The following is a 124618-nucleotide window of genomic DNA, read 5'->3' on the forward strand; positions in this document are numbered from 1 at the left end:
TAAAAAAAAATTTATTGAAAAAATAACTAAATAATATTTTCTTAAAAAATTACTTTGAATTTCCTTTTTGAAAAAAAATTTAAATAATATTTATGAACATAGTTTCAAAAAAACAATGTTCGAAAATATTTTAAATAATATTTTGTTGAAACGTTTTACTTTGAAAATCTTTGTTTTTGAAAAAAAAAAATGTTAATCATATTTTGTTAAATAATTACTTTGAATTTCATTTTTGAAAAAAAAATTAAAATAATAAATTTATGAAATAAAATTATTTAAAATATTATAATTTATGAAATAAAATAATTTCGAAAAAACAAATTGTTAAAAAATATTTAGAAAAGGCTTAAAAATAATTCAAATAATATTTGTTGAAACGTTTTACTTTTAAAATTTTTATTTTTGAAAAAAAAAAATTAAAACCATATTGTGTTAAAAAAAAATATTTTGAATTTCATTTTAAAACAAAAATTTAAATAATATTAAAAAAACTACTTCGATTTTTAGAAAAAAAAATTATTACTTAAAAAGTAAAATTTAAGATACATTTTTTGGAAGCAAAATAAATTTGGAAAAAAATGGTGAACTTGTTGTACTGCAGCATTTAAACAACAAATATAAATATTTATATGCTAAGAGTATGCTATTTGCAAACATAATATATTTTATATTGGAGAGCATATATAGTTTAAAAAATATATAAAAACCAAAATACTGTTATATTGCTAATGATTATTGTTGTAAGTAAACATATAGCAGTTTTATAAGCGCGTAGTTACAAATATATGGAATAAATAGCAGTAGTTTAATATATTTTTTGCAATTTCCATACTAACTACAAATATATATACAATTACAAACATACATACATACATGCATACATGCCAATTTTGCAGCAATGGTAACAAAAGCTTTTTAAACCAAAAACTGCAAAAGTAGCTTGCATTAAAATAATAAAATTACTTCAGTTTATGATAAATAAAATATTTATACAAATACAATTACGTAAGGAAAAATAATAATAAAAACAGTTACAGTTTTTTTAAGTGCAATAATAAACAAATTAAATAACAAATAAATAAGTAAGTAAATAATCATTAATGTTATTAATATTTTATAGTTAAATTTTATAAAATTTCAAACTGTTAAGTTAAATTAAATATTTTTTACTTAATTGTTGTAAGTTAAGTGCGTGTTTTTTGGTATTTTATATATGTATAAACTGAAAATACTCTTAGCTGTTTTTTTATGAGAATTTCTAATAATTTTTTGTTACAAATGTTACAAATATAAAACGAAAGTGAAAATAACTGCAAAGCAGCCATTTTGCAGATATTTTCATTATTTTGTATGCAATAAAATTAAATGTTGTCTCTAAGTTTTTTTTAATAAATATAATTTTTATACAAGTTAAAATAAAGAAGTTTTTCTTAAATGTTATAATATGACATATAATTTTTAAAACCATCAAAAGTCAAACTAATATTCAAAAAGTACGAAAGCGCAATGTTCGGGTGCAACCGAACATTTTATATATTTAACAACTTGCAAGAATCAAAGCCATGGCAATACCATAAGGTGCAAAATGTCAACCAGAGGATCGGAATCCAAGCAATTATATATATATAATATATATATGTACATATGTATAGCTCATGCACTGACCACATGCTAATAAACTGTTCCATGACATTCATTAAGGTACCTCACATACCATCACCAATCATATGGACTAAAGTCATCCGGTTGTCTTCTTCTTCTTAATTGGCGTAGACACCACTTACGCGATTATAGCCAAGTTAACAACAGCGCGCCAGTCGTTTCTTCTTTTCGCTACGTGGCGCCAATTGGGTATTCCAAGCGAAGCCAGGTCCTTCTCACTTGGTCCTTCCAACGGAGTGGAGGTCTTCATCTTCCTCTGCTTCCCCCGGAGGGTATTGCGTCGAATACTTTCAGAGCTGGAGTGTTTTCGTCCATTCGGACAACATGACCTAGCCAGCGTAGCCGCTGTCTTTTAATTCGCTGAACTATGTCAATGTCGTCGTATATCTCGTACAGCTCATCGTTCCATCGAATGCGATATTCGCCGTGGCCAATGCGCAAAGGACCATAAATCTTTCGCAGAATTTTTCTCTCGAAAACTCGTAACGTCGACTCATCGGTTGCTGTCATCGCCCAAGCCTCTGCACCATATAGCAGGACGGGAATTATGAGCGACTTATAGAGTTTAGCTTTTGTTCGTCGAGAGAGGACTTTACTTTTCAATTGCCTACTCAGTCCGAAGTAGTATCAATATCATCGGCATACGCCAGCAACTGTACACTCTTATAGAAGATGGTACCTTCTCTATTTAGTTCAGCAGCTCGAACTATTTTCTCCAGAAGTAGGTTGAAGAAGTCGCACTATAGGGAGTCGCCTTGTCTGAAACCTCGTTTGGTATCGAACGGCTTGGAGAGGTCCTTCCCGATCCTGACGGAGCTTTTGGTGTTACTCACCGTCAGTTTACACAGCCGTATTAGTTTTGCGGGGATACCAAATTCAGACATCGCGGCATAAAGGCAGCTCCTTTTCGTGCTGTCGAAAGCAGCTTTGAAATCGACGAAGAGGTGGTGTGTGTCGATTCTTCTTTCACGGGTCTTTTCCAAGATTTGGCGCATGGTGAATATCTGGTCGGTTTTGGATTTTCCAGGACTGAAGCCACACTGATAAGGTCCAATCAGTTTCTTGACGGTGGGCTTTAATCTTTCACACAGTACGCTCGATAGAACCTTATATGCGATGTTGAGGAGGCTAATCACACGGTAGTTGGCGCAGATTGTGGGGTCTCCTTTTTTATGGATTGGGCATAGCACACTTAAATTCCAATCGTTGGGCATGCTTTCGTCCAACCATATTTTACAATGTACACCCGGTTGTCGTATGTTTGTTATATGGGGACTAGGTCAGGTTTTCGCCCAATTTTATCCATTTCAGGCACAAAGTTACACTTTTATCAGTAAAACACGATCTGGCATTTTTATTGGGATAACTCACACGTTGGCCGATATATGAGGTATAAATTCACCTGGACGTTCGAAAATCATTATTCCTGAATATTAATTATACTTGTATATCTCACACCTTGACGGATATTCGCGATAAAAAGTTTACTATAAGTACTAGGGTCCAAATATTGAACAGGGACTTGAACAGTTTTTGTTGAATTTGGTCAATTTCAGGTCATAAGTTGTATCCCGTTATATCAATTGATTCATGATTTGTATACTGGAAAGGGAAGAGTCAGAGGGAATTCAATATTGTGTTATATGGGAAGTAGGCGTGGTTGCAGTTCAATTTCGCAAATTTTCTTACTGTGACATAAGAATGTTAAAAAAATGTTACGTAGTTGTCTAGCAGTGGCACCCACGGTGCCACGCCCATCGTCCAATTTTTACACCGGCTCGTATAAAAACATATCATACCATATCGGGGGTAAAATTTAATGTCTCTGACGTATTGATTTATCACGCTTTTAGTAGTTTTTAACAGTACCCTTATATGGGAAGTGGTCAGAGTTATCAACCGGTTTCATCTATTTTCACACTGATGATAAGTTCTTACGAGTATGGGAATTATCCTTAGCGAAATTAGCTATTGTAGCTCTAGCAATCATCTATACCAAATTATAGTTTTATAGCTCATTTTAGTGCTTAGGTAATGGCACTTTATAAGTTTTCTGTTGATGGAGTTTTGTGAGCGTGGCAGTGGTCCGATTACGCCCATCTACGAACTCCGCCTTACTTTTTTGTTATGTGTACCAAGTTTCATCAAGATAACTTAATTTTTACTTAAGTCACAGTTCGCACGGTCGAACGGAGGGACAGGCATGAGCTTTTATATACATATATCCTTATATATATCTCGCTAAGTAAGAATATATGTACATATGTATATTTGCTTCTTCACTTCATTGACAAACTTTTACCTTTATTAAAAGTGCATGCATATATTTATATGTTTGTAAGTATTCGTTGATTTATTTTTAACCGTAATCTCGTACGGTCAGAATCATGGTGAACTTATTTTCAAATTGACCACAATGTTCTATTCCTGTGGTGGATAATGCTTGTATGTATCACTTTCACATTTGTGTTGAAATTTTGGCATTTGCTGAAGGAAATTAAATGGCGCCGTGGCTTAGTTGGTTAAAGCGCCTGTCTAGTAAACAGGAGATCGTGAGTTCGAATCTCGCCGGGGCCTTGGCTGTGTGTTTCACAGTTGATATTTTTTTTTCATTTATTTTGAAAATAAATATCATAATTTAAACAATGTTTAAGAACATAAATATTTATAACGATTCAGCTTCGGTTCAATTTGCCTTGTAAGCTTTTAAACTGTTGTCAAAAATATTTACTTTAACCCTTTGTGTACAGAGGTCAATCAAAGTGACAAAATAGATCTGTAATTAAAGTAAATGTATTTCAAATCGGATGGGTGATCACAAATTAATTGCCGTAGATATCATTTGGGGTTATAGGTACATATTTTGTTATCGAGTGCTAATTTGTCTTAGACTTAAAAAAATCCGCTTGAAATGAAAGCTTTGAAAATAATACCTAATTTTAAACTAAATATCCTGTAAAAGTTATCGAAAAGCGCAAAGAAATTTAAGAAAAATTAATAAAAAATCTTCTGTTCTCTTGAAGCTTTTAGTAAAGTCGTAAGCTTTTAAAAGACGTTTTGCTATTATTATGGTAGTCAGTCAAATGAAAACTGGTTCAAATGCATGCCATACTCATGCCACGCAATTCAAAGTGGCTACAGCGACATTGAAGAGAATATTGTAATTGTTGAAGGTCTCAATAGCTTTTACGCTCATTGCCACGATAGAGTTTAACAAGAGTTTTCTTAAAGCTAGTGGGGTTTTGAAGTGGATTATGCAATTAAAAAATTTAGAAAATAATTATTAAATATTTTGCTAAAAACTTAGAAAAGAAAATACTAAAGAATAACCTGTTAAAAAAACAATTTTAAAAATTTATTGAACAAATAAAATAACTCTAAATATCTTTTTGTTTCGAAAATTTATTTTGAATCTTAAAGTGGTTCATAATTAATTTTGTGAAAAATTACATAAAAAAATCTAATTAACTTTTTCTAAAAAACTGCATCGAATTTTATTAAAAAAAAATTAACTAACTAATTATTTTTTAATTAAATATTTCGTTATAAAACTTGGACTAAATAATATTTTGTTAAAATATTCATCTTCAAAATTTTTAATTAAGCCATTTTGTTAAAAAATGTATGTATTTTAAATTTCAATTTGTTTATAATTACTTTTGTTAAAATTTACTTTGAAAAAAATCTAATTAATCTTTTCTTAAAAAACTAGTTTGAATTTCATTAAAAAAAATTTATTAATTGTTAATTACTAATTAAATATTTCTTTAAAAACTTGGAACAGAAAATACTAAAAAATATTCTGATAAAACATTCAACTTTAATTTTTTGAATTAAAAAACAGCTTCTAAATAATTATTCTAATAAAAAATTTATGTTGAATATAAATTTTTTCATAATTAATTTTGTTAAAAATTACTTTGAAAATAATCTAGTTATTTTTTTCTTAAAAAATTATTTTGAATTTCATTAAAAAAATTAATCAACTAATTAATTATTAATTACTAATGAAATATTTCGTTAAGAACTTAGAAAAAAAAATACTAAAGAATATTTTGTTAAAATATTCATCTGCAAAAACTATAATTTTAAAAAGTTTGCTAAATACTATTTTGTTCAAAAAAATTTATGTTGAATTTCAATTTGTTCAAAACTAATTTTTTTTAAATTACTTTAAGAAAAAAAATCTAATTACTTTTTTCTTCAAAAATTACTTTGAATTTCATAAAAAAAAATTATTGACTAATTAATTAATTGTTAATTACTAATTAAATATTTTGTTAAATTTTACTTTGAAAAAAAATCTAATTACTTTTTTCTTCAAAAATTACTCTGAAATTCATAAAAAAAAATAATTAACTAATAAATTAATTAATTTGTTAATTACTAATTAAATATTTTGTTAAATTTTACTTTGAAAAAAATCTAATTAATCTTTTCTTAAAAAAATTACTTTGAATTTCTTAAAAAAAATAATTAACTAATAAATTAATTAATTAATTGTTAATTACTAATTAAATATTTCGTTAAAAACTTGGAATCGAAAATACTAAAAAATATTATATTAAAACATTCAACTTCAATTTTTTTAATTAAAAAAATCTTCTAAATACTAATTTGTTTATTTTGAATTTCAATTAGTTCAAATTAATTTTTTTTTTATTTTTGTTAAAAATTACGTTGGAAAAAAATTTAATTAATTTTTTCTTAAAAAATTATTTTGTATTTCTTAAAACAAAAATTGATTAACTAATTAATTACTAATTAAATATTTAATTAAATTTAATTTTAAAAAATGTTTATGCATGAAGAAAGAATACAAGAAAATGTGTTTTGATAAAAAAATTGGAGGTTTTGCGCATCTAATAACCTGATAATAAGGAAGATTAGAGGTTTTTTGTAATACTAAAGAAGTTAGTTCTACGCTTTAATACGGTTCTTCTATAAGCTTAGTTGTTCTATTGCTATACATATGTATGTATATAAAAATCTCTCATAATGTTTTATAGAACTAAGAAAATAACTTCAAAAATCTCTTCTGATAGCGTCGTTTATAACTAATTTTAGGAAACTGAACCGTTATAAGTACTGTAGCATTTACCCATCGACGTTTAAGGACACGTTTTAATTCAAAATTCACCAAAATATGCAGCATTGCAAAGCATTCCGCTTAGTTTCGTTTTTCTTAGTCCCAAACTACACTCAAGTAATGTAGATACATATTTACATACATATATTATATGAGAAAGTGAAAATTAGGCCTTTGAAAGGCCCAACACCGAATGTGAAACTAAGAAATTCCACAATAGGCCAAACAAGCACGTTTGCACACCAAATACACGGGTACATCCTGCGGCAAGGATACACGTAGAGCTGGCGTGCGCTACCACAAATTTACATATACATATATATATGTATGTATGTATGTGTATGTGTGCGTATCATACGAGAAGCGTCAAGTTATGGTACGTTACAATTTCAAATATAATGCATGCCATTGACATTGTTGTTACTTCCACCGATATTATCGCTCATTGTTAACGCATTCGAGATATTTACGTGTGTGTATGTGTGTATTTGCTTATAAGCATACGATTTAACTGCTGGTAGAGCTACCTCTGTTCGGATATTCATAACGGTCGTTGACAGAAAGAGCCACAATACACCTATGTATATATGTATGTGTAGTATATATATGTACATATATGTATACATATACGTTGAAAACTATAGCTTACCCTTCAGATGCAGGACACCTAGATACAAGTATCAATATATCTACATACATATATGTGTATGTTTGTGCAATTGACAGTGACAGCAAAACTGCCGATGCACGCTGCTACTTTCCAGAAGGATACACGGGTACGAAGCTGTTGCAAGGCGTGCCAAAAGGATAAACGGCAGTTGCAACTGTAAATGTACCTATGGAAGTGCAATAACTGGAACAATAACAACAACATTGAGGGCAAACCGAAATCGAAGCATCAACGATACATGTACATATGTATATACATACATACATATATTCATATTGGATGTATTGTGTGCATAAATGCATAAACGAAGTAAAGACCCTTTGCCGTTAAACTTGACACTGCATATTTTGGTGTTGCAATAATTGGGGTTGAAGGTTGAATGCTTTTGTTGCATAAATGGTCTCATCATATCACGTTTGCTATATTTTAAAACAAAAAATATAAAGGCAGACATAAATTCATCTAATTTTATGAGGTCAAAGGTTGACACTTTTAATCGTTATATTTAAATTTTAGAAATGACGTGGTAGATCAAAGAAAATTGCCTTATCCCATATTGTATATGCGAATGCTTTCCCATCAGCAAAAATTTCTAAAACCCTATTTTTTCTGGAGAATCCATTATCTAGCCCTCGGCATGTTTACTCACCTAAAAAAACTGAATTTACAGGGTTTGTCTGGAAAGTATAAGACTGAGTCGATTTAAAAAAATGTATTGAACCAATCGTTACAATTCTTTAAAAGCTTTCAAAATAGGCTCCTTATGCGTCGATGCAGTGTGCAGCGCGGTTTCCAAGCATTGAAGACGTTATAGAAGGCATTCTCCGGAATAGCCTTAAGAGCCGAGGTGCATACTGCTTGGATCCCCTCTGTCGTCTCGAAATGCTTGCCCTTTTTCAGGCAAGGAAACAAAAAAAGTTCGGTGGACCACATCTGGACTGTATTGCGACTGTGAAAACGTTGGTATGCCGGCCTTGGTTAGGTAGCTGTTCACAAGAAAGGCGGTTAGAGCCGAGGCGTTGTCGGTGCAACTTCCAATCGGCTGCGAAGTCTTGCCGGACTCGATTGACCCTTTGTTTGAGTTTCTTGAGAACTGCCACGTAAAACTTGGCGTTGACGGTTTGTCCAGGAAGAAAAATTTCATGGTGGACGATGTTTTTGATATCAAAAAAAGACAATGAGCATGTTTTCACTTTGGATTTGCTCATTCTTTCGGTCTTCATCAGCGACCTCTTCCCGGTCCTGCAAAAAGGCCTGGTGCCACCGAAACACACCACTTCTTGCTAAAGCAATATTTGGGTAAGTTTGCTTGATCAGATCAAACGTCTCTGTTGCAGATTTATCAAGTTTCAAACAGAATTTAATCGCGTACATCTGCTCGAACGAACGCTGCATTTTCGGCTTCCACCACTCACAGAAACACGTCGCGCGAAAATGTTTGTCCTGACTCTCCAGGTTTTTGGAGACAACTCACCAGCCGCTCTTTCGTTAGCTCGGAATGCCCACTACCGAATCAAGTCGGTGAGCGCATGTTTCGAAGTACAGTCGCGGCAGAAAAAAAACAGTCCATACAGAAAAAACCTCTGCCCTGCAAACTTATAAGTAAGAAAAACGCCTTGTGTTCAATAAATATTTGCTCAGGCGTGTAATTTATATGCCCACCACTAAGGGGACATCTGAGAGTGTGAGCACTTAAGAGTTTAAGCCTTGATCTCGTAAACGCGGACAATCAGGAAGGAAGTGCTGAGATGATTCCACCTCGTCTTCTTCCATACACCTTCTGCGACTGGCGTCGGGTACGATTCTTAACCTTACAGCATGGACGCCGATATTGTAATGGCAGTGGGTAGACTTACTTGGGGCAAAGAGCTCACTAGATCGCTTACCAACGATCTTGGGCCAAAAGAACATTTCCACCCCAATAGTAGAACACACGAGAAGAGGAGACAGGAGCAGGGTTAGGGTACCCTTCCTTACCAGCTCACCAGCTGTCTAGTAAAAATTCCTACAAAAGCGACAAAATGAACTTTGTTCAGGTGGTTCAATAGCTTTCCAGCATTCTACCATAGGCCAAAAGGATCTCGCAGTCGCAGAGGAGCTGATCGTCGACCACCGTGTGCTAAACGCGTTGGTTCAGTGGTAGGAGAGGTGTGCTTTGTGAAAAATCTTGTGATCTCCAAAGCAATCTTATCAATTCTAGTTAAAGCCTTGATTTTTTTTTTATGTTGTAACATAAAAACCATCGCCAAATAATTTTGAAAAGTGCTGCTAGTCAGTCCTTGGCTTAATAAAAATTCGGGCCCGTTCCAGTTACCGGGCTGTGGTGAGAACATCCTCGTGAAGAACGGTTCCCTGTCATTTTCGCGGTATATTCTTTGATAGCCGTGCATAAAAATATTTTTTCCAGGTGATTGCATTGAGTTCTAGGAAGCTTCTTGCGTTCAGCTTGATATGTTTCTCTAAAATCATAGAGGTTCTGACTGGTCATTGCCCACCAGCATATGATCGAACTAAAATCGTCAATGATCACTGTCGGTTCGTTTTGGCTGTTGGCGACCAAATATAACAGGCATAATCAAGAGAAAAAATCTAAGAGCTACTCATACCTAGCTCACATACATATGTGCCAAGAATTGGCCAATATTTCAACATCATCCAAGTAATCCATACAGCTGACTGCATCATAGGCGGCATTCCATACCCGGTCAACTGAAAATTAATTAACCGTCAGCACAACTACTCAATCACCGGACTATTAGCGATGCATGCCGCTCACTTTCACAAACGCCGCATGCACATACATACATACCTACACATTGTGAGGCGCTGAGCACATGCCATTCGCATTGACGTTAGGATATGCAGATTCTTAATTTGTTGTTACTTTCGACGAATGGCTGCAAATCTTGGCAATTGACTCTAAAACTTTAAGCGCCGCAAAGCTATCCTAACACAAAACATACATACATACATGCATATACAGACGAGTTTATGCACAGTTACACGCATACATACATACATACATATGTATGTACAACTGAAATTATATATACATAAATATATATATACCAGACAAGATTTGTAGACAAGAAATCACCTACAAAATCACATTTCCGCAGCCAGGGTATGGCAGTAAACCAACGTTGTAACATCACCAATAATAACAACAAATACAGTAGTAACAACTAACTGATTTGTTTTGAACGGTCAAATTTGCTTAGAACATCGAATTAACCCTTCGGGAAATGGAAGCAACAATCGCTGAGTTGAGTTCCACAACACGGTACATAAATAACACAATTCTACGCGGTGCGTATGTACATACATACATATGTATATGTATTTGTGCTGTTGATAACCTCCAACTTGATATTATATTCCCTACAGCTTTGGATGTTGACAACGGCATTTACAGGTCAGCACCAAGCCAGACACACGGCAGACAGAACAAGAAAAAACGTTATATTTGGCTACACCGAAGCTAATACACCTTCATAAGTGTATTTCTTATAGCATAAGAGTGTGTAAAAAGATCTTTATCTTGATTGTGAACGGTCAATTTGTAATGCAGCTATATACTATAGTGATCTGAAGTTATACGCTATGGTCGTCCAAACAGACCTATGTACATATGTATGTATAAAATACTTGTATAAGAAAGTAAGATGACTGGCCTGTGCTTCGGTGACATTCGCGCCGCGATGTGTTGTGATGTTAAAGTCACAAGGTGACATCACTGTTAAGGTCAGAAAGTAACATCACTGTAAGCTGGCTGTCATCCGGCTCTATAAAAGAAAGGCAGACACCGTGCCGCGATGTGTTGTGATGTTAAAGTCAGAAAGTGACATCACTGTAAACTGGCTGCCAGCTGGCTCTATAAAAGAAAGGGGAGCACCGTGCGTGGTCAGTGCTTAGGTGACACTCGCGACGTGATGTGTTGTGATGTTAAAGGCACAAGGTGACATCACTGTAAACTGGCTGCCGGCCGGTTGTTTAAAGAAAGGCAAACACCGCCTTAAGCCTGCCCAGTGCCGCGATGTGCCGCGATGTGTTGTGATGTTAAAGTCAGAAAGTGACATCACTGTTAAGGTCAGAACGTAACATCACTGTAAGCGGTGTCTATGAAAGAAAAGGCACCGTGCCATCACTGTTAAGCGTGCGATGTGTTGTGTTGTGACATCATTGTAAACTGTCTGCCAGCTGGCTCTATAACAGAAAGGCAGGCAACCGCGATGTGTTGTGATGTGAAAGTCACACCAGGCTGCCAACTGCCATTATACATATGTATACATATATAAATAAGAAGATTTGGCTTTCCACGCTTTATTCAGCTATCGTTCTCATAAGTCTGTTTTAATAATACAAATTTCTTTACGTAATAGGTGGGGTCATCCATAAATGGATTCATCCTAATGTACACTTATCATACATACGCTTACATTTTATGTGACAATAGTATATGTAAGTATATCGTAATATATAATATACATACATACATAAGTACGTGCATATTAAATGCAATTTGAGGCCGCTATTTATTTAACTATATAAACATATGTATGTATGTACATAAAAAATAATAATACTACTGTGGGCATATACATACATAAGTATGTATATACTATGCATTTAAAATGGGCATATGCACATATGCAAGGGCAAATACATACATATTTTTTTTTTTAATTTGGTAACTGTTTTAATTACCTATAGTATTCTACAGTTCCTATCTTTTACAATCATTTTAAAATAATATAACCAAAATAATATTTAATCGATATGACATATGACAACTAATTGTTATTATACAAGAAGAATATGCATTTACATACATACATACATATGTATATTATTTATATGCACACACAAGTATGTGCGTTCAGAAGTAGCCTGATGACTGTATTACTTCTTTGCAGGAAGTCGATTTCATCAACTGCAGGCTACCAACAAGTGAGACAAATCACACGCAGCCAAGGCAAACACTACTGTACTGAAGCAAACTGCTGTACAGAAGTACGTACATAAGTACATATATATTTATGTATGCATAAGCGAACATACATATGTATGTGGTAATTAATTACATGTATAAAGCTAAGCAAGTAAATATATACACACACATACATATGTATATACACAGCGAAGCCAAGAAATTGGCGTTAATATGCTGTATTAAATATGAAATAAAGTAACGAATGAAAATCGAATAAAGAAAGTGGGAGGATGATGTTTTGCGGGTGGATTTGGCGGCTAAAGCGACTAAGGCAGGTAGAAGAGAGGCAAATGCGTGAGCGGCAACTTTTACACCTTCTCCACGTTATCAATGCGAGTACGTCACTCGCCAACACAATTCACCTCAGTGAAGTTGTTTACACAGCAGAACGTATGGCATGCATGTATGTATGTATGTGAGTATGTATGTATGTACATGCAGAGGCAGCGGAGCAGTTGAGTGGCGAATGAATGTCCATTAAATTGGCAACTAATTTCAATGGCTGAGTGACGGACGGGTGGACTAAGTGTCACAAGTGTGCGTGAATGATGCGCTTCGTCAACAACGGCACAACGGCAACACTTACCTGATTGAGAGAGCAATCAAACAGTACATTTACAAATATTTTATAAATATGAATATATATACATATGTTTGTATGTACATATGTATGGATGTGGCTTTAGAGATGGTGAGACTGCCGGCATATTTCTGTTGAAATTCATGAGGTTTCTCATTAGCTATGAGGCGTCTATTTATGCATATTTTTAAATTTAAACCGAATTGCTACAGTTCACAAGCTACATACATATGTACATACATAGTATACATACTTATATTTACAGCGAGTATATGAAGAAACACTAAATACTTATAAAGACTACTGCTGTACTCAAATAGGAGTAGAATTGAAAATTATGTACGTCGTTGGTATTTGAAACTCATACTGAATACTCCACAGCAATATACATACATACGTACATATGTATAAATAAGTTGGTGGTGAATGTTTAATTTTTATAAAATTAAAAATCAGCCTTTTTTTCGTTGTATATTAATTCCTCACTAATAATGTTGGTGAGCACATACTTATAACGAATGCGCACCCTTATGCGTGTGTGTGGACGCTCTTGCGATTACCAAACTGCTTTGTTGATATTTTTAACTACTATCAACCGCATATTTATACCCTTCAATTCGCTACAAGTAACCTTCAAGCAAAATCATTATCACCGGCTTATTTCAAAAATCAAAGTAATCTACATAAAAAATAGCAAACACTAACTAAATACTTAGTATACAATTGCGAAACTCAACTAACTACTTTTCCAGCGTCGGCACACACCAAACGACCAATTTATAATGACAGTTATGTGTCCATGTGTTGTGCTTCGTTCATTTTACATTAATGGGTATTTTGCAGCAGCGGAGTGGAATGCATATAAACGAGTACAAGAGACAACAATGTCGACGCTTATGGTGAATAGTAAGCTTTTATCACTTTTATTCGTTAATAGGTTTACTCGTTAGACTTGTTATATTGTTGTGTTGAGTTAACCTTATGCCAACCAGAATACTTCTGAGTTAATTTCTTCACGAGAGTATCGACGTAAATGAGTCAACGAATATTCGTACTAGTTCGTTTCCACTCATACTCGCTGTCGACGCAGTAAACGAACGCATACTTGTGTAAAATGCGTCAACAAAACGGAAGAGAAAACTAACGAAATTTCACACAATAATGTAGCGAATAGATTTTATGGAAATATAATATGTTGCGCTAAATTATATCTTTTACTACCACATGGGCTTCCAAATGCTCAGAGTTGCCACCATCTTACGTTTTGTAATGTAAATGATAATAAAAATTCTTTTTGTTTGTATATGTAAAAAATTAAAAAAAAAAAAAAAATTTATTATGTTAAAAATTAATTATTAATCTAAACAAAAATTGCTCAAAAAATTTGCTGAATCAGCACATTTAGAGTTGCCATGTTGCAACAATCGCGTTATTACGCAGCCTCTCTTTGTAATGGCTTCCTTGTACACTGCTCACTACCAGTACTAAACTGTATTATGTGCTTATTACATTGTTGTTATTGTAGCATATGCTCAATACAAAATGTCGTTCATATATGTAAATATGTATTGAAGTAGAAATCACAAAAATATGTAAGTTGTTATATACAAATGTATAAGCACATACAAATTCAAGTATTAACCAGAAGATGCTCCTGAGTATAGGATACAGTGGACTATTTCGAAATTATCCGCTTGTGAATTTCAAAAAATCGATTGTACGTATCCATATTTTTAATATGGATATGGAATATTTTAACTTAGTCTAATCGGCTCCCATAATCTTAAACTCGAAATGCCTATTCTCAAACCGGGTGACTTGACCAGGAAACGATTGAAGATACTTTATAATATTTTTAATGACAACTATGAAAATTTTCACCACCCTAAAGTGTAAATTTTTTCACGAAAACCCCCTTTTTTGGTAAACGGATATCTAAAAGTATTCATCTAATTTAATAATAAATTTTCTTGTTTTTGGATTTGAGATAAGTATTTTAAACAGAAAAATTTTCAATTTATCGGAGGTCCTGCTGGAGATTCGCTACAGCATCAAGGCAATGCAATTTGCTCAAGCTCAAGCCTCTTCCACCTTAATACATAATTTTAACTTTGCATAACCGTTACAATGCCTAAAAACACTGTTGGCCTAAGCGGCTTTACACAGTATACAAACACTTTGCTTTGACATACTACTCAACACCGACCCTCAACCCCCGTTGTTTTTGCTCAGCGGGACCATCATTCGTACACTCGTTAAAAAGTTGTTTCTGTTGCTGTTTCCATTAGCTCGCTGCCTGACGGGCTTGTGCGGCTCTAATATAGCTGCTGCTTCTTCTTCAACACACGAAATACTGTACTTGCATACGGAGCGTTTTCATATGAACCCCCCACTACAGCCCACCAAACCCTCCGCCCAAATTTGGTTTTGCTGTGACGTTATATCGTCACTTCCCCTGTGAACCCGTTACTGCTACCTCAACGATTTTGTATATATATGCATATGCGAGTGCTCCCATACGTACGAACGTACATTGGCTGGCTGGGCTGGTGGTTGGCTGGTCATTTGACTGTGGTGTGATGAGTATTTCATTCGTTCGTATGCTCGTTCGTTTGCCTTCGTTGGTACTCTACTCAACTGGCTGGCCGTATGGCTGATACAATGACTTGCTATAGGCTGGCTGGTACTAGCAACGACTTTATACTAGCGAACTGGCGAACGAAACACTTGGTATCTGGTAAAGGCAAGCAAGCAAGCAAAACCAAAAACCGAAGGCAAACTCAACTAAACTGCATTGAATAAAATCTAAAGTGAACACGCAAGGCAAAACTACAAGGCAGCCATAGCCAGTGGAAGTATAGAAGAAATATTAAATTTTAGTGCGTGAATTCAAAACGAAATTACAGCATTTTTTCCCACAGGTAAGTGAAAAGTGCTTTTCCAACATCGATTGAAAATTGTTCAAGGTGTTTAATTTTTATAAAACCGCACAAATTTGCTGCATTTTATTACATAAAAATTGCGAAAGAAAACGACCCAATTTGGCGTGGGTTTTCTATGAAATTTTCATACTCGCCGCCGTATTATATTGGAAGATTTCAACATGGACGGCGCTACTTGGCTAGGTGGCTGACTGGCGCGGGTTTGTTCGTTATATGTCTCGTTCGAGTACCGTTGCTCGTTGATGGTGGCATTATATTCTCGTTTCTGATATATTCCGCTGTATTTTGTACTGTAAGAAAATTAAGCGCGCGCGTTTTTCATATTTTCCCATACAATGCTGAAAGAGACCGTTATTTTTTGAAAGCTACAAGCGAAATTTAAAATATATTTTGAAAAGAAATGCAGCAAATATGTGAAGATTTTCTATAAATGTACATTGAAATATGTGGTTAATTACGTCGTATAAAAAAGTTTAGCTGTAAGATGGTGTGAGAGTATAGGTACTTGGGCGGTGTGGTGCAGTGCAGAGGGGGCTGCGCTGTACAAGAGGCTATACATACATACATACTGTGTGTGTGTACATATTTCACACATATGTACATACATATGTACTAGTACTGAATAGGGAGCGGGGGTAAGTGCGGTTAGGGACTAAGCGGTTATTGCGGAGGGCGGCTTAATGCATGGGCGCGAGGGGCAATGCGACGACAACACGGACGAAAGCAATGTAAGAGCGTTGATTGTTCACACCGGCAGCGTTAACGTTAACGTCTACGTCTACGTCAACGTCAACGGCAATGTTTGCCTATCAACGAGGGCGCCACTTTGCAGCACAGCAAATGAAACGCAGGGGAAGAAGGCCAATAGCGGTGTTCTGGTTAGCACAGTTATACATACATACATATGTATGTATGCTTATGTGTAGAGTTGCGTGGCGAGTAACCAACATGATTATTTAATAAACGGAAAGTGCGCGCGCGCGGGCCATGTATGGAGATACCACAATTCTCATGCCCCTTTTAGCTACATAATATTTAAATTTATTAATTTATTAACTAAGAACTTGCGAAATGGTGAAATTTGCAAAAAACAACGTTTCGCAGCGTTGTACGCCAAGCCAAACACTAGGAAGTAGCGACATTTTTATGAGCTGCTGCCGCCTTCACGGCATTTATGCGCGCGCGGCGTACAAAAGTATGCTTTGAAGCCGCGCGTCGCTACACCAAAACACACACCAGTAAGTTCAAGAAGTGACGGGCGCGCGCATAAGCATAATATCTTAAACCTATACACACAAATCTGTTTATTGTGAATTTATTTCGAAAGGGTGAAAGCAAATCTGAAACAAAGCTCTGCGCTGATTTTCCTACGAATATCAATATGTATTACAATATGCTCACAGCTATGCTGCTATGCTGAGCCTCCCTCGATAACACCAGCGCGGCGCTCTTGCTCTAGTGGCGTTGCTACTTTTGTGGCTTTTATGCAAACGCACAAATACACTAATATTGGACTTAATCGCACAATTCAGACACACACAGCCATGCGAGCTGTTGAAAACAAAAGTACTCACACGCAGCGTGGTGACAGCGGCGCAAAGGCGACGCTGACTAGTAACGCTGCGAAGCCTCGCCATTGAACGCTACTACAGTCGTGTCTCACGACTACTACCCATGCGTATGTAATTTTATGCTGAGTTGCGACAAAATTTACACAAATTCATAGTGCAACAATATGGACGCCACTGTCAGAAAACATGCGTTGTACGGCTATATTTCAATTTTATACGAGATACTTTGGGCGCGCAAATTTTTAGACGTACACACGAACCAACTACTGTTCCGGGGTATGAAAGTATGGTGTGTAGGAGTAGGTACTTCATGACAATACGCACTTCATTGTTAACTCCGCCAAACAGTTAGTACTCCAGGCTAGCCAGCTCGAATGTGCATCTTACGATTGTAGTCCGGTCAAAGGGCAATAGAGTAGTGCAATACATACTATGTATGTATATAGATATTAGTGCATATGCAATTTCAATGGCATCGTTTTCATTGTAAATCTACGTACCGATGAATTTTAATATTTGAATTGGTGTTTGCGCCACATGTGCGTACGTAATACCTTGTCTGGCTACCACATATGGGCTTAGTGTTAATTGATGCTAATATATCACCTTGACCTACATTCAATAGAATAGTAAACAGCGTGTAGATTCTAGTTTATATTGACATTTTATTTGCTGTATTTATTTATTTTATATTCAATCATGTAATTAAATATTTCATAAGTAATTGCGTGAAAAATATTTATTGTGTCATATTTACAAATTTGTATACATATCTATAGTATGTACATATGTATATTTTTGATGTCCCGAAAAGTTGTTAGAGCTCTGTTGATATTCCGTAAAAAAATTGAATGTAACGATATGAGCTGTTATATTCGGTGGGATGCTATAAGGCCATCCCCTCTTGTTGGGAAATAAAGCCATATGGCTTTATAGCCGATGGCCTTGTAGCACCTCACTGTTATATTCATATACATACATACATATGTATGTACATGGTGAGGTTAAAAACTTAACTTACTACTTACCAAACCAAATCGGGTTGGATTGAGCGTATAAAATCTTGGTCGGGTTGGATCGGCGAAATAATAACCCTTTAGCGCATAAAATCTAGGCCAGTTCTAACAGGGTGACAACATTCGGTCTGAAGCATAAACCAAAATTGCAGATTATGTCTTTTTCCTAATAGGAACATAATCTAAAATTGAAGATAAAAGTGTTTTTCCCCAGCAAGATAGGCACTTCAGCGGTCGGTAATCTTGAAGTATATTTTAACAAGAAAAACTTGCAATAAACTCAACAGTCGCACTGAGAACATTTAAAATTTTTTTTAGTCATATCAATTTTCGAATAGAATAAGAAAGCTATTACCAATAGATCCATATCCATTTGCCGGATAGCATCAAAAAGCTGCCACCAATAGCAGGAATATCGTGTAAAATAAACCAAAAGATATGTGAATATTACAAAAGTAACATATAAGTAAGTAGATATTATAAACACATAAAGTATAATCAAATTTGATCAAAACAAAACCATATATTTAAGAAAAACTAGAATCTTACATTCCGCCGTAAAGGTTTACACTACCGAATATTAACTCACATAGTATGTACTTACATATGTACATATGTGCATATTATGGACTAATTTAATCGATTTCCGTTAGCACTAATGTTAAAAAATAACAAATCTTCATGCAATTACTTAAAGCTATTAATGCACTTAAAAAACACACGCCACTAAGCGTTTGTGACACAAATTTCCTGAATATAATACTCATAAACCTCACAAGCCAAAGACTTTAAATTCCACATGTCGGCCAGTCCATTCGATGGATATGCTGAGTAATGCGCGCTTAGCCGGTATAAAATCATTAGCATGTGCTGCGCTCGAACTACCGGTACCGATGCCGGCAACTAATAAACAATCTCATGTGCATGCGTACTTCTCCACATTCCCACATACCTAGTACTGTATGCTGTAGTACATACTATGAACATGAATGCATGCGCTGGTAGAGATTTTCCCGCGATGGCTGACTAACTGGCTACTTACCTATCTGGTAGTCGACTGTCTGGTTGTTTACTTGGTTGCCTAAAATATATCGGCGACTCAAAAAACGATTGTACACTAACGTGTCAGGATATTGGAACGGTGTCAAAAAAAAACTCACCAAGCATTTCATATGAACGACACACAGTGCAATGGCCGATTTTCATACGAAAATGTTAGCTTAATATGCACGCCACCAGTGTGATAAACGTCAACAGCTAACGACGAACGCGCAACGCACTGCAAGAGCAACGACGTATAGAAATATATGTATATTTTTCTCATGCAGAGCCAAAACGCCACCCATTCGTGAGCATAACTAAGTATATACGTACATGTATGTGGTGTTTATTCGTTCGTTTTGTCAATGAGTCGACAGCTGCTTGCTGAGTTTTCGGTACAGAGCATTATTTGCACGACGACGCTGTGGGACATTTGCCGCGTGAGGGTAGATAGGCGGTCGTCGAACGCTTCGTCTCATTCGATTCTATATAATACATGTAGATATGTATAGTGTATGCTATATATGTATATATGTACATATGTAGATAGGTATTTGTGAGCTTTGTGCAAAATGTGCCTGTGTTTTTTATTGTTGCTATCTTTGCTTCAGTCAGCTCATTGCTGTAGCACAGTACTGTACTGTGGCGGCTGATTATACGACAGCTGTATGCGTTGTTGTTTGTTGTTTTTTATGTTAAACTGTTGTTGTTTGCAATGGTTATTGTTGTTGTTATTAATATTAACCAGCCTGCTCGCTGGCGCACATATTTGTTCGTTAACTCATGCCGCCGCCTTGCCCCACCACTGCAATCCAGTACCCCGCCAAAATTCACATAGTGCCCCTCAAATGACTACCATTTCTCACACCACGAATCAACCGTTTTTGTATACGATCGAGCGAAATCTACTTACTTTACTGGCACTGCCTGCCTGCCTGCCTGCTTGCTTGTATCTACACCAGTCGTAGAGTACAGCCAACAAGCCAGTCAAAGCAGTCACAATGTCAATTTGTCGGGTTGTTCGGTGCATCAGACGCTCGGCGAGACCGCCAGTCAGTCAGTCAGTCAGCCAGCCGGTTCGCCATTTCGATTTAGCAGTGGTGCTTTGCTCTACAATCGCCTTTACCACGAGTTGAATTGAGTTGAAATATGTACTTATATCGAAATCAGTCAGCAGCGCTACAAATGTACGTTTACATACAGACGTACATCTATGTAAATTTGTTTGCCGTATTCGTATGGCCGTTCGTTAGTTCACCGGCTTGCTGGTTCGTTAGCTCGTTCGTATGGCAGCCATATTAAAAGCAGCCAAAGGCAGGCCAGCTATATCGCACAACCATGTCAGCTATACTTTTGCTTTGCCGGTGCTGTTGTTGCAGCTGCCACTACTAATATCGACGCTGCTGCTCTTGTCTTGATGGCCTCTCTACATGTAAATATGTATTAGTATAGTATGTCACTTCTCCTCTATAGTCGCTATAGACGCTGGTTGTCAGCACGTACATGTTCGTATGTTTGCATAACTAAATGTATGTGAAAGTGTGTTTGCGTTATATCTGCTGCCGGCCCGTACGCCTAGTGGCAACTGCTTACATACAGACATGCACGAAGTTTCTGCTGGCCTGTGTAGTGGTTGCTTTTTGACTCGACTCAACTGTGTATTGCTGTGTAGCTGCTTGTTCTTCTTGCTGCCGCAGTACACAAGGCACGCAGGCAGGCAGGCAGCCAGCCAGCCAGCCAGCCAGCCAGGCAAGGCAGCCCAAATGTATGTACCTATGCAGAATCGTTTAATGTCGTCGACAACGACAACGGCAAAGGCAGCAGGGCAATCAGCAGCAATCAGAGTAGTAGCAATAGCCGCAGTAGCAGCAGTGTATAAAATTTTCTTCGCTGTTCATATAAACCCAAGCACAGCGCAGCCAAAGCAAGGCAAACCAAAGTATTTTGTATTTCATACTGTATTCGTTAATGCTTCGTTCTGTGTGAGAATCGACTCAACGACTCAGCTAACAAGCAAGCCAGAGCCATACAGCGCCATAAAGTGATAATAGCGTCGAAGTAGCAACGTACGCCAGCCAGCTAGCGAAGCAACGACGAAGAAATCAACCACTGTGGTGGCCTGCATATACTCGCTGTGTTCAAGTGTATTTTCTACTACTGCTGTATTACTGGCGCTGCTGCTGCTGCTACGTATTCATATCGCCAGTACCAAAGGCAGTACGAAAGTCTCCTAAGCCACCGTGGGCACAGTACGTTTTGTCGTTTTGATCTCAACGCTAGGCGAACACACGCAGTGCTTCAAGTGAGTTTTTTTTTCAACACTGAAAATTTCACAAGTTTTATCATTTTATATATATAACTGTAGAGTATTTTGTGTCATTGTGGTTGGTTAAAAATTATTTGCAATTTATTTAAACAAATTAAGAAGTTAAGTAGAAAGTGTGGTGTACTAAATTTAAGTGCAATTAAAGTTATTTGTTACACTGTGCGCCAATAATACATACTATAGCTACTATATATTCATATGTTGGCAAGCAATGAGCAGCAACGCGTTCATCTGTACTGACTGTATAGCGTTTGTGCTAAAACTAGGCATGTGCACATACATATGTACATATGTACATACATCAAACTATGCAATTTAGTATATTGAAAAGCATTAACGGTTTTGTAATATTCTAATAAATTGAAAATGTCAGGAAGAGTGCATGGCAAGTTAGAAGGCTAATTTTGCACTTAATTTCGTATGTATCTATGTATGTGTGTATGCATGTATGTAAATATTTATCTATCTAAGTAAAATTTACATGCATACAGCCTGGCACATTTCTCGCCGAGTTTTATGCAAAAACAGCACATATTTGTTGCAACAGTGCGTTGGAAACGAAAGTATCGCTTACAATGGCAATTGCACAGATTCCAATCACCATATTGGCGCAATGGCGCTATCGTTAACAACAAAAGTATAAACAGATTTGAATTAATGCGCACAGTTGTTTGGTAAAAAAAACAAATACGTTTAAGCAAATCACAAAATTTGAAAAAATTTTGAAAATTAGGAAAACATGTACACACATACATACATATGTATGTACAAACAGTAGGTACATACTAAATACACACAAAAAATTAAATTTAAATTACATATTGGAAAATAATTGTGAATACAAATTATTGAAAAATAAATAATTTAAAAATCTGTTATAATATTGAAAAATATATAGGAATATTAAAAATAACAAACTATTGAAAAATAAATAAAAAAAATTAACTGAAATATTGAAAATTGGTTACTAAAAAAATTATTACAAAATAATAATTAAAAATTAGTCAAACTCATGACAAAGAAATACTAAAAAAATTTAAAAAATATGAAAAATAAATACTACAAAATTCTGTTATAATATTAATAAAGATACATATGTACATATGTATATGAAAAACTAATTATTAAAGTATTAAAAAATAAATAATATAATAAAAATTAACTAAAATATTGAAAAGTAATTACTAAAAAATGAACCAAAATAAATACATAAAACTTTGTAAAACAAATACAAAAAAAATCTGTTGTATTGAAAAATATATACAAAAAAATTTAGAAAATATAAAAAATAAGTACTACAAATATTAATAAAAAATTTAAAAATAAAAACTAAAAGAGAGCTAAAATAATCTAAAATAAACACTAAAATATAATTTATTTCAATATTGGAATTTAAAAATTAAAACTAAATTAGCTAGAATATTGAGTAATAAATACTAAAAATCAAATAAAAAAATGTGACTTGCAAAATCTCGGAGATAAGTTTTTTTTGTAATTTTCGAATTGTATTTAAAATTATAATTAATTGCAAATATGCCAAAGATTGTTGTGATTATACACGTAATACAAACTTACCGGGCTTGGTGCGACTTTTCGATTACTAGCTAGATACTTGTATAATATAATAAATATACATTTTGTATTGTTATTGTAAGATGAACTTAAATGTTCATAAATTTATAAAAATAAATTTAATAAAAAAATATTTAGTAAAAAAAACAATATTTAATAAAAAAAAAATAAAAAAATTAATGCGTTTAGTAAAAATAAAGGCTAAATGCTTTAAAATAAAAATAATAAAAATATTCTGTAAGTCCTTTTTACCCAAAATAATATTTAGTCTAAATAACAGAAAATATTTCAACATATATACAATATAATTAATTCAAATAAATTAAAAAACAATTTCACACAAAATACTAAAATTCTTCGGATTTTTATAACATTATTGTACACACAATTTGCGGTTGTTATGAAGACCACAGCTACCGTTGGCAGCGATCCACATTGATTTTATAACCACAAAATTTTTATTGACTAAATATTGATTACAAATTACACAAACAATCAATATGCAAACACAAAAAGTTATTTTTATCTACTAACAAAAATCTTATCGTAAAAGATTTCATCAAATAAATCACTGTTGTAGATAATAAACTAAACAAACAAATTTAAGAATATTGAAGGTCAAAAAAAAAACAAAAAGTTGAAAATTTCAACATAAATTTTATTAAATGCAACACTGCGCAGCACTTTTCCTTATTTGCTTGCATTAAATATATAAAAAAAAAAATAGTGGATCCGGCCACCCGTTGCTTGTGGTATACATTTTATACGATTATTCATATAATAAGCTATTCAATATAGTGAAAATATCTATCCTATCTTCTAAGTCGGCTCCAACTGGACACAGTGTGCTAAATTTTGCTAAAATCGGTTCAATAGTTTAGAAGTCCATCGCGACACGTAATTTTAATATATAAATATAATATAATTTTAATATATAAGGATTAATTTCTATTTTAAATTCGAATTAATTGCATAGCTAATGCTGATTAGCTTGTTGACCGCAAACAAAATTCCATAAAAAATATTTAGATATTGTTTAACAGCTGAACACCATCTAAAAACCGCCAATTATAAATATTTATTAAGATATGCTTATAAAGTGATGCACTATCAGCAAATAAAACACAATTCCTTAAATATATCATGAAGTCGTCAACATGTGCTACCACAAAGCACTCTTCAACATTTGTAGAAATGGCGCCAAAAATTGTTTACCATTGTATGTGTGTACCGAAAATTTCGTCTGTATAGAATACAATCGTGTACACGAAGATCTCGCATACCTTTTCCACTACCATGACTCAATCTCAATTGGTACCGACAAATACCTACTGTATATTTACAACCCATATGTGTTTGCTTCTTCTTGCGCTTTTATGTATGTATAAAACATAATGGTTAAAATACGTTTTGATACACTTTAGAATGCGTGTCACCGTCATTAAAGTTTTAATTTTAGAAGTGTTAAATATTTCATCAGTTAAAAGCTAAATATAACAAGTTTTTTGATAAAAATGGCTAACAATTCAGGGTTGATGAGTTTTAGCTGTAAAATAAGCGGAAAATTTAATTGTAAAAAGTGGCACAACTTGATAAAAACATTATTTTTTACCATTAAATTGTTTGCATTACCGTCTTATTTGTTCCTTATCGTTACACTTAATTGACACCGTAAATAGGTACATATTTTCAAACGTTCTTCAAGCAAAAACCTAAGTTAATAAATGCTTTGAATTAATGAATTTGCGCACGTGTAAAATCATACGTATGTTTTTCTAGCAATAACTATTTTTAGCATTATGCCTAACAGGCCTTTTGTTAATTAAGAACTGCATAAACAACTGCTTTGCTGCATTATGGTAGGAACACTTAGCGAGTGCTGTGATGTTTAAGCGATTTATTTTTGTAATGAAACTAATATTGTTGTTATTTTGTTGTTGTGGTAGCAGCATAAAACATTGCCCAAATAATTTTTGGAAAATAGTTTCAGTAGACATAATTTAGCAGACTGTTTGACATGTGAATGACAAGATAACAGCACAAGTAATGGACTTTCACGTAAACCGCTCATGTTAATATAAGATATACATACATACTGCTATACATATGTATTTTTACAACTATTTGTTATCTCTTTCGACATACATATCTGCCGATAATGCTTAAAATTTCACAATTCGAATTCAAAAACATAAAATAGTTTAAAAGTAAAGCCGCGTGTAATGACAAGTGCCACACAAGCGCTGACACAAAGTTACGCTCTTAAAAAAATTCGTTATATGAGCAGGAGTAGACTTTGTGCCGCTTAAACGCTCACTCACTTTTCATAACGTAAGCATATTTTTTTCCTTAAGCTAAACACTTTTCCCTCCGCAGCGTTTGCTTTTTGTTTGCGCAAATATCGCAGCGATTGCTCGGCGATCACGTTCGCCATATTGAAGTATAGACAAACACATGTAAATATGTACATATATACACACGTTGCAGGTTTACATACACTTAACTGTATCTATGTGTGTACATTGTTTTTGAAACTGTGAATGTTGTGTTAAAAGGGGGTGTGCACTGTGTGGTATTTTGCGCGCCATTACCACTTATTCACCACACTAACACCGACTACCCCGCAAAGTGCTTGCGGTGTATATTAAATATGCGCAAATTGTTTTTCAAATCGACGCTTTTTCTGTTCTATACGACGTATACTCAGCGAAGTGTATCTGTTTATTCAGCGATCGTGTATTTTGTGAACCATTATCGCTCGTTGACTGATTCTTATATAGCACTCGTTGCATGCGCGCATACACTTTATAGTGAAATTACATGTACTTTTCATATACATACATAGTATGTATGTACCTATGAATGTATATACACTTTTTCGCGTTATATTTATTTTGGAGAGTTTGAGTCAAGTCACTTTGTAGAGTGTTATCGCGGTTAGCTGTCAATCTTTATATACACTTATCGCTATTTTTTGTTTGTTGGCGTAAGTGAAGTCAGGTTAGTAATGGCAAGTTATGAGTGTAAGGTGATGACTATAAGGCCCTACAGCAAAAATATGAAATAAGAAAGCTGGGGAATATGAGGTAGCAGGGCTGCCATGTGACTTTTATGTACAGATACGCTTTAAATGAAAGCTATATAGCAAAAGTTAATTTATTATTAATTTTTCATATGCTATAGAATACTTACACATCTGTATGTATTTCTTAGAGTTGCTAAAAGCTATAAAAAAATCGATTTTTTTATTTGAAAATATTAAATGAAGCTTAAAATCTTACCTTTCCACAATATATCGTATGACACAATGTGATTGGTAGCACTGAAGATATACGACTGCAACGACATCTAAAATACGAAAAGACTTTTTCGACTACCCAATATAATAGTATTTTTCCATTTAAAACCACACCAAACTAACCTAGCATTTGTATGAAACACTAGTGAAAGTGATTTCACCACCAATAGCAGGTTTAAAGAAATATTAACTTGCAATATTTTCTACAAAACCAAAAATAAAAGTGAAATTTGACTGCACCGAAGCCATAATAGCCTTTACAGGTGCTGCTTTGGTCATTTTATAAGGCGGCTATATGCTGTAGTGATCCGATCTGAACAATTTGTGCGGAAATTGTAGCTTTACCGTGTACAATACTATATGCCGAATAACATAAAGATCATTTGTCAAATAAAAAAAACTTTCTGTACCATATTCATATGTACGTAGTATGTTTATTTATACAAAATAAAACAAATAATAAATAAATAATCTCACCTAACCTCACATACATATGTATGTACTCCAACGTTCAAAATACGCATTGTTTTAAAATGAAACATCAACGTTCGCTTTATACTCAACTGCGTTTATTTCAAATAAATTGTCTGACTGCTATTGCAACGATATCTTTTAGTATCTAAGCATATGCTAGTAGCCTGCCAGTTTCTTCAATGCATTTTACCAACAAAGAAACATTTTACACTTTCAACTTTGCCTTTCTGCATACAGAAATTCAAAGCAAGTCAAATAATAACTCACACCAAAACTGAATGCTACGTGTAACTCCTTTAAGTATTGCATTTGTGCTGTGCTTGAGAAAATTTTTCCTCAAGCAAACGCTTTCAGATATTTGAATAACTTTTCATGCATACATACTTGCATATATACATACATACATACATTTGTATGATTGCTTGTGGTTGTATGTGTTGATGAGTCGACTTTTAGGCGAGTAACCCTCAGCTGTCTGCTTGACTGCCTGCGAATGGTTTGGCTGTCGTGAAACATATCAATCGAAAAACGGACTCAGCCGCCATTAAACCGCAAATATTACAACTTTGTAGTTAAGCAACTTTTTTCATTGCAATTACATTTTTCTGCAAGTATTTATTTTGCAAGAGGAGTCTGCAGCTAGTTTGTATAATATACCATGCATACATACATAGCTGCTTGTATGTATCTATATTTAAATGCTGCTTAAACATGAGATGATATTGCAAATAATATAAATAATATTATAACATGCGATAAATTCATATATTAAATGCAACTACCAACTTATAGCAAGCCCTAATTGTGAGACATGGCGTATGAGTAATGTGCCTGCTAAGGTAGAGGAGTTCATTTGCATGGCAGTATGTAACGTTAGGGCGAGCATGCGCAGCTAAATAACATGTGAAGAAAATTTAGTACAAAATTTAGCACCAAACTTAACTTAACACCCAAGTGCGTATGTCCGTAAGTTGGTATATGGCTGCAAGCAAGCTTTTGCGTGCTCTATTGCGCATAACTGTACCTCGCTAAGCGTTAAACAAAAGTAGTCAGCATTAAATGTGCGCACAGACACAAACGCGAAAAACATTTTATCAGCATTTATTTAGTATTTTTGGTAATTATAAAAACTTCTCAAAAACAAAAAATTAGAAAAACATAAAATTAATTTAAATAATTAGAAAACCAAACAAAATTAAAAAATTAAAAAAAATCTTAAAATTAAATAAAAATTAATAAAATTGAAAAAAATTACTGAAACTAAAAAAAAAAATTATAAAATTAAAAAAAAAATTTATAACATTTAAAAAAAAATTTAAAAATTAATAAAATTAAATTCAGTAAATAAAAAAAGAAAAAAATATAAAATTAAAAAAAAAAAAATTAATAAAATAAAAAAAAATAAACAAGAAATTTTAAAATATTAACAACGGCTGAGAAGCAAGTAGACGGCGTGCAATTACACCCACTGTATACAAATATTGCTTGCTTGTGATACTCGCAAGGGAAAGGAATTACACAATTTTATGAGTGCTATGCATGTATTGTGTGTTTGGCTGTACTGCAAGCAAAGAAAAAAATTGTAACCACTGCAACTACAACAACAAACATCGTGTTAGTTGCTGGTGTTAGTGAAGACGTGGCCGACAGCTTGAAAGCGCGCATACATATCCGTATGTATGCATGTATTTAAACTGTATTTTTATGTTTTAGAGAAAAAAACACTCAAACGTCGTCATTTAAATACATATCTACTTGTAGGCGCTTGCATAACTACATGCTCACATATTTTTCCAGTATTCGCATGTATGTATGTAAGGCTGAGCGCCAAAGAGATACCTACTAATTGAAACGCATATCGTATATGTATGTATGTATGAACATAAATATATGTATGTATATGTATGTATGCATATGGCCGAATAAATTGTGCTCGCATACAAAAGCATAGAAGCAACTGTCCACTGCGCAAATCCCTGCAAAAGTATCTACCCCAAAATGCTGGCATTGCGCACAAGCTCAAAATCTCCAACGCCAACACACAACAGCCATAGCAAATCCATAATCAGCACACAGCACCAACACCAACACCAATGCCGATGCGCACAAATACAACCGCAAGCACTCACATATACATTTGCACACACACATACATACATACACACACCTACAACCAACGGGCAGAGCCAACTCAACAGCTAGGCTACGCTACGTTTGCTTTTGCTGCTCTGCCGCCTCTGGTTCTTTACCCATTTCAGCACACGCAGGCGTATGAGTGACACGACGACGACAAGCATGACGCGTCGCGACAACTACGAATATGTACGACGACAGTCACTAGCATTGTTTCTGTTCTGTGTGTACGATTCGTCAGTATAACAATGACGCTGGCAGCACACACACATAACGCGCGGCAGCGACAGCGCCGACCTCAAACTGACTGGACGTTGACGTCGCGCAGTCGACGTTGGCGCTGCCAGCCTTTATGAGCTTATGCCACTACAGATGCACACTTATATGCGAACAAATACACAGATACCGCTACTTGCGTTTATATGTATGTATATGTGTGAATGTTTATGGGTTTGCGTTAGTGTGCGTATGTTTTTGTGTGCCATATTTGACAATTTATTGTTGCTATTCATGATAATTTGTTGCTGCCGTTGTTGGCTGAATAACTTTATTGTATGCATGTGTTGATTGCTATGTCATTTTGCTCGCTCGCTACTCACCTCGGTTTGTAAGGTGGCATAAAATGTTTTTAGTGTAATATTTTGGCGTGAAATGTGGGGAAATGTAATCAAAAGGGCGCACACACTAGATTTGATGGCATGAAGTGGCCGATATGCTAAATTTTTTTATGAAAAATTAAATATTATTTAATACATTTATGTATATGGGCATGCATGATGTGTAGAATTTTAAAAGCATCTTTAATCTAATCTATAACCAAATTAGATAAGATTAGACCGAATACACAAAACAACACGCAATGGTGGTCATCATGTTAAATTCTTTTATTATGTTAAAATTAAAATACATAATAAATATACATAGTATGTACATATGTATGTATATACATATGTACTTATGTATGTATGTACATACATACATACATTATACATAATAAATATTATTCATATTTGTTACCCAATATGAAAATTCAAAACTCAAGTAAAATTTAGCAATTAAAATTAATATTAAAGAAATATTTGGGAAACTCTGCTTACGGTATATTAGCCTTTGTTTCTTTGTTTTGTTATTGGTAATATTACTCATATGCAAAAAAAAATACTCGAAAACTACCGCAGTAAAAAGAATTCTGTGATTTACGCAGTAGAATTACTGGCGTGTTCTTTGAGAAATATTCATTAATTATTTTATTTCAGTGTAATCAATAGTTCACTGACTATATAGTGTTTCATTTTACCTGGACTATATGTGCATTCCATCATTAGTTACACATAGCTGTAACGTTGTAAACATCCATACATATATGTATACATACATACGTACATACATATGTACATACATGCATACATACAGTGTGCGACAAAACATATGCACGAACTTGTACTTACTATAATAAAGCTCAGTAACTCGGAAAAATTTATAAAATTTTAAAATATTGTAATTAATTTAAAATAATAATAGTCCTCTTATGTTAATACAAGACATAAATCGAAAAAATAATAAACATTATTCAGGAAAAAATTTTTGTTACTTAACAGCGTTGTTGTTTGGCCGCGACAAAACGAATGCACGAAGTAATTGGTATTTAAATTCTTCGAAAATTTTTATATACCACCAACAATTGGTACCGTTAGACAACAAAAACAATCTTCTGAACAACATATAAATAATTATTGAAAACTTTGCACGTTTTAGTAGTAGCTTCTTTATTTTCGACATCGGTCATTTCTCGTCGTTATTTCACGAAAAATGGGTAACAATAAATACTCGGTGCAATTAAAACAAAAATTGTAAGTGATTACAATAATGGTGAATCAGTCACATCAAACGCAAAGAAATTTGGAATAAATCACAGTGTTATTTCGAGTATTATAAGCCGTTTTCGTTCTTCAGGTTCGTTAGCTCCCATAAATAAAGGTGGTCGGCCACGGAAAACAAGTAAACGGGACGATAATTCAATAATCCGGTTAATAAGAAAAGATCCTTGCACATCGGCAAGATCTGTACGAAACTAACTCCAGCTAAATCTTTCCGTAAGATCCATTCAAAGACGAGCTGTAGAAGGTGGATTAAAAACATACCGAAGTGCAAAAAAACCTTTTATTTCTGTTAAAAATAGGCGAGCTAGGATCTCCCAATGGAGTACAACCCAATGGAGAACCGTTCTCTTTTCAGATGAATCGAAATTCAATCTAAGAAGTTCTGATGGATTCAGACTAGTACGCAGACCTAAAGGTGAACGCCTTAATCCCCGCTATACTAAAGGAACGATAAAACACGGAGGAGGAAACGTTTTGGTTTGGGGCTGCTTTTCGGGGTTTGGGATAGGACCACTTCAGAAAATTAATGGTATAATGGATCGTTTCATGTATAAAGATATCTTGGAAAATATAATGTTGCCACACGCAGAGGAAGAAATGCCACTTAAATGGAGGTATCAACATGATAACGATCCAAAACACACAGCTAAATGTGTGAAAGAATGGTTTGTGCACAACAAGATTAACGTTTTAAAGTGGCCAGCGCAATCACCAGATCTCAATCCCATAGAAAATCTATGGGATATTGTAGATCGTAAGGTTAATCGCGATAACTGCAGAAATACAGACGAACTTTTTCGACAAGTGGAAATAGCATGGAATGGAATATCCGGAGATATTTTATTGAACCTAATCGAGTCCATGCCACGCAGATGTGAAGAAGTTTTAAAAAATAAGGGCTACGCCACAAAATATTAGTAATTAAAATATTTTTATTAAATTAACTGATGATGTGCATTTGTTTTGTCGCATACAAAAAGTTTTATTTATCATAAAAAATGAATTTTTTTAATTTTTTACTAATAATTTCGATTGTTTTTGTTTTGTTGAATAAATTTAGATAATTAATTTTATAAATAAATTAAAATGATTTAAATCCAAATGAGTTTGCTTTGTTATTAACCAAATATTGAATTATCCATGAGTTCGTGCATATGTTTTGTCGCACACTATACATATATGTATGTACATACATACTAGGGTGGGTCGATTCCGGACTTTTTTCGATTCGGGATTTCTAATAGTGCGGAAAAGTTGCCTTAGTACTTCCTGATTCCAATGCAACTTTTTGTTTTGAGATCGGATTGCATCTTCAACCCCAACTCCGGGGTTGAAACTTTAGAAATTCGCCTAAAATCGTGAAATTTACTACATAGCGCCTGAAATACGCATCTGATGGCAAAATGTATAAAACACTAAACTTTGGCACTTGTTGCCTAGATTTCAGTGTAGAGCGTATAAAACGATCACGAGATTGGGGGCCAATAACTTTAGAAGATGCCTCTGTCACCAGTTTGACGGTTCTCTCGACTTCCACGGTGTGAGAGGGGAATTCACTAAATTTCCATACCTCTGCAGTCTCTCCCGACAGCCCTTTTATGAGTTCTTCGTTAGAAACTGAACAAAAAACTGGTGGAACTCAGCTTTGGCACTTTATTACATCTAACCCTTCCATTTACAGTGTCAGACTCTGCTTCTCTGGCTGCCAGAAGACGGTCAAGGGCCAACTTTCTGACTTCTATCCGTTCGTCAGTCAAAGCATTCTGTTGAATGGATGAATCGACAACTTTGCGCAGTTTAGCAGGTAAGTATCTCGACCTTTGAATTGCAGCATAGAGATGGCGCGAACATACATACATATATACATATGTACATACCTACCTATACATACATACATACATATATTTATTTGCAACACTATGTAAAGGACGCCCTGTTGGAAATTTGATTGCTATGTTTACATAGCTTTTAACTGGATACTTGCCTGCTCGATTTGATTAATAAAAGCTGGGAAGTTATGTATGTAAATATGTATGTATGTACACTCGAGGCCACGCAAACCTTACCACTATACTTTCTTAAATTGTTTTTCGAACTTTTCCGTTCGTTCGGGAATTTCTGCAATATTGTTTTTTTTTTTATTATAAAAATAGCCGTCTTTCAAAAATCAATTCTTCCGGATCAATATTTTTCTATTCCTAAATTGAGCTTACACCAGGTTTATATGTACATACATACGTTATGTATGTACATATTTACATATACATATTTTTAAATAGATACTCTTATGTGAATACAAAAAGACATACATACATACATAAGTGTGTACATATATTTGATTGTGTCTCAATACAGCACACTCCTAGCGATAGCAATGCATCTTTTATGATTACAATAACACAATGAATCAAATGTATTAAAGTAATTATAGGGTTAAATAATTGTGATTGCATATACATACATACATGCATACTTAAGTATGCAAACACTTACAAAAGTACATACATATAAATAATTAAAATAATATAATATTCATGTGTACGTGATTGATTATAAATACATAACTATGCATGTGTGTGCATATATTTACCTAAGTATATACATACATACGTATCACATGTATTTTTGGGTAGCTAATTAGGTAACTACGAAAACTCTATTGAACAAAAGTATATTATATGCCATCACATAAGGGTTTAATGACTATACAGCTACTAAATGCCTATTTGTATACTATATATATATGTACCTATGTACATATGTACATACATACATGTAATGATAAATACTTTATGTATACTTTTGTACACAAATGCACCCGCGCCTACATTTAACTACTTGCGTATACACAAGCAAAAGCCATAAAAAGCACAATCCTTGTAACTATTAACACTATTCATATACATAAATACATATGCACTCAAAATTAATTAATAAAATCTGTTCTTTTCTTACAGTTGAAATTGCCAATTTGCCGATTAGCTGTGCTAATAATCTGTACTAAACGTTTCAAATTTGAACAATCCCAACAAATATTCAAAATATGGCCGGTGAACGTCCAAAGCGTCCTCTGTCAGCTTATATGCTGTGGCTGAATGAGAATCGTGAGCAAATCAAGAAAGATAATCCCGGCAGCAAAGTCACAGATATTGCCAAACGTGGTGGTGAATTATGGCGTGGAATGAAAGACAAATCTGTAAGTTTAAAAAAAATCAAATAATGTACTAAACGACGACCCCCAGCGGGTTAGGGGGCGGTAGAATTTACCCGCGGTAAGGTATGCCTGTCGTAAGAGGCGACTAAAATCCAAAACAGGTGTATCTCGACGGCTAAATGGTGATATCGCCAAATATTGCCATTTTTAGCGTCGTCTACTGCCTGGGCACATATACATTGATTATAAGGTGAGGCCGAGCTCCAAAGATACTACTTCACATGGAACATGCTTGAGTGTCAACGTTATGCTTAAGCATAAGTTGGCCCCATGACCAATAACAGTAGTATAAGGATTGCTCTATTATTCACATACTTCATTGTAGTGCAAAAAAACAAAGAGGAAAATACAGATTGATTGCAGGGCATTTTGAACAAGTTAGATAGATATGACAAAAATATGAAGAATATGAAGTTCAACCAATTTTTAGTACCAGTCAGAATATATATAGGGCAGCCAGGGACCTAATTCGATGAGAACAGTTGGTATGAAACAGATTCACATATATATAGCATTGATATAAATCAATTGAGTCAGTCAGAATAAATATGTTCTAAGGTTAAATAGAAGATCTGATATTCGTTTAATTTTTAGTGCGTCAACACGTGAAAAAGAAAACAGAATTTTGAAGAGTAGAACCGTCAGAGTAGATCTGAACAGGTACAGGAGTATTCAAAACAGAGGATACACCGAGGTCACGGACTCGGTGTAAAGAGTTTATTTTGTGGTTCGCAGGGAAAACACGACTGCGTGTAATAGTTACCATAAATAAAGCGAGGGAGCTTTTCGCCAAAAAAGCTATATTAACATATAACAAGCTAATGTAAAATCCAAAAAAAAAAGAAAAAATTATAAAAAACGTAAAAAAAAAATAAAAAATAAGAAAAAACAAAAAACAAAAAAAAACTATAAAACAATACGAAAAAACAAAGAAAAAAATAAAAAAAAGGAATTCCAAACATTGGGCGCACAGAATGAACAACAACATATTCTGCAGCGCTCAAAACAATTGACAATTCTCGCGAGATGTCACAACAAAAGGGTTCGGTGTAATGGTGTCAAGTTTACAAATTGCTTGTTTATCATTGCATAACATCTATGGACCCGACAAAACAAACACCAAAAAAATTATTATTATTAATTAAAATTTATATAATTTAAATTTGCATACACATAAACTAAACGCTTGTCTTTTCATTTCGCTATCAACAGGAATGGGAACAGAAAGCAATGAAAATGAAGGAAGAGTACAACAAGGCCGTCAAAGAGTATGAGGCCAACGGTGGCACAGACACCGGTGCTGCCAAGAAGCGGAAAGGCAAGCCCGCCGCGAAGCCCATCAAGAAGACAAAGAAGAAAGATACATCCGATGAAGAAGAAGAGGATGAGAGTGACTAAGCGCTGGCGCGCTTGCAAGTTACTGGCGTTTAGCGGAGTGACGAAAACTTAAACTATAAGTTTTAAATATTTTATTAAAGTAATTTTAAGTGGCATATACAAATGTATGTATACATATTTACGGATGACATTGATGGGTAACTTTAGTTATACATACATACAAATATATGCACTCAACAAAACAAAAACAAGAAAGAAAATACAAAAAAAAAAATATACAAAAAAGAAAAAAAAACTTTACTTAAAATAAAATAGCCGTAAAATTAATACAAGTACATAAAGTTTCCAGTTTTTAAAACGTTACAAATACGGAAAACCACATAAGAGGAAAACAAATAGCAAAACATTTTTGTATTCCTTCCAACTGAGTTAATTTTCTCATTTTGATTTTCCTTCAAATGATTTCCTACTATATATTTTTTAGTATGGTATACTTTAATTTTATATTGTAAAATATAAATTAATTATGTATTAGATAATCATGCGATTTTTCTTGCATGTGCATACATTTATATGTAGTGAAAACTTGACATGTTTATGCGGTAGTCGAAAAAGTATTTTCGTATTTTGTCAATAGTTGTTATTGCAGTCGTATATCTCCAGTGCTACCAATCAGATTGTGTCATACCATATAGTGTTGGAAAGATGAGAGTTTAAACTTCCTTTAACCAAAAAAAATTAAATTCGGGGAAGTTGAAAAAAAGTTACAGCTATTCTGAAAAGAGTGAAAATATTGCAGAAATTCGCTATATTTTGAAAAATTTTTTTTTATAAAAGGAAAAATGCAACGCAAAGCCACCAATGAAATTTGTGAAGTTTGCGGAGACGATGCTGTATCAGTTCATCTAGCACAACAATGATTCGCTCGCTTCCGTTCTGAAAATTTCGATGTGAAAAATGCACCTCACTCTGGTCGACCTATCTTTGAAAAAGTCAATGCGATTCTTTGCTGAAACGAATAAGACTTTTTCGACTACCCTATATTTATATTTTAAAAATATAAATTTTCTTATCTACTGCTAACTATATACCACAATGATCGCTGTTTTCTGACTAAATATTTTTTTTTTATCTAGTTAATATTTAAAAGAAACTCTCTCCTTTCATTTTTCACATTTTACTGTAAGTTCGTTTTAGTTATGTTTTGTAAATTTACTTTATGTAATGTGAAACTTACAAAACCAGTAATAAAAAACAAAATGAAATAAACAAAATATATATAAAAAAATAAACTAAAGACATTCAACTTATTGTGTATTTTCATATAAGCGTGGAAAATATAAAAATTTCAGGCAAGCATCGATATAACAAAAAAAAAACAAAAATTTAGTGTATTGTATATGCGAAATGAAAAGCAGCAAACAAAAAGTTATACAGAGACACATAAACACGTGCATACAAAATTATCTGGAAATGGACTTATTAAGGTGTAGACAAGTTTTTAGAAAAAGCAAAAAAAAAAAACATTTTCATATTTGTCTTTTTGCAAATTTTGTTGCAAATAATTCATATAACAAATGTATGTATATTGAAAGCAGCACAGCAACATTATAAGGATATTTTTAAATTAAAGTTCATAATTAAACAAATATTAATATTTAAGTAAATATTTAAAGCAAAATCTTGAACCAATCAATACAAATCAGAGAAAAGATGATAGTTCATGAATTTAATATATTGAGAAAGATATATATATACATATATATATATAAATAAATGTAGATTTGAGCTAGAAATTGAAAAAAGAAAAAAGTAAATAAATATTAAAATGTATTAATTCACAAAAAATTCAAGTTTTTCATATTAACGCGCCAATATTATTAATTTTATATATTAATTTCGGGACTATTTAGTCGAATTGTTGACAGAATTCAATTTGCTCTTTTAAAATTTAAAAAAAAAAATCAAAAACTATTTTTTTGACTATCCATTTTTTTACATGCTTTTATTGATATTCGGAACGATAAATAGAAAAAAGACTAAATTTAAAAACAATCGGCTTGATGAAACAATGGTGTGCAGGATATAAATCCTTTCCGTGGCCTAAAATGAAAATTTATGCGAAATCCGTGAAGAGTAAAAGTGTAGTTATCGCACTACGAAAAGTTTTTGAAAAAAAAAAATAAAAATTTACAAAAAGGTGGAGGTTTGAAAAAAAAGTTTCGTATTTTCCGTTTTTTGTGGTTCGGAATTAAAAAAAAAATCTTTCGAAAGCTCTTCGTAGTGCGATACTATAATGTATAAGAAAGCTCTATGTAAAATTTCATGTGAATCGGTTGAGTAGAACTTGAGATATCATGCGCACCGTTTCTAGGAAAGTAGCTATGAGAAAAACGAGTTTAAACTTTAAGAACTAGTCGCGCGCAGTCGGAGTCACAAAATGAGCTGTAACTCGGAAAATAATTTGAATTTCGAAAAACCCTCTTAGGGAAACTTTCTTGAAAAAAAAAATTTATAGACCAGAATACCCCCTTAAGGGCAGTTGGTAGATAGGCTTTTATTTCAAATAAGAAATTTGTTTTTACTTTGATGACCCGAACTTACCTTACTTTTGATCATTGTTGCGAATTTTTAAATTAAAAAAAAATTTGGGCATCAATTTTTTTAATCAAATATTTTTGATTAAGATTTTCGGGATTACAAAATGTAAAAAAAAAATCCATCAGTTTTTTATTGCTTCAAGAAGAGAAAGTCACAGCAACCTTTAAATATCTTAATCTAAAATCTACAGTTTATGTAATTCCGTTGTTACAATAATAACGCATTAAATCTTACGTTACAAATTAACTTATTTATTTGTGTACTACAATAAAAGTTAATATCAAAATTATATCGGGAATTTTCGGGATATATAAATCTTTACGAACATCTCGTCATTAGTTGAATATCTTAACTTTTACAATTTTGTAATGAAACAAACTTTTAAGCACAATCCATAATTTGTATACCGAATAAAGGATCAAAAATATCTCAGAGCTTTTCATGATTTAAAATCTTTACGAAAAACTCGTCATCAATTGAATCCCGCACTCTTTATAACAATTATGGTTAAAATTGTATACATTGTAAATAAGTTTATGTACAAAAGATGAGTTTTATTGATCAACTTCAAGGATTTCCGCATTGAGTTGAAGATACGCATCTCGTTCTTCAGCGCGCTTAACACTGCCAACAATCCATGCTTGTTGCTCTTTATTGCTCAGCATAAAGAACTCGTCACAAAATGCTTTAGCCTTATCGGCTGATAAGCATATTAATAAGCCACCAGAAGTTTCCACTGCTTTGCCACTTTTTAGCTTAAGGTCTTGTCCCAGTATTTCACCAATTGTTACTACATTAGTAATAATCGGCAATTTATTTAATACGAAACATAATTTATCTTTCTGGAAACAAGCGAGATTCTTTGCATGTCCGAGCAAACCAAATCCAGTCACATCAGTCGCAGCATGAGCTTTATATTTGTGCATAAGTTGAGCGGCAATCTTATTGAGGAATGTCATTGATTTAACTGCGCTGTTGAAAGTTTTCCTAATGTCATTATCACTCAAACGTGCAGATATTTTAAGATATTTCTCATTTTTCTCCTCCATCCAAATATAGGCGTTGGTGGCTAGTTGTGTACCGAGCGGTTTAGTTAATATAATGGCATCACCATCTACAGCATTTGAGGGCATAATAATTTCTGCTTCAGTACAAAGTGAACTAGCTATGCCACCTATTATGCACCAAGGATTGTACGAAACACTCTGCACATGTACCCGAATTCCGGCCTCCTTTGCCGATTCGAGAAATCCCTCAACTATTTGTGGTACTATAACATCTCTTTCCAATTCTGAAAACTCAGTTGAAACACTAACAAGCATATTAAGCTTATCAAATATCGTGACACCTACAGCATATATGTCGCTTACAACGTTGGCTAAAGCTATTTTGCCCATTATTTTGGGATCATTAATTAATGGATAGAAAAAGTCAACAGTTTGAACGAGAAAATAGTTTTTGTGGCGAGCCAAAGGTATAACAGCGCAATCCATTCCAGAACCAATAAATCCATCCTTATCCTTTTTGTTTTCATCGTGGGCAACTTTATGTAAAATGTCTGTTTCCTGTAGATACTTGAGGAGTACCGCTTCAGGCAACTTACATCCTCATCCTCTTAAAGTCGAGAAATTTGTGAGTCGAAAGTCTTTAGAAAGGCCGTGATCAGTAGGATCAAACATTTTATTGGTGTGTTTACAAACTTAAAAAAATATAAGGTTAAAATTGTTTGCTTATTTTATTACTAGATTTGCACATGTTATTTACAATATGATTTTCAAAATCTATTGTGAACGGTGGAATATCCATTCTCAATGATGTCAAGTTTGTTCGTGTTAATAAATCGAAAACAACTCACAACAGCTCCAAGTAATATTTATGGAGAAATATTAATTTTCTATTATAAAGGGTTGTTAAAATCTGTATAATAAAAAAAATTTCCATTTACTCATACCGTCCATTTAATTATAAATGCAGTAATGCAATTTAAAATTTTTCCGTCCCAAACTGCGTGGATGCATGTGAATAGTGTTGGTAATTGTGTAGGCCCATATAAAGTAATACTTTTACAATTGATAAACTTCTAGAAAATACATATTTACTTAATGTTAAATTAGTTAGAAACATTTTTTATCAATTAAAATTTAATTTTCTTAATTTTGTATGAAAATACAAGTCTGGCTGAATTACTCGTTATACAAATTCGTTACTTCCGCATTCGTTATTTTTTCATTGTGCAAGTTTTCTACTGACAGTTCTTCATTCAATCCGATTTTGTAGTAAAGTGGTACACTTAGCTTTTGTTAAATTCGTGACATTTATTAATCAAAGTTTTGGTCAAATTCGTTGTTTTCAAGGTAAGATAAAAAAACTTAGTTTTTTAAAGTATTGAAAGGAAAATACTTAATAGTGCAATAGAAAGATAAAATAATTGACAACTTCAACGATGCTGAATTACACTGTCGGTGTCGCGAATTATTAAAATAAAATTTTGCTATAAATATTTTCATACATTGGAAACGATATACAATTGTTTATCATCCTATTTATTGTTTTCTCCATTTTCCACTCTGTTCATCACAATGCATACCTGCGCTTTGGTAGAATTGCCGCCATCGCGGTAAGTCGTTTGTTTTTATCTTTTGACACGGCTTCGCTCGTTGAATTTTTTGTTATTGCATATGTGTTACTTTGTCCTATTTGCCGTCATCATGTAATTTTATATGTATGACTCGCTACCTATGTACCGACATAGGTAAAGTAGCGAGTAAACTGGCAATAAAACAGTTCAGTGGCTGCGCAGTTAACAGCGCAGTTGACGCAATATAAACTGCAAGGGAAAATCGACATTGTCGGCACAAGCCATATTAGGGATGCAAGTCAAAAATATACATTGATGTGTTTTGCGACATAATGCATCAATGTATCGTTTAAATATATCGATATTTTCGATGCATCGAATAAAATTACCAACAAATTCTTACCATTAAAAAATAAAATAAGAAAATTATGCAATAAAGTATTTCGTTTATTTAATAAATACCATCCTACGATTACGATAGAGGTGATTCTGCCTCTCTTTTGATTTGCTTTAAATAACCATTTAACTTTTTACACAATTCTGATAAGATTTCCATCTTGATGAATAATACTCTCTTACTCTTTTATTGAAATATTAATTTCTAGTATATGCTGCTCCAAATATTTTGAAAAAAAAAGTTATAAATTGTGTATCTGCCACAAGCCAATGCATTCAAATACTCTTTAGAAAACATAATAAATAATGCAAGTACACATTTGTGATTATAAATCGATGCATCAAAAAAATACATCGATATATCGATGCATAACGGAAGGTCCAAAGTACTTAATATTAACTCTGGTCAGAAATTGAAAAATATTAAGTGTTTAATATATAACTATTAACTGGAAGTAAATAAATGTATATTGAAAAATAATAGGCAGTTAGTGAGTGGTGTACATTTAAAAAATTTATCCTGCTACGTAGTGAAGCTGTTTGCAACTAAAGCTATTTTGAAATCCCGCGCTATTTGCATGCTTCTTAACTTCACTTGATGAAATTGTACATCAAATAAAAAAGTCGCTTCAACGCCAGAAGAAAGTTGGTATTTTATAAGTGTTGCTCTAAATATGATGCAAGATTAGGACTTCAACATCTTATTAACTATAATTCGCTACGTACTGTTGTCTAAACAATTTTAAATACATATAAATTGTATCTATTATAACTTATTGTTTTTAATTACATTACATAAACATTTTTTATTATTTTCAGAAAAAATAATTTAATTCGGGGAAGTTGAAGAAAAGTTACAGCTGTTCAAAAATGTGTGAAAATAATGAAGAAATTCGCTATATATTGAAATTTTTATTTAAAGATGGGAAAAATGCCACGCAAGCCACCAATGCAATTTGTGAGGTTTACGGAGACGATGCTGTATCAGTTCGTGTAGCACAACAATGGTTCGCTCGTTTCCGTTCTGGAAATTTCGTTGTGAGAGATGCACCTCGCTCTGGTCGACCTATCGTTGAAAAAGTCGATGAAATTATGGAAAAGATTGACCTGGACCGTCACATAAGCAGCCATGACATCGCTAAGGAACTTAACATTCATCATCAAACGGTTTTGAACCATTTAAAAAAGGCTGGCTACAAAAAGATGCTCGATGTTTGGGTGCCACATGAATTGTCTGTGAAAAATTTAATGAACCGAATTAACATCTGCGATTCTTTGCTGAAACGAAATGAAATCGAACCATTTCTGAAGCGAATGGTGACAGGAGACGAAAAGTGGATCAAATACAATAATGTGCGAAAGAGATCATTATCCAAGCGTGAAGAAGCTCAAGAAATGGATGCAAAACCATTATTATCCCCTCGAAAGGTTATACTGAGTGTTTGGTGGGATTGGAAAGGAATCATCCACTATGAGCTGCTAGAGCCTGATCGAACGGTTGATTCTACATTTTACTGTGAACAACTGATGAGATTGAAGCAAGCAATCGAAATTAAACGGCCAGAACTGATGAACAGAATCGTCTTCCATCAGGACAACGCTAGACCACACACATCCTTGATGACTCGGCAAACACTGAGAGCGCTTGGCTGGGAAGTTTTGATGCATCCACCATATAGCCCTGACCTTTCACCATCGGACTACCATTTGTTTCGGCCCATGCAGAACTCTCTTAATGGAGTAAATTTGGATTCAAGAGAAGCCTGTGAAAATTACTTGTTGCAGTTTTTTGCCGAGAAGCCCGAAAAGTTTTACACTGATGGAATAATGTCTCTACTGGAAAAATGGCAAAAAGTGGTAGACCAAAATGGTACATATTTGGTTCATTAAAGTTCATTATAAACTTTAATCACTGAATATAAAATAAAGTTAAGTTTGGTTAAGTTGAAGTTTGATTAGTATTACGAAAAGACTTTTTCCACTACCCGTTATTTATATTTTAAAAATATAAATCTTCTTATATACTGCTAACTATATACTACAGTAATGGCTGTTTTCTGACTAAATTTTTATGTAGTTAATATTTAAAAGAAATTATTTCCTTTCATTTTTCACCACATTTTACTGTAAGCGTTATGTTTTGTAAATTTACTTGATGTGATGGGAAACTAAGAAAACCAGTAATAAAAAAAAAAACAAAATGAAATAAATAAAATATATATAAAAAACGTATATGAAAAAATATATAAAAAATAAACTAAAGACTATATTTCCTAATAAGCATGGAAAAGATAAAAATTTCAGGCTAGATGTGACAGCGTCCATTTACTCATAACCGTCCACTTAATTACAAATGAGGTAACGCTATTTTAAAATTTTCCGTCCCAAACTGTAGGGATGCTGTTGTCAAGAGCCGTTACAAAATAGGTGTACACAGTCTGAATTTCAATCAACTAATTGAATAGTGTTGATTATTGTGTAGACCCATATAAAGAAATACTTTTACAATTGATATACTTCCAGAAAATACATATTTTTTAAAGTTAAATTTTTTAGAAACGATTTTAAACAATTAAATTTTAATTTTCTGAATTTTGTGTGTAAATACAACTCTGGCTGAATTACTCGTTATGTGAATTCGTTACTTCCACATTCGTTATTTTTTCATTGTGCAAGTTTTCTACCGAGACGGGCTTCTTGTACAAGTACAGTTCTTGAAGAAATTCATTCCGATTTTGTAGTGAAGTGAAGCGGTTTAATTTTGTTATATTAGATTCGTGAAATTTATTAATCAAATTCGTTGTGTTTTCAAGGTAAGTTAATTAAACTTAGTTTTTAAAAAATTGAAAGGACGATAGTTATTAATAGTGCAATAGAAAGATAAAATAATTGACAATTTCAACGACTGAATTACACTGTCGGTGTCGCGATTTCGTCTTTGCGCATTATATATACATATAAGTATATTGGCGCCAAAATTAATTACTGATGCTTTACCTTTTTTATGATTTTTATTAATGAAATCATGATTGCACAAACAAAATGCTTTGGTTCAGGTTAGGGAGGGCCGTTAATTAAAAAAAAACTTTCAGTACTCAAGCCACGCACTTACAACTGTACCCAAGCAAACTTACGCAAAAAAGTTTAATTTTTGACTATGCCATTTGCCGCTAGCTTGAGTTTTAGCAAAACGACAGTAAAACAACCTATTTTTGATATATAATTAAAAATCTGCCTACGAATTCACTCCAAGTCAAATTAGTTCAGGCACTTCTATGAATGAACTTAAAACTGATTAGAAACGTGTTCAATTGAGTCCTTAGCTAGCAACAGGGAAAATTATTACATTATACAAATCTAAAATAGACCCCAAATAAATTATAGAATAAATGTCTATTGTAAGTTATAACGGAAATGGAGGTGATGTTTACTATTATATCACTTAGTTCATTTTATTCTTATTAAATTTTGCTACAAATATTCTAATACATTGAAAACGATATACAATTGTTTATCATCCTATTTATTGTTTTCTCCATTTTCCACTCTGTTCATCACAATGCATACCTGCGCTTCGGTAGAATTGCCGCCATCGCGGTAAGTCGTTTGTTTTCATCTTTTGACTCGGCTTCGCTCGTTGAATTTTTTGTTATTGCATATGTGTTACTTTCTCATATTTGCCGTCATCATGTAATTTTATATGTATGACTCGCTACCTATGTACCGACATAGGTAAAGTAGCGAGTAAACTGGCAATAAAACAGTTCAGTGGCTGCGCAGTTAACAGCGCAGTTGACGCAATATAAACTGCAAGGGAAAATCGACATTGTCGGCACAAGCCATAGTACAGTTGAAATCAAGGATTGCAGAAGAAAGGTTTACTTAATTCTAACTCTGGTGAGGAATTGTAAAATATTAAGTGTTTAATATATAACTATTAACTGCAAGTAAATAAATGCTTAGTGAAAAATAACAATCAGTTAGTAAGTGGTGTAGATTTTAAAAGTTGACCCTGCTACGTATGTGTGTATCTGATGAATCTGTTTGCAATTAAAGTTATTTTGAAATCCCGCGCTATTTGTATGCTTCTTAACTTCTCTTGATGAAATTGTACATCAAATAAAAAAGTGGCTTCAACGTGCGCCAGAAAGTTGGTCTTTTATAAGTGTTGCTGTAAATATTTGATATGCAGAATTATGCTAGATTAGGACTATTAGAAATTATAGTTGGTTTTAAATACATTACACAAATATTTTTTATTATTTTCAGACGCAAACTTGAGTTCTATTTCTAATTCATACATCACCTAAAGTAAAAAAAAAAAAACAGTAAATATGTCTGATAAACCAAAGCGTCCTCTATCCGCATACATGCTATGGCTCAACAGTGCACGCGAACAAATTAAGCGCGAAAACCCAGGTATTAAAGTGACTGAAGTCGCGAAAAAGGGCGGAGAATTATGGCGTGCAATGAAGGACAAATCGGTGAGTTGTGATAAAATTTCAGAAATAGAGAACCTTAAAATTAACTTGTTCTTTTATTAATTATACTTTAATAGGAATGGGAAGCAAAAGCTGCAAAAGCCAAGGAGAATTACGAAGATGCCGTAAGAGAATTTGAAGCGAACGGCGGTAGCTCTGCAAATGGCACCACCAAGAAGCGTGGTAAGGCGGCGAAAAAACCCGCCAAAAAGAGCAAGAAGGCTGAATCTGAAGACGATGATGATGATGAAGACGAAGAAAGCGATTAATTTTAGATGATATACTAAATAAATCATAAACACATCATTTCAATATACAGTAAAAAGAAGACCAGCTTGCCCATCTGTAACCATGTCTATATATTCACACTACATCTATATTCATATAGTATATGTCGTAAAAAAGTTGATTTTTTTTAAACAAATTTGCACACAATTTCAAGTACATGAAAAACAGTAAAAGAGAAATGCATTTATGATATAAAAAGTCTTTAGTTGTAGTAAAAGTCATATGCAAAGTAATGTAACAAAAAACATTTAATTTAATATTATATACTTAAATAAAAAAACTTATTACATGGAAAAAGAGTCATAATTAAACTAAAATAAGAGGTCGTGAAGAAAAAATAAGAAGTGGTATATATATAACTGCATTTATTTACATATGCATTAGTGTAGGTATAACGTGAAAGGTTGTATTAATGCGAAATGGGATATTTGCTTGAAGAAAGCAAATTTTTACCTTTGTGTTTTTTAGTTCAATATTACCAAGATAATGCACGTTATGACACACCACTTTATTTCGAAAAATGCATAACCATTAAAAAAAATAAGCTGAAGTCCTTATATAAGCCAAAAATAACTAATGTACCAATGATTGCACTAAAGATACGAATTGTGCGGTAACATTTTTTTTTTAATTTCATTATTCAATAGAGTACTAATTGTTTCGCGAAAAAACGAGTTAACTAAACCCAATCGAGAGATATTGAAGGAAATAAAACGCAATAATTTATTGGTACGATTTATAATCCCTTAATAAAGCATTTTTTAATTAGAAATTGTTTTAGATCCCTTCAAAGACGTGTCTCGCGTCTCCGCACTTTTATTAAATAAAGAAGTTAACAGACAACGTGCTGCATATTTTTTTCTAATTAGTTTCATTTCTTCTTTCAGATTTAACATATTTAACAATAATATGGCATTAGAGTAGAAATCATTGTAATGAAAATTTATAAATAGAAATATACGAATATAAATAATAGTAAAATTAAATCAGCGGTGTAGTATGTTTTTAAAGTCCAAATAAAGAAAAAATATCAGAAATAAATCACGTTAAATATTTTTTCTACTATTCTTATTTGAAATTAACGATATTTTATGTAAATGTATTGGTATCATGGGCAAATATCGAAATAACTTAAATATTTAATTGAGCAAAGACATGTATCATATACTATTTTCTTCCCTTTGCATTTAAATATTTTTATTTTACTTCGATATAAGCGCATATTAACAATATTAATATTGAAATAATTTAGGCTAAAACATATCAAATGTTCGTAGGTTTATCAGTTTAAATTCAAATACACACTTTCTCCATTGCTACAAATACGAAAATAAAGACCAAATAAAAAGAAAACATTGTTATAATATAGGTATTAGCATTAGCGCTACTTACAATACCGCCCCCAACCAATAACATTTTTTCGTAATTCTCGAACCCCAAACATTTTTGGCGAATAACAAAATTCCATTAAGATACGTCGTTTCTTTTTGCGCTTACTAATGCTCCTCGTATGCATGCGTGTATGTACGTAAAATAAAATTCAATTACGATTTAGCCAGAAGACAGCCTTCAAAACGAAATACGCTAAGCCTAAACAATAGACGATTTTTTCGCGTTGCAGGCGCTGTTCATTACTGATTTCAATGTTCAATACGCGACGATTAAGTTTGGCTAATTGCCGACGCAAATAGAGGATCTCTTCATGTGGTGTAAGCTCTCCCATTGGTGTACCTTCGCGATGGCTGACAATTGATGCATCGTGGTTATTGTATGCCAATTGCTGCGAACGTTTGCTGGCACCACCCGTAGTCAACTGAAAAATAATAATCAAAAAATTAAACATATACATATATGAGATGAATCAAACAAAATTTTGCTTAAAGCACCAGCAAATCTTTTAAAGCGATTGTTTTCAAAGCATTTAGCATTTCACAAATTTTAGTTTACAGTATGGCAAATCTGTAGAAATATGTCCTCTTAGCAAAATAAATTGAATAGCTGAGATTGTGTTTAATTTTCACAATGAATTTGATTGTTTGATTTTGAATTTTGTGTTACGACAGTTTTGAGTGTGAATATTCTTAACAAGTTTTTTTCAGTCAAAATATGTATTATTAAAACAAGAAGTAACGTTATCTATTGTTGCACCGAAACTCTAATACCCTTCACAAATAAAAACAGTTTTTGCTTAGTGAACCGATATGAAAAATTTGTTCGGAGATTATATCAGTATTAAAATGATACCACGCTTCATATATGTACATATAATTATATATTTATACTATATATAGCGTTTGTGATAAGGTTGTTGATTTACCCATATTACATTACAATTAATGCATATTTTTCAAGCAAACTTACTTGTGAGTCAGATTCCACAGAATTAGAGTCAGTGGGATGAAATCCGACTTGCGCATGGCCTATACCATTAGCGCGTACGTAAGGAGGAGGACGTGTATCATCGTCGTCATCGTAATCGCCATCTTCATAGTCGGCTCCGTCGTCATATCGATGTGGTGAACACTCCTCAGAAGCAGACGGAAAATGGTGTTCATTCAATGTAATAACACGAGGTGGTGTCTGTACACGCATCATGCTCTCCGTTGGATTCTTTGGTAGAATTGAGTTTTCCAGTTGTATTTCTCGTGGTGCAGAGCGTGTCTCGAGATGTTGATTATGACCTAATACCACTATACGATCTGGTACGTTCATGTCAATTTTATCGTGATAATTCCATGAATTAATTAAACCATTTTGATTTGATAAGAGTAAATCTTCGTCAGAAAATTCTCCTGTTGCTTTAATGCGCTTGGGAACACGCATTTTGTCATTTATTTCATGTGCAAATTTAGCTTCTTTATAAATATCTTCATCCAGACCATTGAACATGCGGGTTGGCGATTGTGGTGTAGCCATTCTCTATAATGGGTAAACGTTTTTGTTTCTTTTCTTGGCAGGTTTTCCTTTGGTAAAGTTTCTGCCTGACACTCAAAGTTGTGTTGGTGACTTTGTTATAGTTTTTCCCACAAGATTATGTCACAATGTGCGGTCGTCGACACTTTACACAATTTATGACTATGTTCCGTTGGATTTTTTTTTTGCAGCGGTATTACCAAATTTTACAACAGCACAGACGGCAGACAGGAAGTAAAGCCAAGTGGAATGTTTGTAAAAACAAAGAAAATTTTTGGTTTGACGGAAGAAACGGAAAATTTTTAGATTAACTACTGCAACAAATAATGTTTTTCTACGTACTGAATTTTACTTTTTCTTGCTTACTTTCTGATTCTGGTGGAACAAAAAATATTGGAAAAACTATTCAATAATTTTCCAAATTTTCCTCTACTCCTGTTTTTGTTCTTTATTGCAATTGCGTGTATATTTTCTCAACTTACGAGATGCAATTATCTGACAGCACTAACAAGTTGCCAGGGCTTAAAAATATTATATACGTATTATTATAATTTGATTTATTAGAACTAAACTGTTAATAATAAGTCTTTTATTAGTGAGTTAATGTATGCTTACGTAAAATTATTTAAAATTAATAGCCAAACTTTATTGTAACTACATATTTCCACCCGTTTAACAAAAATAGATGATCTTTGTTAAAAACTACATTAATTTTGCTGTTATTCAACACTAGTAATACTAGAACTTTTCAGCTGCCTTTTTTGTTTGTTTCATTCACACACAAATGTTTCTTTCCACCACTAACCCCCCTGAAGATGCATTCTCTCTTTTCCATTTATATACTCTCCCTTTTCGACGCTTACATATGTATATTCATTTATTACAAAAGTCTAAGCGGCATCACTCTTGAAGAACATTTTTGTGGCAAAATAATTTTAAATTCAAATTATTTGTTAAATTCTTAATGCATATTGGTCTAATTTCTTAACTGTGTGTTTAACGAATTTACTGTTAGGTAAATATATATTTTAGTTTTTGACCAATGTTTAGCGAACAAAAATACCTCGGCAGGGCCACAATACTACAATCAAAAAAATAAATGTACAGTAACGTCGACGTCGACTTCGTGTTGCGCGCGAAAGAAAATTGTGGTGGACAATCAGATAAATTCCAATTCAACTGATAATTTTGAATTATTTTTGGTTTCTTATATTATTTTTAGAAAAAATACAGGGATCGAAAAATATAAATTTATGAAAAATGGAAGGCCGGCGTACTCGAGGGCGCCCAAAACGCAAAGACGTTTCGGTATCGTTAGCAGCAACTGAAAAACCGAGCACAACAAGTACACATGTAAATGTGCCTACCAAGCGCAGTACGTCTAAAACAAATGTCTCACCGGCAAGACGTGCATCGCCTGGTCGCACACGCCGCTCCTCGCGTCCACGAACATCAATTGTATCGTCAGCGCCATCCACAACAACAATTTTGATAAGATCTTCTCCGGAAGCAAATCCCTCCCCTATTAAGGAGTTAAAAGAGGTATGTTGAATAATAAATTAAAGTTTGAAAAAAAAAAAAAATATTTATTATGTAATTAGACGCCATCACCTAAAACAACAACATCCAAAACACGTATACCAAGTATAGTTGGCTCGAATCTCAATACAGGCGGCAGAAGCTCACCGCGCTTTGCAGCAAAGTCTACATCTTCTATACACAGCACCTATAGCAGTAGTAGCACTCAAAAAACGATTGAAATACGTTCAACAACATCTGCTTTGGATAATGAATTTCAAAAATTATCGGATTATATTCGTCGATCTGTATCAAAAGCTATTGATGGAGATAAGCGTGAAGGTACACATACGCCAACAACAAACACTGAACTTGAAAGTCGATATAGCCGATCTGTATCACGTTCTATCTTCGATGATGGCGCTTCTTCTAAGGCAGAGTTTTCTGATAATGAAACAAATGGACGCACTGGTGAAGATGATGAAGATGAAGAAGAAGAAATCGAAGAATACAAAAGTTTCAATGTTACCAGCCCGCATTCATACTCTACTTCAGCAATTGGAAAAAACTGTCGTCAGTTAGAGATACCAAGAGAATTTGGAGGTTGGATAGGAGCTACTCTTTTAATGACAGTTGCGCCATGTTTAGTGTATTATTTGCAATGGTGTTGCCAGAAAAATAGTTGTGAGTTGAAAATGCCCTATACAGATATCTACTCGGTAAAAATGGACGATATTTGGAATTCGATTTTCTACGGTGAAGCTATAATTGCATTTCTTATATTCAATGTGGGAGTAATTACATTATCGCTACTGCTATGTGGAAGATACGTATACTTGCCCACTGAACGCACCAGTCCATACTATCGACTTGAATATACGTTTAATGGATTGCCTATAGCGATAATAATTACATTGGCTCTTGGTTATATCCAAATTGTTAATAAGGGTGTTATTGATTTCCTGCTGTATCATCAACTACAATTTTGCGTTTACAGTTTTATAACTGCTTTTATTTTGGGATTTTGGGCTTACTTACGCTCTTTGGCAGTAGTAGGACGCGCAAATCGTGTACATGGAAATCTATACGGCAGAACCGGCAACTTTTTGGTGGATTACGCGCTAGGCAGACAAGTAAATCCAAAATGGTTAGATTTTATCGATTTCAAATTGGTTTTTTACCGTATGACTTTGCTGATAACACTGGTCTATGTGGAATGCTACTTAATAAAAATAGTAACGTTGCCTGATAATCCGCCTAGTGAAGATGGCATCTGGAGCGTAGTTATGTACTATTACAATAACACACGTTATGATAGCGCTGCTCTACTTACATCAGGTATGCTGTTAGTATATATTTGGGATGCTTTAATATTCGAGCATCATTTGGCCTCGTCGTTTGAACTGCAAAGTGAAGGTTTCGGTGCATTATTATTGCTACGTTATGGCGCAACGCCACACTTGCTGACAGCTGTAGCACGGTACTTCTTTGAGCAACAACTTGACCGTAATGTGCAAATGTCAACACCACTGTCTTGTTGTTTGGCCGCTTATATACCAATAGCATTACTGATCGCCGGTTTATTGCTTAAACGTATAAGTAGCGCTGTCAAATATAAATATCGCGTAAACCCCACAAACCCTTACTTTGACGGCATTGAAACTATACACACTTATCAGGGAAGACGTCTTTTACTCGGCCCGTTATGGGGTCGTTTACGTCATCCTAATTATGCGGGCGAATTACTGGCGCTCTGTGCTTTGGCTATACCTTTGTTTGTGCGCTTTGCTTGGCCACCACTCATTTGCATACTGCTCCTATGCATAGTGTTGTTGCATCGCACACAACGTCTACAAGCGCGCAATATGTCGCGTTATCATTCATCTTGGGTACGCTACTGCAACAAAGCGCGATACTATATACTGCCGAAAGTCTATTGAGCGGTTTACTATAAGTGTATATGCATATGTGGTGCAATGAGATTGCAACTGAAACGCAAATATTTACCCTAAGTTTAGTTCATAATACATTTATATGAAAATTATTTTAGTACAAAATTATAAATATACATAAATAAATTTTAATTTGTCCTTTAGTTTAGTTTGTTCGTACTGATTATATTTAGCTTATTAGAAAGTACTGTTTTAAAAAATGTGGCATAATTAAGACGCGTGCAAAATCTAGTTTATATTATGTTTGTCATTATTATCATATTTTTGTCAATAATTTAACTTTTACATCTGTATGTATATAAATCAAACTTGCATGATTTTGTGAACAACACAACACAACAAAGCAATTTTATATGAAAGAGTTCATATTTTTGTATTGTCAACGAAAACAGAAAATAATTTTAAAACTAAATATATACAAAAAAGCAAGGTAATCCTTTGCAATAGCTCAAATATGCACTTATAACAATGATGTTATATAAATTTTATGCGCTCAGGTAAATCGAGTGTGTATACGCAACCGAAAGGTGTAAGAAGTATTTCAGCCTATTGCATATGTATAATATATTCACTTTTCTGTGGGCCTTTAACTGGTAACAACTCTCTACTCTAAGTGAAAAACTCTATACTTTTTTTTTTTTCAAACGTATCCATTCATAACACACGTACATACGATAAGTAATTTAGGCCACAAATGTATGAGTAGAAGGAATTATTTAATCTATACTGTCTTGATAATTCCGTTGACGATATGATATTCATTGACTTAATTGCCCTTTATACAAACATATGTATTTTATATAAAATATTCGTAGGTGATTTTCTTTTATAAAATTTAATTTTAAATTAGTTTTACTTTGTCTCAGCAGACTCGTACAAATCCCGGGTAATATAATAATATACAATGTAACAATCAAAACATACAAAATATTTTGTTTTAATTTGGATTTGCATTTAAAATAAATAGTACTTATGAAGTGTTATAGAATACTATAACTAGCGCAGCGAATTTTTTATTTAAAAAATGTTGAATTAAAAATTGGTTATTCAATTTTCAATTTCAATTCTGATATTAAATATTTTATTTTCAATTCCAATTTTGAAATCATTCAATTCTTGATTCCGATTTTCGCTTGAATTTGGATTGAAAATTTTATTTTAATAATAAAAATTTAATTTTTAATCTCAAAGATCTTAGATTAAAAATTGATGAACTATTTTTTAATTAAAACTTTTAAGTAACAAATTTTATTTAAAGTTTGAAGCTGGAAAGGGATAAAAAGGAAACATTGTCTTGGCGTTTGCATATTTTATTTGTAAGCTTTTTTTTCAAATGGGCTTCATCCATTTTAAAGTAGCACTTAACGTCTACAAAACAATCACTAAATTTATTTTCCAAATACATACAGCGATAAATAACATAATTTACAAAATATTAAAAATAGCATATAATTTATTTTAAATTTTACTACTGCTTAGATTTGAGCATTTTCAAGCTTAAAAATGAATATGTAAAATCTATTTTGACGCAGAAATCACTTTACGGCTCTGCCGACCCAGTTGGTCAATAACGTACCCAATTAGCAAAATTATTACATAAATAAATACTAGGCTTAACATTACACCTACAACTATTGCCTATTTCAGCAACTATATGTGATATGGCTTAAATATTTACATAGCTATAACTTTCTACATAAGAAATATTGAGAATATAACATGCAAGTAGGTTGTATATAGCACTACTTAGATCAAACTGGGAAACAAATCGTTAAAACTACCCTGCCAACCGAAATCTTCAACACTCGCATCGAACTGTTCTGTCGCTGTAGATGTTGGTGAACCAATAATCGATTCATAACCATGATCTGAGGCGGTTGAATGTAATGACGGTGCAGGTGATTTCGCTAACGGACGTTTAGGTCGCAAGAATCGCTCTATGGGGTCGAAATTAAAGTCATCATCCGAATCATCGACCACATTGAGAAAAACATGTGAGGGTGTGGTTGCGGGTGTTGGATATTTTATTTCGTCACCCATTTGCGGTGTTACACCATCACAGTATATTTCTTCGACGGCCTCATTTACTGGCACTGCATCATCATCCATTACAATTGTTATAGAATTTGTTTTGGCATCATATGTACCATACACCGTGTCCGGTGGTATTGTGTGGATATCAGTTGCTTGTTGTATTCTAAATATTTCATTGTCTGTAGTTATTGTAGGCGTTGTTGTTGTTGTTGTTGCTGATGCAATTGTAGGATTACTATTTGGCATAGTTTTTAATTCATCATTTATCGCTGTTGGTGATTTATTTTGTAAACGTTTTGCATCATTTTTTCTGGATGATGTCCATGTTGTATCATTTAAGCTGACACTTTGTTGTGTGTTTGTATGTTGGCTGGATTCCAAGCACTCTGTTTTGGTCCCCACCACTGATCCAGGCAATCGCTCTGCGTTGCTTGCAACTTTGGCAACATTTTCATTGCACGCTCCATCACCAGCTTCCATGTCTGCTGCGATATCGGCCAAGAGGCTTTCGGCAAGCTCTTCCAATTTGCTGGCGTCGAATTCTTCGTCGACGAGGAGCATATCTTGAAGAGTAGGCAAAGTGCAATAATCCTCCACAGTGACGCTACTGAGTTGCTCTTTTTCAGTTGTTCTTCTGTCGACTGTGAGTCCATTTGAGTTGATCCCTGCTGCAGAGGGTCAGTATATATGGATACTGCAGATCCATTGAGTATGGACTCACAGCCGGCACAAGTTTCAACGGTAGTTTTAGCATTCAATTTGGCTGCATTACTGGCGAGTTGCTCCTGTTGTTTCTTCTGTTGTTGTTGCACTTCATTGAGTTTTTGACGCAGAAGTTCCACTTCCATATCCAATTTGCGATTTTTCTCAAGAAGTGATTCATTGATGGCTTGTAAGCTTTCACATTTATTTTGCAAAATTTCCGTTTTTTGTGTCAGTTCATCAATTTCATGTTCCATGTCTTCCATACGCGCTTTCTTTCGATCGCGTGATGTTTGTGCGGCTACACGATTCTTCAATTTTCTGCAATTATTTTTTATACATTAAAAAAGTGATCTTAATTCAAAAAATAAAACCTAAACTCACTTTCTTTGTATTTTCTCTTCCCAAGTTAGGTGGTCAAGGCGGCGCTTCTTGCCCCTGGGCGCTGAAGCACCATCCTCAACCACCGCATTTGCATTAATTGTTCCTTGCGATGACGTGGTCATTGGTGCTGGCCTTATCTTTGGCAATGTCATGGTTGGAGTGTGTGATATAGCCACGTACTTGGGCACAGTAATAAAAACGGCTGGTGTTGTCGCTGCCATAGTGTATTCCGTTTGAGTCCGTTTTACTTAAAGGTCCAACGAGTTCTCAATCAAATAAATTTTTCTGTATGGTCTTATCCGAAGTATTGTGATTTTCTAATGAGGCATTACAGCTTCTTTGACTTTAAATTGTAATTCCTTTTCTCTATTTCATGTTTACACTTTCGCTTATTATTTAGGACTGACGTGTCTTTTGTAATTACTTTTATCCAATTTGTTTTTAAGTTTATGTAGATGTAGGTTCTGCTGCATTTCTCAAGCCTTAACTTTTTCTCCTGCACTTTACATGACTACGTTATGGTACCTATAAAAATTTTCGTGTTTCACTAATCGCTGTCGTGTTCAATTTGAACTGGTGATTTGTAATCTTTGTACTTGTAGTTTTTTCGCACATTTGTTTTCATTTACTGACTTGGTGTTTTCTGATTGGTCGTAGCAAATCGGTGTTGGACTTGGTGATTCATTGGTGAACGTTCTCTGATAATAACTATTACAGGGTTGTATGATGTAAAAAATATATATTATAAAAATGACGGTTTATATATATTTCAAATAAATTATAATTCAGACTGCACAATTAGTATTCGTATAATAATAATTGTTTATAGATTATAAATTTGATTTATATAAAAATGTGTACGTATATTTCTGTTTTCTGCTTTTAAATTTTGAACATTGACACCCTGTGACGAACAATAGTATTTTTGATCTTCTACAATCTTTTCCAGGGTTGCATGCCTATGTTTTCGGAAAGCAAATTCCGAAAAAATGCGCAACGCGATTTTCGGAGTAGTTTTTGTTTTGATTTTTGTCTTTATAAAATTCCTTAATCCGGAATTGAGTTATTTATATATACAATGAAATAATAGTGCCTGGAAGTGATAAAACAAATATATACTGTTAAAATTACCTCAAATATGTAAAGTTATTAAATTTAGTTATCTTAAACCACTTGTTTGCTATTAAAGCATCGCTTCTAAGCAACATATGTGTATATGTGGAAATAGATGGTAACTTTATAAGAAAATTAAAGGAATGTTGGCAGTATAAATTTGTGTAATTAAACATAAAGCGATACATATAAACGTTTTTTTGTATATAAACTATTTCGTGTATGGATTAATTCTTGGTTAGCACGTATAAGCATTGCAACTATTTTCTACATGTAATGTTATAGGAGAAGGGGATGATTGTGCGCGGGTGAAAATGTCTGACACAGGTGCACGCAAGTTAGCCAAGTGTAACATTACAGGTGGCCCGCATTTAAAACATTTTACAAATACATATTTATGGTTACAAGCAAACGTTTTTATTTTATATAAAAACTCTTAAATTGCTTCCAGAATTTAAACACAAAGTGTTAAGTGAATTGACAGAAGAAAATTGTAAATTCCAATTAGAACGTACAACATAAAAATATACATATTTTATATAACAGTACGATTGGCAGCAACTAATCTTAGTTAATTTTTTGTTTGTTAATTGTCTGAAAGGTTTTTTAGTGACAATTTTAAAAATAAGAAGTAAATAATGAACTTGGGTTAGTTAGTTAGTGGCCAACATAAAAATACCAAGACAACTTAATTTACCAATCTTGGTTAGTTCCGGATTTTTATTGATGCTGTCAAGGCTACTAATACAGCGCTGAGGCCCTGTATAGTTTGGTAAGTATCTTTAAGCATAAAATTTCTTTGATTAGTTGTTACTATTTCATTATTAGAGGGCACTGTCAAGTTTAAAATTCTGTCGTAATTGACCGATAGTATTAATTAGCTGGCATTTGGATCAGTTTCGAAGCACTCCTTCCAAGGAGCTCACCACCAATGTTTGTAACTTTTTGGTGTACAAAAAAAAAACAAACCCCAGTTGGAGGCTTTTTGTAGCGCATATTTTACTATCTATTTCACTTTGCTGAAGAAATTGTCAGACGTTCGACCGCAACAGCAACGAGTTGCTGGTAGGTAATCGAGGCGAACGGCAACATCAATGCTGGTTTCGAATGTTAGTTCGATTCGTTCGTCGTACCTGTTGGTTGTGTCCGTTCGGTGCGCTGCTTTTTGGTTTGCAATACTTGCTAGAGCGTGTGCTTCATTGAACAGCTATTTACATACATATGTATTTATGTACATATGTGCTCGTATATACTTGTATGTACATATGAATATTTTGTGTTTTTTTTATTTCTATAAAAATGTGCATTGTACTATTCACATATTTACATATATGCTAAAGATATGGTAGGGAATAGTTTAAATTAGACTTTCCTGCGTCTAATGTCTATTGAAAAACATAAATAAGTATATGTACATGCGTATATGTTTGCAAAAAAGTGACCAAACAGCACTGTATATTTTTTTACACTATTCGCCAAACGATTGACAGCAGCAAACAGGTGGAGTTGGTGGAAACCGGCTGACAAACCGCTTGCGGAAAAGGTGTAGAAAAGAAAGTCAAGTGCGTTTTAAAGTCTCGGTAGCGCGTGAGATCTTCACTGTTGTCTTTGTCGTCGTAGACGCCATCGTCTGAGCCTATAGTTAAGTTGTAATCCGAGGCACTGGTAGTGATGTTGTGAAACTTCATATGCATTATATGTACATACATAGTCCGATCGTCGTCTAACGTGTTTGCCGATGTGTTGTTGTTTTATTTTATTTTCGCAAAGATAAACCTATTGCAAATATTGCAGTAAATACTTAGCTACACCTGCAGCATTATCACACAACCGTAGATTCCAACACACACTATCAATAACTTGTGGTCAGCACAACTTTTAACAAGTAATTTCGCTTGCTGTTTATTATTGACTGACGTTGGCTTTTTGTATTTGTTGTGCATGTCACTTTAACGTTTCTTCTTTGTGCCGCTCCTGCGTTTATAATTTAAATGTGTAGTGTTTTTTCGTGTTTATCGACTGGGCGACGATTTGTTGTGGAACGTGATTTAATCGCGTATGATTTTGATTTGTTGTGAGTGAAAATGGAAAGTGATGATCTTTCACCAGCTGCGGCTTCCCGTCCTTTACTGCGACAGCTGTATCAATGACAACATTTTTGCTTGTGTAAATTTGTGTGCAGTGGTGTTAAATTTTTTTTTTAATTCTATGAATGTGTTTAGCTGCTATATATGAAGATATATGTATGTACATACATATATTTTGGTGCCAGTGTACTTGATGTGTCAATAAATAAACATACATCAAGTAAAATCATAAAAGAAATGCAAAACGTCACTCAAACGTGTCCATGCCAGTTGTTGGTAGCAAATGAAAGTGAATTTTAATTGAACATTTTGAGATTATAAGTTTTATGCATTATTATCATAAACGACAATAAAAACTAATTTGTTATTTAGTTCTGAAAACAAATGAAAATTTTATGTATGTATATGTTTAAGTTATAAAAGATTTATTGATTGCAAGAAAAAATCTACTCTCCAAATTGAGGTAATATTCTTTTATTCATATAGAATATAAGAAGTAATAGAGTAAATAAATGTGTACACACGGATATACAATATGTACATATATACTATGTATGTATGTATGTATGTCAGTTGACACACATAACAAACTTGAAGAGACGCAGACGGTCACGTCAAAAATTAAATCCTTATGTAGGCATTCTAAAGTGTAAAATTTTAAATTCACATGCTAAATATTGTAGCCATATACATACATACATATGTACAAAGCACGTACATACATATGTATGTATGATACAATATAGTTGCATTTAACTCATAACATAAATTGCTTCCCAGCACGCTACGGTTAAATGCATTTTCTATGCATATTCGGTCTACTGCGTTTTTCAATGTCTCATGTTGTCTTCATAATTAAAATTAAAAAAAATCAACTGACATTAACTCTGATAATTTTTTCTCATAAATTATTTTTTAATATGAAATTTTATAAAGTTTTTGTTTTTTATAAAATTGTGGGTTTTCCAATAGGGGTAACATGATTTCTAAGTGTCGTTTCGGCCATTTTTAATATGTCCTGATCAGTAATTGACGCCAATTAAGAAGAAGAAGATCAGTAATTGAAGGACTTAAACCAAAATATAAAGAAAAAACTGTGGTAAAAGGCTGCACAACCAAATAATAAATAAATATGTACTTTAATAAGATAATTAAAAAATCTGGTGTTACTTAATTTTAAGCATTTTGTTTCTATCAGTTTTCGAAGGGAAAAAAATTAAACTTATTTTTTTTTTGTTAACGGAAAACTTAAATAAAATTTTTTGTTCCTTATGATGAAGTATATTCTTATCCATGTTAAAATAAAATTAAACAAATATTTTCTTAGTTCCTTAAGAAATATTTGTAGAGACTTGTTTTTATTATCTTTTCTAACATTGTATATGCTTTATAGGATCTCCGCAGATTCCCTCTGGGTGTTTTACAAAAAACCTGGCAAACCTAATAAACGCTGCTCAGGGTATACAAAGTATATATGTACATACATACATATGCACTTATCTTTGTACATACATATGTAAATGCATATTTCGATATCTATGCAACCAAAAATTCCTAATCTATGTATCTCTGACATTTGCATTTGATATGATTTAAGTGAAAAATTGGATTTCTAAGAATTTTTTCATGCGTAGCTCCTCTTGTTTACAAGCAGCAGGTCGCGGCATCTGTAGCTTTTAATTCTTTTATCTTCAAATTCATGAAGATACGTTATATTGCACAAGTTATGCGTCATAGCTGCTATACCCCAAATATACTTACACAATTACACACATACATTTGTGTCTGCTTACCTTTGGCTACATACCTTTTATCTTGGTCACCACAATTTCTACGAAATTCTCACTCTTCTCTTTTCACGTAACTTTTATTCGTTTTTATACTCTTGCATTATGCTGCTACAGAGTATAATAGTTTTGTTCACATAACGGTTGTACGTATCACCTAAAACTAAGCGAGATAGATATGGGGTTATGTATATATGTATAAATGATCAGGACGACGAGAGGAATTGAAATCCCGGTTTCTTTTTGTCTGTCCGTCCGTCTGTGTAAGTTGTAACTTGAGTAAAAAATTAAGATATATTGATGAAAAAACTGCGCGATAAATCAATAACTTCCCTTAGCTGCCGTATACCTATGTTCGGTTGCATCCGAACTTAGCCCTTACTTACTTGTTTAGTTTTGTTTTCATTACACATTTCGGACTGTACCATTAACTCCTAAATAATTTCATCATTCAAATTGGATTGCCTTGTCCATAGGTATGGTTTGATTATTTTTTACCCTTTAAAGTGTTGACGATTTGATGAATTTGAACAAAAAACTCTTGGTTCAAGACCTTGTAAAGTATATCTTGAAGACCTGTGTAAATTTCAGTAGGATCGTTTGAGTAATTCGAGAGAAATTGTAACAATCGACTTTGAAAACAAAGTTTCGAGAAAAAGATGTTTAAAGTTTTTTAGCGCAACTTTTAAAAGCTGTATCTCTAAAACTATTGCTCAGATCAACTTGAGACTTTAGGACAATAATCTAGAGATGTTAGAGGCTTTAAAACAATATTTTTTTTGGAGCCGTGAAACCCATGTAACCCCTTAAAATGAATGAATCGACGACTCGCATAAGGCAAATTTGGATGACTTCTACACCCTCACTCAATGCTTTGTGTCAGTCATATACTTGTGTTTGTGATAAAGTAGACTCCACAAAACACTTCTGCAAAAGTTTTCCGTAGCCGTGATTTCATTGGAAACAAACATTTTTTTTTACCGATTCAGTTGGCGTACGCAATTTAAATGGACCAGCACGTCTCAAATTTGATGAAATGGTAAATACATGGATAATCCTATGTAGGCGAGTCCTCCAGCGCCTGCAGATTAACGAAGTTTGCGTGTTCGTCGTTAGAGTTTAAAAACATTCACGCGATAGCTTAAGTGTGAAGAGCATAGAAAGTATAGATCGTTCATAATTTCTAACTATAACATCATAAACTCGACGTTGGTATTCAACAGAAAATAATACAACAACATTATTAACACAGTAGCAATGGCACAATGCCACTGCCACATTCCAACAACAATGTCATGCGACTGTAAATTTTTTTGCGGTGCATCTGCAATTACTCTGCTTAGCGTTGGCGGCTGTAGCACTCAACATGTCGTTTGGCTGATGATATTGTTGTAGCAAACCGGCACAGTACTGCACTTGGCACCACCGTTGCCATCGATTACCTCACAAACAACTTGCGGCTGACGGATTTAGCCATCCATCACGCAGTCAGGCAGACGCTAGTATAAGAGTCCGTCAGCGAGTCTAGCAGTTAGTCAATTGCTCATACAAATATTCAGTCAGTCAGTTATGCGGTGCCTTCGTAGCTTAGAGTTCGTCTTGTCGATTGTAGCGTGTTGTACGGCTGTCACTTAAGTCATTCCTCACAGCAGACCAACTGGCAAGCTTTTTCTTGCGTTTAACTACAAATAAAATAATTCCAGCGTTAAAAAGTGTTTTTTTTTTCAAAAAACAAAATTCCAATGAATTTTTTTCTACAACAATGCATGTTGTGTTTTTGCGAAAATTTCGGTTCACACGTTTATACATTTAGCCACACACAGGCTAACTCATGCTTTGCTACTTCCCGTCGACTTTCCATTGCGATAATGTAAAAAGTTAAATTTCAATGTTTTAAATATTTAACTAGCACAGTGTGTCATCTCTATCTGTAATTAGAGTAATCCAATTTAGCCCAAATGTGCCCCTTTTTTCGACAACTTGTTTTCATTTCAGAGATAGTTTCATAAAACTCTTAATCAAGCTAACGGAGCTTCTGATGAGTTTCTATTGACGAGTATGACCCAGCGTTGTCCTGATGCAGAACAATTTCTCTCTGATTAAACCTGCCTGCTTTTGGATGATAGTTTCCTTCAGACGGTACAATTGCTGACGCTACAGGTCCGAATTGAAACCATGGGAGAGCAGCTCATAGTATATGATCACGACCATTCTCGCTTGACGTTGTCGTAAGTGGCCCATTTTTCACTCCAATCCTCTTGACATATGGATCGATTTTTTGGGATTCAGTAGTAATACACTGATGGGTTTTTGGTCCATGAGGCTTTTTTTGTTAACTTATGTGGCGCTTATGACGCAGGCTTCGTTTTTACGCAGTGTTCAGCTGCAGGACAATTAAAATAGTGCTTATAAGATGGTTGGACGGGACGATTTCCACTGTTCTCTCGATATTTTCGACAGTTGGCCTTTCAGAACGTGATGGATCTTTGACATCAAAACCAACGGATTATATATGACACCAAAATTACCGAAACCGAACTGACGAAACCAAAATTGCACGAAATTGGCTGCTACAGTATCAGTGGCATAACTATCCACATTTCAGCCGCGTTTTCGCTTTTGTCGTAGAAAAATTCTAAGATATGGCGAGTTTTCTCTCTGCTTTCTGATTTCTATTCTAAATAAATGACTTAAACGAAGCTTAATTCCCGTTTTGAGTATTTTAAAACAATGATTATTCTTAACTGCGAATTTCCTACTGTGCTGCATTCCAGCTTCAGCGTCGTTAGCTCTTTGGACATTCCCTTTTTCTTTCTCCTTACCGCTACACTGCATCTTTCACACATTAATCACTTTTGTTTTCCATTGCGATTGCCACAAGGTCTGGTGCCGATGTCTTTACGGTTAACCGCCTTGCCGACGCTCAGGTGCAGCTGAATATGATTTGTACGTTGAGGTTAAGTAGCAGCTTTAAAAGAGTTTAGCGGTCTTTGGCCACGATTAGCTTAAGTTTGTAGCTTTCCTTTTCGCATTACGCCACTTTTTAGTATATTTTTAATGTTTTAATTTGGACTTTTTATAAGTAATTTTAGTTTCAATGAAAACTGGTTGATATTTCTTTAGCCAATGACCACTTTAAGCTACATATATATTTTATGTCTGTCGTCTGCCATGAAAACTTTTAAATGTATGTTAAAGTTATTTCATATTTTAATAAAATTAAAAGTTAAAGTTTCCTTTCACTTATTTCGGGGAAAATTATGCAAATATTTTAAGCTTGACATCTAATTACCTGCAATCTGCGAATAATTTGATTGTTTTTATGTCTCTCTCCAACTTATGGAAATAAATTTTGACAAGTCGTTCATATGGGCATCAAAGTCCACGCGCTGTAGAGACGGAATTTAAAAAAATCTCAATAATATCTAAAAATAGTCTTTATTTTATAAGATCGGATCATTTTCTTTGAGTTGGTCCAGCTGTATGATCTCAATTGAGCCAAGCCCAGCTATCGTTGTAGTATTCCGCCATTCAGATTTAAATTAAGTAAAACCCGTCGCGTCTATAAATATTTACATATACAGGGTTTGTCCGGAAAGTAATAGGACTGAGTCGATTTAAAAAAAAATTATTGAACCAATCGTTAAAATTCTTTAAAAACTTTCAAAATAGGCTCCTGCGTCGATGGCATTTTCCGGAATAGCCTTGAGAGCCGACGTGCATGGTGCTTGGATCCCCTCTATCGTCTCAAAATGCTTGCCTTTTATCGGCAAGTGTCTCGGGATCATACCTGTACTCAAAGATCCAAGACTCGTTATTTGTGATTATGTTATTCAAAAATTCTTGGCACACTTCCACTCTCTTCCCGGCCCTCCAAATAGGCCTGGTGCCACCGAAACACACCACTTCTCGCTGAAGCAACATCTGGGTAAGCCTGTTTGATCATATCAAACGTCTCTGTCGCAGATTTACCGAGTTAATCGCGTACCTCTGCTCTAACGATCACTGCATTTTCGGCTTGCACCACTCACAGAAACACGTCACGCGAGAATTTTTGCCCTCACTCTTCTAGTACTCGAAGACAATAGTCCAGCTGCTCATTTGTTAGCTGGGAACGCCCTCCTCCGTATCCAGTCGGTGCGCGCACGCCTCGAAGTACAGTCGCGTCGGAAGAAAATCAGTCCTATTATTTTCCGGAGAAACTCTGTATTCATTTAATATTGAATACTTCGAGAAGATTGCCGATTCGATACCCGACAATCACCTAGTTCGTTGTAGTCTTGAATCTATTTCTTTTATTGCAAGAGACGCCACAAAGAAGCACGTGGATTTTTTTGTTTATGGACATTTAGAGCATCTCAGGAAACCGAAGAAAAACGACAAGCCAATGAAATTATTTATTTCTTCGGACTTATTTATACCCTTGCCAAATTGCTTTGGGAACACCCAGTAATGGGAAACGTAGAAACTTTCCTCAAGCTTAATATCATAAAAACAGAAGAAATGTCGCTGAAAATTGTCGCGTTAGATCGAAATCTGAAATATTAGTATAGCTGTCATAGCTACCAAACTCATTTCCACCAGATTCATACCATAAAACCTAATTTCTTCAAAAACTACATCCAGACGTTGTAAAAGATGATAAACAGGGTATATTAAGTTTGCCACGAAGTTTATAATGCCTAGTAAAAACTCCGGAGACCCTATAAAGTTTAGTTTATAAATGGTCAGCGAGATGAGATGAGTTGATGTAGTTATAACCGAAATTTTTCACACATTATTGTCCACGTCAACGATACAATCTCCGAGCATATTGTTCAGAATGACCGCTGTAGCATAGCGACATTTTTTTAACAAAATACAGATTTTGAATATCTGTTAAGTTTTGTCAGAATTGTTCCAAAATCTAAAAAAACACAAGAAATATTCGATTACCTTAATATATAAAGTAAGCTTAAAACCGATGACTGCTTTCAGATTTAAGTATATAATATATAATATACAAAAAAGCGGCTGACTGAACATATCCCTAGAGAAAATAATCTAGAGGACAATTTCCAAGTACTGTACCAAAGTGACACGTGATATACTGAAATAAACACCCTGACATAATTTTAGAAAAATCAGTAAACGAGCAGAGCCCCCACGAGCGGTCAAAACCACGTCTAAAAAACTTACCTATCCAAAGGGGGTTAGTTAACGGTAACGTAGAACCGCCTGTCGTGGGAATTGATCAAAACCACGTCATCCTTGTTGCTAGACACTGCATAAGTAGCTTCGGTGCAGCCGAAGTTAACGTTTTTCTTATGTTTTTATTTTATATTTTCAAATCCAACAAAGTTACATTAATATAATAAAATTTTTAATTTTACTTAATTTTCAGATATTTTTCTACGAAAGCTACTCAATTTTTATTCAAAATAAATAATATTAAGAGAAGTTGTAACATGGAATATTGCTGATATTAAGAAAATTATAAAATTTCACGCAAAAAGAGAGAAATATGCAATTTGCCTATTTTAAGACAATCGTGTTAGTGAAGTGAGAAAGTTCTTCTAAAAAATCCAAAAAATATACGAGTGCATATACAACGGCAAAAAATAGCGGCAAAAAATAGTGCATTTTGCTGAAGTAAATTTGCTCCAACAGGTGTGCGTATGTATCCACGTAATTCCGTACGTAAGCGCTGGATATTACCGGCATAAATATAATGTTCTTCGCCTCGAAATGGTGTATAAGAAAATCGCAAATAAAGATAGTAGTGTTCGTATTTGAAATCGCGTGTGAAATCGGGAAGCAAACAAACGCACGAAGCTCCTTGCAAACGTCAAACAGTGAAAACAAGCAAACGCTTCAAATGTTCGCAATTTTCTACTACAGTTAACGTAATGTAATTAAACAGATTAGAAAGAAATCTCATTAAAGCATAATAGAATAAAATAATTGCAAAACAATAGCAACAACCAACAGCAAAAATAACGTCAACAATAACAACAACGAACTGCAACCGACAAAATCGCGTAGAAAAATGCCGACATTGGCGGCAAAAAATTCACAAGCCGCAATTGCTAACATGGCAACAGCAGCCACAACAACAGCAACACCACCAACAACAGCAGTGGCAATAAATTCCGGTGGCAGCGAGCAGTGCGACGCTGATGTTAGTGCCGCAAGAATAGCAACGCCGACAACCGACACACAAAACACCGGTGCTGCGTTGAACCATCATTATCATCATCCGCCGGCGCCGCATGGAGGCTCGCATGCCGTTGGCAATGCCTTGTCGCCGATGATAGCAACTGCAACAACAACAACTGCAGTCTCAGCGGCCGGGGCAGCTACCGGCACCGTTGCAGCCAGTTTAGCCACATTTAACGGAAATTCAAATTTAAATGTTGCCAACGGAAACATCGGCGGCAATAACAATCACAACAACAGCCACAACCACAATCACAGTCACAGTACGCACGCTGGTGGTGTGGGCAAAAAGCCCTTGACAAACATGCATACATCCCGTGAGGATGTTGCATCACCACAACCACAAACACAGCTACCACCACCGCCGTTAACACAACTGGGCAATGCCATGCCGCCAACATCAGCGTCCATCATCAACAATCAGCAATTGTCAGCCACTAACAGTCAGAGCAATCACAATCATAACAACAATAACAATAGCAATATCAACGGTGGCAATGGCAGCAATAATAATAATAATAGCAATGGTAACGGTAATGGCAGCGCAAACATCAGCAGCATTCTCAAAGGAAGTAAAGGTGAGTCCAATTCTATTTGAAAGCTGATAATTGTGTATTCAATAAAATGCATATGTAGTTATGTATGTATCTAAAATTGCAAAATGCCATTTCAAATTGAAAATCAAATTTCAAGCTCTCTATGTATTCTATTATTCTCATATGTAGTTTTTGATACCCCTGTCCATATAACTTCCCTGAAAACACACACATTTTCATATTCAGTCCGTTTATGCATAGAAATATATACAAACAGTTATTTATATATAATACATACATATGTACGTGAAATGAGTGGCTCATTAGCGTTTAGACCAGTTACTACTCGTAGTAACCTTGTTTTGAAATTGTTATTCGGCTGTGGGAAGTTGCTTATTTACATTTGTAATTAAAACCTATATATACTATATTGCCATATATACATACATATTTTATATATGCACATGCCATTAATTTTAGTCATTTCCTAAAACTATCGATTTCAAAATTTCGAAAGCAACCACTTTGCTTTAAATCACAATTTGAAACACAACCTAATCAATGAGCAATAGATTCGTTGGATTTCGTGCATATTAGATTGTGTTGTTTTTGGAAATTTATTTTATTTCGGAAAAAATACCAACCCCCAGTAATTATTATTTTAACTTTGTGCAAAATGGGAAAAATGAGGGACTTACAGAGTTTGATCTTTGTTCGTCGAGAAAGGAATTTACTTTTCAATTGCCTGCTCAGTCCAAAGTAGCACCTGTTTGCTCACCATGAGGTGACCAAAGTACATAAAAGACATCTTATTTGCCTACTATTTTTAACTACTAACTTTTGTGTGACTATAATGATGCCTTTTGACATTACGAGGTCATCAACCCACCTCTTCTACCTCTGAAAGATTACGATCCGTCTAAAAAATAAGGCTTTATACGAAGCTTGTAGCGTTTTGCATTTTAATTGTCTTTCTTAGGTGATGTGTTCGAAACCTAACACATAGAGATATACGACTGCAACGACATCTATTGAAAAATACGAAAATACTTTTTCGACAACCCAATATTAAAAGCTTCAATGCATGTTTACTTCATAAAATAATTCATTCAGCAGAAATACTACATTTACCGTAATGCCAAAGCTATCATGGCATATTCTACGTTTTACTATAGTCATTCAATGTCGTCGTGGTTACTTTGTCATTCCCTTCCTTCACAACACTTCGTTTCGCACCTCAAAGCAGTACAATTCAATATAAAAAAAGCGCTACTATTCTTATTGTCCATTATAAACAATGGTCACGACGCTTTGTTTACACTCTCTGTCCCTAGTAATGCGTGGTCTTAACTAAAAATATATTCGTATTCTATTTTGTATTATACAATGTGTAGGCTGACGCCTTAATCGGCGCGTGTAGCCAACTAAAAGTCAAGCGGCGATTCGTAAATTCAATGTCGGCTTACTTTACCGTATAAAGTTGTGTGGGACCAATGTTTTTCATTTACCATTACTCATGCTTTTGCTCTTCTAGTTACATGCCGTGTGCGCTGAGAGGAAAAAAATTAAATGAAAAGAAAGGTAACACGTTTTTCGGACTGTAGGCCATTGAACCCTTTCATTTTCGTTGCTGCCCTCAAAATCGTTTTCTCTTATTTTCGTTTTCCTTATGTAATTTCTCTTACCCTGACCTCTCAATGCATTGTTCATATGTATGTTTGTTACATAACGACTATGGCTATTGACCATTGTGTTGTAATATGCCTGACTCGACTGTTAATTCTGTATATATGTACATACATATGTAGGTGTACAAATTCAAAATTCCTAAAATTCCTATTGATATGAATTTTGAAACTTTGCATTGGGAAAAACTGAGATTTGAATGTGTCGAAGTAAGAAAGAATTTTTAGCTAAGACGATCTTTGGCATTATAAAGTGAAACTGTTATTCGTTCGTAGTTTTTAAATTATGTCTGTAAAAAGAACAAAGACGTGAGTGATCAAATCTCACGTTGTCAACTCAGCCAAATCTGGCCTGCCTTTACTTATCAAGAAAATCAATTACTACGATCGGTTCTACTCTTTTGTCTGGTGTCAAACGTCGTCACCACAAAAGTCATGTAATTAAAGCAAAAAAAAAAACATAATTCGAAGTAATCTTTTTGGAGTCTTCGCCGTAGAACATTCACCACTTTTTCGATAACGCTGCTTCTCGTTCAATAATCACATTATTTGTAGTGGTTTTCTGAATATTCAGTTTCGGTTTCAAAACGCGGCACCAAGATGACCAGTTGGCATCGCTGAGACGAACTGACTGCCGCAATTGATATCCGAAAGATCGATTGTTACATGGTGATTTATCGTACCGGAGCTATGGATCTACTAAGTCCATGTCTTTGATTTCCGGGCAGCAAATTGTATTGCTCTCTATAAGTCACTCATTATTCCTGTTCTGCTATATGGTGAAAAGGCAATTGGCGCTACAGCGATAATGGATAGATCACCAGAGTAGTTCCGAAAAGAGTCACTCTGAGCTTGTTTTGTGTACCGGTTTTGATGAAACTAACTGGGTAGAGATCTTATGTCTACATACATATGTCCAAATTGAGACTATCTTGACTTATTTATGGAACTTTTGTGAAATCCTTGAAACGATTTATGCTCTGTCGAGACATTTTCGTTCACAGGCTCAGGGTAGACGTTCAATTTAATACAAAAAATGTCCAGATGAACTCTGAAGTCTACACGTGGTTGTTACTATAGTAAGTCCTTCGTACATTCTATAGTTTATGTGGTAAGCAATTAGATGTATTACAGACGTTTCCACTGTTTTGTTGTAAATCAAGGTGGTGTTAAAAGTCATCTACTACACATCATATGGTTGTTGTTTCGGCAAATTTGATTGCCGTGCTTGGCTGCATGCGAATAATTGGCGGGACATGCGACTTGCATGGTAGAGAGCCACAGTCGCCATACGACATGGAATAAATACATACATATTTCTATACATGAGTAATTTTTATAAATGACAATGAAAACGCTAACGAAGACGCGGAAGTTTTAAATACGGCTGGCTGGTGTGATTGTCATAAGAAGAGAATTATAGCAGTGAGGTTCATTAGGACATGCATGCAACTTCAACGCCTGACGTTCAAAAATGTCCATAGCTATTCACTGTGGCGGTGATATTTTATGTGGGCGTGTCCAGGCCGTTGAAACTTTACAAAGAATGACATAAATATACAAAGATAGCACTGAGAAAAGACGTATAAATGCAACAAGAACGCTTTGGTAATGGGGAAACTCTGACTGAAGCTTGCTAAGAAAATCGTCAGAGCGGAGTCTTACAACTTCCAAGCATCGAAAATTATATTTGTGTGTTATAATTGTCGGTTGTGGTAGCTGAAACTTTGCTGGTTCCTTCGTTCCGGCTGCTTGTTGCACTTTTTTATGTATTTACTGTTTTACAAAAAGTCGCACGAAAGTCGATCTTCTGCCTTCTTCCTACCAGTAGTTCCTCCTTTCCGTTTAATTCCCTTTCCTCGAGCAAACACCGGCCTATTTTCAATTTTTTTTTGTTTGACAAATGAAGTAACAGGTCTATTGAAAAGTCAACGGCCTGCCATAATAAAACTTTTTTTTTTGACAAAATTCGGGTTTCTTATTCAAAGGTGATATATTATTGCGACTCTCAAACTTTTCGATACCATTTTAGTAGTACGATTTGTCCTTTGTTTTAAAATAGGCCTCAGTTTCGGCGATCACCTCTTCATTTGAAGGAAATTTCTTCCCAGCGAGCATTCTTTTGAGATCTGAGAACAGGAAATAGACCCTGGAGGTCAGATCTACAGAATACGATGGATGCGGAATTAATGCGCATTCCAAAATACAAACACCATAACCTTGCCAGCCATCCGGTTGCGAATTTCTGCGCTTTTGAGAGGGTTATTGTTTAAAGTCCAATCGGATGGCTGTCGATTCAGTTCATATCTTTAGAGTACTTGCTATCGCGAACAACTTTGCTTTACGGTCAACCGAAATTTTATTTTGGGGACTTTTGTGCTGTTTTCGTCGGTACCAGTCTTCGTTCAAAACCTTCATAAATGTATTTCGAAGACCTGTATATTTCATTAAATTCGGTTGAGTAGTTTGCGAGAGATCTTGACAACCGACTATGAAAACACAGTTTTGAGAAAAAACGCTTAGAGTTTTGAGTGACTCGAGCGCGCAATTTATCAAGGCTGTGTCTACAAAACTATTGCTCGGATCAACTGAAGAATTCAGAATAATAGTCTAGAGATGTTACAGATTTAAATGAGACAATAAAACTATTAATTTTTTTTTTGAAGCGGCAAAAGCGGCAAAGCACGTGCTATCCTTTAAGCCCAGTGGACATTTTGGTACCGCAAATTTTTGAGTCTGTCGGCAAATTTTCTGGTGAGCAATGTTTGTGGTTAACGATTTAAATAATAATAGGGTCTTATTAGCGCCAATTTAACATTTTCATATTTTGTGTACAAATTTTATTGAAAATATTTTTTTTTTTGCCGCATAGGATTTCCTTGTTCTCTTTTTATATTATTTTCTTATGAACTCCATGTTTGTGTTTATAAGCATATTTGCTGCACAACACTTGTGGTATAAACAATTTATGTTTCACATGTTTGTAAGTACGCTTATGTTTGTATGTTGCATCGTGTGGCATGTTGCCGCGGCAGTCTCATGCACACACAGCGGCTTACTGGCGTTTTCTATTGTTGGCGCGCGCGTGTACAAGGTCTTTGACTTGCTGACATCAATAAAACGAGCGAGTGCAACCGGCATGTGGACGGTGCACAAACAAAAAAGCTGCTGGAACCAGCCTAACAGCAGGCAGCAGTGATCGTCGTCGCCGCATAATACGCCAAGCGTTTGGGAGTTTTCGCCTTCGCCTTTGGCATTTGCAATACAACGCAGTGCAGAAGTCAGTTTGTATTCACAGCTGCTCCATTTGCTCACGCATTAGAAATTTTCTTTTTTGTACTTAAATACTTATATGTATGGGTTTTTTTGTTATACCCTTAACAGTGTATATTAAGTTTGTCACGAAGTTTTTAATGCGCAGAAGAAAACGTCGGAGATCCTCTAAAGTATATATAGGGTTTGTCCGGAAAGTAATAGAACTGAGTCGATTTAAAAAAAATTGATTGCACCAATCGTTACAACTCTTCAAAAACTTCCAAAATAGGCTCCTTCTGCATCGATGCAGCGCTGCCAAGACGATTTCCAAGCATTGGAATAGCCTTGAGAGCCGGGGTGCATGCTGCTTGGATCACCTTTCATCGGCCTTTTCAGGCAAGGAAACAAAAAAAAGCCCGGGGGGCCACATCTGGACTGTAGGGCGGCTGTGGAAGCGTTGGGATGTCGGCCTTGGTTAGGTAGCTGTTCACAAGAAAGGCGGTGTGCGCCAGCGCGTCGCCGCGGTGCAACTTCCAATCGGCTGCGATATCTTGTCGGACTCGATTGACCCTTCGTTGACGGTTTGTCCAGAAGGAACAAATTGATGGTGAACGATGCCTTTGATGTCAAAAAAGACAATGAGCATCGTTTTCACTTTGGATTTGCTCATTCTTCCGGTCTTTATCAGCGACCTCTTCCCGGCCCTCCAAAAAGGCATGGTGCCACCGAAACACACCACTTCTTGCTAGAGCAAGAAGGCTTGTTTGGGTAAACGCTGGTTCATATCAAATGTCTCTGTCGCATATTTACCGAGTTTCACACAGAAATTAGGAAGAAGAAAAGAAGAAGAAGGAAGAAAATCAGTCCTTTTTTCCGAACAAACCCTGTATGCATTAATGTTCAGTGCGATGAGTCGATTCAATTTAGCCTTGTCCATCTTTTTGTCTGACTATATACTACGCGCGAACTGGTTCTTCAGTTTATGAGATATCGATCTGAAAATTTTCACACGTTCTTTTCTCTCTAAGAAGTTGCGCGTTTGTCCGAACCGCTGATATCGTACCACTATAGCATTTAGCTACCATAACAACTGATCGATAATAATCAAGCTGGTGTGGAATACATTTTTATTTGGCAAGTTCTTGTAAGGAATCTTTTGTATTTGTGTATGGTATTATAGCTTTGGTGCAAGCGTAGTTAACGTTTTTATTTCTTCTTATTTGTTCAGGGTATTATAGCTTCGGTGTAGTTAACGTTTTTTCTTGCTGTCTTTATTTCTTTTTGCCCATTCAACTCATTCTATGTATGTACATATACTTATGTATGAATGCTTTTTCGCTCGTTTAATTTAATTCTTTTTAATTTTTTTTTTACCCTTTTTCCTTTCTGTTTTTATTAAATGTACTTATGGGCACACTTATGTATGCATCTTCATTACTTATAACAGTATATTGTAGAACATTTCAATTCACAGCTTTGCTTTTTTTATGAATAGACCCTTTTTGTATAGTATTTGTGAAGGCTTCTATGTACTTGTTGTTTTCTGTTGAGACGCTAAGCACTTGTGTAAGTCTCCGCCTTGCACATTTGTTTATATTTCTGTTATTAAGTCACTTAAGTTATACAAGTAAGTAATTTTTAATGCATATGCACTCATGCCATAAAAATTTGATGAGCGTAAAATCTCTTACGATAATCATAGAATTTTTTCGAAAATCTCACTTAAAGTTTATTTGAAAGTCTTATTATGTAAGATAAACAACACCGTAAAAATGGCTTAAGACTCCTATAGAAGAAGTTTGGTCGCTCCGAAATTATCATTGTTAAGAAAATATTCCCACACTTTTCCGTACACCAGACCCTTTGAATAATATTGGGTAGTCGAAAAAGTTGTTTCGTATTTCTAATCAAACTTCAACTTATTTTTTTATAATATTTATATTAATAAATAAATAAACAAATATGAATAATTTTGGTCGACCACTTTTTGCCACTTTTCCGCTAGAGACATTATTCCATCAGTATAAATCGAAATTTCCGGAACGGAAGCGAGCGAACCGTTGTTGTGCTACACGAACTGATACAGCATCGTCTCCGTAAACTTCACAAATTTCATTGGTGGCTTGCGTGGCTTTTTTATACAAAAATTTCAAAATATAGCGAATTTCTTCATTATTTTTACTAATTTTTGAACAGCTATAACTTTTTTTCAACTTCCCCGAGTTTATTTTTTTAGTTTTATTTATTTTTTGGTTAAATGAAGCTTAAAGTCTCAACTTACCAAAACTATACGGTACGACACAATGTGATTGGTAGCACTGAATATAAACGACAGCAACGATATCTATTTTCAAAATACGAAAATACTTTTTCGACTAATCAATATTAACCGTCCGCGATGGAGTAAATGATGGAGAAGAGTGAATCGAACAAACAATTGGCAAAAATGGAATAGAAACGCAGTGTTTGTGGACTCGGCACATTATTTTGTTCGAATTTAACAGTATCCCTTTATAGTTGCTTGTATACCAACTGATCAGATTTAACCCGGACTGAAAAAAAATTAATTATGAATTACACCACGCTAAATAAATTAAACGATTGCTCTTTATCTTGATCGGAGATTTTCAATTTCATCATATTATAGGGTCGCCAATTGCTAAAGTTGGTTCGAACAGCTGTTTCATATGGTTACCATAATGACCTATAACTGAAACTTAATCATTTTTTTTTCACAATAACAAAAGTTCCTTCATTCAAATTGATATATTTCATGAACTAATGATCTGACAACTGTCAAATTCATACACACGCCTTTTGAATGTTAAGGCTAACTAAAAATCCAATGAATTTAATTCTAGTAGCGCCATCTATGTGTTAGGCAGGGGTCATTTCAAATGAACTGCATTTTAAACATTTCCATAAAAGTCATCATGCATATTTCGTTAAATTTCGTTTTCGCACCACAAGTAAGGTAGCATTAGTTTACCTGAAAAAATGGCGTCTTTTCATAATTACCCTAAATCATTATACCGTTTATTTAACCTATTCTCACTTACTCCCTTTAACCCTAGCCTAAGAAAATTTGACCTAATTCCACTGCTAGTTAGAAAAGCACTATTTCGACACAGTTAATTAAAAGACATACAGACAAATCCAAGCATTGAAGGCATCATTTGTAAATATTTGTCTCCACTGAAGCGTTTAAAACTCATTTGGGTTAAGCAAGCAAGCACATATCTAGTACATACATATGTATATGCTCATATGTATGTAGATAGTAACTAGTATATACCATATAATAAAAAGTAAATATGGCTATGAAATTGCGAACGTAGAGTGATAGAAATCATCTGTATGAAAGTGGTTTTTAAGGGAAGCTTTGAGTTTTGAGAACGTTTGTAAAATACAAAATTTATAAAGCGCAGAATGATGGCGACTCTGTCGTTGTGGTCAACCGACATGGCTTGTTGCGATGATTATATACATATACTCGTAATATCCGTTGCTAGGAAAAATTAATGGCCGATACATATACAATGGCGTGAGCGCCACCCAAGCACTGGCCAGGCACCGTGCCTGCATTTCTTTTATAGAAGCAGCTAACAGCCAGCTTCCCGCGAGATAACATTATGACTGTTAAATTACATCACATCGCGGTGGAAGCGTCACCCAAGCACTGACCAAGCACCGTGCCTGCATTTCTTTTATAGAAGCAGCTAACAGCCAGCTTCCCGCGAGATTACATTATGACTGTTAAATCACATCACATCGCGGTGCGAGCGTCACCTAAGCACTGACCAGGCACCGTGCCTGCATTTCTTTTATAGAAGCAGCTAACAGCCAGCTTCCCGCGAGATTACATTATGACTGTTAAATCACATCACATCGCGGCGTGAGCGCCAACCAAGCACTGGCCAGGCACCGTGCCTGCATTTCTTTTATAGAAGCAGCTCACAGCCAGCTTCCCGCGAGATAACATTATGACTGTTAAATCACATCACATCGCGGCGTGAGCGCCAACCAAGCACTGGCCAGGCACCGTGCCTGCATTTCTTTTATAGAAGCAGCTAGCAGCCAGCTTCCCGCGAAATAACATTATGACTGTTAAATCACATCACATCGCGGCGTGAGCGTCATCCAAGCACTGACCAGGCACCCTGCCTACATTTCTTTTATAGAAGCAGCTAACAGCCAGCTTCCCGCGAAATTACATTATGACTGTTAAATCACATCACACCGCGGCGTGAGCGTCACCCAAGCACTGGCCAGGCACCGTGCCTGCATTTCTTTTATAGAAGCAGCTAACAGCCAGCTTCCCGCGGGATTACATTATGACTGTTAAATCACATCACATCGCGGTGCTAGCGTCACCTAAGCACTGACCAGGCATCGTGCCTGCATTTCTTTTATAGAAGCAGCTAACAGCCAGCTTCCCGCGAGATAACATTATGACTGTTAAATCACATCACATCGCGGTGTGAGCGTCATCCAAGCACCGACCAGGCACCGTGCGTGCATTTTTTTTTATAGAAGCAGCTAACAGCCAGCTTCCCGCGAGATAACATTATGACTGTTAAATCACATCACATCGCGGTACGAGCATATTTTTTAGTTAAGAGAACAGCAATAATCTTCTAACGTCTAACAAACTTTCTAGATAAGTTTTTTTTTTCATTTCCGCGACGCAAGAATACAGGAGGAAAGCGAAATGACTAAAGATTAAAAAAATGTTCTATATTTCTTAACGGCAAACAATAGTTGTGAGTGTAAAATACGTTCCTAAATATGCATGTAATTTCAGTCCTTACACTACACGTATTTAAAAGTTTATCCCACTTCCTTTAATTTTCCTGCAGGGTACTTTTGTATTCCAAACATAATATGCTCTGTACTACTTTCATTGAAGCAGTGAATCGCGGAAGTGATTAGAAGTAGAATATCAAAGAAATGTGAATATGCATACATACATAAATACACACAATAGTTTTCTAATGTATGCAGTTACAAAGATATTTACATAGAGGCTTATATTCAAGTGCTTAAACATACATACATACATATATGAATATATTGTACATGTAAACCTGCTTATACGGGTTAATCGAATGTTGACTATTTGTTTGCAAGTGGAAGAGATACAAACATTTCATCTATGCATGTATATGTATTTGCATTAATATGTCTGTAGATATGTAATCTAATGCTGGGTTGTGTAAAAATGCGCGAAAATTGGGGCAAATATTGCAGGTGCTTGGCAGGCACATATCACTTACAAATGCAAATATGGACAATAATACATGCACATACATATAAACATACATACCTATACATATCTATACGCATTTATATTCACATATTTATGAAAATGTTGCAGACTGGATGCGAAAGTATACTCAGATTTATGCTGTAGGGTCTTGCTATGCAATCACATGCATAGTTTATATACCCACACATAGTATATACATACATATAAACATATAATGCAAATGAGTGTAAGTAAAAAGATTTCTCCCTCATTAAACTTTTTACATGCTCTCTTATTCATTCTGAGTCATTGATCCCTTCAGACAGACACTTGAGTTTAATGGTGAAAATATTTAAATGCATTATTGAAATACTTTACCGTTATGACAAGTAATTATTGTATCAAATGCATACACAAAGAAATAAGTTATGATTTATGTTAGAAAATTATTCGATAACAATTTTTTTTAGGCGAAACTCAAGTGTAGGCAATTGACACTGAAATCGAGTTTTCGAATTGAGAACTCGTGAGAATTTTGTTCCTTCACACTTTTGGAACATTATTGAACATTTTCAGAGCTAAAAAGCGCCTATATCATATTTTCGCTCAGTATTTCAGTGACTTATAGACACCAGTTTATAACGTTTTTTTTTCCAAAACGACGCTACAAAATTTGACCGATAGTGACAAAAAATGACACCATTTTTTCCCACTCTTATGAGATTTCTGTCCAATAAGGTTTGCCATTTCATCATGGAAAGATATACGATCCAACAGCAAGTGGAATTCATAAAAACCTACTACCGAAATTCGCTGTCAGTGGCCTCAACTTTAAGAGCGCTAAGTCCAATTTATTGTTGTCATAATCGTCCTGTCAAACCAACTATTGAGCGTTTAGTGGAAAATTTTGAATCCACAATACAAAATGTTCCCGTGCCAGTGAGACAAAGAAGTGCCCGTAGTGTCGAGAATATTGCTGCCACTAGCGCAGCTATTGAGGAAGACCAAAATCAGGCTCTCACACGTCGATCTCAAGCGTTGGGCATCTCTGTGACGTCATTGTGGCGAATTTTGCGAAAAGATTTTGGGCCACGTCCTTACAATATCAAATTGACGCAAGAACTGAAGCCGCTTGACCACCAGAATCGTCGTATGTTCGTGAATTGAAAATGATCCGGATTTTCATCGAAAAATCATCTTCAACGATGAGGCTAATTTCTGGCTGAATGGCCAAAAGCCACACAGCGAATGTCACATCGATTTATTGAAAACCATGTTTAGTGAACCTGATGGAAGTGGCCCAGTCAATTGGCCACCTCCGTCGTGCGATTTAACGTCGTTAGACTATTTCCTGCGGGGCTACGTCAAGTCTCTGTTCTATGCCAAAAAGTCAGCGAAATGAACTTCGTACGAATATCGAGCGTGAAATTGCAGCAGTATCGACCCAATTAAGCTTGAAAACCGTCGGAAATTGGGTTCAGCTTTCGGTCTTCTGCAAGCGTGCCCGTGTTGACCATGCAAAAGAAACCGAGTTCCATACATAATGGCATCAAAAGTACTTTTACAGGAATAAAGAATTTCATTGATATCCCAAATCGTTTTTATAGCGCTCTCATTGAAAAACCATTTACTACTTAACTTATAAGAGGGTTGTCTTTTATATTTCGGGATTAGAGAATAACAACATACATACATTATTCTTCAAAAAATCGATTTATTGTTTTTCGAAATGTTCTCCATCTAATGAGATCTATTTTGCAAAAGTTTGAATCAATTTTCAAAGCACTTTTGCCACTCTAAATGAAGAACCTGAGCGCATCAACCTCGTCTTGGGTTGGTTTTCCTGTTTTCTCTTAAGACAGCTGGTAATTGAATGGTTGTGTACCACTCAGAACATACTTTTCAACATTGTTCTATTGGTATGGTTGCGACAGGTTCAGTTTTTCCAATAAAACAGGCAATCATTTGCTTGGAAGTGCTTCGTGCGCGAACAATTTTTTGTTGATTCGGCTCATTTGGAAACACTCATACAGTCGGCTGATGTTTACTTTCGGGCTCATATGCGTAAATCCGCCATTTATCACTTGTCACCATCTCACAGACGTGTTTCAAATCACCGTTATCGTATTTTTATACCCTGAACAGGGTATATTAAGTCTGTCACGAAGTTTGTAACACCCAGAAGGAATCGTCGGAGACCCTATAAAGTATATATATATAAATGATCAGTATGTCGAGCTGAGTCGATTTAGCCATGTCCGTCTGTCTGTCTGTATATATACGAACTAGTCCCTCGGTTTTTAAGATATCGTTTTGAAATTTTGCTAACGTCATTTTCTCTTCAAGAAGCTGCTCATTTGTCGGAACCTCCGCTATCGGACCACTATAACATATAGCTGCCATACAAACTGAACGATGGGAATCAAATGCTTGTATGGACAACTTTCACATTTGACAAGATATATTCACGAAATTTGGTATATATTATTTCCTAAAGCAACAATGTAATCTTCGACGAAATTGATCAGATCGATTAACTATAGCATATAGCTGCCATACAAACTGAACGATCGGTATCAAGTTCTTGTATGGACAACTTTCACATTTGACAAGATATATTCACGAAATTTGGTATATATTATTTCCTATAGCAACAATGTAATCTCCGAAGCAATTGATCAGATCGGTTAACTATAGCATATAGCTGCCATACAAACTGAACGATCGGAATCAAGTTCTTGTATGGACAACTTTCACATTTGACAAGATATAATCACGAAATTTGGTATATATTATTTCCTACAGCAACAATGTAATCTCCGAAGAAATTGATCAGATCGGTTAACTATAGCATATAGCTTCCATACAAACTGAACACATAGTTACTAACAGAAATTCACCTGTGAAGGGTATTTAGCTTCGGTGCAACCGAAGTTAACGTTTTTTCTTGTTTTTGTTAATGTTTTCGACGATCCGACAAGAGCTTTTTTTTAAGCGATTGACAATTTGTTTTAAACCTAATGTGAACAAATATTTTCCAGTAAATTTTTCATGCAATATTGAGTGTAAGCTGGTCCCAGTAATGACTATAGCTGTCTCAACTTCATGATAGGTCCCGTGACGAACTTGCAATATCAGTTTGTGCACAGCATCAATAGTTTGCGGAACAACAACTGATTTTGCACGATCTTCACAAAAGTCGTCGTGAAGTGATCTACGAACTCGAGTGATTTGAGTTGAGATAATACATATGTATATGCCGAGGAACCGATGCTCAAATTTGAGCCAGACTGACAGGAAAAGTAGGAATAAATTCAAGAATTTTAATATACATAAATTGTTATTGTTGTCTTCAAAATAGGCCACAACAGGTCAGATATGCCAAGGAACGCTTAATCTGATTTTACAAGCCTCGGCTTGGATGGTGTGTGTTTCTTTTTTTCAATTCACAAACGTGCACATTATACTAGTGATAAATCCATGGCAGAAAACTATAAATCCGGTCGTACCGTATACCGTATTGACCGTTTGACCTTGTGGAACGAAATCATAGTGAACACAACCTTAATTTTTGAGCGACTTTGCCTTGTTTTTTTTTAATTTTTTGGATCGTCATGGCAGGTTATGTTCTCACCGTTCTCATTTCATTTGCTAGATAATTTGACAATTTCGACATCGTCTCGCCACCAGTAATGAGACTTAACAACTACGCTGTCAAGCATCCCTTTCGCACTTCTACTTCGTTTTTGAAGGAATGTTGTGATCCTCTACCCTATTCGCTGTGCCAACATGACGACTTTCAAGCACTATTTCTGTAAAATTTTCGATTTTATCGCCAGCAACAGAGGTGCATGGACGACACATGAGACGCATATGAGGCAACATTCCGATGATTTCACAATCTTTACTGTATACTTTATGCCAGTTCAAATACGTTCGTGATGAAGTAGACTCCTCAAAACACTACTGCGACATTTTCAATGAGTGCGTTGCCCTGATTTCATTGAAAGCACACAATTTCAAGCAAAATCCATATTTTAAAAGTGTTCTAAATATTTTAATTACATACTTACATTTGCCGAAATTCTTTGAATTTCTGAAGCAATTTTGCACACTCTTCATAATCTCACATTTCTCTTTTTATCTGCCCTGTAAAGCTATTATACTTCGTATTCTATGCGTAAAGACTTCTTTTGCACATTCCATTGTCTGCGCAATTGCTTATTATGTGACTCAAAACAACAATAACACTTGTGCTCAACAGCATCTTCAGCCAATTCTTCCATTCAACGCTAACCCCTTTGTTGCTTTTGTTGCTGTTATCTATTAGCCGGTGTTTAGAAATCTCAACAAGACAAATTGAAAGAATAATGTTTTTTTGGTCGACCACGCCGTGCTTTAAAGCGTCGCTTTGTTGTTATTAGTGTTTAATGCAAAGATCGGTTTTTAACCTGTTGTCGCCGCTGTCGCGCTCGCCGTAAAAGTGGGTCAGCAGTGCTAACAGCCATTCTACAGCAGCGGAGTTAAGCAAATATTAACACCACTAACAACAAACGCAGCAACATGAAGCTCTACCCAGCGAGAGTGCTAGTGCCGCAGCCGCAGTACCAATATGGTTTTTACTTCATCTTCCGCCACTTTATGCACTTCGCATAGGCATGAAAACCCGTACATACTTGTACATATATACTTATATAGAATCTTTATAAACATTAGGCTGGGTCATCAATTTAGTTGAAAATGTCAACTATTGTCAATAAAACTACACTAAAGATGGGTCTCGTATCCACGTAACCGGCAAGAACCCGGCAATATTCTTCAAAATTAAGAACAATACTAAGGTAGCCATACCATTATCTTTCTAATGGTATTACCGAGCAGAGCAAAGCAGACGCATTGTTGCGACGGTCGCTCTAAAACTCAGCGAAGCTGGGTATATAAAGCTCGTCCAAAAGGAAACCACGCTGAACTCCTTTCCAAGAACTGCAGCCCAGTAAACTGGGATCACTGCGTTGTGTCTACTCCTGGTGGTTTTTCACACATATTAACGATGGATATGTGGATGGGGGTAGTCGCTTAATAAGAGCTTCAGCCAGTCTTTGCATGAATTGGTCGATATTTTTGGGCTGTAGTAGTACGCGGGAGATCTACTGAACTACTTGCCCTTTAGCAAAGTTCATCTTGCCGCAATTGGTGCAGTTCTTACTAGACTTTGTCCAATAGGTAGTTTTCATGCCGTAAGACTAAAAATCTAGTCGGACACAAGCTGTCAAGTTGTATGCAAGAGTTGGAAGGTAAGTAGTTACAGGGGCTGTCTAAAGACGTACCTAGGCCTTTAGGCAGCCCAATTTGACACCACTGAGACCAAAGTCGCCTCACTCTATTGGCTTCTCTGTAAAGCAATCTGTGCTTCTGATGAAGCTCATCAGTACGAAAAGTTTTATCTTTGCAAATTCCCAGACGCCGTCAAGAAACCCTCCTTTATAGAGCCTTACATCCGCATAAAAGGTGTTTTATAGTCTTCTCCTCTTCTACCTTCTGACAACTTCTACAATAATAACTATATGGTCTTCCTAGACTACAGGCATGTCTGCTTATTAGACAGTGATCTGTTAGCACTCCTTCTAGAGTTCTTATATCATTTTTTTTTAATTTTAATAGCCGTCCTGTGCGGATTCATATTTCATTTATGCCACGTTTGCCTGCTTTATGAGTAAATCAGGAATTAATTACACCAAGAGTAAGCTATGTGTATAACTTAATTGGCAATTACCTACAAGTAGCCAGAGGTGTGTACATATGTATATAAATTCCCTCATTTCCAGCTTCTAATTGTAGTGTAATGCCAGTTCTGGTTAGTTCATCTGTTTCGCAGTTCCCAGGCATATCACTATCCTGAAAGTCATTGCTGGGTTATCGTAAAATAAGAAATTAGTTCCACTAAGAGATCTTTCATCAACTTCGACGAGACCCTAAGAGACTTTAGTGATTTCAAAGCCACAACTTATAGATGATGTGGAAATATCGGTAAAAGTCAAATCTTAGTGAATGATAACTTTAACCTTGTATTTCGTTGATAACTTCTCTTTTGTGCCCTCTACTTTCAGTCAGAAACTTGGCTTTTTGCCTGGCTAAGCCCTTTTTCCCCAAACAAAGTTTAGCGAATAATTCATTTGTGGGTCAATCTTGAAGATAATTAAGAGCCACTGCTCTTTTTTTTTACAAAGTTTTCCTTACTTTCCACTTTTTTGGCGGAGTTAAGCTCGCTTTTAGAAAGAATCGCCCTGGTCTAATGTTTACACATACATATATACATCAGTAGTTTGTGGTTTGGTTGTCTCTGAGAACCCTTTGCAACTTCATAAAGCTCTTCGTATGCTTACCTCTGTTTTGTTATTTTTATAGATGAGATCCTTCAGTTCACGCTTCGTTCGTTTTATTTTAGATGTGAGTTAGTGTTGGGGCTTATTTTATGCACCACTACCCGTATCTACTACATATGTACATACATACATACACATTAGTGCAATGAATAGATTTAATGCTTTCGGTATCCCCCAATTTTCGCGCCTTTTAGCTGGACCCTCGTTGTTTATAAATGTTGTTGTGTGTGTTGTCTTTGTTCCTACATGCATACATACACATTTTGCATTCCGGGAATGTCGTTTATTGGGTTTGGAAGAAGTTGTGTGCGGCTTTATGACAAGGCGAATCGCCGGCTACCTACCGGATAGTAAATCTGGATTGGTGTCATTGCTAAAATTACTTCCACTTATCTGCGTCGGAATCAATTAAGTGGAATAGTTTTGTGGTTGAGTATAAATAAGCTTTGCGAGATTGTTTGCCGCCAAACGACCGGACGTCATGTGGTGGCATATACTCGTATCATGCTTTGTAGACAATGAAAATAAGATAAGTACGTTGTCGTATGCTGCTCAGAATTAGAATGCTCTTTGGCCGACAAATTGTTGTAAAGAAAAATTAATTCGCTGTTGTAGCGGCAGAATTCTGTCGAGTTGACAGTCCTTGTCCGCATAAAAAAATCCGGGTCCGTTCGGGTTACGTAGACCCGACTGTCGTGGGAACAGAAAATGAATTCGTTAACTTTAACCGGTGTTTACTTTCCGCTGGTACAACCAATTGGCATATGTTCCTGCTATGAATGTTGGGTCTGTAGCCATTCAGATGTCAACTCGAGTGTTGGGAGTTTCAATGCCTTGATTTTTGTTGATGTCGCTGTCATAAATATCGCAAAGCTCACTTTTTTATCTTTCTAACGGAACGGACCCGTATTATTATCCGGCCCAGGACCCTCAACTTGGCGGCAAAATTACTTTAGGATTGTTTTCTGCGGCCATAACAACATTTTCTGTATTCTAAGCAATAAAGACCCCATTCGTTTTGGTAAATATGCTGATTACTCGTGAGCCCTCTAATAATCCCACTTGGACTGCTTTAATGGCTTGTTCGTTGTGATACTCAGAGCTCCTAGGTATGAATCAAAAAGTCCGTCGCATACCGACAAGACGCCTAGAGCCTGCAAAAAATTGTATCCCATACAAATCGCCAAGCGCCTGAAAAGTATGGCAACCGAGATGCTTCAGCTGTTGTGATCGTCCATGCCTCGGCTCCATATAGCAGGACTGGGATGATGAGTGCCTTGTAGAGATTGTTCTTTGTTCGTCGAGAGAGGACTTTTTACTCAGTCCGAAGTAGCATCTGTTGGCAAGAGTCATTCTACGTTGGATTTCGAGGGGAAAGCATATGTCACCTTTTTATTTTAGTTCGCCTTCAAACCGATATTTTTGGCTACTCAGAGGAGCTCCTTTAGTCATATGTAAAATAATCGTTTTTGGCCATTCCCAAGTGAATGGCGCTCAGAGAACTTTCCATAACTGATACCTCATACTTGATAGTTTATTTTGAGAAACCTTTAGGGATCTGAAATATGCACTGAGTTCAGAGTTTATCTACGAATGTGCGCCTATTAAGGGGATTCACCTATATATTTACAATCTGCATAAATCGAACATTGGGTTGGTGGATCGTAGGGACTGACTTATCGCTCTTTCTGTCAATAATATTTTTATGTATGGTTATGTTATGAAATTAAATCGCGTATTTTCCTTTTTTTACAGAAAATTTGCTCCAAAATTGTTATAATGGCGTTCCGACCAGTGATAATACTGTTTTGGATATTGACGATCCAGGAGATGGACTAGGACCTTTGCCACCCAAGTGGGAGACTGCTTACACCGAACGCGGGGAATTGTATTTTATCGAGTAAGTAAGCATCCATATTAGAGCGGGTAGAGGGAGCCAAAAAACTTAAAAATCGCGTATGTGGGACTTGTTCTACGGATCATTCACAACTTTGTCTAAGTACTATGGGTCCAAACCCAGTTTTGAGCCAGCAGTTTTTAAGACGAAGCATTTGATATTCTATTGATCATTTGTGGGAATCGATCAGATCGTAAAACTATAACATATACACATATCCCATACAAGTGATTATTCAGATTTTATAGAAACTGATCTTTTGTCGGAATCGCCGATATCGGATTGTTATAGGATATAGCTGTCATTCAAACTAAACGATCAAAATGAAGTCCTTGTTTGGATAACTTTTTCATTGGACAGGGTATTTTCCGAAATTTGACATAGGTTATTATTCAAGACAACGCTACAATCTCTGAAGATATTATTCAGAGCGGACCGATCAAAATCAAGATAAAGATCTTCAGAAAAAACTTTCATATATTTCTTTGTACATTCTTTTTTTGTCTTTGCATTATACTAGTCACAACACTGGCACGTCTCATTGGCTCGATCCGCGTCTATCGAAATTTCAAAAGAAATCGCTAGAAGACTGCGGCGACGATGAGCTCCCCTACGGTTGGGAGAAAATCGAAGATTCCTTGTACGGTACCTATTACATAGATCACGTTAACCGGCGCACACAGTATGAAAATCCAGTTTTGGAAGCTAAACGTCGCGCAGCTGAACAAAGGCAAAAACAACAACAGCAACCGCCGCCACCTGCACACAGCAGTACACAAAATACGCAAGGAATGGGTTACATACCACACCAACAACCACCGCCACCACCACCTACCAATCAACAATCACAACAACAACAACAACAGCGCCCGCAAACACCGTCTACACAAATAACAACTAATTTGGTGAATGGCGCTGGCATTGGTAGCAATGTAATTGGCGCTGACGATGACGATCGTGTTACTCCAGCGCTTGGCAACAATATGGTTGATATATCGCAGCGTGGTATGCAACCACCGCCAACGGGCGCGGGTATGCAGTCGACACCAACAGCACTGCTGGCATACAAATTTACGCGAAATCCCAGCGAGATGCAGGGCGAGCGCATCACCGCATCGTTGGTGAAGTCTGCACGCGGACTCGGCATCACCATTGTGGGCGGCGATGATGGCGCGGAAGAGTTTCTGCAAATCAAGTCGATTGTGCCGCACGGACCAGCGTGGTTGGATGGCCAACTGCAGACCGGCGATGTGTTGGTGTATGTGAATGAGACCTGTGTGCTCGGGTTTACGCATCACGAGATGGTGAGTTGATTTTTCTTCTTACTTTATGTAATTTATTATGAGAAAAACTTTATATTTTTATTTTCATTAGTTTAAGTTACTTAAATTAGTTATCTTTTTATATAACGGAACTTTATTTAGTACTTAAATAAATATTAAATTTTTTACTTAAAAAATTTATCTTCAAACTTATCATAAAATTTTGTGCAGGTCAATATTTTCCAGTCGATTTTGCCAGGCGAAACCGTTACATTAGTGGTATGTCGTGGCTATCCTTTACCATTTGATCCCAATGACCCCAACACCGAGGTGGTCACCACCATAGCGGTGGATGGTGTTAGCGTTGCAGCGACAGACAAACAGCGTCGTATGCTACTCGATCTACATATGGATGGTAATTATAATTTTCTCGAAACCATCGGCGGCGACGGAGGCGGCACAAAATCTCACAACCAACACAACCAAATGCGCAATCAGCACTCACCAGTAACGGGCGGCTTAAATGACGGTTTCATTTTAATGAAGAAACCAGAGTTGCAAGTGCACACATTTACGATTGTAAAGGGTGCCATGGGTTTCGGTTTCACCATTGCCGATTCGGCTTATGGTCAGAAGGTGAAGAAGATACTCGACTATAATTGTTGTACGCAACTTCAAGAGGGTGACGTACTATTAGAGATTAACGGTATTGATGTGCATCAACAGAGTCACCTTGAAGTAGTGCAGATATTGAAGGATTGTTCGAAAATTGAACCGACGCATGTGAAAATCCAACGTGGTGGTCCAACTTCGAATAGTGCTAATGCCTCACCAGCAGGAGGCGCTTATAGTACGAACATTTTAAGTAATCCACCGCCCACAAGCACCACAAGTGGCAGTAATCTGGGTAATGTGGCGAAATTACGCAAGAATTTTACGTCCTCATTGTTTCGTAGCAAGACGCCGACCGCAGATCTATATAGTACACAACAAAAGGAGATTCTGCCAATACGTCCAAAAACACCGCTGGTCGATACGCGTCGTACACGTGCACAAACCCCGAATGATGAGCTACAGCATAGTGTTGATGTTAACGATGGCAACGTAGATGGCAGGTTATCGGCCAATAAGGGCCAGTTGGTGGATGCTGTCACGCATAAATCCACAAATAGCCTACAGGAAATTGAGGCAATTAGTCAAGATATACCATACTTGGATCCATATCCGAAATTGGTGACCAGTTTGAGTGAGCGTTTGGCCGGTGCGACATTGCTAACCGAAAATGCCGGCAATGGTGGCGCCAATGCTGGTAATGTCGATAATAATATGGGTAGCATTAATATTGGCACTGGCTACCACCACGCCAGTGGCCTTTCGTTGCCTTCAAGTGTTGCTGATCCCATGCGTTACGATCATCAAGAGTACGTTTCGGCCGGCATGCGTACAGTTGGTGGCAACAATATTTATGGCATTTCTCCGCTGCCCAACAGCATGAACAATTTCTATGCGCCACAACAATTGCCCACACCGCCACATCTTAGCTTTTCTGCCAGCAGCAGTTATTCACCATCGACGTCGCTTGGTTTGACAACAACATCCGCTACACATCACAATATCCTGCATCATCACCCACTTCAATTGCCGCCACCACCACAACCACCAGCGCCGCATATGCATACACATCCACACGGTGCACAGTACTCACCGGCATCTTTGCATGCGACTACACCGTTACAAGCGGCACACATACAAAATGAACGCATGCAAAAACGTGTTAACGAGCTGCTGAGTGACCGTCGCCGTGTGGGCTTCTCCACGCTTGATATGCCACAACCACAGAAACTCTCGCCAGCGCCGTATGCTAACCAGCAACTGTTGCAACAACAACAACATCAGCAAACTTCCCAACATTCACCGGCTGTTAGTAGTGTATCGCAAACGCCAGCGTTGTCTTGGTTAGGTGCCAGCAACTACACCAATACGATGCAGTCATCACCGAGCGGTAACTTACCGTTTCTGCAACGCAATGGCGGCGCAATCGATGCGTTGGACGAACTAACGACGGAACAGTATGAGTTGAGTGAAGTCACTTTGGAACGTCAGGCTCTTGGTTTTGGATTTCGCATTGTTGGCGGCACGGAGGAGGGCTCACAAGTGACTGTGGGTCACATTGTTCCCGGCGGTGCTGCGGATAATGACCAACGCATTAATACAGGTGACGAGATACTCAGCATAGACGGTATCAATGTGGTAAGTTTATATTTGGTGAACGTGCTAAATATTTTAGGCAACTGTTAATTTTTATATTCATCTTTTCTCCGAAGGTGAATTCGTCGCACCACAAAGTTGTTTCATTAATGGGTGAGGCCGCGTTGCGAGGACAAGTGACTATGATACTACGTCGTCGCTTGCGGTTAACACTTCAACCACATTTATTGCAACCACAACAACAACAACAACAACAATTGCCCTTACCGCCACCGCCGCCATTAAACGTGCCCCTGCGCAATACATACCGATACCCATACGATGTTATAGTTAGTCGACACGAGTCCGAAGGCTTCGGTTTTGTAATCATATCTTCGTCAAATCAATTCTACGGCTCTACTATTGGTAAATGTGACAAAATATACATATTTAGCTGTTACTGCTCAAATGGTTATGAAATGATTGTAATGCTGTTTTGTGTGTTTTTGCAGGCAAATTGATACCAGGCAGTCCGGCCGATCGTTGCGGTGAGCTAAAAGTTGGTGATCGTATCATTGCTGTTAATCGCATAGACATTTCCGGCATGTCACATGGTGACGTGGTCAACCTTATAAAAGAATCGGGTCTTCATGTGCGTTTGACAATCGGCTGTCCAAAAGATGCCTTGACGACACCGACGACTACGTTGGGCACACAAAATTCAGCATTACTTGTCAACTCTGCACAAGTGTCGCCAGGTCAATTATCACAAAACCAATTAATATATACACCGTTGACAACGCAACAACAACAACAACAACATAAACCACAGATATCGCCAAATTTATTGTCTAACAATCAAAATGGTGGCAACTACTTCATGGAACATCCCAGAACAAGCGCGGCAGCAACAACTTATGTGCAATCGCCATTGCAGCAACAGCAACAACAGCAATTGCCACCACAATTATGACTTTGAGACTTACGCATAAGACTCTACAAAAGTTTCCTTTAGCACAACAATGTTGTATATACGAATATTTTATAGGCGAATAATACATTTTACATTTTTTATATTGGAAGTTTTATAAAATAGAATAGTGCATATATGAATGTTTTTATAGTTATTTGCACGATATAATGGCACCTATTAATACATATCTACATGCATACATCATCTATACATTTGTATGTATATATCAATATTTAATCATATACTTAGACTATCCATATATGTAAAGAGAGGGCACATGAGTTTGAAAACAATGTTTATATATATCAACTTATACGCTCTATTTTTACACACTAACCCGTATTGAATCCCAAAGACTGAATTTAGCCCCGTGCGCTATTAAAATGCGTCAAAAGCCACAAAAAAATTTAGAAATCAATTTTTACCAGTTAAGCATTTGATATTAGACATTTACAAAATTGTTACAATTTTTAAATTTACAAAAATATAAATATATGTAGAATTTGTGCAGAAAATATGCATTTATTTACTCTAATGCACAAGCATTTTACACTTAAGAAATACTTATTATGCTATATAGCAGTCTATTACATACATACATATGATACATTTAGAAATAATTTTTGGGAATATTCTCATACGTACATATCTACTGCATATATTAAATATAAGTTTAAGCAATAATTTTGTGCAGACTGATTTAAAATAGTGTAAAATTTGTCATTGCAACTTTACCTGTGTCTTGCTACTATTTGAATCAGTCTAAGAAAATTACAATTTAGTTTATGTCATTTACTTACAAATAATTTATATAGCCTGCGCTAGCCTTAAGTAACCAGTGTCACCTTATATTTACTCAAGTTAATCTCAATGCTATTAAATGTTAATATTTTACTATTTTGTGTTGGAATAAATTTTGCGGTATATAGGAATGAGTGTTATTCTATCGAAAGAAAAATGTTTTTAATATGCATGCAAGTTATTAGATCCTTTGAATAAATTAAAAAGCAATTTTAAATATTTCTAAGCAATAAAATTGTTGAAAAGCGGTCTACTTATAAAGAACTGATTTGACGTTTAACCATATGCCAAAAATACGAAACACCAGAAAGGCAAGTAATAACTTTGTTATGGTTTATAAGAAAGCTGTCGAGTTGATAGTTCTTGTACCCGACTATTGGACTAGTCCTACAGACTGGTAAATATATTTCTACTTTTATAAACATTATAAACCATTCGAGTGTCTCAAAAATTTTCAGTACTAAAATTTTTGACCTATCATAATTGAAACCGCGTTCGTAAGTATGTTTAGATTTTAATTGAAATAAAGCAAAGTTTTGCGAATACAAAATGGAAATTAAATATACATATGTATGTCAGTATTAAAGTTACAAAATTACACTATTATATTGGTTTAATTTTGAAGTGCAGTCCAATAAGTGAGAACACCAAACACTTTAAATCCTGTACTAAATAATAGAAACAACGGAGACCCTCGGGATCTTTTGAACGATTCACATCGACTAGTGAGCCCGTTTTCGAAGTAGTGAAGGATATATGTTCATCACCTATGACAATTTCCAACTCCTAAAAGTGACATTATAAATAAATATGCATACATATTCACATTAAATATTTAATTTTACCTGTCTGCCTACGCGATCCGGTGGTGGCCACGGTGAATCGTCTTCAGCCATAATTTCTGAATCTAAAATGATTCTCTTTAGCTCTTCCATCACCGATTGATGCACGAATGCTTCCTTACGGATCATTGTGTCGTTTTTGTAATTAGAGTTGTTGGCGTAGCGCAGTTTACCATCCGGTCTGAATTCGAACTCCAGAAACTCATGACCAAACTTGCCCTTATGGCCAACATAATAACGTAAATAAAAGTCCTCCGTAGTCATAATATCTAGTAATAACAAAACTATAATAAAATGTTTAATTATTTTCACTCTTTCGTTTGCTAACCTATTTTTCCGGGTTTACAGCCGTGCCAAACGTCAAAATTATGCGTCAAACTTTCTCCAACTTCCATTTTGTGTTGCCATACTGTGGAAGTTTTCACAAACGCGTAAAATAAAAGTAGAATTGAAGTAAAAGTTTTAAATTGTTGTCAGACAGTTAGATATTATAATATTTGAAAATAAATCAGTTGCTGTTACTAATTTAAAACATGCCTTATTACTGTAAAGTATTGTATTAATTTTAATGAAAAATATGCTTTAATCAAACATTTGCCAAACGAAACTTCCTATTACGCTTACATTTTACAGTTTTTTAGATGGCAACATCTGTATATTCTATATTCGCGTTGCCAACAGCAATGCAAAAAATGCGAAGATAGCTCAAAATAAAAGGCACATTTGATTATTCTTGTGAATTGTAGAACATGTGCACAAAATTTTTATATATATATTAAAATATAAAAATGGTTTAAAAAATTTGTGTAACCCTGGTACTGGAGTTACGTACCAATTGCTGGAAAAAATAAAAATGCGCATTAAAAATCGCAGTGTTGCGGTTTGTAACAGATAACATTCCATTCCCTGCGATGGAAATAACCTATGGCGGCAACAACAATGTTGACAGTAGCTACATCGACAAAGTCATTTGCAACAAAGTAGTTGAAGAAAAAAGGAACGCAGCAGTAGCAGCGAAAAGTAAAAATGTAGATTTCAATCTACGTATTGTGAAATAATAATGGAGTCTTTAAATTAAGGTTTTAAAAGTTGAAAAAGTAGCTATTAACGCAGCTTTAAGTTGAATTTCAAACAGGTAAGTTAAATAATTTCCTAATTGTATAATATACGTAATTCGCAAGCATCTGTAATTACTTTTTCCTAATGCACGACTGTTTGGGTGGTATGGATGAATACAAATTTTTTGTTGCAAAGTTGCAGGACTAAGGGTATTAAATACAAGTTGAATAGGAGTCCAGATCATGCACTAGTGTATGGCGTGATCTAAAATATTAATTATTTGTTGTAAAGTTGCAGGGCAAAAGCAGAAATTCCAGTTGAATAGATTTCTTGGTAGGCGGAGAGCTGGGGTAATAACAACAGTTATGTATGTATGTGTAATATCTTTTCAAATATGATTACCGATATAACCTAATATTGCTAAAAATGCCAATTTATTATTCACATCACCTCGTCAAACTAGTAGAGTAGGATGTATCGGGGTGAAAAGTACAAATTCAAAATAGTCGGACTGAAAACGCGAATAATTTTCGCGCCGAAAATGTGTAAAGAGCGCAGAAAAAAAAACGTTTGTTTCGCTGACTACTCCCGATTATATCGGTCAAAGTAATTTTACAAAGTCCATTGGGGCTGATATGGAAACTGCAACTGCAATGAATACGGGAGTGAATGGGACTCAATTGCAATTTCTAACGCTCAAAAAGGTATTGTGCAGAATTTTACATATTTTCGAGCACGTGCCATGCTCTTTTCAAGGTATTTTGCAGTCTAACAGGAGAGACGATTATTTATTATTGTGAATGTGTGTGATTGCAACAACAGGACATTTTCCGTTGTGGTTTCGTGTCGAGTGAAAGTGCATATAGCAATGTGTTATTGAGCGTGTGCTCCAATGAGCGGTCAAGTAGACATATGTACAAAAATTGCACTGTAGCTGCATGCTGGTTGGTATAGTATCCTCATGTTTGTGCTCCAAAACTAGGAAACTCGGTCGCCCAACATTGTTGCTCAGTACCAACCATCTATGTACATATGTATATGTCGATCTGTAAAACCAAGTAATGGGGTGACTGCACAGCGAGTATAGCAGAAAACTGGCTTAACTGTGTAACCGGAAATGGGAGCTAAAGCAAGAGCAAAAACAAAAAAAAAAACGCATATCATGTTGCTGTATTTGTATTTTCGCAAATGTAATAAAACTGGTAGTCTCGGCTGCAGGCTTGGTTGACATATCATTCGTGTTGTGCTTTGTAAAATCGATGACATTGAGTGCAACATTGTAGAGCACCAGCTGCTCACGAGTAATATAGCCTGGTGTGGCATCAATTTTTGCGTTGTAGCCACGTTCATAACAAAAACAAAGTAACGCAGTTCTGGTACGAATTTTTTTCCACTAAATTTTGACTTTGTGCAGATATTGTGTTGTACCCTGGCTCAAAGGGCAATGAACGGTTGGCTTTCAAATAAACCTGGGAACTACGAAATGTCGTATAGAAAAGAAAAACTATTTCTAACTGCTTTTCTGTGTATTCAAAACGTATAAGAATTGTGAATTTTAACGCTGTTACTGTCGCGTTACTTCATCTTTAATTCCTGTTGAAACAGTAGTATAAGCGTAGTGTTGTGAGATGTACATTATTATGTACATATGCATATTGCAGACACCCTAAGCCATCAGAAATTCTATGCACAAAGGCGACGGGCAGTCGGAATTTGGGACAGTAAATGTAAAGTTACTTTGTTGTGCACGAACAGTATAAGCGGTTTCTTGTAAGCTTGTGGAAAATTTTTTAAATAATTACTATATTACGTATACATTTGAAAATATAGATAGTTTTGGCTATGAATGAATGTTTGCATTGTGAATCTTTAAAGTATTGCACGAGTTGATAGCAAATAAACAGTTAAACATATGTGAAATAAAGGATAAGTGTTTGTTAAATTAGAAACAGTGCGATAAGGCTGACAAACGACAGCTCCCAGTAGTTTTTAAATTTTATTTTAACACATTTTTTTTTATCAAGTTTATATTTTATAGTCGCTTAGTGCCTTAATTTTTTCTCATAGATATAACGAGCTCCCAGTGGTTTTTAATTCCATTTTGTATATTTTTTAATCACGTTGCTGGTAGACGTTTGTATGTGTGTATATTGTATAGTCGCCTAGTGCTTTCATATTTTCTCATTGAGATAATATATTAAACAATTTTGCGGCGTAAAGTGGTATACCACTGGCATAGCAATAAAAATTGTTTTTAGAAGCCTTTTTTGGACAGCTTTTAAATAATCTTTTATAAACAAACTTTAATTAATTTGTTTTTTATTTTTTCTTTCCAGGATCCTCAGGTTTCTAAAACTGGTTTTCAGAAGTTTTTCAATATCCTCATATACAAAATAACAAGCTTTTAGAGCAATTTTCAGTATTTGATTCAAAGTTATTAGTGTAAAAGTACATCGGCAAAAAAGAGAATGTGATTGCAAAGTTCGTAATTTTTTAACTGAAACTTCAACTGTCCATGGCCAAAGGAAAAATATTGTCAATATAACCGCTGCTGACTGTTAAACAATTGTAATTACATACCACTGAACATAAAGGTAAAATATAAAATTGAAATATTTGTAAGAAAAAAACTTTTAAACTCGTAAGGACCGTTTTCTCGATATCTGGTTAGTAACCAACTGCCAAATAAGTTCTGAACTTAGCTTAACCAAGGCTCCTTCTTTGGTTAAAAACATTTTTTTAACCAGAACTTAAATGACAGCTGGCTGCTAATCAGACATTGAGGGAACGGCCATAATTAGAAATACAAAATGTTTTAAAAATGAATTTTTCTATCTCTTTATATTTAGACTTGCTGCAATTCTTTGCAACGTTTGCGATATTTAGCAAATAAAAATGTTTTACACGTATAACTTTTTGATTGCAATGCTATGAAAATAACACAAAGGTCAAAGAGCGTCAAAACACGGCATATACCAAACAAGCCAAGTGTGGATACATCAAAAGACGGGTGTGGTGTTCATGAGGACAAGTACATGCCGGTATTAACATTATTCTACATGCTCACTTACACTTTGCTCCTATATATACAAGGAGTATGTGCATTCCAGTAGTAACATTACAAATTCCATAAATGGCAAAACAAAAGCAAAACAACAGACCGCAGTGTTAGTAATTTACAACCAAATTCGACTATGCGATAGTACATAAATGATTACAAAGCGGCAGAACTAGAGAAGAACATAAGAAAATAAGATTTTTTTTGCGTAGACCATTGGCCAAGAAACAGCTGATCAGCATATAGTAGTGTATTTGAAACAATAAAAAATAATAATAAACAACACCGGCGTTAAATACATGTAAAGCTGTTATATACTTCAGTTTTTTTTCATTGCAATCTATAAGTCTAAATAGAGCGGAGCACAAAAAGACGAGGAAAATAAAATAACATAATGACATCATACGAGCGAACTGTATGTAACAATAATGGCAATAGCAGCAATAGCGAAAAGTTGCGCAGTAATGGCAGCTGCAGCAACAGCAGCTCCTTCACGAGAGCCGAAGCGATAAGTAACAGCACAAACAGCAGCAACAGTAGCAGAAATCTACTGCAATTCTTCGCTATTGTATTCGTGTGTGTGGCCTGTTACTGGAATAGTGCGCAATGTGAGTTGGTCTTCGACGATATTAGCGCTGTGCGCGATAATAAAGACCTACGCTCGTACACGCCGCTACGTAATATATTTCTCAACGATTTCTGGGGTACGCCAATGCGCAAAGAGCAATCGCATAAATCATATCGACCGTTAACAGTGCTCACCTTTCGTTTCAACTATTGGCTGCACGAACTTCAACCATATGGCTATCACATAGTAAATATGCTCTTACATATTGTTGTTTGTCTGTTGTGGCGTCGTGTTTGCAGACTATTACTATTGCATTGCGCCGGCGCTGTGGGAGCATCTACATTGGCGTTAATACAACGTTGTAATATGTTGCGTATAAACACTTGTAGCTTCTTGGCAGCACTCTTATTCGCTGTACATCCCATACACACAGAAGCCGTTACAGGTGTAGTCGGACGTGCCGAATTACTCTCCTCGATATTCTATTTGTGTGCATTTCTCGCATATGCCGGCGCTGTTAACACGTCAACGACGCTGCTACATCGTCAACAGTCGTCAGTGCATCAACAGCAACAGCAGCATCAGCAGTCGGGTAAGAGGCAACGCACACGCTGGTCGGTACTATGTTGCACTTTTGGCGCTTGCTTATTAGCCTCGATGCTGTGTAAGGAGCAAGGCATCACTATAGCGGGTATTTGCGTCGCCTATGAATTGTTCGTGGTGCAGCAGTTGCGCCCACTTGAGTTGTGGCTGTGTGTGCAGCGTTTATTTGAGGATCGTACGCGTATCTTGACGCCGCAACATGTAGCCAAAAGTCCGACAGTCGCAGCAGTTAGTGCATCACCAACGGCCGGCGTGTATAATCGTGTGAGCGGTATTTGGCATGGTACTTTGTTGCGTCGCTTGGGGTTCCTCGTCTGCATTACGTTTGCCCTGTTGGTTGGACGTGTGTACGTGATGGGTTCGCAATTGCCAGTCTTTACGCGTTTCGATAATCCCGCTTCGGCAGCAGCGACACCAACGCGTCAGCTTACATTTAGTTACCTGATTTACTTGAACTTGTGGCTGATGCTGTTTCCTTGCAATCTGTGCTGCGATTGGACTATGGGTGAGCTTAAATATATACCTTTGTAGACTAGTAGCCGCGGTAGCTAATGTGCTTTCACAAAACTTATAATGAAAAAATATTGCAATTTATATTTAAACCACCAAAATTTAAGGAAAAATGTTAGGAAACGTTAATTTTTTTTAAGTTTTCGAAATTTTTTTCTAACTAAATGCAAGTGGTTATATAAATATAAAAAAAGTATGTTAAAATTCGATTAGAAATACGAAAATACTTTTTCGACTATCCAATTTGCACTGTTGAAATAATATCTCTAGCGGTAAAATGGCAAAAAGTTGTCAACTAAAATGGTACATATTTGTATATTTATTTATCAATATAAATAAAAACAAGAAAAAACGTTAACTTCGGCTGCACCGAAGCTAATATACCCTTCACAGATTACATTGGTGCCTTAGAAAATAATTTATGCCAAATTTCGTAAATATATCTTGTCAAATGCAAAAGTTTTCCATACAAGAACTTGATTCCGATCGTTCAGTTTGTATGGTAGCTATATGCTATAGTTAACCGATCTGACCAATTTCTTCGGAGGTTACATTGTTTCCTTAGATAGTAATCTATACCAAATTTGGTGAAGATATATTGTCAAATGTGAAAGTTTTCCATACAAGAACTTGATTCCGATCGTTCAGTTTGTATGGTAGCTATATGCTATAGTTAACCGATCTGACCCATTTCTTCGGAGATTACATTGTTTCTATGGAAAATAATCTATGCCAAATTTGGTGAAGATACATTATCAAATGTGAAAGTTTTCCATACAAGAACTTGATTCCGATCGTTCTGTTTATATGGCAGCTATATGTTATAGTGCTCCGATATCGGCATCGTAGAGAAATTGATGTTTGCAAAATTTCAAAATGATATCTTAAAAAATGAGGGACTAGTTCGTATATATACAGACAGACGGACAGACAGACAGACGGACACGGCTAAATCGACTCAGCTTAACATACTGATCATTTATATATGGTACCATCAAATCGCGGCGCCCCAAGAATCGTAATATTGCCTTATAGTATATATACTTTATAGGGTCTCCGACGCTTCCTTCTGGGTGTTACAAACTTCGTGACAAACTTAATATACCCTGTTCAGGGTATAAAAATAAGTTAGAATTCGATTAGGAATACAAAAATACTTTTTCGGCTACTCAATTTATACTGTTGGAATAATATCTCTAGCGGAAAAATGGCAAAAAGTGGTCGACCAAAATGATACATACATTTGTATTTGTACATATAAATGTAAAAAAATTAAAAATTTTTGAAGTTTGATTAGAAATACGAAAAGACTTTTTCGACTACCCAATATATTATACTATATTTGTTGAAATTAAGCCCGACGATTTAGACTATTTATTTAATTCGCCTAACATGTCTATTTCTACGCTGTTCATTTCAGGCACCATACCACTGATCGAGGGCTTTAGCGACGCACGCAATTTGGCCACCGTAGCGACATTCGCCTCGCTAGCCGCAGTGACGTGGCACGCTTGTACGACACGAAATTTAATGCACTCTCGCGTGCTACTGATGGGACTGGCCTGGCTGGCGTTACCCTTCCTACCCGCTTCGAATTTATTCTTTCACGTTGGCTTCGTGATTGCCGAGCGTATACTGTACATGCCCTCCATGGGTTATTGTCTCCTGATAGCCTACGGCTATATGCAATTGGAGGAGTATTTGCGCGTTAAAATCGCAATTGCGCGGCGCTTTCTGCAATTAGCACTCGGTTTGTTGTTGCTAACGCATGCATTGAAGACATTTGAGCGCAATAAAGACTGGCGTACAGAGTATACGTTATTTATGTCAGGCGTACATGTGAACGGACGCAATGCGAAACTGTTCAATAATGTTGGTCACGCGCTCGAAAATGAGCAACGCTACGCTGAGGCGTTAACGTACTTCCAACAAGCGGTACGCATACAACCCGACGATATTGGCGCGCACATCAATGTAGGACGCACTTATAATAATCTGCAGCAATACGAACAAGCCGAATTCGCGTATCGCCAAGCCAAATCTTTATTTCCGCAAGTGAAACCGGGTGAGAGTTATCAGGCGCGCGTAGCGCCGAATCATTTAAATGTATTCATAAATTTGGCACAACTGATAGCGCGCAATCGTACGCGCTTGGAAGAAGCTGATCTGTTATATCGGCAGGCGATAAGTATGCGCGCCGACTATGTACAAGCGTACATCAATCGTGGTGATATATTGATGAAACTGAATCGCACCGCGCAAGCGCAAGAAGTTTACGAAAAGGCGCTACTGTACGACAGTGAGAATGCTGATATTTATTATAATTTGGGTGTGGTATTTTTGGAGCAGGGTAAAAGTGCGCAGGCGCACGTCTACTTCAACAAAGCAATCGAATTATATCCCGAACACGAACAAGCATTACTCAATTCCGCCATACTATTGCAAGAGCATGGCGGTGCAGAAGCGCGTGAATTGTCGCGCATGCGCCTCTTCAAGGTGTTGGATAAGGATGCGAACAATGAGAAGGTCTATTTCAATTTGGGCATGCTGGCCATGGACGAATCGAATTTCGACGAAGCGGAACAATTTTTTAAACGCGCTATACATTTGCGTGCCGACTTTCGTAGTGCGCTCTTCAATTTAGCATTACTATTGGCCGATGCGAATCGACCGTTGGACGCAGTACCGTACCTGAATCAGCTAATACGTCATCATCCTGCACATATAAAAGGTTTAATACTACTCGGTGATATCTATATAAATCACATGAAGGATCTCGACGCAGCGGAGCAATGTTATCGCAGTATATTACGTTTCGAACCGCACAACATACAGGGCTTACACAATTTATGTGTTGTATTTGTGGAGCGTAAGCGTTTGGCGCGCGCCGCTGCCTGTTTACGCTATGCGCATCATTTAGCGCCACACGAGGATTATATTCTACGTCATTGGCAAATTGTACAGCAACGCTTACAGAAGATAACTAAGTTACCTGAAACATCGCCGGAACGGCAAATTGCCTATGCTGAGTATGAGCCTGATGAGTTCAGGGTGTTGTCAAACAAAGTGGCTAGTAAGACTCACACTAATATGAATGAAGACAACAAACAACAACAACACCATCGTCGGTAAGAACGACCACTAAACAGTAGCAGTTAAGAGCGTCATATAATGCTGAGTAAGTTGAAAAGATATTCATTGAAAATGAATAAAATGAAAAACAAAAACATTTTAGAAATTAAGTGCCGGCTTTTACATTAACATATACAAAGATATATGTATGAACATATGAATAATTATTGAAGGCAACTAAGTACGTACTTAAATTGAAATGTACGGCTTTTGAATAGTGTATGCGCTGTATTTTATTTGTTGGTCAATTAGAATGTCAATGCATATAATTTTATTTTATATTGACTGCAAGTTTATATTATTGATAAAAAAGTACGAAATGGTTGGTAGCAGAGCTAATCCGTATATGTTGTTGTTTAGCGGAAGAAAACATTTCTGAAGTCATTTGAAGGAATGCTGCCGGTTTGACAGTGCTTGGCGGCTTAAAAATTCGGTTGCGTTCCGTTTAACTAGATCGTAAATTATGGTCAGTGGTGTCGACCGAACCGTTGGTGCAACCGATTAAAATTTTAGTTCGGCGTAGATCTGTCAGCTCAGTAGAAATCCTTAGAGTATTATCTGAGTATGTTTTCTTCGCTAGAAAAACAAAAACTGTTTTTTAATAGGTACATATTTTAAAACTGTTGGTTATTTTACATTACAAAATTGGTACTTCGTATTCACAGGGGGTTTTACCACAACGTAAAGAAAAGTTTCTGCACACAATAAATTTAAGTTAAGTTGATATTTTATTTATTAAAATTATTTTTTGAACCAAGTACATAAATTAATGGAGCAAAAAAATAGCAGTATTTCAGTTTATTATAACTTAATTACCTCTTACGGCAAAAATAAATGGTAATTGATATTTAATTTTATTGATCACATTAATATTTAGTTGCATTGCCATTATTTTTTATGACTGCAACACATCTGTCCTTCATGGAGTCCACAAGGCGACGACATCTTTCCAATGGAATGTTATACCATGCCTTTTGAACTACTTCCCATAAATCCTTGTTATTTGTTGGTTTTTCATCCCAAACGGCTTTCTTTAGATCAGTCCGTAAGTTCTCAATTGGATTGAGGTCTGGCGATTGAGCTGGCCACTCCATAACCTCAATTCTATTCTCTCGAAAGCATTCTTTTGCCACTTTACTAGTATGTTTTGGATCATTGTCTTGTTGCATGATCCATTTCAGTGGCATACTGTCTTCGGCATAAGGAAGCATATTAGTTTGCAAAATATTCACATACAGATGTTGATCCATTATTTTTTCAATGAGCCGTATCGGACCAACACCATGATAGGAAAAACATGCCCATACCATAATAGATGATCCACCATGTTTAAGGGTTTTCCTTGTATACCTTGGATCATATTCTTTATTAGGTGGACGTCTCACATATTCCCTTGATCCTTTCCCACCATAGAGAACCATTTTGCTTTCATCGGTCCAAAGAATATTTCGCCACTTTTGGAGTGGCCACAACAAGTGATCGTGTGCAAACTTTAGTCTTTTGTCAATGTGATTTTTTTTCAAAAGAGGAACTTTGCGGGGGCTCCGAGCATACAAATTATTATCGCTCAAACATCGTCCAACCTACCGTTATTCGAACATGACTAACTGCGAATACTAGTGTTAGTAAACGCTTTAGAAAAAGAAAAAATGAAAACACTTAAAAATAGTAAAACTACAGTGGTAGATAGTATGTCCTTCAAGGGGCTGCTATTATTTTTCTCGCAACTGATATAAATATATAAAATTAAAATAATATTTCCGATTAGCGAAAAAACTCCAATTCGCCACTAATGCGTTTAAAGTTTTTCACGAAGATACAATAGGAATGCAAAATTATTCTTTTTTGCTTACAAAAAAAAAAAAAAATTTAATTTAAAAAAAGTAGCCGAATTGAATATGTCTAATAAACCTGTGCTGCCAGGTTTTGTACGGTCTCAAGCGCTTAAACCTTTTTATCTACTATTATTTTGTTAATAATTGCAATTTATTAATTGTTATTTAATTATTGTTTATAATTGTAAATTAATTATTTTTTCTTGCCTTCCTGACAAAAATTTTAGCATTTTTTTCTATTTTTTTTTAACAAAATTTAACTATTATTTATTCATTTAAACATTTATTTGTTGTTATTAATATGACACGTTTGCGATTTATTTTTTTTGTTTGGCAAAGATTTACGAAAATGTTCTTAGGTGTTCAAAAAGCGATTCGAGGTTTAAAAGGCTCGTGACTAAATTTTTCATGGAACACTTTCTTAATTCTTTCTTTTGGCTCAACATCTGTTTCTGTATTGTTAAAACATATAGTCCATCAATGAATATATTCATTGGCCTTGCATTCCTTCTTTATGAGCGCCATACGCCATTGAGTATTCGGAAGGAGATTTATATTATCACAAACTCTGATTTACTTTAAGTTTCTACAATTTCTTTTACACAACTCGGAATCAATTTAAGTATATATGGTTTATTTCACAAAATCGGATTTATCTTTAGTTTGCATCGTTTATTTTTCGCAAGATCGGATTTGGTTTTAGTCTATACGGCGATCAGGAGTAAAACGTCTTGATTTGTCGGCTGTTAGTATTGAAGCAGTCTTTTTTTGCAAATCGCGGTTTTATTAAGAGCTGCAAAGATATTTGAATAAAGCTTAATTTTATGACAAAATACTTAATGAACTGGAGCTTGTAATCCTGAGCTCTCGTTCTGATTCCCGTCTTGTTTCCTTGATTCCTGCTTTCTGGATCTTTAGTAAATTTCCGGTTTATTCACAATGAATTGAACTGAACCGAACTTGTTAAATGTTCGTCTCAGTCCTTTAAACCTGTTGCGATTATAATCTGATCGCTTTGGATTTGTCGGCGAGGCATCAAAAAAATATTTGATTTACCAGGGCTTAACATTTGCTTTGATCCTTGAGCTTCAATATTGCTCAGCAATGCTCTTTCATTTTTTGAGACTTATAATACTTGCGCTTGATCTCTTTGTAGTCGAAGGACCAACTGTTTGTGTTGCCTGTATGCTTCTTTCTACAGGACGTTTTATTTTTGGCTTGAGCTTTTCCTTCTGCTCAAAGCACCAAATGACCTAGCATTAATTCTTTATACTTAATTGAAGTTGAAGAGTACACTCTAACTGGAGTTGCTTTTTTAAATGGATTTCAGCTTCAAAGTCGATTTTCTTGTAACTTGTATATACACATTTAGCAAAAGCTAATTGCTCAATTTCTACATCCACGTTAAATGATGATAAACACCCGACGATATTTGAATTCTGCTTATTACCGAAAAGTTCCGCGAGTCGGTCATAATGTGGACACATTTTGTTCGATACAATTACAACTTACCCATAATCCTATCCTTGACAAGCTTGGCGGAGCAAAAGTTTTTATAATCGCCTAACCGCTTAACGAAGAAAACTGAGCAAAATCACAAAGAAAATTAATAATTAACACACGAACACACCTTTGACCACAAGTTTGTTTGCCGATTGTTTGACAGTTGACTGACTCACAAGTCACTTCGTTAATATTAAACAGATTCTTCAGAATCGGGAAAAAAAACAATTTATTTAATATCGAAAAATTAAATGAGTTTTATTTCAAAGCTAGTTAAGCTTGTTTCTTTTTCAAAATGATCGTTGCCAAAAAGAAGTAATCGGCTATGTCGTCGTTTTACAGAAAGAGGACCGATTACACTTGCAAAATGGTTTTATGTATGGTATGTGTATGTGGAATGTATTATATTATTACAGTGATTATATGTAGACTATGCAGAATACATAATTATGGTGCGTTTACATCGTCGCATATAATAATATTGCATTTACATGGAGATGAGTTGTTTGTCTTACAATTACGGTGACTTACATTGTAACATTTAACTCGCACGGGCCGTAATGTTGGCATAACTGTCCAACATATTAACTCCGGCTTTTCCTTTTCAATAATATTGTTGACTCCTTCTGTCCCATGTTTATGCTGCAGAGTATGTATCAAAGCAAAACATCAGAATCAATACATCTACTGTACAATACTTTTGTAAGTATATTCCAACTGTAGCTAGATCATGACTTTCACAAATTCTTCTTAAATCTGACAGAACCAGAATATGTAGTTTTTTGAGAAAAATCACATTTTTGTTTCAACCTTGTAAACGCTCTAGCGGCTAAAGTATTTGACGTAAATGGGTCAAGTAAAATGCACCTGTTAGCAAGTTTGAAGAGCTTTTAGGAAAGTCCTCAACCTATCCTCTATCCCTACCAGGGACGTGGCAATATTGTTCACAAAGAAATGTAGTTTTTTGAGAAAAATCACATTTTTGTTTGAACTTTGTAAACGCTCTAGCGGCTAAAGTATTTGACGCAGGTGGGTCAAATAGATTGCACCGGTTAGATAATTTGTAGAGCTTTTAGGAAAGCCCTCAATTTGTCCTCCCTGTACAGCAGAGCCGCTCAAAATAATGCGCAATTTATTTACCAACGCATACAATCACACATTTGATATCTGCTAGCGTATGATTGTGTGCGTGCGCTTGCTTAGGACACTGAGTGAAATCGTGCTATTTGTTTATTTTGTTATTAAAAATTTAGAAAAAAATTAAAAATTATGGTTTTTGATTAAAAAAGCAATTAAGAACAACAATAATAACAACAAAAACAGCAAATACGTTTGTTAATTTTTTTTTTAACTTTCCATGATTTTTTCCATATCGACTTCAAGATCGTAAGTTTTGATTCTCATTAAGTCCTCTATATGCTTATTCGAAACTGAATTCCTGTATTTCGAGTGAAGAAATTTAAGCGAAGAAAACGCAGCTTCGCAATTATGAGACGACCCAAACATCGAGTATACTTCATTTTTAATTTTTGGATACGACTGTGTATTAATTTTCCTCCAAAACATTGTTGTTTCTTATGTCTAGGTAACAAGCGTTTTAAACATTTTTGCATATTAATTCAATATATGTATAAAACAACAAACAAATGATTTAAAAATAAAAAAAAATTATTCGGGTTCCGATTTAATAGCAAATAACGAATTTGTTAAAACTTGTATTGCTTTCATTTGCTTTACCTCGCTCATACCGTTCATGATAGAGGTCAACATAACACCAAACGACCTCACCGCCTCGCTGCAATTGCTCCTCTCTGCACACATGCTTTTGTATAGCTCGCACGCTTCTTTGAAACAGCTGTCGTCATCGCTGTTTGTTTTCTTGACTCTTTTTCCGGATCGGAGTTGAAGACGACAACTCCGAAGGCGACGATAAAATAGTCGGAGAACTTTCAAAACTAAATGGCTCCAACAGCTCCTGCGAATACATATCTTCTAAAATGTTTGTGGTGCAGCGATTTCTGTAAAAGGGAAATAAATATTTAATACGTATAAAATATTAAAAAAAAGATTAACTTACGGTCTGGGCTGTATATATAGTTTTAAAAAGCTCATATTATCGAACAATGGCCAGGTTTCGGTGTTACTCGCCCCACTTCCTGATGGTGACGCCATTTTCCTTACTTCCCTACTGAATCTCTCCCTTAGAGTCAGCCACCTCTTCGAACATTGCTCATCTGTAAAATAAACCCAACATAAACTATTAAATTCTACCTATATATATACATATATACAAAATATATTAAAATCTAATAAATAATAATAACAATTACTTACCAGTAGCACCTAGCTCCTTTGCCACGCTTACCCACGCAGCCTTCTTCTTGCTCGGCTCGGCCTTGTTATACAAAATTTCACACGCACGAGTGCACTACTACTGACGGCGTTACAATATGGAATGAATATTAACTTACGCTATGATGGACGCTAGCCTGACCGCCCACAACTTCTACTTAATCCACAAATGCCATCCACTGTTTGACATTTGGATAAGTGGTTGCCACACTGACCTTAATTCTCATCCCACATACATATATAAAAGCTAAAATGCAAAATCATTAATTAATTTACATAAACATTGATTTTGCCAAAATATGTTCGCACAGTTTCATTTCACACCAATTTCGTCAAGTAGTTATAGCGCTGCTTTTCTGGCATCCCGCCTTTTTCACTAACTGCTGGTTGACGGCACCCTGATTGTGTTTTGTTGCCAGCTCAAAAAACAGATCAGTTTGCCCTGCCAGCTGACAAGCGAGAGAGCAAGAAAAGAGATTCTGATCAAGTTATCTATGACAGTACAGTACTGTGGTACTCAGCCCTCAGCTCTCAACCTATCCTCTATCCCTACCAGGGGCGTGGCAATATTGTTCACAAAGAAATGTAGTTTTTTGAGAAAAATCATATTTTTGTTTGAACTTTGTAAACGATCTAGCGGCTAAGGTATTCGACGTAGGTGGGTCAAATAGACTGCATCGGTTAGATAATTTGAAGAGCTTTTAGGAAAGCCCTCAAATTGTCCTCCCTGTACAGTACAGTACTGTGGTACTGTACTGTATCTGCATTCTTCGCCTAAAGCCAATACATGCATTAGGTCCTCCATTATTTCATCTTCTTTACTTTTCCTCTCTTCTGCAAAACAAAAAATGTAGTCATTTAAAATAAAACCAATTTCATTTAAATACATACCATTGTCCTCACAAAAGAATTCAATAATCATTAAATCATTTAAAAATGATAATTATATATGATATATTTTATTCCTTATTTATTTGTGAAGTTGTACAATTTGATTTTAATGGTTGTGTTTGCGTCTCCACACTCTGTTGTGTTCTTTTCATTGGGGGTGTTTTTTTTTTACGTGGTGGCTCCCAAACCCAGCGCACAATCCTGGCAAGGGATGATTCACCTTCTCACTTTAGCTCGCCTTCAAATGGCTACCCAGAGTGTTTGATTTGTAAGATCAAACCTTAAACTAAGATTCTTTAAGTTCTTACCCCTGGTATGAGAAAAATAAAGTTCCTTCTTGAGCTGAGAAATATTTCATTCTAATTTTATTTAAAATGAATGGACTGTATGATTAATCCTTTAACGGAAAAACTGTATCGTTTCTAATAGATTTCGGCTAGAAATGAAATACGTGTTTTATAGTTTAAACAATTTTTTTTTTATTTGGGTGAAAATCAACAAAAAAGGGTATGTGGAAGATATGTCACGTTATGTAACAACGTCTCTAAGCTCATTAAATAATAATATACGTATTTGTATTTCGTGAATATTTACATGTTTTTTAGGAAGTGTGAAATTCTTTGAAGCAGTTGTTCTGCTTGTTGTAGCATAAAGCCACACCACATTTTTCACATACCGTTTGTGATACTCCAACACATCCTGGACGCTTGCAACGAATTCGTTTTTCTGCCCATACCGGCCAGTGTCCAACTTGATCTTGCCTAACTGCCATAGGAGGAACATGTTGGGCTGGGCCCTTATGCTTTTTTGATTGTATCTCCGCTTCAATTCCTCTTCGTTTCATAGGGGACTTTGTACCCAATTTGCACAACACCGTGACAACTTCTAAACGAAAATCAGCAGATGACAACTGATTGCCTTCTAATATTTTTTCTTTATGAGCTCTTTTGTATAAGAGCCAAGCATTAGACATTGCAAGGTCTAAAAAGTGATAAAATAGACGAACGTGCCATCGCTTGCTTCTTAGCAATATCTTATAGCGGCCCATGATGCTGTCAATGAGATCAACCCCACCCATGTGCCGATTATACTCGGCTACAATATAAGGTCTTTCAATATCTATGTACCTTTTGTTTGCCTTATCATAGCAGCGCACAGTGGGGCAGAATGACCTAAAAGTTGGCATCAACTAAACAGCTTAAGCTAGGAAGTTGGAAATTGGTACCCTGATTCCTCTTACTAAAGTAAGTATGTGTACCAAATTTCAGAATATTGCGCTTACAACCGAAGTTTTTAGACTGTATCAGATTTACCTGAACCGTTCATATAGTGATTGGTGGCGACTGCTTTATTTTATATATGTATATGTGACCTGGTCTACGGAAAGGGGGCTTATTTGTCAAAAAATCAATTTTCACTTTTTAGTTGATTCGGATGGAAGATGAGATGCTTTTTCACGTGATAGAATCCAAAAAGTCATAACTTGTTTGAAAGTTCCCTAAAAATGTAGAGAAAAAAGAGTAAAAATACGAAAAAATATAATTTTTTTGTAATGAACAAAATACATTGAATTATAAGCTATAAAGACATGATTATACACTAGAAAAACGATTTATGGGCCAAAAATAATAATGCTGAGTAGTTTATGTATTTTTCTTTGTTGTCGTTTTCCTTGAGATCTTTTTACGTGTTGATCCTGAGGAAGATGGACCTGGTTCCTCGTCTGGTTTGAGAACATCTTCACTAGTTTTTGCCTTCCGTTTCTTCGATGGCAAATCTTTCGGCAATGGAGCCACAATATCTACTTTAGATATATCCGAAACTAAGCTGCGAAGATTGTGATAGATGTACCACTGACGTTCCAAAGATAAACCGGCTGGTTGTATAACTTTCGGCATTTCAGGATCGATAGGTTTTAACAGAAGCTTAAAGGACTGCACTTCTTCACTGTCTGTGAATTTCTTTGTTTTTACACAATCTGTAGAGACTATGAAATGATGGAATTGCGTTATTCCAACAAGTGACTTGTACAGTGGTTTAAAATAGCTGTCCCATTCATACCAGATGACTTTTTCAGGCGATACAGCTTTATTATAATCCCCAGGTGATGATGCCTCGACACACTGCAGTAAATCTGCATACGTGTCGATGTTACTGACAGCATACTTACTTTTGAAAATACCGAAGTAACGATCAGGCGCGAACTTAGTGTGCCCTGTAAGTAGAAAATTAAATAAAAAATAAAATAGTTTTGTTAAGACCCCGAGCCAAACGCCATTGCAGATATGATAGCACAGTGTTATTCTTATTCTGCCCAACACAATTGTCACAGAAAAGAACGAGTGTTTCAATGTCTTTATAGTAGGTTTCCAGGTGATAATGCAGGATGCTCACAACACAGTTCGGTCCTTTACCAACGTAAAAAAAAATTATAAGTAAGACCCTGTAAAGGTGAGCAATTTGAGTTCCTATGATTCAGTTTGGAATTCTAACTTGAACTTTTTGTTTTTCGTCTGTAATTCCGAAGACTCCGCACCTCTTGGTTGCTTTGAAGTATGCTGTACCAGGTTGTTGTGGACTGCCAGGGTAGTGAACGGTTTGGGCAAAATCAAATGACAGAACGACTGCTGTAGGGTCAGTATTTCTACACCAACTTTGATAATATTCTTGTTGATTTCGGGCTCGGTGGAGGTGATCAAGAAATTGATTAAGCTTCTGTTCGCGTTCAATGTCAGTAACACCTTTAGCTTGCGCAATCGATATTACGTTTCCTATTAAAAGAAAAAATACTGAATTTAATCTCAACGTTTGATACAACTATAAAATGAGCAAATAATGAGCTACTTACCACGGCAGACATCGCAGAGATCATCCGCTGGTTTCATAACTGTAACGTAGGGTATGTATTTGGACCATATCCGTCGAAAACTGCGATTACTCATCTTCAATTCGTCATCACTGAGTGAAGAAATGTATTTTCGATAAATTGAGGACTTCGTCTCGCTGGATGGCAGTTTCATTATCCGAAAATCCTTAAATTTTGGGAGTCGTCCGGGCAGTGGAAGAGCCATTAAATCGGCTATAGACTCGATGAATTTAACAGCTTTTTCGATGTCAGCCGGTTTAAATGACTTTGGATGTGTACTCGGTTTATTTGCCAGTCCGTGTTGGCGCACTGTTACACCCTGTTTCTTTCCCGCACTCACCTTTTAGCTCACCACCAATTTCCCGTAACTCAATAAATAAAACAATGGATTGTTTGGACGCGTGTTCGAATAGGGTTTTATTAATTTAAAATTCACCGCTGTTTATGGTAATTTTGGGGACGGTATATACCCCAATAAGGTTTTAATAAATAAGTTAAGATTCACAAAGTTACGCTGATACGATTTCGGGAACGGTATCTGCCCAATAGGGTTTGATGATGAAAAAAACCGGAAACTTTGCGAAAAATGGAAGAGGCTATGTAACTGATGATCTCGGCGGCGTGGGAGATGCGCGAAAAGGTACCGAACGTTGCTGATGTCGATAATCAACTGAACTGCACCTCCTCGTCGGTTCCCTTTTTCGCTTTGGTAAGGGGGCGGTGTCATGGTTGTTGGTTGGCGTACTTGTGTGTGGGTGTCAATATGTGTTGCTCTCGTGAGTAATGTGGATGGTAAATGGTGATGTGATGAGTGTGGTGAAGGATGCGTGTCAGTGTTGATATGTGGAGTTGCTGTGGTGTGATAGTGTGGTGTATGTGTGGATGCCCGGGGGAGGATGCTCATTTATACACACCCTGTGCAGCAAAATGACGTACTAAATGTTCGTAACGCTTCTGTGGGAAGAACGCATGTACAAAAAGGAAAAACGAACGACAAACAGGTACTCTGTAGAAGGTAAATGTAATTTTATGCCTCATAACTTCTGTATCCTGTCACTGTCCACATTTCTTCCGTCCAGCAAGCTTTGCGTATACACTATCTAGCTTTTCGTTACTCATAATTCCAGCTTCGATGTGACTTAGTATCACTAAATAAAGTTCATTTTTCGACATCTCTAAACAATTGTACCGCGTACTCTCGATCATTTCCCGTGGTATCAGTGTATGACATTTATTATTACAACAATCTTTTGACAGAAATTTTGTTACCAGCTCCTCCTCCTTTACTTCAACAACAGACAGGTCAATCTTAACAAAAGTTTGTTCGGTATCATGTTCTGCCTGAGATACATATACTTCGTCTTCATCATAATCGCTCTCTTCATTGTTTTCATCATCCTTTTCATGGAAATATTGTCCGTATACGGCACTGAACTCCTCATCAACACTCATGTTTCATTTCATGCGAAATGCGAAGACGATAACACAAGTATACACGGTTTTGGATCTGGGCAACCAAAAGTGGTTTCTATGACAATTGATGACACTGAATCCGAATCTTCATTTCGTTTTTTAAGATTGATTCTAGTTTTTGAAATAATCAAGAATTTAATTTTTTATGATTTTTGTCAAATAATATTAATTTTATTAACTTAAAAGTAACATATCAGAAATGAAGATTGGTGGAACTTTGCCTTTTGTATTGTTTAGTATCTGTTTCACGTATTAGAGTCCAACAGTAGTCGCTCATCATGCCTTCATCCCAAAATCCTTGGTATCTTCTTTCAATGTTGGCTAGATCTTGGTGTAGCCGCTCTCCTTGTTCGTCGCTCGTATCACCCAAGTTTTCGGGAAAAATATCGAGATGGGAATGCAAAAAATGGATCTTTAGAGACATTCTAGCTCCAATCTTTCGATAATTTTGCAACATATCGCCAATAATTTCCTTAAAATTAGGGGATTTGTGATTACCAAGAAAGTGGTGAACGATATTTTGAAAAGATGCCCATGCGGCTGCTTCATCGGGCGATAAACATTTTGTAAATTTTTTATCAGCCATTAATTTTCTAATATCAGGTCCGACAAATATTCCTTCTTTGATTTTTGCATATGACAATTTAGGAAACAACTTAACTAAATACTGAAAAGCCGGTCCTTCACGGTTTATTGCTTTGACGAAGTTCTTCATAAGGCCTAGTTTAAGCTTAATATAAGTTGTTGGTAGTAAGGGCAATAGTATGTGACTATATGTATATATATAGGGTGACCACCTTTTCAAGATCTCATTTACGTACACAAATTTTTTTTTTTTTTTCCTCTTTCTATAATGATAGTTAGATTACTATAAGTTTATATTAGGTACAGTTTTTAATTAATGAAAAAACGGTGCTTGCAAATGCAATTTAATTTAATTTGATTTCAATTTATGGTCAAGTTATGGAGAAAGCAGTTTATTTTTCGATATCCAAACTCGTTTTTTGCATACAAATTTCAGCATACTTATTTTTGTTTTCGTCGATCTGATTGGCATTTTTGAATGCGTACTTTTCATTTGATGCAATTTCCTTCAACATTTTAGGTTGCATTTGTAAAAATTCAAAAAATTCCTTACAAGTCATTTTAATGTTGTATCGAACATATAAAAGATCTCGCAATGTTTCGATCTTTATTTGTGATTTTTCATCGTTCCAAATCTGATTGATCAGAGAAAATACTCGTTCAACGGTGGCTGATGTGCCTGGCAAGGAGAGAATATACGATATGATTCTGACCATGTGGTTGTATGGAACCTTCTTTTTGACGAAATGTTGAAAAATTTCAACCCAGCGTTGATCGGTGGCAGTACCATTTTCTTCCCACGATTGGATTTTCTCTTCGGTTACGTATCTTTCCAAATACGTGAACTGATCGAATAAATCAGTATCGGATGATTCCAGATCAAAATGGTTATTGGTTGCGATGTACTTCGCGGTGGTTTCGATAAACTTCCATTGCGGTGGTTGATCAAGCGCACACCAGGCAAAAATCATAATATGGTCAAATTGTTCTTTCCACTTTTCAATATATTTTATACATGACTAGCTGACCCGGCGAACTTCGCACCGCCTAATTATTGGAGGCATATTTAGTAAGTCACAAACACACGACACAATACTTTTTTAATTTTATTGAAATTTGCTGCTTTTAGATTTTTAGGCATATTAAAGAATTATAGTATAGATGCACAGCAAAGAGACGTTAACATTTCAAGTGACATTTTACCATAGACAATTTTTTTTGAGTGAATACTGACAAATATTTACACTATAACTATCAAACTACATCTGTCGTTTTTTTTTTGACGATGGCCATGGTTAGGAAAAGAAGAAGAACTACATGAAAATCTTGTCCTTTTATCTTGACATCTACAGATCGTCCACCGTCCTCAACTGATCGCCGACGATACAATGGGTAACCATCGATTCCCGAGATGATTTCAGCAAGCAAGTTTCTCGGGTACCGTTTAGAGCACTTGCCGTCGATCATACAGGGTGAGCTGTTGTTGAAAACTCCGCAAGGTCCATGTATCATGTGTTTAGTTACTATCGTATGCAATTTTGGGTCAACCGTTTCATCAGGAATTTCGGCTGAAATAATGGAATCAATTTCTTCTGGCCTTATTTTGTCAACCAACCAGACTAATATATGAGCATGTGGCAAACCACGCTTTTGCCACTCAACAGAGTACATCCAACAACGTACTTGGCCATACACACGATGCTTTGTAATGAAATTCATTAAAGATTTTAATTTTTGCTTGTAAACTCTGGCTGTGATGTCATGCCTATCAAGTGGTGTTTGGTTGTGTAGCAGTTCTTTTTTTATTTCAATCCATTGTGGGTTACAGGTGAATGTAATAAATAGGTCTGGACGGCCATACTTTCGAACATGAGACATCGCCTCTTGAGCGTACTCGTGCATGTGGCGCGGGCTTCCGATGTAAGTGGCCGGTAAAATTGTCATTCTTCCTACATTATTTACATTGCCGTCAGCATTGATTGCATCGCGAAGATGAATGTACTCTTCAGATCGAAGCTGCTGTTGGTTAAGACGGATGTATGTCAATCTTTCAGTCTCAATTTTGACGTACAAATTAATTATGTCGTTTGTTTTTGGGCAACCACGGGCAACTGCCACGTTTTCTTTATTATGTTTTCTTATATACAGTATTTTGCTTAAGTCTAGATACAAATATTTATCTTACATTCTAGGAAGTATATCTACAATCCACTTGAGATATGACATATGTTACAAGTGGAAAGATTCATCTTACAATCTATGAATTGTATTTTGGGACCACCTAAGGCGGACAGTATTAGGAAAGTACCATATGGGTTACATATTTATAACAGAAATACAATATGTTCATGTAATATGAACTGGTGGTATTAACTTACATGTCCACTGCATACTGATGAAAGAGCCGTTGACACATCAAAATGTGATTTACTTCACCTTCACCGATCATGAGTCTGTATGCATAATAATTCATGGCACTGACTTTTTTGTGTGTATCAGCACCTGGAAGTACATATGATAAAAAAATACATTTATATATTGAACATATAAAATATTTTATTTTGTATAATCTAATTACCTGTTGTTGGATTAACCATTTTGATATTAAAATGGTACCCATCTTCTCCCTGCCAGAAAATTAATGGGTATTGTAAAGCATCATAAGCTCTATGCGTTTCATATACACGTTTCAATTCATTGTTCCGGCGATGAAGTACAACATCTCTTGATTGCAAATTCTCTACAACAACGACAATAGCCACTTCATCTATTGTCGGTGAATTAAACCTCCTTGCATGCTCTCCAGCAGGTGTTTTGTCGGCTCTTATTACAATATTATGGCTGTCTGATGGCATCCGATCCAGTGCCATTTTGAACATCTTCACTAATTCATTATTCTCGTGAAGAAATGTTTGCAGTTGTTGGACAATGATTCGCTTGACGGTTGGATTATGACCACAACGTGTATCAACTTCCACATCTTGATTGCCCATAAAATAAATTTGCAAAAATTTATGATCTGCATCTGGCACTGGCAGCATTGCCCCCAGTAGGTGATGAATTTGTCCTTGTATCTGTAATTGTTTAAGAACTGGTTAAATTAATTGTGATACAAATACAAATTAGAATTTCACTAAAACAATTATGGTATACTACCTTGAAAGTAGGCATGAACCCGTCTTGTACTATATGCGTTGCACCAAACGATGTCATTTGGAAGCAATTATTATATTTTCCATCCCATTAACTAATGAGTGTAACGGTTCAGGTGGTGGCACCAATTGAGGCAATTGTACATTGCCACCAGCACAACATAATCCTGCTAATCCTGCAGGTTCACTACTGTACTTTAATGCTTTACAATGTTGACAAATGATTGACATTTCTCCAATCGTCACAGATTTGTCGGCACTATAATCAAATTCCGGATCGTAGGAAAATGCTCCTCGTTCGAGGTTTACAGGAGCATTGCGTCTGCGGAATCGATTAAATTCGTTATCCCGTGCTCGCTGCTGTTGTGATCGATGTGCACGAACTCGTTCCATTCTCCCCTATCCACTTGATAGTTATTTACTCTTGAACGTAATTCTCCCATACTTGTACGACTGTTATCATTATCAGCATCTCGCTGGTCATTAGTGCGGTTGGAGCGTAAAGTAGCTCGTTGCACATTTACACGACTTCGACGACCTATGTCAGGTCGTTTTCTTTTCCTCGGCATTGTAAGCAGCGAGAAGAAAATCACTTTTAGCAGTTTTTCAATATTTCTCCAATTAAATGTTTCTTTTTTTAACATGAGATGACAAAACCAAGGATGTTAAAGTAGGAGCGCAGCAAAAAGTCTCTAAATTTATGGACAAAACAATGTAACGTTCGGATACACGTGCTTTTTACATGATCCACTGATTTACTTCACCTTCACGGATCATGAGTCTGTATGCATAATAATTCATGGCACTGACTTTTTTGTGTGTATCAGCACCTGGAAGTACATATGATAAAAAAATACATTTATATATTGAACATATAAAATATTTTATTTTGTATAATCTAATTACCTGTTGTTGGATTAACCATTTTGATATTAAAATGGTACCCATCTTCTCCCTGCCAGAAAATTAATGGGTATTGTAAAGCATCATAAGCTCTATGCGTTTCATATACACGTTTCAATTAATTGTTCCGGCGATGAAGTACAATATCTCTTGATTGCAAATTCTCTCCAACAGCGACAATAGCCACTTCATCTATTGTCGGTGAATTAAACCTCCTTGCATGCTCTCCAGCAGCTGTTTTGTCGGTTCTTATTACAATATTATGGCTGTCTGATGGCATCCGATCCAGTGCCATTTTGAACATCTTCACTAATTCATTATTCTCGTGAAGAAATGTTTGCAGTTGTTGGACAATGATTCGCTTGACGGTTGGATTATGACCACAACGTGTATCAACTTCCACAACTTGATTGCCCATAAAATAAATTTGGAAAAATTTATGATCTGCATCTGGCACTGGCAGCATTGCCCCCAGTAGGTGATGAATTTGTCCTTATATCTGTAATTGTTTAAGAACTGGTTAAATTAATTGTGATAAAAATACAAATTAGAATTTCACTAAAACAATTACGGTATACAGTCAATCCCGCTTAAGTGCCATATGGTACATTAGGAAGGCGGGTCAGTTACGGCATCAACTGCAGATTCTTCTGATGATTCAACATCAGCCTCATTTAATACATCTTTTACTTATTCCTCATCAGTAAGAACACCAAAGCAATGAATGTCACTGTCGCACGCGACGTATTCATCACAGTTATGTATTTCAATAGGGACATCTACTATTTCCTCGATAGGGTCGAACGAAATATCTTCTACTTGAAATCCGGCCTACAAAACGAAATTCAAGAATTTTAAATTAAATACATACCTGCAATATTTTGCTTTTCATAGTTCAAACATAATTATTAAGAGCTAAACTTACTTTTTGAAAGCAATTTCTTATGGTATCGCTTTTAACAAGCCACCACGCCCGTTTAATAAAATTAAGGGCATCAAGTATTGAAATCGATGTTATAAATTGTTTAATTGACAAGCCGTTCTCTATGGCAAGTATTTGTTTTCGAACCATTATTTGTCTGAAATAAACTTTAAAGCAGTGTATTATTCCTTGGTCGAGAGGCTGCAACAGTGATGTCGTGTTTGGTGGCAAAAATGTAATCTTTACATTCTCAACATTCAAACCATCAACTTTATGGCAGGCTGCGTTGTCAACTATTAATAACACCTTTCGCTTTTGCTTTCCCATTTCATTGTCAAATTCCTTCATTATGATTGACCACAAAGATCCAGTCATCCAAGCTTTGTTCTGGGAATAGTACGGCAGCGGCACAACTTTTCCCTTAAAACACCTCGGGTTTTTCGACTTTCCAATTGCAAAAACTTTTTTGAAGGTTCCATCTGAATTACATAAAAATAACAGAGTCAGGCGGGCCTTTTGTGCCTCACCGCCCACCGACTTGTCTCCTCCTTTACACAACGTTCCGCTTGGAAGAGCCTTGTAAAAAAGACTGCTTTCATCCGCATTAAATATATCGCCTGGCTCGTAGTCCTTTATTAAGGTATTTAAAACTTCATTGCGGTAGTTTTCCGCAGTGCTGCCTTGCCTTGAATTGATGGATGGTTGAAATGTCCACCTTGAACTTTTTTGCCACATCAGCCTTCGGCTTTCCTTCGTGTTCAATCAAATTTATTGCTTCCAACTTTTGTTTCATAGTCAAAGCAGTTACTATTTTGCGCGTTTTACCAGGCATTTTTCTGTATTTTTCAAACTTACAACGATGCAAATGACAAAAGCGAAAATTTTTGACACATAGATAGCGAAGATCGATTAATACAAATGCTCGATAAGAAAAGCACTTATCCATATTGCCATATTTTAAGATTTTACAAGAATATTTTTCGATTTTATAATTTTAAATTTAAAGTGGCACTTAAGAGGGGGAAAAGTTAAACCAATTTTTTTAATGAAGCACGAAATTTAGTGGCCGCTAAGCGGGATTGGCACTTAACCGAGTGGTACTTAAATGGGGAAATTTCTATACATTTTTTCGAAAAAATGTTCGTAGCAGTAAAATACAGGTACTTAAGCGGGAATGGCAGTTAAGCGTGGAGGCACTTAAGCGGGATTTACTGTATTCAAACTCATTCTCATTTTCTGATGCCGTTTCTTCTTCACTATCTTCAAATGATGAATCTGTTTCATCTTCACTAGGCTCATATTCGTCAGATGAACCCGCAGAAAAATCCGACAGACTTTCAACCACTCTCTCTAACTCCTTTTGGCTCAAAGATCTTTTCGACATTTTAGTCCTGGAATAAACATAAACTTGTACGCACCTGTTGGTACATATAAATACCAGTAAAAAATACTGCTGGTACATATATGTACCACGATATAAAAGTGCATATAAAATATACACCTGCTTCAAATAAAACCTTTTTCATATTTACCTATGTTCCTCTAAGTTTCGTGTTCGGAAATAAAACAAATGTTTACAATGTCACTTCTGATTCGCCCTTTTTTTTACTAAAAATCACTTGTAATTACACATTCAGCTCCGATAACACGTGGATAAGAGACAAACTGTAAAACTTACGCCTGCCATACTTTCAAAAATATTTAGAGTTACCGGCTGGTATAATTTTATACCGTTTTTAGAGCAATTTAAGACTTTAAGGGTATTTAAAATTGCGCTGGTAAATATGTGTACCACTCGGGACGAAAGGGTTAAATTAACAAATCATATAAAAATTCACTTTTTTCATTTATCTATCAAAATTCATTGGTATATCTTATTTCGGCTGTGACTTGAAATAGAGCCAAAAGTAATTATTCAATTTCTGTCGTATCTCATGACCTGAAATCAAAAATTTTTATGAAATAATTAAAAGAAACGATGCAACTATATTAAATCTTACTTCAATATTTAGTGCAGTATTCTTTATTTTTTATAACTGCTGAGCAATGCCTGGGCATCGAATCCACTAGATTCTGGCACTTAGCAGCTGGAATTTGCTCCCATGCGTCCTTCACTAGTTTCCAAAGGGCATCTTTATTTGTTGGATTTTTTCCTCTAAGAGCCACTTTAACCTCTCGCCACAAATTTTCAATTGGGTTTAGATCTGGCGACTGTGGCGGCCAGCATAAAACTTGGATGTTATTTTGACTAAACCATTCTTTTGCCCGCTTCGATGTGTGTTTTGGGTCGTTACCTTGCTGGAACACCCATCGAAGCGGCATGTTAAGCTCTGCGTAAGGCAACATAGTTTCATTCAAAATTCTAGTGTATTGCAAGGCATCCATTGTACCTTCTATCCGAAATAGAGGAACAGTCCCATAATAAGAAAAGCACCCCCATACCATTATACTCCCACCGCCATGTTTTACCGTTTTTACAGTGTATTGAGGGCAAAATTCGGTATTGGGCTACCTTCGCACAGTAAGGCTGCCTCGGTCAGAGTTAAATAAATTCACTTTTGTTTCATCTGGCCAAAGAATGATTCGCCACTTACTCGCTGGCCAATTCACATGATCCTCGGCAAATTTTAATCGTTTTTTTACGTTTGCTTTGGTTAGAAACGGTACCTTTCGAGCTGTTTTAGCCTTTAATCTTTCTTTGATTAACAGTTTTCTAATTGTTGAAGTATCCACATCCAAAGAAAACTGTTTTTTGAGTGCGGAAGAGGTCACAAACGGATCTTTTTTAACGTGACGCAGGATACGCCTTCGCAAACCCTCGTTGATTTTGGGCTTTTTGCCTCTGTTTTCTGGGATATCTTTGTAATTTATGGCGTTTTCAACCATTTTTTTTGAGCAGCCAACTAATCCAGCTATTTCTCTTTGACTTTTGCCTTGCTTTCTTAAATTTTTTTATCAATTTTCTGCATTCAGGGCTGCAGTGTTTGGCTCTACCCATTTTTAGAACTAAAAAGAATTAAACACCCAAATGTATGGCTTTATTTCAGCACATCACTGTATTTAATGAGCTCCTTCCGAAATATTTGGAAAAAAAATTGAGCAGGAGAATCTAGGTCTAAAATATTGCTATCTAGAGTCTCGTCTCCTGTAAAACGAAGTTGATGTTCGTTCAAAGATAGGTTTTTTTTCTTCCATAGCATAGACTCCCATAGATTTTTTCTATTTCCTGATGATCCTGGTGCACTCTGCACATTACTTTCACTGACGGCCGTGGGCAAAATCGGCAAACTATCTTCACATTCGTCATCTTCTATTATGTTTTCAAAACACAAATCATCCAAATCAGTGGGGTCAAAGTCTGGATCTGCAATGCTATCGCCATCAAAATCAAGTCCATCAACGCTTTCTTCGTAATCCATAAGAATATTTTCGATTTCATCCTCTGTCAGTTTTATATTAGTCATACTAAAAAAATACACGTTATAACACAATATTCTGTAAAAATAAGAAACTATTGAATAATATACAACGAATATGAGTTACTTATTGAAGAAGAAATTTTAATTAAAATGGAATAATATTGAATATTCGATGCTGCGATGGTAGCGCAGTCTGCGGATCCAATGTAAAATATTCTAAAACCAACAACTACTTACAATTTTTGTTATTTTTTTTTAGGCATTTTTGTTGCAATGCAAGGTGTTACTAATATCCCAAATCCTCGGTCACTCCTTCTCGCAATTCGCAAGTGGGCGCTTCTCCAACGTTGTAAAATTCAGCATTCGATTTTTGCGTTTTGATGAACAAATCTTCTGTTCCATTTTTTAAATTTTCAAAAATTAATATTATTTTATAAATTTCACAATTTCACTATACTCGCACGACGCGCCAATGACATTTTCCTTCAAGAAACAATTCTTGATTTCAGGTTTCTTCGCAAAACCAGCATTGCACTATACGCATTTTATTGAAAAAATTTATTAAAATAATATTATACAGTTAGCAAAAAAAAACAACTTGTACACTTATTGAACTAAAATAAAAATAAACACAGTGTTAATAAAGGTTAAGCGTTTTGCTTCACTTATTCCTTACCTCGGGTGGGGGGCAATAAATGATAGCTAACGGCTCCTTTATTTGAAATATTTCCTTTTAATTCTTCTTTTACCCCTTACCACTGGTGGGGGAAGTAAAATTTGTAAATAAAAGGAATGTTTTCGATTGAGATTTTCTTTCAAATCTGATCTTTATTTCGTATTTTTCTTGCTTATATACAATTTGTAAAACTATCTTATCTATCTAAATATATGCGTATGTGTGTATATTATATGTATTGCAGCATATTGTTTATTGCTGCTTGACATGGGGTTGTTTTGATACATATGTGTGTGTATGATAATCTTATCTCTTCTCTAAATTTATGACATGTGTCCCTATGCATTTTTGTTTTTATTGCATGCGCATTGCATGTAAATGCATTCATATATATGTTTATTAATATATAAATAGATATTTGTATTCAGTAGAATTTCGGCTTTGCTGATAAATAAGCATGTTCAATGATATTTGAACACACAGTGTATTTTTCACTAACTCACCTTCTTCTTTACCACCACAAGATTTGTTTTAGAAATGAAAAAATGTAATTGAAAATGTAATTAGAATGGAATATACGCGTGTATATACTTATGTAATGCGGTTTTCTTGTTTGTATACAATGTATTTCACTTTATAAATGTACAGAGGAAACTATAGTATTTAAATTTTTATAATTCCGAAACTGGATGGAAATGGCGAAACTCGAAAAAAACGCTGATGCTGCTCGATGGCGGGAAACTGATGCGCTCGATGGCGAAAGATAAATAAACTGATGATGCCGTTCGATGGCGAAAAATCGGGAAACAAACTGCTGATGCCGCTCGCGGTAATTAAGAATAGTTTTTAATTATTCTTTAAAAATATATTTTCCTTCGATTCCTCGAAGGTTCCTTTATTTAAATGTTTAATATTAGTCTACACAAAATATTATAACTTATTATGTCTGAATTTCTATTCAAACTGAGGACAAGAGTTGTATGCGTGTCACTCTTTTATAGCAGTGCAGTCAACTCGTGTCGTCTTCCTATTGGCTAATTCCGGTGGCGTGGCATCTTGGATAATGCCATGCTTTTTGTTGTTGGTCACGTGGTGGCTGTACATTCTTGTAAGGTAATGCCCCATGTGTCTGTATGTTGATCACGTTGTATATGCGTGATGTGGCATTGGCTTGTTGTTGGTCACGTGGTGTGTGTACTCTTGTAAGATGATGCCTCTCCATGTGTTTGTGTTTTGATCACGAGCCACTTATTGACGTCACGGTGGTCGTCTCCACTGAATTTAGGCACAGCGGCTTCGAGCTCATCGGTATTTATATAATTTTTCGATGGTTCGTGATAATGTTGGTTCCCAAGTTCAGCTATTTCGCGACGTAGTTATAGGATTCGGAGTTGTTCTTCTAGTCGCTCTGCTTCTAGGCCTAAGAATGTGACACTTTCATATAGTGGTTCGATTTCTGATGCGGCTGACGCAGGAGCAGGACAAATATCGGGCCTGGTGGTATTCGTTTCGGCGGTAGTGACAGCAGTTATGGCGGCGATGGCCCCGGAATCATCAATGCGAGCAGCGGTGGTGACAGCAGTTACAGCAATGGTGGCGTCGGGAGCGCTAGTTTGAGCAGCGGTGGTGACAGCGGTGGTGACAGCGGTTATGGCGGCGGTGGCTTCGGGAGCACCAGTTTGAGTAGCAGTGGTGGCAGCAGTTAGGGCAGCGGTAGCGTCGGAAATTTATGAGCGGCGTATGCTTCAATTCGCCGTCTGTATGTGTGATGTCTCTGCGGTACAACAACCAACTGTTTACTAAACTCGAATTTATGCACCAATAGACTATGCGCATGCAGAGCTGTTAAAAAGGGATTAAAATTAATAATCAATTGAATTAATATATTTTTTTCATTAATTCGATTATTAATTTTTTTCGCAATTCGTTGATTAATTAATGATTGAAAATTAATTTAATCATGATTAAAGGGAATTAATTTAGTTTGAAAAATTTATTTACAGATTAAAAAAATTTAATCAAAAACTTAGTAAGATTAAAAATTTTGATTAATTTGGATTAATTGGCAATTAATATTGCATTAATTAAAAAAAAAGAAATTTATTGTTATTTATAAATCATATGGTGAATTTAATAATACAATAAATAAATAATAATAACAAAATATAGTCATTACAGTAATTCAACAAAATTTTAAACAAACAAATTTAACAATATTTCAATAATTTCAACCATAAAGATAACGAATTCAATTATTTGCTTTTAACAATACTAATTTTTCAAATGAAAAATCGTTCAAAGCATTTCTTCTGGCGCTATTGATAATTCCTGCGAAAGAGAACAATCACTCCACAGGCGCTGAGGATGTCAGAGGCGTATTAAAATAGAGCGAAGCTCATACTTCTGCCATACTGCGCAATTTTTTATTGGGTTCGCAAGATATGAGTACAACTGCTCTCTGATAATGCTTTCAAGCTCTACTTTACTATAGCCCAAGCTCTGTGAAGTTGTCGTTTCCTCGTCAGCATCTGTAATAATAGAAACTAGTAATTTTTAACGAAAGTAACTAATTTATATAAATTTACTAATCTCTTCCAAATCAAAAAAGGCGATTTCATCCTCATGGTTAGAACAACTCTGCTTTGTTGGAACTAGTTTTTCAGCAACAGCGAATTTTGAAATGCATTCTAAAGCTCGTGTGATGATAATTTCAGTGGTTACATTGGGAGAAGTCCTTGTCAGAACGGAAAGCCAATTCAGTTTGACATTTGGAGTTAGTATAGCCGCTGTGACTGCGGTATCTGCCTCTGGAGCGAGATCAAAATATTTGGAAAACCTCTTCCGTAATTTTTCATCGAGCTCAACTGCCATGCTATTCAAAGCGAATTCTTTATTTTGGCTTAACTTTTGCTGTTTATTGCTTAATGTCATGTACGCGGGTAAGAGAAATCCAAATTTAATATTAGACAGGTGTAAAAAAAAATGGCGCATCCTGGTGACATTGATCCTGACTCTCCTGGTGTGATTTTTCTCAAAAACCTACATTTCTTGTGAACACTATTGCCACGCCCCTGGTAGGAGTAGAAGAAAGCTTGAAGGCTTTTCTGAAAGCTCTTTACATTTTCTAACCAATGCTTTTTATTTGACTCACCTCACCCGCTAGAGCGTTTGCAAAGGTGAAACAAAAATGTGATTTTTCTCAAAAACCTAC

At 35.5% G+C, this 124618-nt stretch overlaps 10 protein-coding genes, 2 long non-coding RNA genes, 1 other non-coding gene and 1 pseudogene across 17 annotated transcripts; 5 read left to right on the forward strand and 9 right to left on the reverse strand.

Moving 5' to 3' along the window:
- Positions 1–4165: 4165 nt before the first annotated feature.
- Positions 4166–4239, forward strand: Trnat-agu (transfer RNA threonine (anticodon AGU)). The gene has a single exon. It is a non-coding gene; the product is annotated as a tRNA-Thr (tRNA).
- Positions 4240–15541: 11302 nt separating this feature from the next.
- On the forward strand, positions 15542–37227 carry LOC126756995 (high mobility group protein Z). 2 transcript variants are annotated; one of them, XM_050470538.1, is made up of 3 exons: positions 15542–15915; positions 34205–34443; positions 35674–37227. In XM_050470538.1, exons 2-3 carry the CDS (start codon positions 34291–34293, stop codon positions 35857–35859), a joined length of 339 nt encoding a protein of 112 aa, XP_050326495.1. In that variant the 5' UTR covers positions 15542–15915; positions 34205–34290; the 3' UTR covers positions 35860–37227. The 2 variants fall into 2 exon arrangements, with proteins under 2 accessions (XP_050326495.1, XP_050326496.1); XM_050470539.1 differs by lacking the exon at positions 15542–15915 and adding an exon at positions 21770–21866.
- On the reverse strand, positions 18153–21374 carry LOC126756997 (uncharacterized). Its single transcript, XR_007666667.1, has 2 exons — positions 18879–21374; positions 18153–18815 (listed from the first exon to the last, which is right to left on the reverse strand). It is a non-coding gene; the product is annotated as an uncharacterized LOC126756997 (long non-coding RNA).
- LOC126756998 (uncharacterized) lies at positions 23705–26471 on the reverse strand. The gene is made up of 2 exons (XR_007666668.1): positions 25075–26471; positions 23705–25008 (listed from the first exon to the last, which is right to left on the reverse strand). It is a non-coding gene; the product is annotated as an uncharacterized LOC126756998 (long non-coding RNA).
- A 1403-nt stretch (positions 37228–38630) lies between the features above and the next one.
- Positions 38631–40178, reverse strand: LOC126756982 (selenide, water dikinase 2). Its single transcript, XM_050470523.1, has one exon. It carries the CDS (start codon positions 40077–40079, stop codon positions 38955–38957), a length of 1125 nt encoding a protein of 374 aa, XP_050326480.1. The 5' UTR covers positions 40080–40178; the 3' UTR covers positions 38631–38954.
- A 3896-nt stretch (positions 40179–44074) lies between these two features.
- On the forward strand, positions 44075–46440 carry LOC126756993 (high mobility group protein D). Of its 2 annotated transcripts, none has more exons than XM_050470537.1 (3): positions 44075–44187; positions 45644–45858; positions 45933–46440. In XM_050470537.1, the coding sequence occupies exons 2-3, from the start codon at positions 45709–45711 to the stop codon at positions 46122–46124; spliced, it is 342 nt and encodes a 113-aa protein (XP_050326494.1). In that variant the 5' UTR covers positions 44075–44187; positions 45644–45708; the 3' UTR covers positions 46125–46440. The 2 variants fall into 2 exon arrangements, with proteins under 2 accessions (XP_050326494.1, XP_050326493.1); XM_050470536.1 differs by lacking the exon at positions 44075–44187 and adding an exon at positions 45156–45271.
- A 425-nt stretch (positions 46441–46865) lies between these two features.
- LOC126756985 (transport and Golgi organization protein 11) lies at positions 46866–49561 on the reverse strand. 2 transcript variants are annotated; one of them, XM_050470527.1, is made up of 3 exons: positions 49423–49561; positions 48505–49218; positions 46866–47956 (listed from the first exon to the last, which is right to left on the reverse strand). In XM_050470527.1, exons 2-3 carry the CDS (start codon positions 49057–49059, stop codon positions 47684–47686), a joined length of 828 nt encoding a protein of 275 aa, XP_050326484.1. In that variant the 5' UTR covers positions 49060–49218; positions 49423–49561; the 3' UTR covers positions 46866–47683. The 2 variants fall into 2 exon arrangements, with proteins under 2 accessions (XP_050326484.1, XP_050326485.1); XM_050470528.1 differs by having other exon boundaries at positions 49399–49560.
- Positions 49562–49930: 369 nt separating this feature from the next.
- LOC126756971 (lamin-B receptor) lies at positions 49931–53526 on the forward strand. 2 transcript variants are annotated; one of them, XM_050470503.1, is made up of 3 exons: positions 49931–50071; positions 50279–50598; positions 50658–53526. In XM_050470503.1, exons 2-3 carry the CDS (start codon positions 50317–50319, stop codon positions 52512–52514), a joined length of 2139 nt encoding a protein of 712 aa, XP_050326460.1. In that variant the 5' UTR covers positions 49931–50071; positions 50279–50316; the 3' UTR covers positions 52515–53526. The 2 variants fall into 2 exon arrangements, with proteins under 2 accessions (XP_050326460.1, XP_050326461.1); XM_050470504.1 differs by lacking the exon at positions 49931–50071 and having other exon boundaries at positions 50179–50598.
- Positions 53527–53815: 289 nt separating this feature from the next.
- On the reverse strand, positions 53816–56267 carry LOC126756996 (uncharacterized). Its single transcript, XM_050470540.1, has 3 exons — positions 55647–56267; positions 55284–55583; positions 53816–55236 (listed from the first exon to the last, which is right to left on the reverse strand). The coding sequence occupies exons 1-3, from the start codon at positions 55865–55867 to the stop codon at positions 54273–54275; spliced, it is 1485 nt and encodes a 494-aa protein (XP_050326497.1). The 5' UTR covers positions 55868–56267; the 3' UTR covers positions 53816–54272.
- A 247-nt stretch (positions 56268–56514) lies between these two features.
- LOC126755867 (uncharacterized) lies at positions 56515–101321 on the forward strand. Its single transcript, XM_050468584.1, has 9 exons — positions 56515–57531; positions 66017–67409; positions 85694–85838; positions 86356–87139; positions 87329–89347; positions 89422–89710; positions 89797–90255; positions 96404–97693; positions 99119–101321. The coding sequence occupies exons 2-9, from the start codon at positions 66662–66664 to the stop codon at positions 100828–100830; spliced, it is 7446 nt and encodes a 2481-aa protein (XP_050324541.1). The 5' UTR covers positions 56515–57531; positions 66017–66661; the 3' UTR covers positions 100831–101321.
- Positions 91557–92302, reverse strand: LOC126756989 (protein mago nashi). The gene is made up of 3 exons (XM_050470533.1): positions 92229–92302; positions 91904–92169; positions 91557–91844 (listed from the first exon to the last, which is right to left on the reverse strand). Exons 1-3 carry the CDS (start codon positions 92293–92295, stop codon positions 91662–91664), a joined length of 516 nt encoding a protein of 171 aa, XP_050326490.1. The 5' UTR covers positions 92296–92302; the 3' UTR covers positions 91557–91661.
- Positions 101322–105742: 4421 nt separating the features above from the next.
- LOC126756992 (uncharacterized) lies at positions 105743–106384 on the reverse strand (annotated as a pseudogene).
- A 10696-nt stretch (positions 106385–117080) lies between these two features.
- Positions 117081–117801, reverse strand: LOC126755868 (tigger transposable element-derived protein 6-like). Its single transcript, XM_050468585.1, has 2 exons — positions 117316–117801; positions 117081–117221 (listed from the first exon to the last, which is right to left on the reverse strand). The coding sequence occupies exons 1-2, from the start codon at positions 117685–117687 to the stop codon at positions 117081–117083; spliced, it is 513 nt and encodes a 170-aa protein (XP_050324542.1). The 5' UTR covers positions 117688–117801.
- A 5823-nt stretch (positions 117802–123624) lies between these two features.
- On the reverse strand, positions 123625–124365 carry LOC126756990 (uncharacterized). The gene is made up of 2 exons (XM_050470534.1): positions 123993–124365; positions 123625–123935 (listed from the first exon to the last, which is right to left on the reverse strand). The coding sequence occupies exons 1-2, from the start codon at positions 124336–124338 to the stop codon at positions 123775–123777; spliced, it is 507 nt and encodes a 168-aa protein (XP_050326491.1). The 5' UTR covers positions 124339–124365; the 3' UTR covers positions 123625–123774.
- Positions 124366–124618: the final 253 nt, after the last annotated feature.

The sequence above is a fragment of the Bactrocera neohumeralis genome, chromosome 4 (genome assembly GCF_024586455.1).
Source record: "Bactrocera neohumeralis isolate Rockhampton chromosome 4, APGP_CSIRO_Bneo_wtdbg2-racon-allhic-juicebox.fasta_v2, whole genome shotgun sequence".
Taxonomy (NCBI): Eukaryota; Metazoa; Arthropoda; class Insecta; order Diptera; family Tephritidae; genus Bactrocera; species Bactrocera neohumeralis.

Coding starts and splice junctions, on each gene's coding strand:
- LOC126756995 (XM_050470538.1), top strand. CDS start 34,291: ATGGCCGGTGAACGTCCAAAGCGTCCTCTGTCAGCTTATATGCTGTGG. Junction 34,444..35,673: donor GTGGAATGAAAGACAAATCT/GTAAGTTTAAAA, acceptor CGCTATCAACAG/GAATGGGAACAGAAAGCAAT.
- LOC126756993 (XM_050470537.1), top strand. CDS start 45,709: ATGTCTGATAAACCAAAGCGTCCTCTATCCGCATACATGCTATGGCTC. Junction 45,859..45,932: donor GTGCAATGAAGGACAAATCG/GTGAGTTGTGAT, acceptor ATACTTTAATAG/GAATGGGAAGCAAAAGCTGC.
- LOC126756985 (XM_050470527.1), bottom strand. CDS start 49,059: ATGGCTACACCACAATCGCCAACCCGCATGTTCAATGGTCTGGATGAA. Junction 47,957..48,504: donor CTGTGGAATCTGACTCACAA/GTAAGTTTGCTT, acceptor ATTATTTTTCAG/TTGACTACGGGTGGTGCCAG.
- LOC126756971 (XM_050470503.1), top strand. CDS start 50,317: ATGGAAGGCCGGCGTACTCGAGGGCGCCCAAAACGCAAAGACGTTTCG. Junction 50,599..50,657: donor CTATTAAGGAGTTAAAAGAG/GTATGTTGAATA, acceptor TTATGTAATTAG/ACGCCATCACCTAAAACAAC.
- LOC126756996 (XM_050470540.1), bottom strand. CDS start 55,867: ATGGCAGCGACAACACCAGCCGTTTTTATTACTGTGCCCAAGTACGTG. Junction 55,584..55,646: donor GAAGAGAAAATACAAAGAAA/GTGAGTTTAGGT, acceptor AAATAATTGCAG/AAAATTGAAGAATCGTGTAG. Junction 55,237..55,283: donor ACCGTTGAAACTTGTGCCGG/CTGTGAGTCCAT, acceptor TATATACTGACC/CTCTGCAGCAGGGATCAACT.
- LOC126755867 (XM_050468584.1), top strand. CDS start 66,662: ATGCCGACATTGGCGGCAAAAAATTCACAAGCCGCAATTGCTAACATG. Junction 67,410..85,693: donor CATTCTCAAAGGAAGTAAAG/GTGAGTCCAATT, acceptor CTTTTTTTACAG/AAAATTTGCTCCAAAATTGT. Junction 87,140..87,328: donor GGTTTACGCATCACGAGATG/GTGAGTTGATTT, acceptor AATTTTGTGCAG/GTCAATATTTTCCAGTCGAT.
- LOC126756989 (XM_050470533.1), bottom strand. CDS start 92,295: ATGGAAGTTGGAGAAAGTTTGACGCATAATTTTGACGTTTGGCACGGC. Junction 92,170..92,228: donor CTGTAAACCCGGAAAAATAG/GTTAGCAAACGA, acceptor TGTTATTACTAG/ATATTATGACTACGGAGGAC. Junction 91,845..91,903: donor CGGATCGCGTAGGCAGACAG/GTAAAATTAAAT, acceptor TGTCACTTTTAG/GAGTTGGAAATTGTCATAGG.
- LOC126755868 (XM_050468585.1), bottom strand. CDS start 117,687: ATGACTGGATCTTTGTGGTCAATCATAATGAAGGAATTTGACAATGAA. Junction 117,222..117,315: donor TAAGAAATTGCTTTCAAAAA/GTAAGTTTAGCT, acceptor TTCGTTTTGTAG/GCCGGATTTCAAGTAGAAGA.
- LOC126756990 (XM_050470534.1), bottom strand. CDS start 124,338: ATGACATTAAGCAATAAACAGCAAAAGTTAAGCCAAAATAAAGAATTC. Junction 123,936..123,992: donor TTTTGATTTGGAAGAGATTA/GTAAATTTATAT, acceptor CTATTATTACAG/ATGCTGACGAGGAAACGACA.